Genomic DNA, 144,179 nt, shown 5'->3' with positions numbered 1-144,179 from the left:
AACTGACCCAAGACAAACCCAGCACCAGAGGAAAAAGACCAGCAGCTAGAACATCACAAGATAATGGCAGATAGTCACAAACTAAACAGATTCTAAAACCAAGTCCTTCTCCATGTCAGATTTACCCAGTGGTTTCTCGTTCAGTGTGTAATGGTGATATTGATTCGTACTTCACATGTGTATAACCTTACATTTATCATTGTTAAACCACTTCTGCCACTTTTTGGCCCAAGTTTCCAGATCCATCTGTAGCAAAATACTATCTTCTCTTGTATTGACTGATTTAGATAGTTTTGTATCATCTGCCAATATCAATATTTTACTGTGTAAACCTTCTACCAGATCGTTAATAAATATGTTGAAAAGAATAGGTCCCAACACCGACCACTGCAGTACTGCACTGGTCACAGTGACCCAGTTAGAGAATATACCATTTATAACCACCCCCCACTTTCTATCACTAAGCCAGTTACTTACCCATTTTCACCCAGACCCAGCATTCTCATTTTGTGTGCCAACCTCTTGTGTGGATCAGTATCAAACGCTTTGGAAAAATCAAGGTATACCACATCCAATGACTCACCTTGGTCCAGTCTATAGCTTACCTCTTCATAAAAACTGATTAGATTGGTTTGACAGGAGCAATTCCACCTAAACCCATGCTGATATGGAGTTAAACAGTTATTCTCATTGAGATAATCCAGAATAACATCCCTCAGAAACCCTTCAAATATTTTACCAACAGTAGATGTTAGACTTGCTGGCCTATAATTTCCAGGTTCTCTTTTAGAGCCTTTTTGAATATTGGTACCACATTTGCTATGCGCCAGTCCTGTGGAACAGACCCAATCACTAAAGAGTCCCTAAATATAAGAAATAATGGCTTGTCTATTACATTACTTAGTTCTCTTAGTACTCGTGGGTGTATGCCATCCGGACCCGGAGATTTATCCTTTTAATCTTATTTAGCCGGTTTTGCACGTCTTCTTGGTTTAGATTGGTGACCCTTAATATAGGGTTTTATTTGTCTCTCGGCATTTCACCTAGCATTTCATTTTCCACCATGAATACCGTGGAGAAGAAGGTGTTTTATATATTAGCTTTTTCCTCTTCATCTACAACCATTCCTTCCTTACAAGAATTTTAACTGTGCAACCCCTCCTAAAAGTGATACCAGGCTGATTTGGTAGAATATTTTTTTAAAAAGAATCCTTTAATAGCAAATGCCAGTGTTTATTTAAAATACTCCCATACTGTATAATGGGCCCCACAGTAGCTTCTATTAAAACCTGTGATGAAGTTAAACGTAAAACGACACTGATTTTTTGGGGGGTTTTTTTAGAATTTTTTCTCTACAATTTCACCCCACTCTTTGGGTTCCTGTTCATTATTCACCAAACATTCCCATTGTGTTTTACTCAGATTTTTTTCAGAATTTTTTTACCTCAATAAAGCAGATATTTATATATAACATCTATGAGAATCTCTAGACGGGAGCGCCGGCTACATACTAGGATTTTCCTTGCTATCTATTGTTTTATCACGAATATCTGAGGGCCTCTTCCGCGTGCCCTGTCGGCCGAGCTGCACACCGTTCCCCTTGGATTCCTGTCGGATCCCCTTTCAATGCTTCATTTTCGCCTTTGACTAGGTTAGTGCAATCATATAAGCATGCAATTCACACCTAGTTTCTACTGTACTTAGATCGTGCGTGGCGTTGTTCCCTTTTTTTCCCTATCCTCAGGGTTGCTTGGATTCATACACAGCTTCATCTATCTGCCTTAGTAGTAGACTTTCCATGATTTCTGTTTTATTTGGGGGTTTGACCCCAATGAGAATATTGTTACTATTTTTCCCTCCGTGTATTTCGACATACATGTAAGTTAACTGTCCAGTCATAGCTTTCATCTAACCATGTCTTGGTTATTCCCACTATGTCATACTTACCTGTAGATATTTCTGCTTCTAGTTCTTCCATCTTGTTTGTCAGGCTTCTGGCGTTTGCGAGCATGCAGTATAGAGGATTTTGTTTTGTTCCAATCTCTCCCCTGTGGAATGTTTTAGAAATTTTCTTACCTCCCTTCTGAGTATGTTGTCTTGGGTCTTCTTTGCCGCACCTCATATCCTTCATCAGTATAATTTCTGGCGTCATGTTCGAGTCTAATGTTTTTCTTCCTGCCCCCTCTTCTTCTAGTTTATGAGGGAATGATGTGTTCATCCCTCATGCCCTATCGGTAGGGCTGTCCTCTCCCCATTTCCATCCCACTGAGTGTGTGTTGCGCCGTTCCCTGACCAACCAGTGGGATCGTGACACCCCCGCTTTAGCTCTCACAGTGCATATTGGCCCCCGCATTAGCTCCCATGCTGTATAATGGCCCCACATTAGCTCCAACACTGTATAATGGGCCCACATTAGCTCCCATGCTGTATAATGGCCCCACATTAGCTCCCACACTATATAATGGCCCTGCATTAGCTCCCATGCTGTATAAAGGCCCCACATTAGCTCCCACACTATATAATGGCCCTGCATTAGCTCCCATGCTGTATAAAGGCCCCACATTAGCTCCCACACTATATAATGGCCCCGCATTAGCTCCCATGTTGTATAATGGCTCCACATTAGCTCCAATACTGTATAATGGCCCCACATTAGCTCCCATGCTGTATAATGGCCCCACATTAGCTCCCATGCTGTATAATGGCCCCACATTATCTCCAACACTGTATAATGGCCCCACATTAGCTCCAACACTGTATAATGGCCCCACATTAGCTCCCACACTATATAATGGGCCCACATTAGCTCCCACACTATATAATGGGCCCCGCATTAGCTCCCACACTGTATAATGGGCCCGCATTAGCTCCCATGCTGTATAATGGCCCCACATTAGCTCCAACACAGTATAATGGGCCCCACAGTTGCTCCCACTCTGTATAATGGGTCCCACAGTAGCTTCTATACTTTATAGATTGGAGTTGCCTCCTACCAGCTACTTCCACTACTGAGATGACTAGAATGGAGTTGCTGTAGTGAGGTTCTCACCGTAGCCTCCATTCTAGACAGGTCAGTGCAGAGGTGACCAGAGTGGAGATTGTAAAGTGGGGTCCTCACAGGAGCACCTCCAACCTTGAAGGCTCAGCACTGAAACGACTAGAATGGAGTTGATAATCGGAGCTCCTCATAGCAACTTCATTCTAGACGTCTCATTACAGAACGGGCTAGAGTGGAGCGGAGCTTTTTTTTGGTTATTGCTAAAGTTTTTAATTGAATACACATCAAAAATTTTACATGAGGGTTTTTCACACTTTTATATTTTAATACGGCCAAAAAATTCTGCAAAATTCATTTTTTTCTGATTAATAAAACTTGCATTTTTCTTATCGCTTTTCGTTTTATAAAAAAAATTGCACATTGCGCCAATTGTTCAGATTTACCAGAATTCTACATTTACCATGTGTACACAAGTCTTGGCCAGCATCACCATTTTGAAGGGTGAAAGATGCAACGGAGCACAGCCGACATCATAATTTACAAAACAAAAGAGACGTAAAAATGCGTAATTTTTTGCATTGCTGAAAACAATAATAAAATGCTAATTTTATTAATTGCCAAAAAAAAAAATTCACAAAGTGCTACAGTTTTCTCCAGCTAACCATTTATTAAGACGGGCCAGACTTTATGTATGAGGGCTGTAATCAGGGGTAAGAGCTCGGTCACACTGCCGAGTATACCGGCCGAGTGCTATGAGATGTGTTACCGGGTAGGACTCATCCCAATGTTATACTATGGATCAGAGATTTTTTTGTCATGCCGATTCTGCATGAGAATATAATCTTAGCATGCTGCGAGTACGGGCAGAGACACACTGCCGTATTTCTCTTGCGAGAATCGCATCGTAAACCTCATCCTGGCTGTCGGCTCTCCTGACCTGAGCTTGACAGCTGCATAGTAATCTGTCACACTGTCATGCTCAGGTCAGGAGAGGTGCCGGCCAGTCCGTGCAGTGCGATGTGATTATCGCACTAGAAATACGGCAGTGTGACTCCAGCCTACATCCAACAATTGGATCGCATGTACCCATGCAAGTCTATGAGTGGTGTGAAACAATGAACTACACTCGGATGTCTTTTGAGTGCAGTCCGATTACCCTGGGCGCCGGGAATAGCGAAAATGGAGAATTTTCTCCTTCTGCTTCGCACCTGTGCTGCAATTCTCTCATGTAACAGAATCGGTGCACAATGCACTCTCACTCGGCTGAAGCTCTGACAGAGTTTGAGCCGAGTGTAACTTGCATACTCGGCCCGATTCTCTGGCATGAGCTCCAAAGATGATCGCATGCAGGGAGGCATGGGACCGCTGATATCAGCACGTGTTTTCAGCTGAATGTGTGTCCGAAGATGCACACTGCAATTAATTGTATAGCGGCGCAGACCAGTTCTATGCACTGCAATGCCTATACCAGACACCGGCTAATCGAACACTGGCAGCTGACATAGTCGTGACTGTCACAGCACTGTCATGCGCAATCCCAGCTAGGGAAGAGGAAGAGAAGCTATTCGCCAAGGGAGTGAGATCAGGAGAGAAGTTTTTGTTTTTTTAAATGTATGTGAAAAAATTACATATTGGGGGACATTATTACAAGAAGAATACCAGGATTGGGACATTACTACAAGATGAAACCAGGATGGGGCCATGATTACAAGATAGGACCAGGATGGGGAAGTTATTACAAGATGGGACCAGGATGGGGATAGTACTATAAGATGGGACCAGGTTGGCAAGTTATTACAAGATGGCACCAGGATGGGGACATTACTATAAGATGGGACCAGGATGGGGAAGTTAATACAAGATGGGACCAGGATGGGGACATTACTAAGATGGGACCAGGATGGGAAAGTTATTACAAGATGGGAGCAGGATGGGGACATTACTATAAGATGGGACCAGGATGGGGAAGTTATTACAAGATGGGACCAGTATGGGGACATAACTATAAGATGGGACCAGGATGGGGAAGTTATTGCAAGATGGGAGCAGGATGGGGACATTACTATAAGATGGGATCAGGATGGGGAAGTTATTACAAGATGGGACCAGGATGGGGATAGTACTATAAGATGGGACAAGGTTGGCAAGTTATTACAAGATGGGACCAGGATGGGGACATTACTATAAGATGGGACCAGGATGGGGAAGTTAATACAAGATGGGACCAGGATGGGGACATTACTAAGATGGGACCAGGATGGGAAAGTTATTACAAGATGGGAGCAGGATGGGGACATTACTATAAGATGGGACCAGGATGGGGAAGTTATTACAAGATGGGACCAGTATGGGGACATAACTATAAGATGGGACCAGGATGGGGAAGTTATTGCAAGATGGGAGCAGGATGGGGACATTACTATAAGATGGGACCAGGATGGGGAAGTTATTGCAAGATGGGAGCAGGATGGGGACATTACTATTAGATGGGAAGAGGATATTGAAGTTATTACAAGATGGGACCAGTATGGGGACATTACTATAAGATGGGACCAGGATGTTGGAAGTTATTACAAGATGGGACCAGGATGGGGACATTACTAGAAGATGGGACCAGGATGGGAAAGTTATTGCAAGATGGGACTAGGATGGAGACATTACTACACGATGAGACCAGGATGGGGAAGTTATTACAAGATGGGACCAGGATGGAGACAATACTACAAGAAGGGGACCACTATGTGGCACATTACTACAAGATGGGGACCAGGATGGGGACATTAGAAGATTTGGAGTGGGATATGGGACATTACTACAAGATGGGAACATTACTACAAGAAGATCATTAGTATGGGGGACATTACTACAAGATGGGACCAGGATGGGGGCATTTCTCCAAGATTGGGGCCATTATTGCAGGGTGTAGGACATTATTACAGGACAGGGGACATTACTACAAAATGGAGACCAGGATGGGGGACATTTTCACAGGACTAGGGTCAGAATTGCTATGTGGGGCTGATTGTGAAATAATATTACTCTATGCTCCATACAGTACATGCAGGAGCCTCACTGAAAAACAAGCAATTAAATACTTCTGTGAAAAAAGAATCCTACGTAACGGCCATAAGACTGAATGAACACATGGAATTCAACAGTCATTTTGGATATCAGAACCAAAGACAGCATGCAAGGAAGTCAATAAAAAGAAAACAATCAAACTGCCACGCAGGTCTGAAAAAGGAGGTAGCCAGGGAAACACTGAAAATGGAAGTAATTTGCATGCCTGTTTGGAAATAAACCAAAAATATGTAAGTCTAAAATAAAAATTGATAAGCGCAAGAAAATCAAAATATTTTGAAAAATATGTGTATACGTTAGATCCAATCTAGTTATTCAGTGTTCCAAATAATTATAACAAGGTGAAATCATCATTCTGCATCATATATTCACCTGTTGTACTGATTGCTGTCTAATCATAGTTGCTAATTAGCGTAGTCCATTATAGTTGGCAGCTCACAATGTTTCACCTCAGTTGTCCTATGAATAAAGGCCCCTTTACATATAGCGATGCACCAGCAATCCCGACAACGATACGACCCGGTCAGGATCGCTGGTGCATCGCTAAATGGTCGCTAGTGAGCTGCCACACAGGCAGATCTCACAGCGATGTAGCGACGCAGCAGCGGTCGTTACTTACCTTTCAGACGCGGCGATCCTGACGTCCTCCTGCCCGCGTACACGCGTCGCTCGTCAGCGCCAGCAGGAAGCGCCCGACGAGAAATGGAGCTGCACGATCTCGCACAATCAGCGACAGACAGCGGGGGAGCCGGTCGGAGGTAAGTATCACACATAGCGATATCGCTGCTGCGTCACAAAATCGGTGACGCTTTAGCGATATCGCTAGCGATATCGCTGTGTGTAAAGGCCCCTTAAAGGTGTTTTTCATACACCAGAAACATGTCAGGTTTCATGAGGTTTAATTTTACTATGTTTTAATCTATTTTCCAATAAAGATTAATTTTCTAAAGATATCCTGGATGGATGTGCTTCTGAACTTCCCTTGTTCCTTGCTATAATTGCACTTATGGTAATATTAGTATTGCGTTTTTATATTAATGATATTTTAGTATTCGGTCACTATGTGGTGGTAATATGTGGTTAGTCATGGTGTAGCGGTATTTATCCCTTGTATGTGGTTTTATTCAGTTGCTATGTGGTGGGAATATGTGTTCTGGTCATGGTGTGGTGGTATTTATCCCTTGAATGTGGTATTATTAAGTCACTATGTGGTGGTAATATGTAGTCCGGCCATTGTGTGACGGTATTTGTCCCTTGTATGTGGTTTTATTCGGTGACTATGTGGTGGTAATATATGGTCTGGTCATGGTGTGACGGTAGTTGTTCCTTGTATGTGGTATTATTCGGTGAGTATGTGGTGGTAACATGTGGTCCTGCCATGGTGTGACAGTATTTGTTCCTTGCATGTGGCATTATTCAATGACTATGTGGTGGTAATATGTGGTCTGGTCATGGTGTGACAGAATTTGTTCCTTGTATGTGGTATTATTGGTATTTTGAAAAAATGTATGCAACACATTCCCTTACATAAAAATAAATAAAAAATACACCTAAAAAGAGTATTGGATATTTTAAGAAATGTTTAATAGGTTAGGCTTGGCCAAAAGAGGCTACCTTGTCATGGTGGTGGCTTAAAAAAATGTTTTGGCCAAAACCAAAGCTGATGGCTATGTATGTGATCTGGTGTTAGATGGGAACTGTAAGGCTATGTGCCCACGATGCGATTTTTAAGCGTTTTTGCCACGATTTTCGGCACGAAAACGCAGCAAAAACGTTTAAAAATCGTGTACAGAACGCACCCCATGCATTCCTATGGCATTCCGCACATGCTGTGCTAATGCTGCGCTTTTTTCCACGGCGGAAACACATCGCGGAAAAAATCGCAGCATGCTCATTCTTTTGTGCGGAATCGCAAAGAATTGCCGCGATTCCGCACCCATAGGAATGCATGAGAATCGCTTATCTCCTGCATGTGGCTATGCCCACCATGCGGGAAGTTAAGCGTCTCATGTGCGGTTGGTACCCACGGTGTGGAGGAGAGGAGACTGTTCTCCAGGCCCTGGGTACCATACCCCTGTAAAAAAAAGAATAAATAATAAAAAATCGGGGTATATTTACCTTCCGACGTCCCGCGCTGCATTCCCGGCCTAAGCGTTCCCAGTAATGCCTTGCGGCAAGGTCCTGTGATGACGTGGTCTCGCGAGATCGCTATAGCAACGCGAGACTACGTCATCACAGGTCTCGCAAGGCATTACTGGGAACGCTGTGGCCCGGGAATGCAGTGCGGGACGCCGGAAGGTAAATAAACCCCGATTTTTTTATTTTTTTTATCATTTTTAACATCCTATCTTTTACTATTGAAGCCGCATAGGCGGCCTCAATAGTAAAAAGCTGCTCACACTTGTCAAACACTATGTTTGATGAGTGTGACCAACCTGTCAATCACTTTCCAAGCGATGCTTCAAATCGCTTGGAAAGTGCTTGAGAAAATCGCGGCAAAATCGGGAACAGAATCGCGGTAAAATCGCGGTGAAATCGCGCGGAAAAAAACACGCGATTTCTGGGAAGGAGTCCGATTTTTAGTGTGCGTTTTAAAACGCTACGTGGGCACATAGCCTTAATGTGTGACTGGTGAAAAAAAGATTTTTTGGAGGTGCTTCCCTCTTGTAGCTGGAATCCCAAAAACACCTTGATACTGGTACAACCTCCAGGTGGTGTTCCAGAGTAACAGTATTACACTTGCGTGTTAAAAATTGAATTTATTTAAAAAATATTTTTTACGTGCTCATGCACTAACAACATAAAAAACTTTTTAAAAAACACGATGCGTTTATGCTCTGAATGAGCCTTCTTCAGAGGTATGAAGTGATGTGGCATATGGGGAGTTTTATATACAATCCCATCAGATGTGGGTGTGGATACAATCCTGAAAACTCATCTTTTCTGTACTGTTAAAAACAGGTTATGGATATACAGGGGTTGGACAAAATAATGGAAACATCTGGAAACATCAACAAAAGTTAGTTCAACATGGTGTAGGTCCACCTTTTGCGGCGATTACAGCCTCAATTCTCCAAGGTATGGATTCATACAAGGTGTGAATTGTTTCCAAAGGAATTGTAGCCCATTCTTCAGTTAAAACACCCTCCAGTTCTTTGAGCGACGATGACGGCGGTAATCGACGTCTAACTTGAATCTGTAAAATCAACCATAAATACTCAATAATGTTGAGGTCTGGGGATTGTGCCATGCTTTAACGATTCTAGCTGTATGAATTGGTGCATTATCATCCTGAAAGATGGTGTTCCTCTACTTGAACAGTGCTTCAACCATAGGATGCACTTGGTCGCCCAAAATGCCTAAATAATCGCTGCTGTTAATTCTTCCATGAAGGGATATCATTTGCCCGGCCATGTTTTACAGTTGGGAGAAGGCAGTTTGTCTGTCGGCTTTCGGCTGTCTCCAAACGTACACTCGGCCGGAGGTCGGAAATAGGGTAAACGATGATTCGTCTGAGAATATCACGTTTCCACTGCTCGAGGAACCAATTCTGGAGGTTTCTACACCACTCTTAACGCTTGGAAACATTGAGAGCAGCGGTTTTCGAATTGCAGCTCTTCCGTGGAATCCAGATTTGTGCAGCTCCTGACGGACAGTTTTCGTGGAAACTGTGTTCTGTAGCTGTTCATTGAGCTCAGCAGAGATTTTCAGAGCCGTGGTCTTGTGAACCTCTCTCACAATTCGCTTTAGCGTCCGACAGTCTCTCTCAGTCAACTTCGACTTTTTTCCTTCTCTTTCAAATGCAGTCATTACTTTGGGGACAGTACCTCTTGACACGCCAAGCTTTCGGGCACTTTCTGTTACACTAGCGCCTGCCATACGAGCAACAACAATTTGGCCTCTTTGAAAATCTGAGAGGTCAGCCATTGGTATCAGGTTTTCATCAATGTTGTTACAATTCTGCAAAACAAACAGTTAATTTACTTACACATATCACATAACACAAATAATCAACTACAAAACATGGTTACCATATGTCACGGTTTGCATGTTTATAACATGTTCGAGGATTATGATGCCAAAATCTTAGGTGTTTCCATTATTTTGTCCAACCCCTGTATATGGAGAATAATATATTTAAACTGTAACATTCTAAGAAAATTGTCAAATTAATTATTAAGTGGTGAAAAAAATTCCAAACTTTGGTTTAAAAAAAAAAAGACGCCATCTTCCGAGACCCGTAGCGTCTCCATTTTTTGTGATTTGGGGATGGATGAGGGCTTTTTTGCGCACCGAGCTGATGTTTTTAGTGATACCACATTTTGGTGCAGATATGATCTTTTGATCGCCCGTTATTGCATTTTATTGCAATGTAGCGGCAACAAAAATTTTTTAATTCTGGTGTTTTAATTTTTCTCTCAGTACGCCGCTTACCGATCGGGTTAATTCTTTTTTTATATTGATAGATCAGGCGATTCTGAACACTGCAATACCAAATATGTGTACGTTTTATTTTTTTTATTGTTTTCTTTTGAAATGGAGCAAAAAGGGGGGTGATTTGAACTTTTATTTTTTTTAATATTCTTGAAAACTTTTTTTGCTTTTTGCATGTGTCAATAGTCTCCATAGGAGACTAGAAGCTGCAGTTGTCCGATCATCATTCCCTCTACTCTGCACAGCTCCTTATCATCATCATCCTCATGCCCCTGTGTCTCTCTGCTCTACCACAGGGCTTAACAGTTAAGAATAGTGTAGCGTAGCATGGGTCCCTCTGAGCATGTGGTCCGGAAGACCGCATCCTCTGCCCCTCACTAGTTCTGCTAATGATTTCTCACAATAAACAGCTAATAATAGTTAGATAAAATTTATATATACCCCATAATTCAGGTGCCCCAGCTGCTATGTTATGTTTGGGGTGCAGAGTCCCTGCATCAGGAAGATGGAGGCTTATCTCATTTGCGCTGCTTGTTTATCGTCCACATGTAAAGTGCCATTGCCCGAATCCGATAAGAACGTACCTCTGTATGAGACAAAAGAAGTTGTAAAGTGTACTGCCTGCTACCTTATGCACCTAAGTGTATTGCCAAGTAAAGAGTGCCTTGTTTTTATGAACACGCCTAGTGCCCTTGTCTTGAAGTCTAACGGACCTGGTGAGGACCAGCCTGAAGGTGAAGGTACCTTTATAGCAGCACTGCCAGTCTATACACACATATCTAAAACTTTTTTTTTTTTGTAACATGCTGGGGTATCGGACTCATGATCCTTGCCTACGGCTACCATGTCAGGCACCGCTACACATGGAATTTGATAATGAAAAGAAAAATAAAATGCTTTGTCCTAAAGGCCCAAAAGTGGCAACACCTTTAGGTGATAAGTTTAGCAGAGTTTCTTGTGTATATTACATTGTGGTTTTTCATAGTGCTTTAGAAACCTCAACAGCTATTGCAAGAACAACTTGTAGATCTCTAATTTATTTAACACTGGAGGTGCATTAGTCACCATAGCCGCTAGAGGGCAGAAGAAGACAGGTAAAGCAGAAGGGAAGAAAATCTTTTTTTGTTCCCTGTTAGACTAAGTTCACACTATAGTATTTTCAGTCTCAGTGCTGAAAAAGTGACAGCTCTCGGACCAGTGTTATTTATTAGGGCTGTTCAGATGATCTTTTTCAAAGATAATACAAATCATAATACTCACTATCCTTCCCTGTATTTCAGATGGGACTCCACAATTCAAGACTATGGGTGCACAAAAATAAAAATTGGATCCCATATGGATCATCCATATAGTACGTAATGAGCGTGTCGATGGGTGGGATGAATGACGCCATCATGTGCCGGATCGGAAGAACAAATCGGCCATCATGTATGGGGAAAGATGTGGGCTCGTCATGAAGGGGTTAACTTAGGAAACTTTATTTGGTTTTGTAAATTTTATTAACTACTGATGTACAGTCATGGTGGAAAGTGTTGGCACCCTTGAAATTATTCTAAAAAATGAAGTATTTCTCCCAGAAAATTATTCCAGTTATATATATTTTGTTATAGATGTATACCGTATTTCCATTGTGTGGAGTGGAACAACAAAAAAAGAGACAAAAAGGCAAATTGGACAGCATTTCACACAATACCTCAAAAATGGGCTGGACAAAATTGTTAGCACTTTTTCAAAATTTTGAGTAAACAACTTTGTTTCAAGCATGGGATGCTTGTTCAAATTCACCTGTAGCAAGTAACATGTGTGGGCAATATGAAAATTACACCTGAAACAAGATAAAAGGGAGAAGTTGAGTAAATCTTTGCATTGTGTGTCTGTGTGTGTCACACTAAGCAATTAGAACAGAGTACTGTCTGAGGACTTGAGAACCAAAATTGTTAAAAAATATCAACAATCTCAAGATTACAAGTCCATATCCAGAGATCTTGATGTTCCTTTGGCCACAGTGCGCAACATAAACATGAAGTTTACAATCTATGGCACTGTAGCAAATCTCCCTGGACGTGGATGGCAGAGAAAAACTGATGAAGGATTGTAACACAGGATAGTCCAAACGGTGAATAAGCAGCCCCAATCAAATCCAAAGAAATTCAAGCGGTCCAGCATCAGTGTCAGCGCAAACTATTCGTTGACATTTGAATGAAATGAAACGTTATGGCAGGAGACTCACTGCTGACACAGAGACATAAAAAGCTCCAATGCGGACACAGACATAAAAAAGTTAGACTGCAGTTTACCAAAATTATGTGAGTAGTCCAAAATCCTTCTGGAAAAACATCTTGTGGGCAGCTTAGACCAAGATAGAGCTTTTTGGTAAAGCACATCATTCTACTGTTTACGGAAAACAGAATGAGGCATACAAAGAAAAGAACACAGTGTCATAAAGCTGGGTTTGCGTCCTAGGTCATGGGTTGTACAGCAGGACAATGACTCCAAACATACTTCCAGAAGCACCCAGAAATTTATGGACACTAAGAGCAGGAGAGTACTGAAGTGGCCAGCAATGGGTCCTAATCTAAATCCCACCTGTGGAGTGATCTTAAAATTGCTGTTGGATGAAGACACCCTTCAAATATGAGACCTGGGTCAGTTTGCCAAAGATGAATGGTCCAAAATTCCAGTTAAGAGGCGTAAGAAACTTCTTAATGGGTAGAGGGAGTTTGAAGTTATTCATTCTAAAGGATGTGCAACCAAATATTAAGTTGAAGGTGCCAACAATTTTGTCTGACCCATTTTTGGAGTTCTGTGTGAAATTATGTCCAATTTGCCTTCTTTTCTCTGTTTTTTTTTTTTTGTGCTGTTCCAATATTCACAAAGAGAAATAAACATGTGTATAACAAAACATGTGTAACTGCAATAATTTTCTGGGAGAGATACTTTATTTTCTTGAACAATTTCAAGGGTGCCATTTCTTTTTGCAATGATTGTACAATATCAGATGCCGTATATGGCAGATGTCGATAGCAATACAGATGAAAAATTGTCGTTTTTTTTTGTGGGGGGGTGGGATGATTCTTGTACACACTCTTGTAAACTTAGCTTCACTATCAAAGAATGCCTACCAAACTTCCTTAAGGCTATGTGCCCATGTTAGCGCTTTTAAACGCTCAGGAAACTGATCCCCTTCCCAGAAAATGCGCGTCTTTTTTCCGCGCGTTTCTTGCGCGTTTTTTGCAAAAAAGATGCACGTTTTTTGACGCGCGTTTTCTGGGAACATTGGGGATGGCTAAAAACGCTCAGCAATGCAGAAATTAATGAGCATGCTGCGTTTTTAGCCGCTAAGCGGTTCCTGAGCGGTTAAAAACGCATGCATTGGCACAAAAAGCCAAAAACGCATGCAAATTAATTTGAAGCTTCTTTTAAGCATTTCTGCAGCGTCTGTGCAACGTGGGCGCACAGCCTCAAGGTATGTGCAGACAATGATTTTAGACCTGTGTAAAACCGCTAAGATTTGAAATCAGGAGGGGCTCCAGGACACTTTCCTGAAGCATCTTTTTGGTTGATTTTTGCAATGTCTTTGCCACCAAAGTTTTTTTTCTTTTTTTGTTGTACTAACTAGTGAGTGACTTCCAAGCAACCTGAAGAATGGGAAAGTCACTTTTTTAATTGCTTTGTGTCTTTGGAAACATGAAGATTTGAGAAGAAGCTCCAAAGACTGAACATATACACAGCAAATCGCTTTTACATTAAAATGAAGGAAACAGAAACCCTGCAAAAAGGCTGCAAAAAGGGTCATGAAAATCCAGACTAACAGATGCCACTGAAAACATTATGACAAATATTAACCCATTAGCGACAGAGCCAGTTTGCAGCTTAATGACCAGGCCAATTTTTACAATTCTGACCACTGTCCCTTTATGAGGTTATAACTCTGGAACGCTTTAATGGATCCCGCTGATTCTGAGATTGTTTTTTCATGACATATTGTACTTCATGTTAGTGGTAAAATTTCTTCTATATGTCTTGTGTTTATTTATGAAAAAAACAGAAATATGGCAAAAAATTTGAAAATTTTGCAATTTTAAAACTTTAAATTTTTATGCCCTTAAATCAGAGAGATGTGTCACACAAATTTCTTAATAAATAACATTTCCCACATGTCTTCTTTACATCAGCACAATTTTGGAAGCAAAATTTTTTTTTGTTAGGAAGTTATAAGGGTTAAAATTTGACCAGCGATTTCTCACTTTTACAACAAAATTTACAAAACCATTTTTTTAGGGACCACATCATATTTAAAGTCATTTTGAGGGGTGTACATGACAGAAAATACCCAAAAGTGGCACCATTCTAAAAACTAGACCCCTCAAGGTGCTCAAAACCACATTCAAGAAGTTTATTAACCCTTTAAGTGCTTCACAGGAACTAAAGCAATGTGGAAGGAAAAAATTAACATTTAACTTTTTTTTGCAAAAAATTTACTTCAGAACCAATTTTTTTTATTTTCACAAGTGTTAAAAGAGAAAATCAACCACAAAATTTGTTGTACAATTTCTCCTGAATACGCTGATACCCCATATGTGGGGGTAAACCACTTTTTCAGCACATGGCAGAGCTCGCAAGATGCCATGTTGCGTTCGGAGAGCCATTAATGTGCCTAAATAGTGGAAAACTCCAACAAGTGACCCCATTTTGGAAACTAGACCCATTAAGGAACTTATCTAGATATGTGGTGAGAACTTTGAACCTTCAAGTGCTTCACAGAAGTTTATAACGTAGAGCCGTGAAAATAAGAAATCCATTTTTTTTCCATAAAAATGATCTTTTCGCCCCCAATTTTTTATTTTTACAAGGGTGACAGGAGAAATCATACCCCCACAGTTATTGTGCAATTTGTCCTGAGTACGCTGATACCCCATATGTGGGGGGGGAACCACTGTTTGGGCGCATGGGAGAGCTTGGAAGGGAAGGAGTGCCATTTTGGAATGCAGACTTTGATGGAATGGTCTGCGGGCATCATGTTGCGTTTGCAGAGCCCCTGATGGGCCTAAACAGTGGAAATCCCCAACAAGTGACCCCATTTTGGAAACTAGACCCATTAAGGAACTTATCTAGATGTGTGGTGAGCACTTTGAACCTTCAAGTGCTTCACAGAAGTTTATAAACGCAGAGCCGAGAAAATAAAGTCTTTCTTATTTCCACAAAAGTTATTTTTTAGACCCCAATTTTTAGACCCCCAAAGTTGGTAAATAGTGGAAACCCCTCAATTCTTGCTCCAACCCTAACTCCAACACACCCCTAACCCTAATCCCAACCCTAATCTCTAATCCTAATTCTAACCCTAATCCTAGTTCGCCCTAACCCTAATTCTAACCCTAGCCCTAACCCTAGCCCAACCCTAGCCCTAACCCTAGCCCAACCCTAACCCTAGCCCAACCCTAACCCTAGTCCTAGCCCAACCCTAACCCTAGCCCTAGCCCTAATGGAAAACTGAAAAAAAAAATATTTCCTTTATTTTATTATGTTTGCCTATATAAGGGGGTGATAAACGGGGGGGTTATGTACTATTTTTTTTATTTTGATCACTATGATCGCTTCTCATAGTGATCAAAATAATGAAAGGAATCTGCCAGCCGGAGCTGGCAGATTCCCGGCGGGCGCACTGCGCATGCGCCCGCCATTTTCAAGATGGCGGCGCCCATCGGAGGACGCTGGCGGGATGTGGGACCACCGAGAGGGGACGGAGGACCACAGAGAGGTACCGGGGGGGATCGGGGACCCTATTTCTCTCTCCTCTGATGTGCGATCACATCAGAGGAAAGAGAAATTTAATGCATAATCGCGGCTTCTTTTTTTTTTGCGGTCGCCGTTATAGGGTTAATAACGGCGATCGCAAAAGCGGGGTCGGTAAAACCGACCGATTCATGCTCTCTGGGGTCTCGGCTACCCCTGGCAGCCGAGACCCTGGAGAAAATCCGACACTGGGGGGCGCTATGTACTTTCTTCACAGCGCCGTGAATTAACGGCGCTGCGGTCATTAAGGGTTTAAACTACATAAAACACTCCGTTGAGAATGATTCATAGTCAGCTTTTCTGATGATGATGATGGACCATTGTTTTTCAAACAAATATCATGTTTTCCATCCCACACACCTATGAGTGGATATGTTCACGATAGATAAAATGGTAATCACATTGGTATTTTTTCACAAATTCAAAAAATTATAAACATAACAATTAAAATTATAGTGGAGTGCCCCCAGGGTTGTGAGTCACTTACTCTGTACCGGGCCGGTGTCTTAAATGGATGTGTCACGGCAGCAGTGACCCGGTCCGTGGCCCTGAGCGTCCATGTAAAATAAGAACTGATGAAGAATAAAGTCTATGTGTAGATAAGTTCATGACGCCATCTGTGGTTTCTGGTTAGAGGTGACCAGCGCTGCAGTGCAGATCCTCTGGGACTGATGGTATGATGCAGCAGACTTGGAATAGCTCTCCACAGGCAGAGCTTTTGTCCCAGGGCAGTAGTGATAGAAAATATGTATATTTGATGGTTGTAGATGTAGCAGTGCTGAGTAGGTGTTGCAGAAAGAATTCAGAGAACACAGCTGGGTGCAGTTTCAAAGCTTTACTCACAGTTTTTGTGTACACGAATACCCGCTTGGCGCTGCGTCCTCCAGGTGAGGTGTCCAGCAAACTACTATGACACCAACAGGTCAAACACATATACATGTTTTTTTTACTTGTACATCTACCATGGATTAATTACGGATTCAACTACCTATCACCAAAAACACATAAACTAAACCAAGAAAATGGTGAACACAAGGGTAAAATAATATATAAAAAAAAATACAATTTTATTAAAGCATCTAATAAAATCCAATCGACAGGTACATATGGGAACGATGTAGAAGAACGCACACATAGTGGTGGTACATAAGCACATGCAAAGTGACGTACACATCCAGATTAATATATAACAGCATTAGATATACTAATCACACAATTGTGATTTAACCCACATGGGGAAAAAACAGCTATAATGTATAATAATATCACAGGGAAAATGATGGACATAACAATGCACAACAGGGATAAATACCACAATCATTTCCCTTAGCAATGTCCATAAAGATCCCACCCTGCTAGCAGTAAGTGACCTCCATGTATTAATCACTACCCCAGAGTTACCATTCCAATAGGGGGTTAAATTACCAGCAGGTCACAGCGGCAGCAGGAACTATAAAGTATCCCGGATGAGCACGTCAGCCCCGACGCGCATTTTGATCCTCCTTCATCAGGGGCCCCTGATGAAGGAGGATCGAAACGCGCGTCGGGCCCCCTGATGAAGGAGGATCGAAACGCGCGTCGGGGCTGACGTGCTCATCCGGGATACTTTATAGTTCCTGCTGCCACTGTGACCTGCTGGTAATTTAACCCCCTATTGGAATGGTAACTCTGGGGTAGTGATTAATACATGGAGGTCACTTACTGCTAGCAGGGTGGGATCTTTATGGACATTGCTAAGGGAAATGATTGTGGTATTTATCCCTGTTGTGCATTGTTATGTCCATCATTTTCCCTGTGATATTATTTTACATTATAGCGGGTTTTTTCCCCATGTGGGTTAAATCACAATTGTGTGCTTAGTATATCTAATGCTGTTATATATTAATCTGGATGTGTACGTCACTTTGCATGTGCTTATGTACAACCATTATGTGTGCGTTCTTCTACATCGTTCCCATATGTACCTGTCGATTGGATTTTATTAGATGCTTTAATAAAATTGTATTTTTTATATATTATTTTGGCCTTGTGTTCACCATTTTCTCAGCAAACTACTATGTGTCTGCCTTTTCAGTGAATAATTATGGATTTGACTGCAGCACTTGCAATGCTCATAGCCTCTGGTTGATCTAGCTCAGTCAATTGTCCATCCACTCCACTAGTTTTAGGGCCAGTCCCTATACTGCAACCTGATCCCTCCACCCAACGTCAGCCAGCGTGTAACGAGCCCCACAGACAGTATGGTCACTGTACTGTGCCCCTAGGATCCCTTCCCTCTTCAGGGAGCTTCCTTCAGTCTCTTCCTTCCTAGCAGCTCCTCCTGACCAGGAGCTTATTCACACACGTCCTTCCACTTCCTCCTCTGAAGGCTGACTCCTAACTAAACACTCCCGCTCTCATCATACTAGCTCCACCCACCTCCCAACACCCATTACCACCCAGGCAGAGTTGAGATCATCCTCCCGTAGGGTACATCCAGATGCCCTGCTGCTATAGTGTGTGTGTTGGGTGCAGGTGTTAGAGTACTGTCAGGTGCCTCCACCTTACCTGGGAAGTGGGATACCACACCTCTGGGTGAGGTGCAGTACCTCTGTGGCGACTGAACCCTCAGGGGCGCCACAATAGCAGTAAAGAACAAAGGAACACAATTAACTAATAAGGCTGCATTCACACATACAGTGGGGAAAATACGTCTTTGATGCACTGCCAATTTTGCAAGTTTTCCCACCTACAAAGAATGGAGAGGTCTGTAATTTTTATCGTAGGTACACTTCAACTGAAAGAGACAGTATCTTACAATAAAAGACCAGAAAATCACATTGTATGATTTGTAAATAAATAATTAAATAGCATTTTATTGCATGAAAAAAGTATCTGATCACCTACCAACCAGCAAGAAATCTCTCACTCTCAGACCTGTTGGTTTTTCTTCAAAGGGAACCTGTCAGCAGGATTGTGCTCAATAACCTACAGACGGTGTCAGCTCGGCACTGTTATACTGATTAGGCTGGGTTCACATTAGACTGGAACACAGAGAAACACAATACAACAAACGTGAAAAAATACTCTGCTGTAAAAAAAATTTCAACAATAAACAGCAAGTGCTAATAAAAAGATGATAGCAAAACAGGGTATTTAGTTGATACGTTTTTTGCAAAAAATGTATGCCAAGCCGCTCTACCAATGCCAAGGTATACCCATCCGAGCAGTCCTATCCAATGTATTTAAAACCTGACCATGTGAACAGTACCTATATGAGCAGGGTTCAGAGAGGTAATGGACAGGCTGTGTGAGATGGCTTTATATGAGCAGGGCCGGAACCAATGGGACAGCCACCAAGGTTCCTAGGGGGACTGTTTCCAGGGGACATAATTAAAGGACGCACCAGAGAGTTCTAGAAGGGATGGGGGCGGAGCAAGTATAAAAGGGGCTGAGGACGCCAGCAGGGGGCAATCAACCTAGCAGGAGAGAAGGAGCAGGAAGGCTAGAGGGCGTCAGAGAGCCAGAGCTAGAGCCAGAGCCAGAGCTAGAAGAAGAGAGCAGCGACTGAAGGGACTGGAGAGAGACTCACCGCAGACAGGAAAGAGACGACACCGACCCGTCCAGTAGAGACACTGACCGTCCGACCGTGCTCCTCACCGCCGCCGCTCCACTCCAGCCCATGGCTGCGGCCTGCCCGCTGCCGCCCGTGGCTGCCACAGCTCCACTCCAGCCCGCAGCCTGGACTATCGAAAAGTTGAACGCCTGTACCATCAAAGACTCGTACCCGCTGCCCGGATAGAGGAGTCCCTATCCGCCCTGGGAAAGGCAACATACTTCTGGACACTAGATCTGGCCAGCGGGTACTGGCAGGTGCCTATGTCAGAGGAAGACCGCGCCAAGACCGCGTTCATCCTACCCATGGGACTGTGTGAATTTAATCGCATGCCGTTCGGGCTGGCCAACGCCCCAGGGACCTTCCAACGGCTAATGGTGTGGTGTCTGGGAGATCTCAACTTTGAGGCCACTTTGATATACCTGGACGACATTATTATCTATTCCGCCACATTTGAGGACCACCTGCAGCGGTTCAGGCAGGTGCTCGGTCGGCTGCAAAAGTACGGGTTGAAGGTAAAACCCCAGAAATGCCACTTGTTCCGTACGCAGATCGAATACCTAGGACATACCATCTCCGACGATGGCATTAGAGCGTCCATGGAAAAGGGGTTGGCTGGATATTACCGTCGCTTCGTAAAGAATTTCACCCTTCGAGCCTGAGCCCTGCAAGACCTGCTGAAGGGGGCCTCTGCCAGAGCAAATGGTTGGAGGATTCAGTGGCGAGAACCGCATTAGGAGGCCTTCCGAGATCTCAAAACCGCACCCTTGGACGCCCCAGTGCTAGCTTATGCGGATTTCTCGCAGCCGTTCATACTGCACACCGACGGGAGCCTACGCAGGCTAGGAACTGTATTGTTGCAAGTCCAAGATGGCAGAGAAAGAGTGATCGCTTACGGTAGTCGAGTACTCCACGACTCCGAACGTAATCCCGACAATTACAGTTCCTTTAAACTCGAGCTCCTCGCGGTAGTGTGGGCCACGACGGAGCGGTTCGAACAGTACCTGGCAGGCTCTGAGGTATTGGTACGAACTGACAACCCACTGGCCCACCTTGATAATGCCAAACTGGGGGCCCTGGAGCAACGATGGGTGGCCCAAATGGCCAAGTTCAAATACAAAATCATCTATAAACAGGGAGCGGAGAATGCGCATGCTGACGCCTTCTCCAGGATTCAATGTACGACCCCGGGGTGAAGCCAAGACGACGAACTAGAAGGAGAAGAGACGCCGTTCACTCTGGTCTCCGCCGGACTCACAGCTGTGACCCGAGAACAATCCTACATAGAACCCGCTAGGGGGATGTTAGAACAATCCCGGGATAAATGGATCCAATAGCAACAAGAAGATGGAGAGATTGGGCCCCTGCGTAAATGGGTGGCCACGGGTCGAATACCTAACGACACTCAGAGGCAGACTTTGACTCACGACACTTTGCTAATGCTACATCAATGGGAGAAATTGGCAATCAAAAGAGGACTATTGTACCGAAAAGCAGTGTTGCGGACAACATCAGCGATAGCTTGGCAGGTAGTAATACTGGGAGCCCAACTCAGTGAACTTGCTCTCGAGGCCCATGAAAAGGGGGTTCATTTAGGGGCTCAAAAGACTTTTCAGTGGTTGCAGCAAATGCCCTACCATCCTCGCTTGCAGACCGCAGTGGAAGAAGTTTGCCGTGTGTGCTGCCTGTGTGAGCTAACTAAAACACCCGCGCAACGGGTCCCAGTACAGACAATAGTAACGGCAGCACCCCTCGAACTCTTGATGATAGACTATTTGACCATTGGCCCCGTGTACCAGGGGTATGAACACTGTCTTGTCATGGTGGACCATTTCACCAAATTCGTGGACCCCTACCCAAGATCAAACCGTGGAGTCGGCCGCCTACGCGATTTGTAAAAACTTTATCCAAGTATACGGCAGCCCCCAACGGATCCATTCAGACCAGGGTGCGTGCTTCCTGGGAAAGGTAATGGAAGAACTACACCACCTATATGGTATCGATAAATCCCGAACCACTCCATACCACCCTCAAGGGAATGGGGCCTGCGAGCGATTTAATCGGACATTGATCCAAATGCTACGCACCCTGAAAAGCAACCAAAAGGCCCACTGGCCTGAATACATTCCTGAACTGGTATGGGTTTATAACAAGCGAGTACATCTAGTCACAGGCTACACTCCATGCTCACTGCTATTCAGCCGGGAAGGCAAGGGAATCACAGAGTTGGAGTTAAATCCGGAGGAGGAACAACCACGGACGGGGGTCTCCTCTTGGGTCCAGAATCACCGGTATTGGCTGCAAACCCTGCTCCGAATCGTCCACACAAAACTTCAGGACCTGCAACATCCAGGGGGGACTCCACCTCGATCCATCGACCTCCAGGCAGGAGATTGGGTACTTTCACGAGATCAGCACCCCCAAAGCAAGTTGGAACCCCGCTGGGAAGAAAGTCCCTATCGGGTGTTGCTCCGAATAAGCCCTGATGGGCCAGTGTACGAAATACAAACTGAAAAAGACGGGGACCACCCTACCTGTACCGTACACTGCAAAATGTTACGACCCTGTACTTTCACCGACCCCGCATGACCCGAGGCCCCTCTTCAGGTCTCAGAACCTTTGCCAGCAGTATGGGATGAGGATGAGGAAGACCCTCCAGCGGCACAGACAGACACTTCAAGAAATAATATTCCAGCGGAACCGGTCGACTCACCACCTTCCACCACCCCAGAGGACTCCACCACAGTCGAACCACGGCGCTCTGAGCGGTCAACAGCTGGCAAACCCCCCCGAACACTACAAACAGTATCAGCTCGTGTGGCAGAAAAAACTTTCATCTCAAGAAACCGGCCCAGGACTCTCCAAGCCCTCGCCCGAGGACTGGCGAGCATACAGGGTGGGGGAGTGTAGGAGGAGGATTCCCCGCTGTATAGCCAGGCCGAAACCAAGGGGACTGTCACCAAGGTTCCTAGGGGGACTGTTTCCGGGGGAAATAATTAGAGGACGCATCAGAGAGAGTTCTAGAAGGGATAGGGGCGGAGCAAGCATAAAAGGGGCTAAGGACGCCAGCAGGGTGCACTCGACCGAGCAGGAGAGAAGGAGCAGGAAGGCTAGAGGACGTCAGAGCCAGAGCTAGAAGAAGAGAGCAGCGACTGGAGGGACTGGAGAGAGACTCACCGCAGACAGGAGAGACACGGCACAGAGCCGTCCAGCAGAGAGACACCGACCGCCAAACTGCACTCCTCGCGGCCGCCACCGCCCGACTCCAGCCCGCGGCTGCGGCCTGCCCGCGGCCACACAGCTCCACTCCAGCCCGTGGCTGCGGCCTGCCCGCTGCTGCCCGCAGCTCCACTCCAGCCCGCAGCTGCGGCCTGCCCGTTACCGCCGCGGCCGCCATAGCTCCACTCCAGCCCGCGGCTGCGGCCTGCCTGCTGCTGCCCATGGCCGCCACAGCTCCACTCCAGCCCGTGGCTGCGGCCTGTCCGCTGCCGCCACAGATGCACTCCAGCCTGCGACTGCGGCCTGCCCGCTGCCACTTGCGGCTGCCACAGCCCGTCTCCGGCCCACGGCTGCGGCCTGCCCACTGCTGCCCTTGGCCCCTGCGGCTCGGCTCCGGCCCAGGGTTGCGGCCCAGGGTTGCGGCCATCGATGCCCGTCCCCAACTTGTGGCTGCGGCCTACACTCCCCGGTCCCCGAGCACCGCTGTCCCGCCTCCTCAGGGAGGAGCAACACAGAGGAACTCTTCAGGGGCCTGCTGTGCCCCCAATTCGCCTGGATGTAGGAACGCCCAAAGTCTCCACCAGATCCTCGTCGGCTGGGCCCAGTGGCTGAAACACCGAAGATGTATCGACCACTGCTCTGCCGGACATCAGAGAGGATAAGTGACACATTGTAGTTAATCCCCTGGACCCGTAGTCGGCCATACCGTGGCCCTATAGTGACCGGTCTTGACCGGGTAGTCGTGTTTGTGTTACCAGTGTATTCTTGTTTTGATCCCTGCGAGGATAACTGTTGTAAGCTTGTTGGTTACTCAAGATAGCCCCTATAGGTATATATACACTCACTGGCCACTTTATTAGGTACACCTGTCCAACTGTGTGTTAAGACTTAATTTCTAATCAGCCAATCACATGGCGGCAACTCAGTGCATTTAGGCATGTAGACATGGTCAAGACAATCTCCTGCAGTTCAAACCGAGCATCAGTATGGGGAAGAAAGGTGATTTGAGTGCCTTTGAACGTGGCATGATTGTTGGTGCCAGAAGGGCTGGTCTGAGTATTTCAGAAACTGCTGATCTACTGGGATTTTCACGCACAACCATCTCTAGGGTTTACAGAGAATGGTCCGAAAAAGAAAAAAAATCCAGTGAGCGGCAGTTCTGTGGCCGGAAATGCCTTGTTGATGCCAGAGGTCAGAGGAGAATGGGCAGACTGGTTCGAGCTGATAGAAAGGCAACAGTGACTCAAATTGCCACCCGTTACAACCAAGGTAGGCAGAAGAGCATCTCTGAACGCACAGTGCGTCGAACTTTGAGGCAGATGGGCTACAGCAGCAGAAGACCACACTGGGTACCACTCCTCTCAGCTAAGAACAGGAAACTGAGGCTACAATTTGCACAAGCTCATCGAAATTGGACAGTAGAAGATTGGAAAAACGTTGCCTGGTCTGATGAGTCTCGATTTCTGCTGCGACATTCGGATGGTAGGGTCAGAATTTGGCGTAAACAACATGAAAGCATGGATCCATCCTGCCTTGTATCAACGGTTCAGGCTGGTGGTGGTGGTGTCATGGTGTGGGGAATTTTTTCTTGGCACTCTTTGGGCCCCTTGGTACCAATTGAGCATCGCTGCAACGCCACAGCCTACCTGAGTATTGTTGCTGACCATGTCCATCCCTTTATGACCACAATGTACCCAACATCTGATGGCTACTTTCAGCAGGATAATGCGCCATGTCATAAAGCTCGAATCATCTCAGATTGGTTTCTTGAACATGACAATGAGTTCACTGTACTCAAATGGCCTCCTCAGTCACCAGATCTCAATCCAATAGAGCATCTTTGGGATGTGGTGGAACGGGAGATTCGCATCAGGGATGTGCAGCCGACAAATCTGCGCCAACTGTGTGATGCCATCATGTCAATATGGTCCAAAATCTCTGAGGAATGCTTCCAGCACCTTGTTGAATCTCTGCCACGAAGAATTGAGGCAGTTCTGAAGGCAAAAGGGGGTCCAACCCGTTACTAGCATGGTGTACCTAATAAAGTGGCCAGTGAGTGTATATATTTATATATATATATATATATATATATATATATATATATATAAAAAGTTGCATCTTGAGTTCATCCCGTCTCGTCACTGCATCCCGTGTACCTGCAATTACTACACCTCGACGGGTCTAGCCCTGCTATATCTAGATGGCAGGCTGCATGGTGCTTTGCCCATCTCTTTCCACTTGCCCTGTGGCAGTGGCAAGTGGGGTTCATATTTGTGGGGTTGGTGTTTTGCAGCCCGTCCAGATAGTGGAAACACCGACGTCTGAAAGAGCCCTTAATAAACTCAGTCATTTACCGAACTTTGGCCGACTTTTGCCGATTTTTTAGGAAAAATGCTCGGGAATCCGAGCACGAATCCGACTGAGATACATTCGTGCTGAATTTGAGATTGTATGAGCGAAGTCGCTTCCTTATTAGTGACACGGCTGTCCAGTGGGCATGGCCGACGATAAGGTGCAGCCTCTATCCATACATGTGCACAGAGCAAGTTTGTCCCCACTAGATGGGCTATGGCCGGGAGTATGTATAACTCATACATACCCTCCGATGCTGGCTCAGAAATCGGCGAATGGGGAGATTCATAAGTCTGCAGTCACACCGAGTGGACCTGACAACCCCTTTAAGGCTATGTTCCCACAATGACCTTTTAGTGAGTTTTTGATGTTGCAGACTTTCTATACCATTTCTGCACCGATTAAGTAAAATAGCTTACTTGCACTTTTCAGAAACGATACAAAAACTCACCAGAAACTCATACTGGAAATGTAGCCTTAGGGTACGTGCCCACGATCAGGAACTGCTGCAGGTTTGATGCTGCGTATTTATGCAGCATCAAACCCGCAGCAGCCAGCTGTGACAGCATAGTGGATGGGATTTCAAGAAATCCCATGTTCACTATGCATCCACAGACGCCCGAGGCTCACTCGCAGAGACGAACATGGGGCAAGTCTTTCCAGACCGCAGCATGTCAATTTCTCTTGTGGAGACGCTAATTCTAGATCGCGGGCACCTGGCCTTAAAGTACATGCACATGCAAAATACATTTCTACAAAAAAACATGTGAATAAGCCCCAATGTAATTAAATTCTAAATTAACAACTTAGTACTATGCAAAATTGATTTTCATGTAATAGGGGTTAAATTCACTTGGAAATATACTCTGTTGATTGCTCTTGGAAGGTGCCTGAGGAAACGTTTATGAGATGTGAATGAATCTTATTGATTTCTAGTATGCTCTAACAGAAACAATTGCCAATTCTATTTCTCAGCTCTTTATTGACCCTTATGATTTTCAGTTATGTAGAAAGAAGAGAAGAACAAGTCTAATTTTTCCCTTTGTTCCAATAAACAATATACAACGCAATCAGTCAAAACATTAAAACTGAGAGAAAGTGAAAAACTTTAATAATCTTCTTATAATGGCGCCAGTCAGGGGTGAGATGTATTAGGAAAATATAAAAAGTCAGTTATTGGTATGCAGTCATTAGCGCCCACCAGAAGTGGTCTAAGGAAGTGGAACAGGTCTAAGGAAGATGAAGGGGTCTTGGGCACCCAAATTATATGCCAACAGTGTTATTGTTGCCCAAGGATCATGTGAGGCGAATAAACATGAAACCTGTCCTGTTTAAAGGGAATGTCATAACAATACACACCCACAACCCCCCCAAAACTATTTATGTGGTCATATTGCTCTCTAAAAGATAGTGTTATGCATAACATTTCTTAATCAATCTGGTTCTATTTGACCCAAATTGCTGTTTTAATTCATATGCAAATTCATTGGTCAAAGCCCTTCCAAGCCTCAGCCTCCCCGACTCTATCCCCGGGCGGCCCCACCTTGCTCTGCTTGACAGATAGCTCACTGGCTGTGTAGTCAAGTCATTGAAGAAGAGGAAAGTGAAAGTGGACCTGGGCTTGGAATAGAGCGGGGGAGGCAGAGACTTGGAAGGGCTTTGACACTCCCAAAGCACTTGCGCCTCTATTGCATATGAATTTAAAAAAGTGATTTATTGTCAGTCAGTCATTTATTTGGATAAATAAAGGTGTGGATGACATTGCCTTTCACACAGCAACATGATCATATAACCAGCTTAAAGGGGTTGTTCAATCCAAACCGATTTCTGCCAACTTATGAATCGCCCCAGGGCACGCACTGCGCGCTGTGGGGATTCATCGGTGTCTGAGTCGGACCGGAGGGTGTGTATAAGTAATGCATACTCCCGGTCAGTGGGTGTGGCCTCGCTCCATACACTTTTATTGAGGGAGGCCGCATTCCATCTAGCGATGCGGCCATGGCTGACTAGAGGGCCTGGTCTCACTCAATACAAGTGTATGGAGAACGAGGCAGCACCCACAGGCCAGGAGTATGCATAACTATTACATACCCTCCGGTCTCGACTCAGAAACTGGTGAATCCCCGCAGCTCACATTGCGTGTGCTGAGGGATTCATATGTCTGCAGTCACACAAAGTGACTGCAGACTTAAGAGTTTGAATTGGACAACCCCTTTAAGGAAAAATTAATGCTGGCAACGATCGAATGGTGTCAGAAGACATACGGACATACAGTATATATCAAACCTAATATTAGACAGTCTTAAGATACACAAGATATATTATAGTGGCTCATGCTGTTTGATGAGCATGTTTTGTTGCACATGGTCACATATTAGACCACTCCACTTGGCCACCTGTTTTTCAATGAGATCACGCGCCTTGTCGGACGAGAGGCTGGAAGTGATTAAAACAAACAAATATGGTGCAATTCATGAAATGCAGTTTATTTATTGCAAGCTGTACCAGAATGTTAGCACATTTAGCCTGATATGTGCCCCACAGTGCACTGCCAATTGCAGCGTATTAGGCTGCAAATGGGCACAAAGGCATCAGAACAGGACCATGTAGCAAAACAGCCCGGTCAAAAGGCTCATGTTATTTTCACATGGTGTGGATGGCCAGTTTCGAATGCCTCATTTACCTGCAAAAGGTTGGAGAACCAGAACTTACTTTTTGATAAAGGCTTAATCATGGACGCAGTGTGATGCTCTTCATAATGTTCTGCAGGGAAACCTTGGGCATTCAAGTAGATGTAACTTTGGCAAGTAACAGAGACCACATGACACCTTCAGAGGCCTAGCAGAATCCGTGGCTCCATAGCTCACAGCTGCAGATAGATATTTAATATTGTAGAAAGCCATTGTCATACAAAGACTGTAAACTTTGCAAATCATAGGGAGGCCTACTGCTTGAGACACCCTCTTTTATACAGAGTGAGGTCCAAAGAGAACTGGAGCCCAAGGACCCAAAGAGAAATGATTGAATGTTAAAGAGGCCTAATCACTTGCCATATATTTGATTATTTTTTCAAGTGCTGAATACTTCTGTTCCCTTGAATCTGACATTATTTTTTTTTTCTCCTGCTACTGTTAATTCATGTGATAAATCTCGTCAGCTAAGGGGGCATGATCTTCAAACAGTTGTCCACAAAAAAGAGTTGAGGATCATGCCCACATGACGAAATAGATAAAATAAACTACATTTTCATTCAGGGAAGATGGTCATATCTCATGGTGCAAGAAAGTGCATGCCCTCAACGGTTCTTCCATAATTGCTAAAGTAGACAGAACTGCTCTTTACAATGATGGGATCCTAGGCTTGACTCTCCTAGCGTTTATACAGTTTTTTTCTGGTTCCTTGACTTTCCTCCAAAATACACACATACTACACTGCTCAAAAAAATAAAGGGAACCCTTAAACAACAGAATATAACTCCACGTTAATCAAACTTCTGTGAAATCAACCTGTACACTTAGAAAGCAACACCGATTGACAATCAATTTCCCATGCTGTTGTGCAAATGGAATAGACAGCAGATGGAAATTATTGGCAATTATCAAGACACCCTCAATAAAGGAGTGGTTCTGCAGGTGGGGACCACAGACCACATATCAGTACCAATGCTTTCTGGCTGATGTTTTGGTCACTTTCGAATGTTGGTTGTGCTTTCACACTAGTGGTAGAATGAGATGGACTTTACAACGCACACAAGTGGCTCAGGTAGTGCAGCTCATCCAGGATGGCACATCAATGCGAGCTGTGGTAAGAACGTTTGCTGAGTCTCTCAGCACAGTGTCCAGAGGCTGCAGGCGCTACCAGGAGACAGGCCAGTACGCCAGGAGACGTGGAGGGGGCCGTAGGAGGGCAACAACCCAGGAGCAGGACCGCTACCTCAGCCTTTGTGAAAGGAGGAACAGGAGGAGCACTGCCAGAGCCCTGCAAAATGATCCCCAGCAGGCCACAAATGTGCATGTGTCTGCACAAATGGTTAGAAACTGACTCCATGAGGATGGTCTGAGAGCCCAGCGTCCACAGATGGGGGTTGTGCTCAGACCCCAACACCATGCAAGAGGCTTGGCATTTGCCACAGAACACCAGGATTGGCAAATTTGCCACTGGCGCCCTGTGCTCTTCACAGCAGGTTCACACTGGGCACATGTGACAGACGTGACAGAGTCTGGAGATGCCATGGAGCGCTCTCTGCTGCCTGCAACATCCTTAAGCATGACCGGTTTGGCAGTGGGTCAGTAATGGTGTGGGGTGGCATTTCTTTGTAGGGCCGCATAGCCCTCCATGTGCTCGCCAGAGGTAGCTTGGCTGCCATTAGGTACCGAGATGAGATCCTCAGACCCCTTGTGAGACCATATGCTGGTGCGGTTGGCCTGGGTTACTCCTAATGCAGGACAATGCTAGACCTCATGTGGTTGGAGTGTGTCAGCAGTTCCTGCAAGATGAAGGCACTGAAGCTATGGACTGGCCTGCTCATTCCCCAGACCTGAATCCGATTGAGCACATCTGGGACATCATGTCTCGCTCCATCCACCAACGTCATGTTGCACCACAGACTGTCCAGGAGTTGGCGGATGCTTTAGTCTAGGTATAGGAGGAGATCCCTCAGGAGCATGCGCAGGCATTGTACTGTAGGGAGGTCATACAGGCACGTGGAGGCCACACACAATACTGAGCATCTTTTCCTTGTCATGAGGCATTTCCACTGAAGTTGGATCAGCCTGTAATTTGATTTTCCACTTTGATTTTGATTATCATTCCAAATCCAGGCCTCCATGGGATATTCATTTTGATTTACATTGATAATTGTTATGTTTTATTGTTCTAAACACATTCCACTATGCAATGAATACAAATTTGCAACTGCAATATTTCATTCAGAGATATCTAGGATGTGGTATTTTAGTGTTCCCTTTATTTTTTTGAACAGTGTAATAATATAATAGTTTTGACTTTTTATCAGGGCTCATACTCATTTGCGAGAAAAACAGACGAGTGCAAGCTGATAAAAAATCGGATTGCACTCTAACTGTTATTCGATTCCCTGCTCATCTACGATTTTTTTCTCAACTCAAATCAGACTGAGAAAAAATTTACAGCATGCTGTGATTGTCCTCGTATATATCAGACAAGACTCACCAATGCAAGTGACCTGTCAGAATAGAATAGCTAGCTATATATACCGTATTTTTCGGACCATAAGACGCACTTTTTTGGGGGGGAAAGTGGGGGGTGCGTCTTATGGTCGCAATGCACGGTACCTGGTGCGGTGGTGGCAGCGGGCGAGGCTCTGCGGTGCGGTGGTGGCAGCGGGCGGCGCTCTGCGGTGCGGTGGTGGCAGCGGGCTGTGCTCCGGTGCAGGGGCGGCAGCTCCGCCGGCGTTTCTTCGCAGCCCGGAGGCCCCCCGCACACCCCTTGCTGGACGCCGCCATGTTGAGGTGGCCTCCGGGAGCATGGACGCCGGCAAGATGGCCGCCGGTCCGGGGACGGCGCATGCGCAGCTTCAGATCTCGTGCCGCCCGCTGCCACCACCGCAGAGCCCACCTGCCCCAGCACAGCTGCCCATGCCACAGCTGCCCCTGCCCCAGCACAGCTGCCCCTGCCCCAGCCCACCTGGCCCTGCCCCAGCTGCCCCTGCCCCAGCACAGCTGCCCCTGCCACAGCTGCCCCTGCCCCAGCTGCCCCTGCCACAGCTGCCCCTGCCCCAGCACAGCTGCCCCAGCACAGCCCACCCGCCCCAGCCCCAGCGCAGCTGCCCCAGCACAGAGCCGCCGCCACTGCACGAGCCTGGAACACTGAATGACCCCTGTGACTACTTCTCCACCTGTGTCGGATCCCTTCCCAGGTAAGCTGAATTCGGACTGTAAGATGGACCCCCATTTGACACATTATTATTTTTTTCCCTATTTTCCTTCTGAAAATAGGGGTGCGTCTTATGGTCCGGTGCGTCTTATAGTCCGAAAAATACGGTACATAAAATAGGTGGCTGCAAATATGTGAGTGACATATATAATTAGTACAGTGCGAACGTAGCTTACTGTATATGTTTAATTAATAAATCAATAAATTACAGAAAAAAATGGCATGGGATCACGAAATGTTGTTAACCAGCAGAGGGAAAGCGGACAGCTGGGGGCTGATGTTTATAGCCTAGGAAGGAGGTAATACACATGGCGCTTCCCAGACTATTAATATCAGCTCACAGATGTATTCTTAGCCTTTACTGGTTATTAAAATGGGGGACCACCCAAAAAATTACATAGGGTCACCCCATAATTAATAACCAACAAAGGCTAGGCTAATGTTAATAAACTAGGAAGGGGCCATGAATATTTGCCCCCACCCAGACCAAAAACATCAGCTTTCAGCCGCTCCAGGAATGACACATTCATAAGATGCGCCAATTCTGGTGCTCAGCCTCTGCTCTTCCCACTTGCCCCTGGGTTGGGGTTGATATCAGCTTTATATTGGCACCTGACACCAAGCCCAGGGGTTAGTAATGGAGAGGAGTCTATAAGACGGCCCCATTACTAACCCCATAGTCATATTCTAAATAAAAAACACACATAATAAAGTCCTGTAAAGTCATTTAAATGCAATAAAGACACTGATGCCTTTTTTTAAATAAAAATAAAAAAGCAAAGTTATACTCACCTTTACGCCTATTCCACTGAAGCCCATGTACCATGTCAATAAATAATAAACCATCATAATTCTCACCTTTCTAACGTGAAGATAATCCTTCAAAGCCCATATCCCCTGTAAGAAAAATAAGCAACCATATTACTCAACTGTCCGAAGAGAGATTAATCCATTTGACCCTTGCCGAGTCTAGCTCGTTCACATCACTGATGTCAGCACAAGAAACAGTATCTTTATTTGAATTAAAGGACTTTATTCTGGGTGTTTTTTTTACAGTATGACTATGAAGTTAGTAATGGGTCTGTCTTATAGATGCCTCTTCATTACTAACCCTTGGTCTTGGTGTCAGGTGCCAATAGAAATTTGACATTAACCTCAACCCTATTACACCAGATGCAAATGCACCAGGGCAAGAGAGAAGAGAAGAGGCTAAGTGCCAGAATTAGTATATCTTCTGGATGTGAAGTTTCTGAGGCACCTGAGAACTGATGCAATTAGTCTAGGAGGGGGCCAATATGCATGGCTCCATCCTAGCCTATTTATATCAACCCGCAGCTGTCTGCCTAGCCTTTGCTGGCTATCATTTATGGGGGTGAACTATCGTCATTTTTTAGGGAGGTCAACCAGTAAAAACTAAGTATACAGCTATGAGCTGATATTCATAGCCTGGGAAGCTCCATGTGTATCACCCCCTTTCCAGGCAATAAACATCAGCCCCCAGTTGTCCACTTTCCCTCTGCTGATTAACAAAATTTCATGGGATCCAACATCATTTTTTTCTGTTCCTTATTGATTTACTAATTAAATACATGTACAGTAAGCTATACAAGCACTGTGTAACGGGAGTGGTGGAACCACTGTGCGATGGTCCGAAGGGAGCCTGGAGGGGCACGACTAGGTGAGCACCTGACTCTTCACTAGAGTCCCTAATGGTGGGGATAGGCTTGCATCCAGATAGACATCAGATGCTACTCCAGGACAGACCTCAGACGAATTGCAGTTGACCCGCAAAGGGATAGGCAGCTGGAATGGCCTGGTAGTAGAGCACAGCTGATACAGGCAGGCAAGGCAGGAACATCGGAACTACAGATGCAGATGAGTACGGCTGGTATACAGATAAGCACTGGCAGGTGCAGGCGGGTCCAGCTGGTATACAGGTTGGTATGGCAGCTGCAAGCGGGACTGGCCGATATACAGATTGGCACGGCAGGTGCAGGCAGGTCCGGCTGATATACAGACTGGCATGGCAGGTGCAGGTGGGATCAGCTGACATACAGACTGGCACGTCAGGTGCATCTGGCTGATATACAGACTGGCACGGCAGGTGCGATGTGAGATGTGTGCATAAAAATTGGGCGGCACACACATAGTCCGTGTGCTGTGCGATTTTTTTCTCACGCCCATTGAATTGCATTTGGGAGTATCGTCCGATATACAGCATGAGGACAATTGCAGCATGCTGCAATTTTTTTTTTCAGTCCGATGTGAGCTGAGAAAAAAATTGCAGATGAGCAGGGAATCATAGAATAACATTAGGCAGAGTGCAATCTGATTTTTTTTATCGGATTGCACTCGTCCATTTTTCTTGCAAATGAGTACGAGCCATAATATACTGTATGTCATAGAAACGGAAATGAGATTGTGTGTCCCATGGGGGATGAGAACTGATGTAAGTGATGACATTATGACAATATCTGTATGGGCTATGGAATATGATGAGCCTATATGCAACACGAGTAAATAGATTCATATGAGATAATTCTATAATGTTCCATAAAAAGCTAAGACTAAAATGTTAGTTATCTCCTCTCAGTTGTGGGGCAATAGCATAGGACACAGAATGACTTGGGTCCCAGAGAATATGCCATTGATATGTTACGCCATCAATTATTTGCCTGCAATAACTTTTAAAGAGATGTCTCCCTGTAGACATGCATATTTCCTCTTCGGAGAGAACAAGAACTCTAGTGTCACCTATTGGAAGCATCAATTCTAAAAGTCAATATCCACCCTTTAACTCGTTCATGACATGCTGTGGGAGCTGCACTCCTGCAAACCGCAGTATATAAGATGTGATAATCGTGCAGGCTCACGCTGGGCGCCTCCGCGATGAAATGCAGGTGTCAGCTCTATATGAGAGCTGACACCCTGCAGCAATGCCCACGATCGGTGGTAGCACCGATTGCGGGCATTTAACCCCTCCGATGCCACTCACTCTCTGCTCCCATCGACACAGCGCAAGATTGCAATTGCATTGTGCCGATCTTCTCCAAGGTGACCCCGAGCAAAAAAATGGCCGCAGGGTCACCCAGGGATGGTGTCCTGTAAAGGTACCGTCACATTTAGCGATGCACCAGCGATCCCGACAACGATACGACCCGGTCAGGATCGCTGATGCATCGCTAAATGGTCGCTAGTGAGCTGCCAAACAGGCAGATCTCACCAGCGACGTAGCAGCGGTTGGCGGTGGTTACTTACCTGTCACACGCGGCGATGAAGACGTCCTCCCGCCCGCGTCCACGCGTCGCTCGTCGGCGCCAGCAGGAAGCCCAGCAGGAAGCGGCCATCGAGAAACGGTCCAGGACGTTCTCACGTGATCAGCGATAACCAGCAGGGGAGCCAGTCGGAGGTAAGTATCACACATAGCGATATCGCTAGCAATATCGGTGACGCTTTAGCGATATCGCTAGCGATCTGGCTTAGTACGACGGGCCCTTAAGCTTCTGCTCAGAGCAGGAGCTGACACGCCTCCTCCCTGCCTGCAATTCACATATCTAATGCCCTGTAATGCAAACTACTTGCAAAGTATTAGATTAGCGATCAGGGCAGGAAAAGTTGATTTCCCATCCTGGGACAACGTAAAAAAGTAAAAAAAAAAAGTTTTAAAAATTGTATAAATAGTTAAAAAAAATCATAAAATAAGGAGCAAAAAAAAAAAAAAGATGAAATGTTAATTAAATAAATACACTTATTTATGTAAAAACAAAACAAAAAAGTACACATATTTTGTATCACCACGTCTGGAACAGCCCCTGCCTATAAAACTGTCCCACTAGTTTTCTATAAAATAGTTTTTATTGTGTAAAAGCACCACTGCACCATAAAGCACGCACTGCACCATAGCATTACAGCATATCTCTGTCAGCGCTTTGTTCCTCTTCCTGCTCTCCTCACAGCTCCACATGAGCAGCTTGCCTACGTTGCTACACGCTACTCTGAACCCACAGTGTCATGTTTTTGGAATATTAACAGGTTTTGCCATTGTCTGAAGAAGGTCCATGATAGTGACCAAAACGTAACAAATAGAATGTACACCGTGTGGATTATTAAGCTGTGAATAAAAACAAACTATTTTTTCTGCATTTGGGAGTGCCAGATTTCTTTTTCTGTAAACCACATTTAGTGTCCACGTTTGGCATTTCTATAGACAGACCGCCTAATTTACAGGTGCATGTCTCCGGAATCATGAGCTGTGCACAATGTACTGGTCTCTACAATGTACTGTTCTCTATAATGTACTTGGTCATCACAACATCAGTTTGTAATTTTCACAATTCTGCTCTTTTAGCACTTAGGGGCTCTGTATATAGAGTCCACAAATTCTTCTAATAAAATCTGCATTCCAGGAGGCAAATGGCGCTCCGTCCCTTCCGAGTCGCACCGTGTGGCTAAGTAGTACTATACAGCCACTTATGGAGTATTTCTATATTCAGCAGAAATTGCTGCACACATTTTGGTGTCATTTTTCCCATTTCCCAGTATGAAAATGTAAATTCTGGGACTAAAATAAAATTTTGGTGGTAAAACTGTACTTAATTTTATGCCATTGGGCAGTGAAGAAAAAATCTTTGATACACCTGTGGAGTCAATATGACCACTCCACCCATAGATGAATTAATTGAGAGGTGTAGTTTGTAAAATGTGGTCACTTATGTGGAATTCCGCTGTTCTGACACCTCAGTGGCTCTAGCAATGTGACATTGCACCCTCAAACTAGTCAAGCAAAATCTGAATTCCAATATGGCTCTTCTTCCCTTGTTAGCTTTGCACTGTGCCTCAAAAGTAATTTTTGCCCACATATGGGGTATCAATGTACTCAGGAGAAATTGCCCAACAAATTTTGAGGTGCATGCATTTTCTCCTGCTATCCTTGTGAATACAACATTTTTTGTGGGGAAAAATTTTTTTTTCACTTTCACAGATCAGCATTGTAAAATTCTGTGAAGTGGGTTTAAGGTGCTCACTATACATGCAGATAAATTCCATGAGGGGTCTAGTTTCCCAAATGTGGTCATTTGTAGGATTTCCACTGTTTAGGCACATCAGGGGATCTCCAAAAGCGACATGACACCCACAGAACATTCCATCAAAATCTGCATTCCAAAACGTCACTCCATACTTTCTGAGCCCTGCCATGCACCCAAACAGTAGTTTTCCAACATATATGAGTATTTGCATACGCAGGAGAAATTGCACAACAAATTTTGTTGTCCATTTTCTCCTATTACCCTTGTGAAAATAAAAATTTAGGGGTTAAAATAACATTTTTGTGGGATAAATGAGATTTTTTTTTATTTTCAAGGCTTAACCTTATAAACTTCTGTGAAAGGCCTGAGGGTCCAAGATGCTCACCACACACCTAGGTAAGTTCCTTGAGGGGTCTAGTTTCCAAAATAGGATCACTTGTGGGGGGGTTACCACTCTTTAGGCACATCAGGGCCGCTCCAAACAAGACATGACTCTCGTAGAACATTCCATCAAAATCTGCTTCCAAAATGTCATGGCATCCTTTCTGAGTCCTGCCATGCACCCAAACAGTAGTTTTCTCCCACATATGGGGTATCGGCATGCTCAGGAGAACTTGAACAACAAATTTTCTGGTCCATTTGCCCTGTTACCCTTGTGAAAAATAAAAAATTGGGTCTAAAGTAAAATTTTTTTGTGAAAAAATGGTAAATGTTCATTTTTTTCATTACACATTTCATTAATTCCTGTGAAGCACCTTGAGGGTGCAGTTTTTAGAATGGTGTCACTTTTGGGTATTCTCTGTCATATAGACCCCTGAAAGTCACTTAAAATGTGATGTTGTCCGTAAAAAAATGGTTTTGTATATTTTGCTGTAAAAATAAGAAATCACTGATCAACTTTTAAACCTTCCAACTACCTAACAAAAAAATTTTTTCAAAAATTGTGCTGATGTAAAGTAGACATGTGGGAAATGTTATTCATTAACTATTTTGTGTGACATAACTCTCTGTTTAAGGGCATAAAATTAAAAGTTTGAAAATTACAAAAAATAAAAAATTTTCGTAAAATTTCCGATATTTTCACAAATAAACGCAAGTCGTATCGCACACAAGTATCAGGAAGTACAATATGTCACTAGAATACATTCTCAGAGTCAGTGTGATCCATTGAAGCGTTCCAGACTTATTACCTCATAAACTGACACTAGTCAGAATTGAAAAAATTGATCTGGTCAGAAAGGTGAAAACAGGCTTCGAGGTCAAGGGGTTAACAAGCATTGTCATATGACTCAGGATAAAAGCCAAACCAGAATCTCAGTTTGCAGACACAGTGTTTTGGGGTATTGCCCCTCATCAGTGCAAAGTATTAGATCTGATTTGAATAGGTGAGAGGCTTAAGACTGGGATCTAAGGGGTAATGTTTCTCCTTGTGGAGAGTAACAAGGCTGGTGTAATGCTATTGCCGATGCCCCTGCATGGTACCCCTTTCCCCCTTCAAGCAGGGACGCAAGTATAATCACTGCCTCGGCCGTGTGGCATGGTCTTCAGCTTGCTCACTCTTTCCAGCTATATGTGTGAATGCGCGCGCATACTCCCCTACTCTTAAAGAGGCAGTGTGCATACATAGTAAAATGTCCCAAGCCAATAGCTGGAAGGCATTTAGTATTAGTGTGCACCTGCAAGATGGCTCTTAGCTCTTAGCTATTTGCTGGAAGGCATCTTGCTTAAAAGGCACCTTCCCCAATAGGGAAGGGCCAAGCAACACAGTGATCATTAGTGGGTGAGGAGGTGTCCTAGTGAGTTTTGAGGTCCCCAGGTCCTGGTGTCTCCAGTGTCCTGAACCCGTAGTCCTTAGTCCTTTTACAGCCAGTCCTGGACCCGCAGTCCTTGTTACTAATGCAGTCAGTGCTTGAACCTCATCCCCTAGGCCGTGTATAGCCAGTCCATGAATCAATATCCAAGACCTGTGTGTCTGAACTTGTGCCTGAGTATTCCGTGCATCCAGACTGTCCTAACAGTTTCAGAATATGCCCTAAGACTAGGTGTCAGTAATCGTTCTGCAGTGAATACTGAACCTAGTAGCCTTAACAGAGCCTCAAGTCTGTCAGCAACCGTTCTGCAGTGGATCCAGAACCCATGAGTCTGAACGGAGCTTGAGTCCTATCCGTGTCAGCGTACCTGACCCCAGGGGTCAGCAGCTGCAGTATTGGGAACTACAAAGGAGTGGTACCTGGTGGCTACCTGCAGCCAAGCCTGACGCCACCATCAGGAGCTCCAGTGAAAACCTGGTAGCCGCTTAGCTATGTCCTTCCTAGGAAAGCCCGACCCCGTGGCACAGTGGGTCCACGGACCACATGTGCCACTTGCATGCGTAGCACAAGGCCTAGCATTTCAGAGTGAGGAGACTTATACCTCAGGCATGCTCCTCTGGGAAATTATACATACAAATTGCCTCTTCAGAGAGGAGGGGCGACTAGAATTCTAATGTCACCTATTGGAAGTAGCAATCCTAAAAGTCAATATCGACCCTTTAACGAGTCTTGCCATATGACATAGAATAAAAGCAAAGCCAGACATTTACATTTAGACATGCAGACATTTATGGCACGTGTTGTTGGATTCCTTTCTCATAAAGAGCTGATCCTGAACAAGTGATGTGTAAAAAGGTTTCTACAGTCCATTTGGTTGCAAGTAAGAGTTGAGGAGGAAAAGCAATAAGAAGGAAGATTTATAACTCCCATCCTTATGAGAGCGGAAGCAGATGCAGAGTTTCTAGTCCACACTGGAAAGTCTGTAAATTATAAAGAACATACTGCAACATATCTAGACTTCAATACACATTACATGCTGAGAACAGCACAGATGTGATGCTTCATAAATCAATTCTTAATCATGCATTCTCTGACAATTCATGAGACTACTTGATGTGTTTTCTGAACTGTAAAAGCATTGTGGTGAATGCTAATGTACAGTGGGGGAAAAAAGTATTTAGTCAGCCACCAATTGTGCAAGTTCTCCCACTTAAAAAGATGAGAGAGGCCTGTAATTGACATCAGAGGTAGACCACAACTATGAGAGTCAAAATGAGAAAACAAATCCGGAAAATCACCTTGTCTGATTTGGCAATGTTTATTTTGCAAATTATGGTGGAAAATAAGTATTTGGTCATTAACAAAAGTTCATGTCAATATTTTGGTATATATCCTTTGTTGGCAATGACAGAGATAAACGTTTTCTGTAAGTCTTCACAAGGTTGGCACACACTGTTGGTGGTATGTTGGCCCATTCCTCCATGTAGATCTCCTCTAGAGCAGGGATACTTTGGGCCTGTCTCTGGGCAACACGGACTTTCAAATCCCTCCAAAGGTGAAAAGTTTGAAAATTGCTACGTTTTCAAAATCTTTGCCAAATTTTAATTTTTTTCATAAATAAACGCAAGTTATATTGAAGAAATTTTACCAACATGAAGTACAATATGCCAAGAATAAGCAATCTCAGAACCAGTGGGATACACTGAAGCGTTCTTGAGGTATAACCTCATAAAGTGACAGTGGACAGAATTGTAAAAATTGGCTTGGTCATTAAGTACCAAATTGGCGCTGTCACTAAGAGGTTAAGGCTGAGTTCACACGTGGCGTTTTTTTCGCGTTTCCGCGGCGGTTTTAACCGCGCGATTTTGCCGCAAAAAATAAGCATCCCATGCATTCCTATGGGATTCCGCAATGCTGTGCTAATGCTGCAGAATCGCTTTGCGGTAAAAACCGTAGCATGCTCATTAATTTGCGGAATCGCGGCGATCCCGCACCATAGGAATGCATTGTTCCGCTTACTTCCCGTATGTGGCTGTGCCCACCATGCGGAAAGTAATCAGAACATTTGCGGATGGTACCCACGGTCCGGAGGAGAGGAGACTGTCCTCCGGGCTTTGGGTACCATATCCCTGTAAAAAATAGAATTTAAAAATAAAAAATATTGTTATTCTCACCCTCCGATGTCCTGCGCAGCCTTCCTGCTTCACTTCACGCTCTCGTTCCCAGTAGTCCTTTGCGAAAATGCCCGCGATGGCGTCCGTTCTCGCGGGATCGCGAAGTCTCGCGGTCATTCGCGCGACGTCATCGCGAATTACCGCGAGACATCGCGATCCCGCGAGAACCGACGTCATCGCGGGCATTTTCACAAAGGATTACTGGGAACGGCTGAGCGGGACGTCGGAAGGTAAGAATAACACCATTTTTTATTTACATTTTATCTTTTACTACTGATGCCGCATAGGCAGCCTCAGTAGTAAAAAGTTGGTCACACTTGTCAAACACTGTGTTTGACGAGTGTGACCAACCTGTCAATCAGTTCTCCAAGCGATGCTACAGATCGTTTGGAAAACGCTATCATTTTGCAAGCTAAATACGCTTGCAAAATGCTAGTTTTTCTGCGGGAAAATCGCGGGAATTTAAAATGCGATTTTCCCGCGGACTGGAATTCCAGAATTCTCGCGGTAATTTCCGCGAGAGTTCCGGTACGTGTGCACTTAGCCTACTAATAATAATCATTTAATAACTGCATTTGTGATTACTTGTGTTATCTTTGTCTATTATTTAAACTTGTTTGGTGATCTGAAACATTTAAGTGTGACAAACATGCAAAAGAATAGGAAATTAGCAAGTGGGCAAACACTTTTTCAGCCAACTTTATATATTAGGGCAGCCAATCCCAATCCTGTTACCACTGATAATTGTAAGGCTAAGTTCACACGTAGTGGAATTCCCGCGGAATTACCGCGAGAATTACGGAATTCCATTCCGCGGGAAAATCGCATTTTAAATTCCCGCGATTTTCCCGCGGAAAAACTAGCATTTTGCAAGTGTAATTAGCTTGCAGAATGCTAGCGTTTTCCAAGCGATCTGTAGCATCGCTTGGAGAACTGATTGACAGGTTGGTCACACTCGTCAAACATAGTGTTTGACGAGTGAGACCAACTTTTTACTACTGAGGCCACCTATGCAGCATCAGTAGTAAAAGATAAAATGCAAAAAAAAAAAAAAAAAAATGGTATTATTCTTACCTTCCGACGTCCTGCGCAGCCGTTCCCAGTAATCCTTTGCGAAAATGCCCGCGATGACGTCCGTTCTCGCGGGATCGCAGTAATTCGCGATGACGTCGCGCGAATGACCGCGAGACTTCGCGATCCCGCGAGAACGGACGCCATCACGGGCATTTTCGCAAAGGCTTACTGGGACCGGGAGCGTGGAGAGAGGCGGGAAGGCTGCGCGGGACGTCGGAAGGTAAGAATAACAATATTTTTTATTTTAAATTCTATTTTTTACAGGGATATGGTACCCAAAGCCCGGAGGACAGTCTCCTCTCCTCCGGACCGTGAGTACCATCCGCAAACGTTCTGCTTACTTTCCGCATGGTGTGCACAGCCACATGCGGGAAGTAAGCGGAACAATGCATTCCTATGGGTGCGGGATCGCCGCGATTCCGCAAAATTAATGAGCATGCTGCGGTTTTTACCGCGAAGCGATTCCGCCGCACTAAAATCCGCAGCATTAGCACAGCATTGCAGAATCCCATAGGAATGCATGGGATGCTTATTTTTCGCGGCATAATCGCGCGGATAAAACCGCCGCAGAAACGCGAAAAAAACGCCACGTGTGAACTCAGCCTAATTCTTAGGGCAAATTTACTAGCCCTAATTTTAGACAGCGCTATCTTGTGGTGTAATATTCTTGAAGAACTAGAAAGCTAAAAAACAAATCATGAATTTCCAGGACATAAAGTAAAAAATGTGACGAATTTACCAAACTAAATATTTCCTAAGGCCCCCTTCACGCATCCCGATATTTCCGGTACTGGAAAAACCAGTATCGGTGAGGTCGGTAGTCCGTGTCCCATTCCCTGAATAATAAAGACCTTCATTTAAAAACTGCATTTTGTGCTTACTTGTGTTATCTTTGTCTAATATTTAAATTTGTTTGCTGATCTGAAACATTTAAGTGTGACAAACATGAAAAAGAATAGGAAATCTGGAAGGGGGGCTAACACTTTTTCACACAACTGTATGCTTTTCTACTTTTGCGCAATAAAACAATATTTTACCCCGAAAATTATTTTTGCATTCTGAGAGTTGTAACTTTTTTTTATTTTTTTGCTGACAGAGCCATATGAGGGCTTATTTTTGAAAGTTAAAATTGACATTTTGATTGATACAATTTTTTCCTTCATTTTTACAAATGACTTTTCAAGCACTGTTTATTTCATCTTTTGTGTATCAATAAGATTAAAAAAAATTTACATTTTTGTAATTTTTTTTTAAACAGTATCATATTGAATAAATACTACTACTAATGTCATGCTACTGGGTTCAAACCCTTGAGCCTGTCTTTGTGGTTGGCTTCTCTATCCACCGAGACACAGCAGACCCACATTTTCTCCTGGTGTTTTGTTTCCGTTCATTCTGGTTGCAGTCTGTTAGCATAACACCGGAGTTTTCATTTGTCTGCCCTATCACCTTTTGGTGCAGCTTTATAGTCTGTCCTCTGGCTGGCATTTCCTTCTGGTAATAGTTTCTTGTGGATGTTCAGCCTTTTTGGTATAGGTTAAAGCCAGTCAGTGAAATTCCAGCTAGGGTTTATCTCCTTGATGTTTCTGTTCTTTACTTTTCACCTTCCTTCTGTTTCTTTTTAGGAAGTAGGCAGAATATAATCTAACAGTACGTACTTAATTTTGTATTTTGTGGTCTACTATACTCACTCTGAAATCTTTCCTTTTTTCGACCCCCTTTCCCTTTTGTAGGTAATTTACACTCTGCACTGCCCTCCGGTTCATTAGGAAGAAAGTGATGCGCTCGACGGCCTTTCAGATAGTTCAGTTCCGAGCTGCCATCATTTAGTCTGTGGTTAGGGCTGTCTCTGCTCACACAGAAGCTTTAGGAACTGCGGCGTCAGGTTCTCTAGTCTGTACAGGAATCGGCAGGGTCAGTTGCAGGATTTACCTATTTTCCCGAGTGAGTTTTTACACATTCATAACAGTGAGCTTTAGGCTATGTGCCCACGTAGCGTTTGTCAAGCAGAATATTCCCGAGCAGAATCGCACACCCTGCTCCCGGGAAAACGCATGCGGTTTTTGACGAGCGTTTGTCAAGCGTTTTAGCATGCATTTTCCTAAGCGTTTTTGCCCATACAATTGATGGTATGCGGAATCGCATTTCATCCTTCGCTGGATCCGTAAAAACAACGGTTCAGTGGCACACGTTCATGTCAGATCGGCCACGGATCCGTTTTCTGCCATTTTTGCGGATTACAACTGACATAAAAAGCGTATGTGTGAAACAGGCCTTGGAATGCGTTTTCCTATGCGGTTTTGCAATACAACTGTATGTATGCGGAATCGCACGCGTTTCCGCAAAATTAATGAACAGGCTGCGTTTTTTTTCTACTAAGCGTTTCCGCAGCAGAAAAAAACGCACCATTAGCACATGTGCGGATTCAGTTCTGATTACATTAGATGCTTTTCTTAAGCGTTTCCGCGGCTGAAACGCGCATCTAAAAGCGCCGCGGAGACGCTTAAAAAGCGCAATGTGGGCACACAGCCTAAATGGTTAATAATGCTGTAAAAAATGGATTGCACGTGGACCGGCGCCTCGTTATTTTCATAGACTCACATTGGGGAGTTTTACCCAAGACTTTCATCAAAATCTGACCACCTAGTTGGCAAGGCCGGGGTCAGACTTGCGAGAGACTCGCACGAGTCTTGCCCCTCAATACCCGGAACTGCCACCGGCACTTGGGACCGGAGTGTGCGGCTCCACGTATTTCTATGCAGCTGAGCGCTCCGGTCTCGAGTGCCGATGCCGGGTATTGAGGGGCAAGACTCGTGCGAGTCTCTCGCAAGTCTGACCCCGGCCTAAGAACACACGGTCACTGAATGTCCCATAGGCTACAAAAGGTACCAGACCTGTCTGTGACTACTGATAAAACGCATACAACTAATGTGAACGAGGCCTTATGCTCAGCTCTGGCGTATGGTCGCTGTGTGCGCCAGGAAAGTCTCCACACAGGCACTAGACTCTATACACAATGGCTTCTGTCCTGTCAAATGGCATATTTGGCCCATATAGACAGCCATTGTGCGGTTATACAGACTGGTGTATGTGAGACTATTCCTGGCGCAGAGACCACAACCCAGAGACGTGAGCTGGGCGCAGGGCCTCGTTCACATTAGTTGTACGCGTTTTCTCTGTGGTTCTCACTGGCCACTGCATTCGGATGAGGGGGGTTTGGAGACTGCACAGTAGCCAGGCCTCGTTATCTGCCACCTCAGCAGTTGCCTCCTGCACCTCACACACTTCCCGCTGTACCCGGAGCATCGGAGGCTGTGGGAGGAGGGCGGCCATGATGACATGAGGGGTGGTGTGCTGATGTCACAGGGGGAGGAGGACAGGAAAAGCCCGCAGGACACTTTCCTAGTGAGACAATTTGGTCTCTCTGCCCGCGAGTTGTGTCGCTGTGCTCTGCCCTCAGGTGAGTGACTGGTGTCGCTGCGCTCTGCCCTCAGGTGAGTGACTGGTGTCGCTGCGCTCTGCCCTCAGGTGAGTGACTGGTGTCGCTGCGCTCTGCCCTCAGGTGAGTGACTGGTGTCGCTGCGCTCTGCCCTCAGGTGAGTGACTGGTGTCGCTGCGCTCTGCCCTCAGGTGAGTGATTGGTGTCGCTGCGCTCTGCCCTCAGGTGATTGGTGTCGCTGCGCTCGGCCCTCAGGTGAGTGACTGGTGTCGCTGCAGCTTCGGCGTCCTGTGTAAAGTTCTCTCACTCTTCGGACGGCGCTGTTGTCCGGCCAGTGGCTGCTGGTGACTGGTGCCAGTGTGTGCTCTGGAGGAGCTGACCCTGAAGTCCTGAGTGCAGCTCTGCCTCCTGTGTGCCCGCAGCCTCCTCTGACAGTTGTGTGAAGGGCTGACATGATGCACCTGTAGCCTCTGCTCTTATGCTGCCCTGTCCTCCATGGGGGGAGGGGGCAGCTGCAACCATTCCTCGCCTCATTTCCCTCATCAACACCCCATTCCCTGCGTCCGCACCCCATTTCTGCATCTGTGCCCCATTCCCTGCGTCCACACCCCATTTCTGCATCTGTGCCCCATTCCCTGCGTCCACACCCCATTTCTGCATCTGTGCCCCATTCCCTGCGTCCACACCCCATTTCTGCCCCCCATTCTTGTCGTTGGGGCCCCATTTCCACATCGACTGTGCCCCATTCCTGAGTCCATTCCCCGCACCCCATTCCCCTGGTCTGCGCCCCATTTCCACATCTGTGCCCCATTCCTCTCCTCCGCACCCCATTTCCCTTGTCGGCGCCCGATTTCTGCATCTGTGCCCCATTCCTGAGTCCATTCCCCGCACCCCATTCCCCTGGTCTGCGCCCCATTTCTGCATCTGTGCCTTTTTCCCTGCATCCACACCTCATTCCTTCTTCTACGCCCCATTTCTTCTCTGCCATCTTGTGTGCGTGTAGTATGGGACAGTCCACATGTAAGTTTATTTCCGTGCCTCTCTATAACCTCATATTTCTCAGTGTGGAGCAGATTCGTGTCTGAAGTGATGTGTCCGGCCGGTCCCACGTGCGCCATCCTGTAGGTAATACCTCTGAAGTGTCGCTCCTGTTGGCTGCCGCGTGCAGGTTTAGTTTTGGCCAGTTGTGACCACCACAGACCTTGTGGGGTGACCCCGGGGGGCAGTGGTTAGTACCTACTAAGTGGTCTGTGTGAATCGATTTGCAGGATCCGTCCATCAGCCAGGTCAGTAATCTGTGGTCTCTGTACGGAGAGCCCCCTCTTACCTTACCTGGTGCCCCAGCCCAACTAACAAAAAGAAGACCTATGGCTGCCGGGAGGTAGAAGGCCACTCTCGGGGCTCCCACCCAGTAGCCGTACATCACTGATGTGGCTGACGGATGGGCGCCTGTACTAATTCTAGAGTGAACCGACGACCGGCATGCCCCGGGCTGCTGTGTGTACATGGAGAAGAAGGGCTCGCCTGTCTGATCCCACAGAAGAGCTACTGTAACCCAAATTACTGCTGTCGTGATGGAAAGGTGTGCAGGGGCACTGGGTACTGATGCCTGCGGACAATGGGGCTCAGTATTGCCAGACCGTTCAGAGAGGCCATGTTGTCCCCTGTCCACCACCAAAAATGTCCACAGTGGGCAAATAAACATCAGGATTGGACCATGGAGTAAAGGAAGACGGTCGCTTGGTCTGATGACCCACATTTCATGACGATGGCTGGGGACGTGGCATCTCTTCCCCAGATAGGACATGCACAAGGCGAGCAGCGAAGGAAGCTTCATTCTCTGGGAAATGTTCTGCAAACCTTGGACCCTGGGTATGGTTATGGATGATTCTGGGACAAGTACCGTCTACCTAAACTCTTTTCCAGACCAAGAACCATTCTACTGACAGTGGCCTTTTTGGGCAGGATGATGCCTCTTCTGCCCTGGAAAACACATGCACAGTTGGTTTAACGAATTTGATAAAGAGTTCAGCGTTGACTCCATGTTCCCCAGATGTTAGTGTGATTGAGCATGTGTGGGAACTGCTGGGAAACCACTCCAATCCATGGAGGCCGCACCTCACAGCTTACAGGCCGTGAAGGATCTGCTGCTTACGTCATGGTGCAGGTCCACAGGAGCTCCAGAGGTCTTGTGTGCCGAGGAGGGCTAAGCTGTTTTGGGGGTGCATGGAGCAAGGAGCAACGTAATATTAGACAGGTGATTTTAATGTTATGGTTCATAGGTGTAAGTATCAGTTTTGGGGCTCGCTCACACTTCTTACAAGGCCCAGTGCTATAAGGTGTCTTATCGGATAGCACTCGGCCCATTGTTATACTTTGGGGTAGTGCAGATCTGAGATTATTTTTTCATGCCGATTCGACATGAGAAAACAATTGCAGGGTGCTGCGAGGACAGCCGAGAATCGGATCATGCAAACCCATACAAGTCCATGTATGCATGTGAAACATCGGACTGCACTCAAATGTCATCCGAGTGCAGTCCAAAGTACTTGCACAGAGACAATGGGGAAGATGGAGAAATTAAGTTCTCTGTCTTCTCCGCACCCCAACTGCCGTTTTCTCATGCAGGAGAATCAGATCACACTCGGATGAAACCCATGACAGTTTGATACAAGTGTTATTGGCATAATCTGCTCAATTCTCTCGCACGAGCGACTCTACAGCAGTGTGAGCGAGCATTTTGGCTACGTTCCCCTGATGAGTTTTTGATGCTGCACCATTTCTGCACCTAGTATTTAAATTAGGTTACTTGCAGTTTTTATGTGCGTTTTTTTAACATGCGGTTTTATCTTATTTTTTATGCTGCGTTTTTTTTGTCTCTTTTTGGTGTGTCCTGCTTTAAATAAAGCTGCATTGTTTTTGATACTTGGTATTTGGCCTTAACAAAAATTTATTGATATACTTAGTTGCGGATGACTCGTGTTTTTGATGCGTTTCCGCCACGGAGGCGCACTAAAAATGGCATGTGTGTGTTTTTTATCTGTTTTTTTCCCCAGGAAAATCTGCACAGAAAACTCCACAAGAGAAATTCACATGTCTCGGATCTGACCCGCACCGCCAGTGACCTTACGCTGAGTAAAAGCGCAGTGGTCGGGAGATCTTTATGAGCAGTAAGGCGCTGCGCTTTTGATGCAGCAGAAATATGCAACGATCAGCTGATAGTCTTTGGCAGCGGCTCGCTTAACCGTGTTTTTGACGCGTTTTCAAGAATAAAACATGGTGCACTTTACAGCACCAGCAAAATGAATGAGATCTCTGAACTTTCCATGTAGATTTGAATCCGTTTTGTATCTGCAGCGTGTCAACCCCTTCAGCTGTTTTGCAGCATTTTTCACCTATATAAGAAGAGTTAAGAAAACGGCGTATTTCCTGCCAACACCATGGTTTTTGGTGCAGAAAAATCTATTACAAACACTCAGGGAGTGCAGATCCCCTAAGCAGTGTACAGGGCAGAACAAAGCGGCTCCGTACACTTGGTGGCTGCGGTGTCCTACTGCCCATGAACCAACTGACCTGGTAATGACCTAGCCTATGGATACATCATCCTTAGTTTCGTCCCTGACAATCCCTTTCACATGGATGTCTCATGAGGACAACTCCTCTCCTAAATGGAGACCTGAGTTCAGCTGATTGTGGTGGCTTCCACAGCTGAAACCCCCACGGCAGCTACAGTTCATCCTGACCTAATCGTATTGGCGACCATAGGTTTCCTGCAGTCAGCAAGCCACATCTACATCTCAGTTCAAGCGACTAAAATCCAGTCTTGCAGAAGGAGGCGCAAAGGACATTGGGACAAGGATAACACACTGTGTTAGTGCAGGGCTCACATGCCGATTTACCGTACACGCTACAGCCGTTCCGCCCCAGCGCTGAGATCTCGAGGAGACGTTGATGCGCTTGTATCTGACCACGGACCGGCTACAAACTGCAGAATCTTATTTATTCTGCTCCTCTAAGCCTACGCTCCCACCGTGAGCTTATGGTGAGTTTTTGATGTTGCAGAATTTCTGCCCCTATTATTTAAATTAGTTTATTTGGGTTTCTATCCCGTTTTGTTCTCTTTATTGCTATGTCATGCTTTAATTAAAGCTGCTTTATTTTTGACACTTCCTAATCTTTGGCTTTTACAAAACTTTTTTGCCATCCTTGTGTGCGGATTACATGAGCTGTGGACACGCACTAGAAAGGCATGTGCGTTTTTTTTACCTGCAGAATTTCCACATCTAATGCAAGTCTATGAGGAAATTACGCACAGAAAACTCTGCGAACCCCCTAGAGAAATTGACATGTTGCGGATTTGAAACTCACTCCGCAGGTCAGTTTACGCTGTGTTTAAAAAATAAAAAAAAAAAGCACAGTGGGCATGAGATTCCTGTAAATCCTGTGTACTTTGTTGGAACTGTAGGACGCTGCGTTTTTGCCGCAGCAAAAATATGCAGAGAAAAATATGCACCAAAACCTCATTGTGGGAACGTAGCCTAAGAGACGCATTTTACAACCTTTAAGAAACGTCATTTGTTTAATGCACGAACATAGCACCCCGTGCATCTGCCTGTCCAAGCTAGAGTAGCGATGCACTTTGTAGACTTATCTTTGATGCTCAGTAATGTCTTGGGCAATTTATGAAGCGGTCAGGAGGAGCCTTCCGGGGAAAGCCAGCGTCCCTTCAGGAGTGCTGAAGATTGCAGTCGTTTTCCAACTTGTCAGAAATTCTTGTGGTCTATTGACGTTGAAATCTCTCATTGGATGTTGTTTTTATATAGCGCAAGAAGAACGCCCCCACCCTAAATTCAAGTGGGCATAAAGATCAGCAGAAAATAGTTTTTAATTAAATAGTAAATGTTTGGAACAAATTCCCAGCAGATGTGGTTGGAATATCAACACTGGCGTAGAAGCTTTGAAAAGTCGCAAAATTTAGGCACAACTTGAAATTGCATCTAAATTTTGAAATTTTTGCTGTTTTCACTCTAAGTTACTCATCAGCTCTGCCAAAATGGGCAGAGCTGGGGTGGGACGACTTCTCCTTTCCCACAGCCCTGGTTGCATGTCTCTTCCTCCAAATGTGTAGGGTGTCACTGGCAGTGGGCGGGAAGAAGCTGCCAGGGATCCGCCTACCACTGGCAGCGTGTGGGGAGAAAGTTACCGCTGGTGACCCACCTACCACCAACAGCGTGCGGGGAGAATCCCACCTACCACTGGCAGTGGGCAGGGAGCAGCCGCTTGGGACCCGCCTACCACTGGCAGTGGGCAGGGAGTAGCCGCTTGGGACCCAACTACCACTGGCAGTGGGAGGGAAGCAGCTGTTGGAACTCAACTACCGCTGGCAGTGGGCAAGGAGCAGCTGCTGGGGACCTGCCTACCACTGTCAGGGGGCAGGAACAAACAGATAGGACCCGCCTACCACTGACAGGGGGCGGGGACAAGCCGATGGGGACCCACCTACCACTGGCAATGGGCGGCGAGAAGCCACCGGGGACCCGCCTACCAGTGGCAGGAAGAAGCCGCCGGGGACCTACCTACCACTGGCAGTGGGTAGGGAGAAGCCGCTGGGGATTTGCCTACCACTGGCAGGAAGAAGCCTGGGGACCTGCCTACCACTGGCAGTGGCAGGGAGAAGCTGCTGAAGACCCGTCTTTCCAACTAGTTTCCTGGGCAGCTCGGTCCCCAGTGACTTTGTCTAATTTTTCTTTGATTTTAGCCAGGTATGTTTGACTCTCAAACACTGCGATGTTTCATTCAGCCAGTGCTTGATACATGCTGCCTGTGGGCAGCATGTACCCGCTGTCAGGTTCTCTTTTAGATGCTTGTGACTAATCTTCCAGTTGCTGTGCACCACCGCAAGAAATGTATTACATTTCAAAACAGAAGTACATTTTGGACATAATTGACACCACTTTTTTGTGTAAAGTATGATGATTTTGTTGGCCTTGCACATCATGCTCAACTCTTCCTACTTTTCAAAAAGTTGTTGGGACAGGCTTAAAAATGCCACACATTTAACGATCAAATCAGTTGCCAGAATTGTGACCTAAAACCGGAGACTGGTTTGTCTGCCTCTGCCTCACGCTCCTTCTCTTCCTCGCATCCCATCTCCATAGAGTTGTCCGAGCACCACCTGTCATGTCCTATCTCAGTAATGGGGAAATCTGTTTTCCCCTGAAATAGAGAGTGACGGATAAATCCAGAAAAATAGAAGCAGTTTTTTATGAGATATACATGTGTAATTGCTTATTGTCATGTGTACTGTGTTCTGCAGTAATCATCAATTTATCCTATTTACTCTGCATCTGCTGGCGGTGATCTTGTGCTTTATTACAAGCATCCATTTATCCTGTGTAGATATATTTTGAAATTCTCCTTCCATATTCGTATTTGGTGCATATTAGGCCTGTTTCACATTTCAGTTTTTTGACGTCAGTCAAAATCCGCCAGAGTGTGAAAAAACGGATCCGTTTCTGTTTTGCCACAAACTGATGACACAGGATCCGTTTTTAGCTGCTTTTTCATGAAATTTAAAGTGACATGACTCTGGAAAAGGAGAGAGAGAGAGAAAATATATTTTTATTGCTGCCATTTGGGGTTAAAATTCATGAAAGGAAATTCTTTTGGGCATGCTCAGTATAAAAAGGAAGATCCGTTGGCGGATCCGTTTTTTTTCCCAAAACGGCGGATTTTGACTGACGTCAAACTGAAGTGTGAAACATTTCTTAATAAAACACTTTTTGCGCTGCTGACTTCTTTATACTAAGACTACAGTCAATGGCAGTAACCATTGACAACCGAACACATGCAAAATGTACCCATACGTCTCCTCTTACAGGGCTTTCTCCGATATTCTGTAGTGCTTGCATATATGAAGGAGTGAGAGGTAGTGTATCAGTATGTTGTCAGCACTGTTTGCTCAGCAGTCAGCACATTGATTATTGCTTGCCCCTGCCTGATTTGTGGCTTGCCATGGTTGACTGCTCTGGCCTCTACAGACAGCTGTATACAAGGGCACGGATGGTGTACCGGTGCAGAGTGGGTCCTTGGAGGGATTGCTGTCAGTGAGTGACATAATTACTTGTCATCCATAACATTTACAGACAGTGTCATCCTCCGTCATACAGCAAAGCGTTTTGTTTTTTATTTCTCTGCATGGCATTGATGCTTGACAAACTATACTGTTTGCGAGAGATGAAACGAAAACTTTCAAAAAGCATGACTGATATTTGTATCAAGATGTGCCCTTTAACCCCTTCACCCCCAAGGGTGGTTTGCACGTTCATGACCGGGCCAATTTTTACAATTCTGACCACTGTACCTTTATGAGGTCATAACTCTGGAACGCTTCCATGGATCCCGGTGATTCTGACATTGTTTTCTCGTGACATATTGTACTTCATGTTAGTGGTAAAATTTCATTCAAATAACTTGCATTTATTTGTGAGAAAAACGGAAATTTGGCGAAAATTTTGAAAATTTCACGATTTTCCAACTTTGAATTTTTATGCCCTTAAATCACAGAGATATGGCATACAAAAAACTTGATAACTAACATTTCCCACATGTTTACTTTACATCAGCACAATTTTGGAACCAAAATTTTTTTTTGTTAGGAAGTTATAAGGGTTAAAAGTTGACCAGCGATTTCTCATTTTTACAACACCATTTTATTTTTAGGACCACATCACATTTGAAGCCACTTTGAGGGGTCTATATGATAGAAAATACCCAAAAGTGACACCATTCTAAAAACTGCACCCCTTAAGGTGCTCAAAACCACATTCAAGAAGTTTATTAACCCTCTAGGTGCGTCACAGGAATTTTTTTGAATATTTAAAAAAAAATGAACATCTAACTTTTTTTCATAAAAAAAATACTTCAGGTTCAATTTTTTTTATTTTACCAAGGGTAACAGGAGAAATTGAACTGCAAAAGTTATTGTGCAATTTGTCCTGAGTACGCAGATACCTGATATGTGGGGGGGGAACGACTGTTTCGGCGCATGGCAGAGCTCAGAATGGAAGGAGCGCCGTTTGACTTTTTCAATGCAAAATTGGCTGGAATTCAGATTGGACGCCATGTCACGTTTGGAGAGTCCCTGATGTACCTAAATAGTGGAAACTCCCTACAAGTGACCCCATTTTGGAAACTAGACCCCCCAAGGAACTTATCTAGATATGTGGTGAGAACTTTGAACCCACAAGGGCTTTACAGAAGTTTATAACGTACAGCGGTACAATTAAAAAATCATATTTTTTCCACAAAAATTATCTTTTCACCCCAATTTTTATTTTCCCAAGGGTAACAGGACCCTAAAAGTTATTGTGCAATTTGTCCTGAGTACGCTGATACCCCACATGTGGGGGTAAACCACTATTTGGGCGCATGGCAGAGCTCGGAAGGGAAGCAGCGCCATTTGACGTTTTGGGCTGGAATTGAGATCGGACACCATGTCGCGTTTGGAAAACTCCTGATGTACCAAAACAGTGGAACCCCCCCACAAATGACACCATTTTGGAAACTAGACCCCCTAAGGAACTTATCTAGATGTGTGGTGAGCACTTTGACCCCCCCAGTGCTTCACAGAAGTTTATAACACCCGGGCGTGAAAATAAAAAATTCGTATTTTTTCCACAAACATGATCTTTTAATCACCATTTTTTATTTTCCCAAGGGTACCAGGAGAAATTGGACCCCAAAAGTTGTTGTCCAATTTGTCCTGAGTATGCTGATACCCCATATGTGGGAGAAAACTACTGTATGGGCACACGTCGGGGCTCGGAAGGGAAGTAGTGACGTTTTGGAATGCAGACTTTGATGGAATGGTCTGCGGGTGTCATGTTGCCTTTGGAGAGCCCCTAATGTACCTAAACAGTGGAAACCCCCCACAAATGACACCATTTTGTATACTAGACCCCCCAAGGAACTTATCTAGATGTGTGGTGAGCACTTTGAACCCCCCAGTGCTTCACAGAAGTTTACAACGCCCGGGCATGAAAATAAAAAAATTCGTATTTTTTCCACAAACATGATCTTTTAGTCACTATTTTTTTATTTTCCCAAGGGTACCAGGAGAAATTGGACCCCAAAAGTTGTTGTCCAATTTGTCCTGAGTATGCTGATACCCCATATGTGGAGAAAACTACTGTATGGGCACACGTCGGGGCTCGGAAGGGAAGTAGTGACGTTTTGGAATGCAGACTTTGATGGAATGGTCTGCGGGTGTCATGTTGCCTTTGGAGAGCCCCTAATGTACCTAAACAGTGGAAACCCCCCACAAATGACACCATTTTGTATACTAGACCCCCCAAGGAACTTATCTAGATGTGTGGTGAGCACTTTGAACCCCCCAGTGCTTCACAGAAGTTTACAACGCCCGGGCGTGAAAATAAAAAATTCGTATTTTTTCCACAAACATGATCTTTTAGTCACCATTTTTTTATTTTCCCAAGGGTACCAGGAGAAATTGGACCCCAAAAGTTGTTGTCCAATTTGTCCTGAGTACGCTGACACCCCATATGTGGAGAAAACTACTGTATGGACACACGTCGGGGCTCGGAAGGGAAGCAGTGACGTTTTGGAATGCAGACTTTGATGGAATGGTCTGCGGGTGTCATGTGCGTTTGGAGAGCCCCTGATGTACCTAAACTATTGAAACTCCCCACAAGTGACCCCATTTTGGACACTAGACCCCCCACGGAACTTATCTAGATGTGTGGTGAGCACTTTGAACCCCCAAGTGCTTCACAGAAGTTTATAACACTCGGACGTGAAAATAAAAAAATAATTTTTTTCCACAAAAATGATATTTTTGCCCCCAATTTTTTATTTTCCTAAGGGTAACAGGAGAAATTGGACCCCAAAAATTGTTTTGCAATTTGTCCTGAGTAGGCTGATACCCTACATGTGGGGGTAAAACACTGTTTGGGCGCATGGCAGAGCTTGGAAGGGAAGGAGCACCATTTGACTTTTTCAACTCAGAATTGGCTGGAATTGAGATCAGACGCCATGTTGCATTTGGAGAGCCCCTGATGTGCCCAAACAGTGGAAACCCCCAATTCTAACTCCAACCCGAACCCCAACACGCCCCTAACCCTAACCCTAACCCTAACCCTACCCCAACACACCCCTAGCCCTAACCCTAGCCCTAACCCTAATGGAAAAATGGAAATGAATACATTTTTTTTAATTTTATTATTTTTCCCTAACTAAGGGGGTGATAACGGGGGGTTTGATTTACTAGTTATGGCGGTTTTTATGTTTGGCGGCTGTCGCACGCTAAAAGACGCTTTTTATTGTAAAAATAGTTTTTGCATCACCACATATTGAGAGCTATAATTTTTCCGTATTTTGACCCACCGAGTCATGTGAGGTCTTATTTTTTGCGGGACAAGTTGACGTTTTTATTGGTACCATTTTCGGGCACGTGAAATTTTTTGATCGCTTTTTATTCCGATTTTTGGGACGCAGAATGAACAAAAACCAGCGTTTCATGAATTTCTTTTGGGGGGGGTGCGTTTACACCGTTCCGCGTGCGGTAAAATTGATAAAGCGGTTTTATTCTTCGGGTCAGTACGGTTACAGCGATACCTCATTTAGGTCGTTTTTTATGTTTTTGTCGGTTTTATGCAATGAAAGCTATTTTATATAAAAAATAATTATTTTTGCATCGCTTTATTCAGCGAGCTATAACTTTTTTTTATTATTTCCAAAAAATGGATTTATTGGGGGAATATTTTTTTTTTTTTTTCTAATTTATTTGGCGATTTTTTTTAAAATTATTTTTACACTTTTTTTTATTTTTTTTTTTACTTTATTAAATAGTCCCAGGTGGGACATCACTGTCCTGTGACAGATCGCTGATCTGTCACATCACAGATCACTGTGACAGATCAGCGATCTGACACAGGCACTGCAGAAGGCTTCCTCATGCCTGCGCTTTGCAGGCACTGAGGAACCCAGCTTCCGCAGGCCCCCGAAGGCCCCCGTCGCCATCTTGGATTCGGGGGCCTGGAGGAAGGGAGTCCCCCGCAGCAGCGCTGCACATTGCGCTGCCGTGGGGGGCTCAGGGAAGCACGGAGGGAGCCCCCTCCCTGCCTATGCTTCCCTTTAACCCCCGGTACACCGCGATCGTGTTTGATCGCGGTGTGCAAGGGGTTAACGTGTCGGGGGCGATCCGTGACCGCCCCTGACACATTGTGCCGGGTGTCAGCTGTGATAATCAGCTGACACCCGGCCGCGATCAGCGGCGCTCACCACGTGGGCGCCGCTGATCGCGCCGACGTACTATCCCGTCCCCGGTCATACGGGCCCGGGTACCGTGGACGGGATAGTACGTCGGATGGCAGGAAGGGGTTAATACCGCCTTCTGCAGCACAGGAATCCTGTGTGCTCGCTAGCATATCTGCAGTGTCGGGCTTTATAGCTAATGATGTGCAGCAGAAGTATTCTGTATTGCAGCAGGATAGGGATGACTCGTAGAGCTTTGAGGCGTTGCCTTCTGTCACTTTGTGTATTACCGTATATTAATATAGGGAACTTGCCATCTGAACCATGCTACCCCAACCACAGGCAGCCCGAATTGGAGCCCGGCTGCATGATTTCTCCAGCACTTTAGAGAATATATACTTTTAAAGGTCTGGACCATAGCCAGAAACGACACTAATGTGATGATGCTCCCAGCCAGTTATTCCCTGATCTGCTTGAGATGGTATTTGTGTTTTTTTTTTTCTTTGCATCCCAAACAATTTTCCGGGCAGTTGTGGATGAAATTTTTGATGGTCTACCTGACCGTGGTTTTGATTTTCCATTTGTTAATCACAGTTTGAACGCTGCTGACTGGGAATATCAATTCCTTGGATATCTTTTTGTATCCCTTTCCTGTTTTATACAGGTCAACTACCTTTTCCCGTAGATGCGTTGATAATTCTTTTGCTTTCCCCATGACTCACAATCCAGAAACGGCAGTGGCTGGATGAAAGATGCAAGAGTCTGTCTGGATCACAGAAACTCACTCAGCTTTTTAGCACACACTGATTAGAAACAAACAGGTCACAGGTGAGGATTTTACCTTTAGTAGCCATTCAAACCCATTTGTGTCAACTTCTGTGCATGTTATTAGGCCAAAATCACCAGGGTATGTGAGCTTTTGATTAGGCTCATTTGGATGTTTTGGGTTGTCATTATGACTTTTAAAAGAGAAAACACAGTAGTTTGACAACAAATGGCTTCCCTCAACCACTAACCATGAGTGGAAAAAAAATCTTGCTGTTATCATTCATATTCTCTGAAAGAAGGCCAAGAAAGCAAATATTATGCCGGGGTATGTAAATTTTTGAGTGCAACCATATGTCGCGCAAAGTTTGGAGAAGGATCCTAGCAGACTATCCTCATCCCCCCCCCATTGCTTGCTGCAGGGTTTTTTTTTTTTGTAAAGAAGAAAGATGGTCCCTGCCTAGATTTCTGCAAACTCAATCAGATCACGGTCCGTGATCTGTATTCGCTCCCTCTCATTTCGAACCTGTTTAATCAGATTGTAGGAGCAAAATGGTTTCTAAGCTAGATCTCAGGGGGGCGCATAATTTAATTCATATTAGAGGGGAATGAGTGGAAAGCAGATTTCAGCATGCCTGAGGCACACTATTAGGCCCTTGTGTCAACCCTATTTCAGCACATTATAAATTACATCTTTAGTCATCTGGTAGGTAGATTTGTGGTAATCTATTTTGATGACATATTAATTCACCTGACCTTGAGTCACATCAGGTACATGTCAGGCATGTTTTACAGATTCTCAGAGACAATACTTGTCACACCAGAGAAATGAATGTTCCCTATTGAGGAGATCCATTTTTTAGGATGTGATATCGTCCACCGTTTTTTGCATGGATCCGGTAATAGTCCGGGCGATACCGGATTGGCATCGTCCTGAGGTTTTGAAGGCATTACAAAGGTTTTTGGGTTTCGCTAACTACTACCGTAAATTCATCAAAAGCTTTTCGGTAGTGGCCAAACCTCTGACGGATATGACCAGGAAAGGGCATACTTTTCAAAGTTGTCCAGTCTGGCCAGGGAGGCATTCGATTCCTTGAAAGAGTGTTTTACATCTGCGCCAATTCTTATACAGCCTGACATCACTCAGCCTTTTATTGTAGAAGTTGACGTGTCTGATGTGGGGTTTGGGGCTGTATTGTCGCATGGTGCGTCTCCTGGTAAATGGCATTCGTGTGCATACTTTTTCTTAAAAAAAACCTCATCTGTGGAGAGAAATTATGACATCGGTAACTGGGAACTCTTGGCAATCAAGTGGGCTTTTGATGAGTGGCGTTATTTTCTGGAGGGGGCAGTTCTTTCTTTTATGGTAATCATGGATCATAAGAATCTCGTATAGCTAGAGTCTGTGAAATGTCTTAACGCCTCGACAGGCAAGGTGGACATTGTTCTTCACCAGGTTTAACTTTTTTGTTACATGTAGGCCATGGAACAAGAACATTAAGGTGGATGCCTTATCTCATTGTTTTCCTGGGGCTGGAGATAATTGTGAACCTGTTCCTCTACTACAAAAAGGGGTGGTTATTACATCTATCTATATGCTCCAATCTTGAGAAAAAAGGTTGTTGGCGCTCAGAGAGACGCCTCTGCTGCCTGTGCGTTAGGTAAACTGTGCCTGGGAATCTCCGTCTGAGAGTTCTTAGTAAACATGACTTGGTCTCGGCCAGACATCCTGTTATCAAAGCCAGCATAGATCATCTTACTCTGCGTTTTTGGTGGCCAGGTGTACATCAGGATGTCTGGGAGTATGTGGCCGCCTGCAGTGTGTGTGTGTGTGTGTGTGTTTTAAAACCTCTCATACTCGTCCGTCTGGGTTTCTCCAACCATTGTCGATTCCTAGTAGACCTTTGACTCATTTATCTGTCGATTTTTATCAATGCACAAAAGCATCTATTGCGTACCAATAGATGCTACTGCGCATGCGCCGCCATCTGTGCCATTTTGTTGCAGTGTAAATTCTTTTGGCTGCAGCAACAAGGGAGGCAGATGTGCTTGCGCAGTAGCATCTATCGGTGCGCGATAGATGCTAATGCGCAGGCGCAGCTGATGGCACCATTTTGAAGTAGTGTAATTTGTTTTGGCTGCAGCAACTAGGAGCCAGCGGAGGCGCTTGCGCAGTAGCATCTATCGGTAACAGATTTTGCTCAAGAATATCCCTGTATTTGGCACCATCTGTTTTCCGGTCTCTGCTGCTGAAAAATATTCCCACAGCATGATGCTGTCTTCATGTTTCACTGTGGGCATGGTGTTCTTGTGATGATGAGCTGTGTTGGTTTGGCATCAGACAAGGCATTCACCATAGTGGCCAAACAGTTCAATTTTGGTCTCATCTGACCACAGCGCCTTCCTCCATGCATTCCCACTTCTCCATGTATCTTTTGGCAAACTCAAGAGGAGCCTTACAATTTTTATGTGTAAAGGCCACATTTATGGCGTGTACGGCTTATTGTGTGGACAGATAGTCCAGTCTCTGCTTGGAAACTCGGCAGCTCTTTCAGGGTTACCTCTGGTCTCTGTGCTGCCTCTCTGATTAATGCCCTCCTTGCCCTGGCTGAAAGTTTCGGTGGGTGGCTCTCTCTTGGCAGGTTTATTGTGGAAATGGATTTGGTGATAATGGATTTGATGGTGCTCCACTGGATCATCAGAGATTGGGATATTTTTATGACCCAGCCCTGAATTGTGCTTCTAAACAACTTTGTCCCTGACTTGTCTGGAGGTCTCCTTGGTCTTCATGGTTTGGTTAGTGGTGCTTCTTGATTAATGGTGATGCAGACTCTGTGACCTTTCAGAAAAGGTAAAGTGTATATACTGACAGACATGTGACACTTAGATTACACACAGCTGACTTCCTGTCACTAAGCATGAGACTTAGGGTCCCGTTTCACATAGCGACGCACCAGCGATCCCGACAACGATACGACCTGGTAGAGATTGCTGGTGCGTCGCTACATGGTCACTAGAAAGCTGCCAAACAGGCAGATCTCTTCACCGACGCACCAGCGATCCCGACAACGATACGACCTGGTAGAGATCGCTGGTGCGTCGCTACATGGTCACTAGAAAGCTGCCAAACAGGCAGATCTCTTCACCGACGCACCAGCGATCCCGACAACGATACGACCTGGTAGAGATTGCTGGTGCGTCGCTACATGGTCACTAGAAAGCTGCCAAACAGGCAGATCTCTTCACCGACGCACCAGCGATCCCGACAACGATACGACCTGGTAGAGATTGCTGGTGCGTCGCTACATGGTCACTAGAAAGCTGCCAAACAGGCAGATCTCTTCACCGACGCACCAGCGATCCCGACAACGATACGACCTGGTAGAGATTGCTGGTGCGTCGCTACATGGTCACTAGAAAGCTGCCAAACAGGCAGATCTCTTCACCGACGCACCAGCGATCCCGACAACGATACGACCTGGTAGAGATCGCTGGTGCGTCGCTACATGGTCACTAGAAAGCTGCCAAACAGGCAGATCTCTTCACCGACGCACCAGCGATCCCGACAACGATACGACCTGGTAAGGATCGCTGGTGCGTTGTCACACAGCAGCTATTCTGAACGATTCCAGCCTGCGTCCCTGAGTTCTGCGTCGCCAACGAGGTCGCTCGTCGGCATCAAACACAGCGATACTTGCTGGCCAGCGGGACGCCGACGGTGAAAAAACAGCCCAGGACATTCGAGCACGATCAGCGATACCCGGCAGGGGGGCCGGTCGCCGCTATGTGTCACATGTAGCGAGATCGCTGTTGCGTCACAAAATCGGTGACGCATCAGCGATCTCGCTATGTGAGACATGGCCTTTAGGAAGGGCCATGGAAGGGCCTTTAGGAAGGGCTTGAACCAGAAATTTTTAGGGGCTTCATAGCAAAAGGGGTGAATACATAAGCACTTGACAATTTTTAGTTTTTTATGCCTATATTTTCTCACTTTAGACTATGTATTACTGATTCCTCACACACCAATTACAAAGATATTTAAACACAGGTTGTGATATAACAAAATAGGTAAAAAGCCGGCATGGGGGAATAATTTTGCAAGCCACTGTATATTTGCCTTTCAATTTGTGTTATGTGCTTACAGTATAATGTATTTGGCCAAAACACAGGAGGCCTATAAATGTATAACAGGAACCATGCTAACGTAAGATGCGCACCTATTCATAAATTGTGCACCGCTCTTGCTGTGTGTGAAAATCAGCGGGTTAGCATAGAATTGCACAGTAATTTACACCTCTTTCTGACATAAATGTGTTTGGCCTAGTTTCCTATTTTTTATACCAAATCAAAAAGTCTCTCCTCTTTAATGCTGAAATGCAGATGGAGACATCAGAACGTTTTTCCATTCTACTCTGGAAAATTTCCTTGCTCATGTATTTACGGTATCTCATAATTTGCAGCAGAAAATGTAAATCCGGAGATCTTTATTTTTTGCGCATTCATCTGTTTTTTCTCGATGATATATACCAGCCCACATGTCCGAGTCTGCTGGCGCTGTGCAGTATTTGCTCCATGGGTGAATCTGCTGACTATCTAGAAAGTTATCAGAAGCAGAATGTCCGGGTAAAGGTAAAAGCCATGTACGCAGCATGTATTATTCACTCCAGCTTTCTGTTTCACTTACACCAGGATCATTTACTCCTCTGCAGTCCCAGTGGTCTTGGTATCCTGGTAGCACAAGTTATATTTGTTCCCTCTGTCTCTAGCTGATGCAACGTTATCACCATTAATAGTAAAACAACACCAGGGGATGAGACTCATTACTATAATCCCTTGGGCCACTGTGGTTCTAGACTAAACAGGTGACATGCTCCCATTGGAAAGAGATGCGTAGGGACTTCACAGCTTTGCACCTCTTTGTGTTTCTTTTTGTGTAAAATGTTGTGAATTAGGATCCATGCCATGTTTGCACTAAAATTTGCAATTTTCTTCAGTACTTTTGCACTTATCAAATTAGGGGTTTCGGTGCACCCTTGGTGTGGCCAGGAGTCCGGTGCATAGTTATGGCTTCTCATGCATATTGAGGGCATGCTCCAGCTTGACAGGTCTCACTATACACTATTCTGATTGGTGGCGGTGGAGATAATCACGTATTTGATGATGAGCCGTCAAAGTGTTGTGCCAAACTGTTGGCCACACCATGGGTGCACCGAAGACCCGTCATTTACATACAAATTAGGTTATTTTATCGGGCACTGTAGCTGGTACACTGCTAGTATGATTTTTATAGGGGTTAAGCCCCCTATGTTACCACTTACCGCTTAAATTATTTGCAATGCATTTTGGGGGTAACGCACTCCCTTTAACACGGAGAGAGTAGAGATGACACTCATATCAATCAGAGGAAAAGTATAATAAATACAGAAGTGGTGACGTGTTTCTATCACCCACTCCTGGTTTCGACTTACAAACACTGAGGTAAAAAAGTGAAACTTAAGTTATCAATATATGGGGTTTGAATGGTACCGGTCATAGATAATCAAGTGACTGGAAAATAGGATATAGACTGGAAAGCATATATACTGGGCTATATTTGGCATAGTATACCAGAGTGGCAGACTCCCTAAACATGCACCCGCCCAAGGGAGCGTCTGCGGATTACACTGATACTCGATTGTTTCGCGTAGCCGGCACATTATTGGGCGTGATCACCTTCTGCTCCAAAGTCTTGGCTAAATTAACTTCTACAATTCCATAGAGAATAGTAGCTACCACCAGGAATTCTTTGTGGCACCGGAGTTAGTGGTTGTCCGGTCTGACATGAAGTCTCCAGTCACTCAGACTGAAAATGGTAACACTCTACCATGCGCACACTGTCATGATTCCATACATTCCCCATGCGAGTCAGCGGTCACATGACCCCATGTATGTAATTTCCATACTTAGCCACGTGCTGACTAGACTGTGCTTCTCTTCTATTGAGAGGAGCTCACCCACACCGGGAATACGGGGGGGTCGTGACAGTGTGCTAATTGCACATTGTCACTTAATGTGACTGCAGACTTGTTGTTTCAACAACCTCTTTAGCAAAAATTTAGACCCCAGGAAGAAGGGCTGGCTATATTGGATGTAAACATATCCGAGCGGCACTAGCAGTGGCCGAAGCCTGTTCAGCCCATGGTGTAATAGCAGAAGATCTGGGGTGTGGGGACTGCGCTTTTCCACCAGCACTTCTACGTTTGCCACCAAAGGGACGGTGGTTGTGTGACAGCTCTGGATTGTCTGTCCGGGGTAGGTTTCCATACTGGAGCTTACACCTAGGAGGAACACTGTATATTTCAGCTATGCAGCAAACTCCATCTGCTGCTGATTGTTGTGAAGATTGGAACAGATTTCTCTCATTGCAGATCTGTTTTAGAAGGGTTGTTACTTGTGGGACATTTATGGCTTCTCTTATTGATATGCCATAAATGTCGCAGGATAGATCTGCAGATCTATTAAGGGAAGAGAATAAACCACCTCAATAATTGCTTCGTATTCCAGTTGGTAAGTTGTGATAAGATAAGAATTGGACAAAGTCCGCTTGCCTTATACTGCAGCTGTAAAATGAAGTTACACACTATTGGCAAGAGTGAATTCATCAGTTTCCCAATAAAATTCCCGAATTACCTTTTATTAGGCCACATGCTGAATGTAAAGTATCTGCTTTTACTGGAGATGCTAAAGATTGGAGCATGAGATGTATTAGGATGAATTCGCACACTGAGGTTTTGTTGCGGAAGGTTCTGTAACTGTCTCATTCATCTGGAACTGCGTCATTCATCTGGATGGAACTAATTCTTGGTCACTAAAGTTTCTGCCTCAGAATATACAGCAAGAGAATTTACCCTCAGGCTGCGGTTAGACGGCCATAGGGTCTCTCATGCGAGATGTCAGCGTTTGAGCCGAGTGTCCTTTTGGTGTGATCCTATTCTCTTGCATGAGAGAATCGTTTCACGGGTGTAGAGAAGACAGAAAATCTAATTTCCCCATCTTCTCCATTGTCTGAGTACGCAGATGTTGGACCCCGTGATCTTTCACATCCAGCCATAGACTTGTATTGTGTTTACGTTCCGGAGCCAATTGCGGCATACTGCGATTTATGGTTTTATATTTTTTTCATGCAGAGTAGGCTTGAGAAAAAAAATAGCAGATCTGCACTGCCCCACAGTATAACATTGGTCCGAGTGCTATCCAATAAAACATCGGATAGCACTCAGCCATGTTAAGGCTGTGTTCACACCTAGCTTTTTTTTTTTTGCGTTTTCGCTGCGTTTTTAAATGCGCAATTTTGCTGCGAAAACGAAAAAAACATCCCATGCAATCCTATGGGATTCCGCAATGCTGTGCTAATGCTGCGGATTTTTCCGCGGCAGAATCGCATCGCAGAAAAATACGCAGCATGCTCATTAAGGCTGTGTGCACGCTGCGGATTCTTCTGCGGAACTGCAGCGGTTTTGGTTCTGCGGATCCGCAGCAGTTTCTGCTGCGGTGTACAGTACCATTAAAATCAATGCAAAATGAAAACCGCAGTGCAGACAGTGCAGAATTTTCCACGCTGATTTGCTGCGGTTTCAAAACCACAGCATGTCAATTTTTGTGCGGATTCCGCTGCAGTTTGGCACCTGCTCCATGGCAGGTGTCAAACCGCAGGGGAAACCCTCTGGCTAAACCACAGAAAAACTGCAGGTAAACCGCAGGTCTTTTGACAAATTTGCTCGGATAAATCCGCAGGACAATCCGCAGCGTGTGCACACAGCCTAATTTTGCGGAATCGCGGCGATTCCGCCCACATAGGAATGCATTGTTCTGCTTACATCCCGCATGTGGCTGTGCCCACCATGCGAAAAGTAAGCAGAACATTTGCGGATGGTACCCACGGTCCGGAGGAGAGGAGACTGTCCTCCGGGCTTTGGGTACCATATCCCTGTAAAAAATAGAATTAAAATAAAAAATACTGTTATTCTCGCGATTGGGTACCATATCCCTGTAAAAAATAGAATTAAAATAAAAAATACTGTTATTCTCGCGATTCTCGCGAGACCGCGACGTCATCAAAGGTCATTGTCGCAATGCATCACTGGGAACGGGAGCATCGTGAGGATCGGGGACGCCGCGCGGGACGCCGGAAGGTGGAAAAGCAAGATTTATTTTTATTATTTTTAACATTAGATCTTTTTACTACTGATGCTGCATAGGCAGCCTCAATAGTAAAAAGTTGGTCACACTTGTCAAACACTGTGTTTGACGAGTGTGACCAACCTGTCAATCAGTTCTCCAAGCGATGCTACAGATCGCTTGGAAAACACTAGCATTCTGCAAGCTAATTACGCTTGCAAATCGCTAGTTTTTCCGCGGGAACTGGGGGGGGGAAATTAAAATGCGATTTGCTTGCATATTTCCCACGGAATAGAATTCTGTAATTCCCGCAGAGATTTCCGCGGCAATTCTGCAACGTGTGCACATAGCCTAAAGGCTCACGTGAGCGAGCTCTTAAAGGGGTTGTCCACAACTGGGCAACTGCTGCTTAATCAGTAAAATCAATGTCTACACACTTCCTGCAGTGGCACCTTTAGAGCGATGGCGGGAGATGTGACTCAATTGTCACATGCCCTTTGCAGACAATCGTCGTCCACTGATGGTATGTAGAACAAAACCTGAATGAGTCCCGTCTGATATACAGATATCAATATGGTGAATCCAGTTGATGTCCCCCCCATAAATACAAACCTAATTTTTAATAAATATTTTTATAGCACCATTGATTCCATGCTGCTGTACATGGGTTTTCATACAAAGCATAACTTACGATGACAGACTGGTACATACGGGAGAGGGCCCTGATCTCCTGGGATAATCTGCATGGTAATGGGAAAGGAGACAATAGGTTGTGGGGTTGCAGCAGCTCTGGTGGTGGTGAGGTGGCAGCAGCGTGTTTGAAGGCTGTAGGCTTTCCTGTAGAGATAAGTTTTCAGGTTGCATCTGAAAGTATGAAATATGGGAGATAATTGGACGTGCCAAGGCAATGAGCTACAGGGGATGGAGGATGCTTGGGAAGAATCTTTTGAAGTCTAATACTAATGTTCCAGTGCCACAAGAATAGCAAGATCCTGCCAAAGTATCCTCAGCGTACACGCTGGACATAGTGTGTATCTGAGTGAAAGGAAATTTGTAGATTTGATATGTGGAAACTCCATCAGGAAACATTATACAGAGAGAAGCAATAACTTGTATGATGACCGCAGTTCATAAGTGACATGTTCCAAGTTTTTTTGTCATCTTCCACATGGAGAGAAATACAGAAGCTTCAATATGTAAAAGATGAATGGTGAAGGGGTTAATCAGCTGCACAAATAAAGAGACACTTTTTTTTTTTTCAAACAAATGTGGAACCCAAAATACCACATTTTGCAATATTAGTCAAGAAGCTGTACCCAAGACATCGATCAAGCTCTGTGCCAAGTCTCGGATTGTATGGTGTAAGGTCACCGGACTCTGGAGCAGCGGAAACATATTCGTAGGCAAACGTCATTAATTACTCCTATCTCCGTCTGCTGGAAGAGTCTTGGTTTAGCAGATGCCTTCAAAGAGTTCTCCACTACTTGGACAACCACTTCTCATTCCCCATGTTTGGCCCTGTTAAAATGAAATCACTTGTACTCCGTTCCAGCGGTGTCGGCACTCGCATCCCTGGGACTCGCGTGGGGTTGTCACAGAGGACCCCTGCGCCCAGTCGCCGCTGATGTCACCTTCTTCGCTTTGGACGTATGAGTAATCGAGAGAAAGTGAGTGTCCAGCTGCCCCTCTCACCACCTCTTGATTACATATACATCTGAAGGTGGGGACAGTGACGCCAGCGGTGATTGGGTGCAGGGGTCCTGTATCACAACCTCACGGGAGTCCCGGGAATGCGCGTGCTCACACTGCTGGAATGGCGCCGACACCGTAGGCGAGTATAAGTGTTTTTTTTATTTTAATGGTGCCAAACATGCAGAATGAGAAGTGATCAACCCCTAAATTATTGTACTTACCAAAATGAGGTGTTTACTGTAAATTTTGAAGTAGGAGAGATAATCATATAGGGCTGTTATTCAGGGTCTTGGCTAGACCTCTTATTTTCAGTAAAAGGTAACGTTAACCCCTACAGCATATATAAACATTTCAGACAATTGTATGCTTGCAGCTTTGACTGACCATGTTTTTTATAGCATGTTTGCCCCTGGCAATGATCCTGGGCACAAAGCAGGGTCTATAAAAGCATTGTCTGGCAGATACGCTCTGTATGGGAACTGGAGGGACCTGCATGAGCTTTGTCTACAACCCAATCTTACGCCTTTGAAATGAATACGAGCACAGAGTGTAAGAGAAGGTCTGACTTGTAAAGTCTATCACTACCTTCCCCAATGAGTGATATGATGCATAGCAAGGAAAAGAGTAGCACGCATCTTGTGTACATTGTCCACTGAACCAGCAAGGAACGTAGAGTACATTTTATGTCTAAGCCTTGGATATTGGGCAGTTTGGTACACAGGCTGTAGAAGAATTTTAGAAGATTTGACATTCCCAAGAAATAAAGTTCCATCCTCCCTTCCTCCTCCACCCTGAGCTTCCTGCATCAGAATACATAGTTATTTATTACTCTAGGCCTGTGTGAACATCATATGTAGCTTATACTAGAGTAAACCAGTGCTGGTGCCATAGGGCTAGTGTATCAGTCACAGCCTCTAATGGTACTAAATTGTGACATGGCAAGGGTCATTAACTTCAGGAACATTTCTTTCACAGTACGGAGCATCTTCACAGTCTCTCTACCTCTTCAAGGTTACCTGTTCCTGCCTCTGGTTCCTCTGTTTTCACCACCACCCAGCACAGTACTACAGTCTGGTTAGTGAGAGTCTTATTCTCAACCCGCAGTTCCATGTCCTCTTCCCTTTTAATGGAACTAGTTTGTCAATATGGCCGGTACTTAGCTTCTAAACTTGCTGACGCCTTGGAACTCTCAGGAACTCTCTTCATCTCACGTTCTCTGTTCCATCCTGGCCCTTTAAATCTAGTTATAAACTAGAGGCCGTACGGCTAGGCGTCCTGTCCCAGGACCTGTCTCCAGTACATCACTCTGTCCTTTTGTCATGTCTCTCTCTGTCTCTGTTCATTATCACAGTATCCACTGCCTACTTCTCCACTTGCGTCACAGACACCCACTTCATTCGACTCTGCTTAGTACTCAGACCAAAGGTCTGCTCTAGATGCAAGCTAGGCTCAAATGGTCTTTCTAACAGGAAGCTGTCTCTGTCCCTTCACTTTAGCCCCTCCTAATCTGGGCTATTCCCAACTATTAACATTGTTTCCTCCTGCTAACTACCTGTTGCTGGACAGGGTGCAATTCTGTCATTAGCAACACATGTCACAATACCCATTATACACCATACTTGTGTCTTCAAGGGAGAATGTGGGCAGTATGTCCATCTCCTTACATACCAAACATTAGCATGCTTTAACTCTGGTGACTCCCACTGTTCACATGACCCTAAGTAATGTGAGCACTGCATCACCCTTCTTTCAGATGGAGTTTTGTATTTTGAGAACATATTCAGGATAACATAGTCTTAAGAAGAAAAAATTATAAATTTAATAAAATAAGTGGGTAAAATATGAAAAAAAAAAACGAATTAAATTTTTTATTGTGAATATACAGTTCACTGCTATAAAGAAATCCTTCTTGTCTTTATGCACAAAACAAATATCTTAAAATAAAAAAGTAAAAAATAAATAGCAAAAATTGCATGAAGGTAGTAATAATAATAAGGGTGTAGCTGTGTAGTTGAAATGCCCCATTTAGAGCCACGGACCTCGCTGATTGGCTGCTGCGCTCGTAACCTGAACTTAGGGGTGCAGTGTATATGTACGTATATGTATGTGTGTGTGTGTGTGTGTATGTGTGTGTATATATATATATATATATATAATATATATATACAAAAAAAAGACCAGCACCTCCTATTGTGAACACGTGCAAGCTGCAAAAACTGCACAATATAGAGAAAAAGAATACAGCAGCACATGTACATGACTCTAGGCCATGTGAAAACACAGAAAAACATTAAAACCATTCAATTTAGATTATCCTCAAAAATATTTTTTTTTTTTAATTTTTTTTTACTTACAGTAAGATGAAAATGTAGGTTCTTAGTGCACAAATTGGCCAATTCATGTAAGCCCATCAACCAGTGTGGGGAGGAGGACCCCCGCAGAGTATCCGGGCCGGAACCAAGGGGACCGCCATCTAGGTTCCTAAGGGAACTGTACCCGGGAGCGAAGGAGGTGAACGTCTGAGAGTGAGAGAACAGCAAAGGGAGGGGCGAGTATAAAAGGGAACGCGCAGGGGAAGCAGTTCGTGGTACAGCAGACACGGAGCAAGAGACTGTGAGAGTATGAGAGAGCCAGAGTGACAGGCGGTGACTAGAGAGGAGACCAGCATCAGAGGGGAGGTTTACAGTGGCCTGCGGAGAGGAAGCGCCGAGCTTACTGACAAGGAACTGCCGCTTCACTCCAATCCGGGGTCACGACCTGCCCACGGTCGCCCAATGTTAGGGCTGGCGGAACACACCAAATTATAAAATAATAGTAGGTGCGTTCGCAGCCCGGGGTCCACAGTGCAGAGGTGGTACACTGCTGCTAAGTAATGACGGAAGAATTAAGCGGTGTGAAATCAGTCACACATGGGTTACGTCACCCAATGTGAACAGGGCGAACTCTGTTACTGCACAGAGCCGCACCACCGCTGAAAGTAGATGCCGGAGCCTGTTAAATCACAGAGCTCGGCCAAAAGAGCGCACAGTGTACGGCCACAGAACTCTACCCCAAGGACACGGGGTCAGAGTCCTTCTAGGCCCACTGAATGCGCGGCGTCGCTGCCGCGAGCGCCGCTATAGACGCTGGCTATGGAGCACGTGCACTGAGGCGTGCCGAGTCCCTGATGAGGCCAGATGCCTGACTCAACCTCAGACCTACCTACGCCTAAGCCTGGGCGCTAGGAGGCTAGGCTGCACAACACATGCGTACCAAGGGTAGGGGTTTCTTAATGAGTCATTCACCAGAGACATTCATACGTGCATACATCACTCCCTCCACATAGTCTGTAAATACAGTCTATACTAGCGCATGGGCGAGCGGCCATGCCAACCTTTTATAGTCACGGCGTCTGGGACCTTCCTGGCTTCTCGGATGGGCCAATCCGAACACGAACAGGACCTGAGCACGTGAGCCTCGATCTCCAATGGGAGATCACTCCACGGGCTTGCTCAATGGCCCGACATGAGGACTTAGTCCCTGGAGAATCTCGCTGCTGAGCAGCATGCATTGTCATAGCTGTGCCAGAGGTGGCAGCAGCAAGCAAACCCACGGAGTTGGCCTGGGCAGAGCGCCGGGGCCGACTAATCTGCTCAGCAGGCTCCACTGTGGCCGAAGAAGAATGGGAGACCACTGGGTGCAAGGCTCTGGATTCGTTCAGTGGCAGGAACCCGACGCCTAACACGTAGCCGTTGCCGCTGTGCTCCAGCCTGTTGCGGCCAGTCCGCCGCTTCACTTCTACCCGCGGCTGCGCCCTGCCCGCTGCCGCCCCGCTTGAGCCCGCGGTTGCGGCCTGTTTATCATCGCCCGCAGCTGACATCACACCGCTGCAGTTGGGGCCTACTCCCCGCCTACAGAGAGACATTTTGCCCAGGCCCAGGCCGTGCATATGGCCTGCCAACCGCCACTCCTGGTAACTGCGACACAACCCTGTTTGGGGACTGGAGTCTCCTTGAATTCGCTCCCGAGCGGAACCCCGCTGTTCCTACAGGGGGTTACCTCTTCAAAGTACTCCTTCAGGGCCTGTTGTGCCCCAACCCCTCCTGGGCGCCGGGACGCCCGAAGACTACTCCAGATCTTCAGCAGCTGGGCCCAGCGGCTGTGACGCCAAAGCAGCTTCATCAGTGACGCTGAGGGATGTCAGGACGGATAAGTCACACTATAGGAAATAAGGAGCCGTAGTCGTGCTCCCTTTAATAGTGTTTGGTTATATTGAGTCCCTGTGTGGACAATTGCTGTTACTTGTTCTGGTTGCTTAGTATAGCCCTAGCGGCTTTCATTGATAAAAGTTATTTTTTCAAAAGTATACTTAGTCTCGCGACTCGTCACTGCATCCTGTGTACCTGCTTTACCACACCACGGCAAGGTGACCTCCCCCTGATGGGTCCCTGCTCTACCGTACATAAGCCACTTCTGGGCCACCAGCCTACAATTTTGGACAAACATGTCACTACCGGGCTAAGCCTACAAGCCGCAATCAGCTCTACCTGCCCATAAATTGTAGGCTTAGCCCGGTAGTTTGTGCACTAAGAACCTTCATTTTCATCTTACTGCAAGTAAAAAATTTAAAAAAAATATATATATTTTTGAGGATTATTAACTAAATTGAATGGTTTTAATGTTTTTCTGTGTTTTCACATGGCCTAGATTCATGTATATGTGCTGCTGTAAATATATATATATATATATATATATATATATATATATATATATATATATATATATATATATATATATATATTATAGCAGTGTATGTCCAGGCAGGGATGGAAGCAGTGCAAAATCCTAATGATTATGGCTCAGAAGCACAGCAGTAGGAAGAGGTACAGCATCTGAGCAGTCGTTAAGGTGTTTGCAGCAGTCAGGCTTTGAACTCCAGTCCCAGAATCACGTTTTAGGCCGGGGTCACACTAACCGACGTAAAATACGGTCCGTAGTTTACAGGCGTAATACGGATGAATGATGAATCAGCCGACGTATGCTGAGATTTTCTCGTCGGCTTGCAAAATGGACATATAATGGAGCCCTATGACAGGTTTTATAACACAAACGAAAGAATACATATATATATTTATATTTCACAGAGTTCTTCATAGCAGAATAGCCGCTAATTCAATTGCCGGCTTTTGTCAAATCATTCCCCAACCCGACATGAAATGACACATGGTTTACATACAGTAAACCATTTCATTTCATGTTTTTTTTGTATGTCTTTCATTAGTAATTAGATGACGGTTGATGTGTAAAATTTGGGAGTTGTAGGTGTTAATTTAAGGGGTTAATTCGTTGTAAAAAAATGTGTGGGCTCCCGCGGTAATTTGTCAATTTGTCAATCCCGTGTATGATGGGTATATGGGCACGGGACTATGGGATGGAGGATGAGTATGATGGGTATATGGGCACGGGACTATGGGATGGTGAGTATGTATGATGGGTATATGGGCACGGGACTATGGGATGGAGGATATGTATGATGGGTATATGGGCATGGGACTATGGGATGGAGGATGTGTGATGGGTATATGGGCACGGGCCTGTGGGATGGAGGATATGTATGATGGGTTTATGGGCATGGGACTATGGGATGGAGGATATGTATGATGAGTATATGGGCATGGGACTATGGGATGGAGGATATGTATGATGGGTTTATGGGCATGGGACTATGGGATGGAGGATATGTATGATGGGTTTATGGGCATGGGACTATGGGATGGAAGATATGTATGATGGGTTTATGGGCATGGGACTATGGGATGGAGGATGTGTGATGGGTATATGGGCACGGGACTATGGGATGGAGGATATGTATGATGGGTATATGGGCATGGGACTATGTGATCGTGGATATGTATGATGGGTATATAGGCACGGGACTATGGGATGGAGGATAATTATAATTTGCTATAACTAACCACAGTTAGTTACTGTGCCCGGGCAGCGCCGGGCTCTTCAGCTAGTATCATATAAAAATGCAGTTTGGGGTTTTGTTTGCTCCTTAGTCTGTAGGCGCACATTCAGATTATAGCCAAAAAATGAGCCTGCTGATTTTGGCATGACCAGCCGAGTGTTTCATGTCTGTGAGGGTGTCCGGTATTCCGACTCTTATGGATCATCACATCCAACATTAGATGACCCTTTTTATAAAGCCTAGGAAGGCCACTTTAGAAAAATTGAAGAACACCCCACTTTTAGTCTAAACCACCATAGTATAAAATATTTGCAAGAAATAATATATAAAAAAAAAATCAAGTTCAGCAATTCAAAGGTAGTGACTAGTTGAGTGCTGTGCATGGGCAAGGCTGTGGGCCGGTTCCCAAGTAATAGACGAAGTGAAGGTGGAAAGTAAATTACGAGGCCCCTTTTTGCTCTTGAAATGCGTAGGTCAAGTGTTAACTTATCATTTTATATTTCCTTCTAGAGCGACATATCAAGATATGACGTAAAATGAGTGAATGAGTGAGCGTCCTGGAATCTCAGGCGCACGATGCTTACTTTTTCCTTGCAGATACGAAGCATATTCATGTCTGCAGCTTGTCACTTCTTACAGCATTTTTGCAGCAATTTCACCCATTCTAATGATTAATGCATAAAAATAGCATCAAAAACACCAGTTTTGTTATGCAGGGATTTTCCTGCCAATACATATTTTTGGTGTATGAATGTCTGCAGCAAATGCTTAATATGTGCGCATGCCCTCATTCTGTATTGTAAATGGAAATTAAAGGCGCAGCTTTATAATCCTATTTTGCTTCTCTGGGTTTTGTAAAAAAATAAAAAAATTAATATTGGGATGGGTATAAAAATGTGCAGTTGAACTGTAGTACTGAAGTCCCTTTTTTAAGAAGGTCTTTTTTTCAGGATTTCTTTAGTATTTCTGCATCGGTGATCTAATTGGAAAGCCATGTCTATAGGACAGCGGCAAATAGGACCAGTTAATTCTTTTGTTATTTTTGTTACCCTTTATGATTTATTGTTGTAGATCTTCTAAAACCTCAGTATTTAAAAAAGTCAATGGAAAAGCAGCACTCACCCAATCCTTAGGTTAAAAGTCCTTTATTGCATACATTTGGACATCCTTCTAGCGGCATGTAGGTAAAACAAGGGAGTTAGACGGGGGGAGGAACACGGACCACGGCCGTTTCACGTTTGTCTGACACTTCTACAGGTCCAAGCTCATTATCTATCTCTACAGGACCACTGGCCTCGTGCCTCCTGGTCCAGCCTGGCCCCCTGCACTGATTAGCAGCTCACTGACACTATACAGTGTACACAGAAGTATGTGATGTAGGACGGGGAATACACAGCTCAGCAACTGAGATCTGCAGGAAATAAAAAACTGCTGCACCCAGTAAACTAAGTGACACATCACTGGAATCATGGTCTCTTTCTCTACCTCATGTTGCTCAGACTGCAAAAACCTGCTGACAGATTCCCTATAATTCTATGTGTGTGAGGAGCGTAATGGGATGTGGAGCAGCACAGCAGGGTTATAACACCTGGAAAATTGGATTGCACCTTGGATCTGTGCAGAATGTCCAACTTCTGACTATGCAGCATTTAGTGGAGCTCGTTACAAATGTTTCCTTTTATACAATCATGGTAATTTCCACTTGCAGTGGATACAGAAATGCATTGAAGGCCATAGACCTGCAGAAATGGCTTTGCATGTTCTATAACACAATGTAGCGCTCTGTAGAAGAGACAATTTATTTGTAGTGTTGGAGCCAATAATCCGCAGTCTTTCGCTTCATAGAATAGCGAACCTTGCCGGCATTCATGAAATCTGCCAATCAGCATTTATCTCGGTTGGTCTAGTTTTACATTTTGGACAGGACTACTGTAACTTCAAAGAGGATTAAGCCGACTTTTGTAATTGAAAATCTCTCATTTCCACCACCCACTCTCCCATGTGATGATTAATGTCTTCCATTTCAGCAAATGCCCGGTGATCAGCTATTTATGGGCAGGCTTTCAATGCCAAACACATGGTCAAATATACTGTATGTGTAAAAGCGGTGACTGTTCAGACTGTATTGGATGAGATTTTGAGCTTGCAAAAATTGACCATGTTCTTCTACTCCCTGTACATATATGTATATGTAGAGTTGTGGCCAAAAGTATTGACACCCCTGCAATTCTGTCAGATAATACTCAGTTTCTTCCTGAAAATGATTGCAAACACAAATTCTTTGGTATTATTATCTTCATTTAATTTGTTTTATATGAAAAAACACAAAAAGAATTGTCCTAAAGCCAAATTGGATATAATTCCACACCAAACATAAAAAAGAGGGTGGACAAAAATATTGGCACTGTTCGAAAAATCATGTGATGCTTCTCTAATTTGTGTAATTAACAGCACCTGTAACTTACCTGTGGCACCTAACAGGTGTTGGCAATAACTAAATCACACTTGCAGCCAGTTGACATGGATTAAAGTTGACTCAACCTCTGTCCTGTGTCCTTGTGTGTACCACATTGAGCATGGAGAAAAGAAAGAAGACCAAAGAGTCTGAGGACTTGAGAAACCAACTTGTGAGGAAGCATGAGCAATCTCAAGGCTACAAGTCCATCTCCAAAGACCTGAATGTTCCTGTGTCTACCGTGCGCAGTGTCATCAAGAAGTTTAAAGCTCATGGCACTGTGGCTAACCTCCCTAGATGTGGACGGAAAAGAAAAATTGACAAGAAATTTCAACGCAAGATTGTGCGGATGTTGGATAAAGAACCTCGACTAACATCCAAACAAGTAACAAGTTCAAGCTGCCCTGCAGTCCGAGGGTACAACAGTGTCAACCCGTACTATCCGTCGGCATCTGAATGAAAAGGGACTGTATGGTAGGAGACCCAGGAAGACCCCACTTCTTAACCCGAGACATAAAAAAGCCAGGCTGGAGTTTGCCAAAACTTTCCTGAAAAAGCCTAAAATGTTTTGGAAGAATGTTCTCTGGTTAGATGAGACAAAAGTAGAGCTTTTTGGGCAAAGGCATCAACATAGAGTTTACAGGAGAAAAAAAGAGGCATTCAAAGAAAAGAACACGGTCCCTACAGTCAAACATGGCAGAGGTTCCCTGATGTTTTGGGGTTGCTTTGCTGCCTCTGGCACTGGACTGCTTGACCGTGTGCAGGGCATTATGAAGTCAGAAGACTACCAACAAATTTTGCAGCATAATGTAGGGCCCAGTGTGAGAAAGCTGGGTCTCTCTCAGAGGTCATGGGTCTTCCAGCAGGACAATGACCCAAACACACTTCAAAAAGCACTAGAAAATGGTTTGAGAGAAAGCTCTGGAGACTTCTAAGGTGGCCAGCAATGAGTCCAGACCTGAATCCCATAGAACACCTGTGGAGAGATCTAAAAATGGCAGTTTGGAGAAGGCACCCTTCAAATATCAGGGACCTGGAGCAGTTTGCCAAAGAAGAATGGTCTAAAATTCCAGCAGAGCATTGTAAGAAACTCATTGATGGTTACCGGAAGCGGTTGGTCGCAGTTATTTTGGCTAAAGGTTGTGCAACCAAGAATTAGGCTCAGGGTGCTAATACTTTTGCCTGGCCCATTTTTGGAGTTTTGTGTGAAATAATCAATGTTTTGCTTTTTGCTTCATTCTCTTTTGTGTTTTTTCTTTTAAGACAAATTAAATGAAGATAATAATACCAAAGAATTTGTGTTTGCAATCATTTTCAGGAAGAAACTGAGTATTATCTGACAGAATTCCAAGGGTGTCAATACTTTTGGCCACAACTGTATGTAGAAATTGCTCAAACAATACAGGCAATACATACAGACTTAAACAACGCAAAGCTACTCCAAGTTAATCACACTTTTGTGAAATCAACCTGTTCAGTTATGAAGCAACACCGAATGTGAATCAATTTCTCCTGCTGTTGTGCAAATGGAACAGACAACAGGTAGAAATGATGGCAACTAGAAGGACACCCCTTATAAAGGAGTGATTCTGCAGGTGGTGACCACAGACCATTTCTCCGTTCTCATCATTTTTTGGCTGTTATTTTGATCACTTTTGCATTTGGTCATTGCTCTCACCCCTAGAGGTACTGTACAGTAGCATGAGGTGGTATCTACAACCCACAGAAGTTGCTCAGGTTGTACAGCTCATCCAGGATGTCACATCAATGCATGCTGCGGCAAGAAGAGGGTGATTGTGTCTGTCGGCACAGTGTTCAGAGCATGAAGCAGATACGGTACCAGGAAGACAGGCCAGTGCACCAGGAGAGGTGGAGGGGGCTGTAAGACAGCAACAACCCAGCATCAGGACCGGTACATCCTCCTTTTTGCAAGGAGGAGCAGTGCCAGAGCCCTGCAAAATGATCTCCGACTGGTCACTAACATCCATATGTCTACTCACACTGTCAGAAACAGACTCCATGAGGGTAGTATTAGGGCCCGACGTCCGCAAGTGGGTGTTGTGCTTACAGCCCAACACCGTGCAGGGCGATTGGCATTTGCCAGAGCACACCAAGATTGGCAGATTCGACAATGGCGCCATGTGCTCTTAACGGATGAGAGCAGGTTCACTCTGAGTACATGTGACCAACGTGACAGAGATGCTGTGGAACGTTCCGCTGCCTGCAACATCCTAAAGCATGACCGGTTTGGCAGTGGGTCAGTAATCGTGCGGGAAGGCATTTCTTTGGAGGCCCGCACAGTGCTAGTCAGACGTACACTGACTGCTATTAGGCACTGGTATGAGATCCTCAGACCTATTGTGGAACCAGATGCACTGGGTCCTGGGTTCCTTCTTGATGCGTGACAATGATAGGCCTTCTGTGGCTGAAGTGTGTCAGCAGTTCCTGTATGATGAGGGCATTGATGCTATGGACTGGCCTGTCTGTTCCTCAGACCTGAATCCAATTGAGCACATCTGGGACATCATGTCTTGTTTCATCACCAACGTCACGTTTCACCATAGACTGTCCAGGAGTTGAGTGATGCTTTAATCCAGATCTGCAAGAAGATTTCTCTGTAAGAAACATTTCAAGGTCCTGGAGTGGCTTAGCCAATATCCAGACCTGAACCCAGTAGAAAATTTTTGGAGGATCTGAAACTCAATGTTGCCCAGTGACAACCCTGAAACCTGAAAGATCTGGAGAAGATCTGTATGGAGGAGTGGGCCAAAATCCCTGCTGCAGTGTGTGCAAACCTGGTGAAGAACTACAGGAACCATTTGACCTCTGTAATTGCAAACAAAGATTCCTGGACCAAATATAAAGTTCTGTTTTTCTGTTGTATCAAATACATATTTCATGCAAATTAATTATGTAAAAATCCTACAATGTGATTTTCTGGATTTTTTTTCTACATTCTGTCTGATCATACATGTATAGCCGCTGTTATAAGCTAGGATAAAGGGGTGATTATATTGGCTAGGATCACGTGTTGTTAAACGTGCACCATTGTAGGTATACATCAGTCTGAGAGTCCAGCACTGAGATGAATGCCTGATAACGTCCTTGAAGATTTATTTGTTATTAACGTAAAAATCCATTACATGGAACCTGTTCAACTGGTCTGAGTTTTACAAGAGTCTAAAGGCCCCTTTACATTTAGCGATGCACCAGCGATCCCGACCAGCGATGCGACCCGGTCAGGATTACTGGTGCATTGCTAAGTGGTCGCTAGTTAGCTGCCACACAGGCAGATCTCACAGCGATGTAGCAGCGATACAGCGGACGATACTCACCTTTCAGATGCGGCGATCCTGATGTCCTCAGTCCGCGTCCACGCTTCGCTCGAAGCGCCTGACGAGAAATGGTCCAGGACGTTCTCGCGGGATCAGCGACAGCGGGGGAGCCTGTCGGAGGTAAGTATCACACATAGCGATATCGCTGCTGCGTCACCAAATCGGTGATGCTTTAGCGATATCGCTATGTGTAGAACCCCCTTAAGTCATTGTAAATTAATAGGGCAATCTGGTTGGGTGCAGGTTTGGTGCCGGCTGGCAGAGATGGCTGCGGACCCCCTAAGCAGCTAAAATCTGTCGTCTTTCAGTTCCCATTGGGAATTGTGATCTTTGGGAGACTACAGGTATGAAAAACCTGCTGGGCCTTAGCAGACCTAGAGCAGTGTGTGATAGTGTCACTGTATGGGCAGATTTCCCATGTAACTGTAGTGTTATACCAAGTCAATCCATAAGACTAGTGATTCTTAATCCAGCCAGATTTTCAGCAATGTGTTGTAAGATTTGTAATATTTCCAGCATCCACAGGAATCGTGCTGCCCTCGGGCAGTATTCGAGGGCAGTGCGATGTTTCACACGCACCCACAGACTTGCATGGGTGCGTGCGATCCCATTCCCGGAGCCACTCACAACATGCTGCCATTGTTTTCGCATGCCGAATCGAAATGAGGAAATTCTCGCAAATGTGAGCTGCCCCATAGTTTAACATTGGGCCAAGTGCTATCCGATTTTTTTTTTTTTAATTGGATTGCACTCATCCGATTACATCGCAAGTGTTTAGGGATAAGCTGCTGCAGGTGCACAGGACAGGGGCCGACCCGTCACTGCCATCATCTGTTCTCCAAATGAGTACATTCTGATAGCAGTGCAGCTGAAAGCTGGCAAATAAGCGATGGAAAAAGCCGGGGCTCGTATTGCCGGCCCTCCTGTGTATGTGTGTAGCGCGATGGCTGTCGATCATGGAGTAGCACCGTCTACTTGTTTCCAGACTGAATATCGGACAATAAATTACAACATGCACAGAATCATTTCCTACAAAGCTAAACATTGCGCTGCCCCTCCTGCTGGCGGTACTGTCCCATGGTAACTCTTGCGCGTAATTTCATCATCTTGCCATGCCTAGTACATGACGAGAAGCGCGCCACCGTACCGGGAACATGCACTCATCTCAAAATAATAAATACCTAAAGGAAATGTTTGTAGATGGTAAATGCAGTGAATTCTATCCAGAGCCATTCCTGAAAAGTGAAGCCGTCCATTTTGTAGCTGGAGATACATTTGAGCGGCGATGTTTTCTTGTGTTTCTGTAGATCCACCATGAATGATGCATGTAACAGTCAGAAATGTTTATTTCATCAGCTCCTGCCGGCAGGGAATAATACGGGATGGATCGTTTGTACGTGTAACCTTTCGGAACATTTAGAATAAAGCTCATGCACATATTCTGTCTTTGTTCTGTGCCTTTCAGATAAGAAACAGAAATGTCATCTGACGCCACCTCCCCCGTTACCGGCACATCCAGTGAGACGCCAGTATCTCCCCAATCTCCAGAGTCTCCAAAGACCCTCAATTTACCAGGCCCCCGACGAGTAAGAGATCGCTCTCCTTCTCCGATGAGACACCTCATACCTAGTCCACTCCCCACCAGACGTACAAGAACATTTTCTGCGTGAGTCTATTTATCTTCTTCTCTTAAACTTTTCTTGTCTATAGCGGGTGATCATCTTTATATGGTGGCAGATTATTGATCTGGGTAAACAGCAAAATGAATTTGGTTTTGCTCCATAACTGGTCATATTTAATATTAGTATTAAGTTTTTTTCTACCCCATTTGAGAGCAGCATAATGTCGGGGCAGAGACCCTGATCCCAGCTATGTGTCACTTACTGGGCTGCTTGCTTCAGTTTTGATAAAATCTCTGTTTTCTCAGCTTGTCTAGCAGTTCTCTGCATGCTGTTGTTAGGAACGTCGGAACGCACTAAATAAATAATAAAGTGCGTCCACCGTGCAGTAGGTGTTACACCGCTGCTAGGTAATGGCAGACGCACAATATGGTGGTATATCGTGCAAGGGTTGAACGTCACCCAAGTGCGGTAAGCAATCTCTGTTTGCTCACAGAGATATCAGTAGAGGTAAACACAAAAGGCTGAGCCTGTTAGTGTCACAGGACTCAGGTAAATGCACACACGGTATCTGGTCACAGGAGCAGGACCCAAGACAGAGGAGCTGCGTCCTTCTAGACCTTCCGTGCGTGCGGCGCCGCTACTGCGGACGCCAAAGAGGGCTGCAGCGCGGCGTAGAACACTGCCGCTAGTCGACAAACCCATGTGTATGCGCACCCATGTAAAGTATAGGAAAAAAAACGCATGATTTTTTTGCGCAAAAAAACAGCGCAAAAAAACACAAGTGTGAAACCAGCCTTTAGTCTCTGGAGTGATCTGCTGCAAAGCAATCTCCTCTGCGGTAGATAGACAGCAGGAGACCGCAGAATGTGAGGCTCTGGATTCCTGCAGAGCAGACGCAGAAACCTGACGCCTAACAGCTGTGCTCTGTATAACCCACACACATCACTGATTGGCAGCTTTCTGCCTATAACCAGCAAACATATCTGCCAATCAGTGGTGGTGTGGGTATACAGAGCTCAGGAATATGGAGGACTACATGGCGGCGGGTGATTCGCTGGGATCAGGGTGTCTGTCTCTACATTATGCTGTTTCAGATGAGGTGGCAAAAACCTGTTGACCGTTTCCCTTTAACCCCTTCACTACCAAGGGTGGTTTGCACGTTAACTCACGGGCCAATTTTTACAATTCTGACCACTGTCCCTTTATGAGGTCATAACTCTGAAACGCTTCCATGGATCCCGGTGATTCTGACATTGTTTTCTCGTGACATATTGTACTTCATGTTAGTGGTAAAATTGCATTCAAATAACTTGTGTTTATTTGTGAAAAAAATGGAAATTTGGCGAAAATTTTGAAAATTTCGCAATTTTCCTACTTTGAATTTTTATGCCCTTAAATCACAGCGATACGGCACACAAAAAACTTAATAAATAACCTTTCCCACATGTTTACTTTACATCAGCACAATTTTGGAACCAAAATTTTTTTTTATTAGGAAGTTATAAGGGTTAAAAATTGACCAGCGATTTCTCATTTTTGCAACACCATTTTATTTTTAGGGACCACATCACATTTGAAGCAACTTTGAGGGGTCTACATGATAGAAAATACCCAAAAGTGACACCATTCTAAAAACTGCACCCCTTAAGGTGCTTAAAACCACATTCAAGAAGTTTATTAACCCTTTAGGTGCGTCACAGGAATTTTTTGAATATTTTAAAAAAAATGAACATTTAACTTTTTTTTCACAAAAAAAATACTTCAGGTTCAATTTTCTTTATTTTACCAAGTGTAACAGGAGAAATTGGACTGCAAAAGTTATTGTGCAGTTTGTCCTGAGTATGCTGATACCTGATATGTGGGGGGGAACCACTGTTTCGGCGCATGACAGAGCTCAGTAGGGAAGGAGCGCCGTTTCACTTTTTCAATGCAAAATTGGCTGGAATTCAGATCGGACGCCATGTCTCGTTTGGAGAGCCCCTGATGTACCTAAACAGTGGAAACCCCCCCAAGTGACCCCATTTTGGAAACTAGACCCCCCAAGGAACTTATCTAGATATGTGGTGAGAACTTTGAACCCACAAGGGCTTCACAGAAGTTTATAACATACAGCCGTACAATTAAAAAATCATATTTTTTCCACAAAAATGATCTTTTCACCCTCAATTCTTAATTTTCCAAGAGTAACAGGACCCTAAAAGATATTGTGCAATTTATCCTGAGTGCGCTGATACCCCACATGTGGGGGTAAACCACTATTTGGGCGCATGGCAGAGCTCGGAAAGGAAGCAGCACCATTTGACGTTTTTGGCTGGAATTGAGATCGGACACCATGTCGCGTTTGGAAAGCCCCTGATGTACCAAAACAGTAGAAACCCCCCACAAATGATACCATTTTGGAAACTAGACCCCCCAAGGAACTTATCTAGATGTGTGGTGAGCACTTTGAACCCCCCAGTGCTTCACAGAAGTTTATAACGACCGGGCGTGAAAATAAAAATATCGTATTTTTTCAACAAACATCATCTTTTAGTCCCCATTTTTTTTATTTTCCCAAGGGTAACAGGAGAAATTGGACCCCAAAAGTTGTTGTCCAATTTGTCCTGAGTACGCTGATACCTCATATGTGGGAGAAAACTACTGTATGGGCACACGTCGGGGCTCGGAAGGGAAGTAGTGACGTTTTGGAATGCAGACTTTGATGGATTGGTCTGCGGGTGTCATGTGCGTTTGGAGAGCCCCTGATGTACCTAAACTATTGAAACTCCCCACAATTGACCCCATTTTGGAAACTAGACCCCCACGGAACTTATCTAGGTGTGTAGTGAGCACTTTGGACCCCCAAGTGCTTCACAGAAGTTTATAACGCCTGGGCGTGAAAATAAAAAAATCATTTTTTTCCGCAAAAATGATATTTTTGCCCCCAATTTTTTATTTTCCTACGGGTAACAGGAGAAATTGGACCCCAAAAGTTGTTTTGTAATTTGTCCTGAGTAGGCTGATACCCCATATGTAGGGGTAAAACACTGTTTGGGCGCATGGCAGAGCTTGGAAGGGAAGGAGCACCATTTGACTTTTTCAACGCAGAATTGGCTGGAATTGAGATCAGACGCCATGTTGCCTTTGGAGAGCACCTGATGTGCCCAAACAGTGGAAACCCCCCAATTATAACTCCAACCCTAACCCCAACACACCCCTAATCTGAGCCCTAGCCCTAACCCTAGCCCTAACGCTAGCCCTAGCCCTAACGCTAGCCCTAACCCTAGCCCTAACCCTAATGGGAAAATGGAAATAAATACATTTTCTTTTAGTTTTATTATTTTTCCCTAACTAAGGGGGTGATAACGGTGGGGTTTGATTTACTATTTATGGCGGTTTTTATGTTTGGCGGCTGTCAGACGCTAAAAAACGCTTTTTATTGTAAAAATAGTTTTTGCATCACCACATATTGATAGCTATAATTTTTCCGTATTTTGACCCACAGAGTCATGCGAGGTCTTATTTTTTGCGGGACGAGCTGACGTTTTCATTGCTACCATTTTCGGGCACGTGACATTTTTTGATCGCTTTTTATTCTGATTTTTGGGATGCAGAATGAACAAAAACCAGCGTTTCATGAATTTCTTTTGGGGGGTGCGTTTACACCGTTCCGCGTGCAGTAAAATTGATAAGGCGGTTTTATTCTTCGGGTCAGTACGGTTACAGCGATACCTCATTTAGGTCGTTTTTTTTATGTTTTGTCGTTTTTTTGCAATGAAAACAATTTTATATAAAAATAATTATTTTTGTATCGCTTTATTCTGCGAGCTATAACTTTTTTATATTTTTGCGGATGACGCTGTATGGCGGCTTGTTTTTTGCGGGACAAGATGACGTTTTCATCGGTACCATGGATATTTATATGCGTCTTTTTGATCGCGCGTTATTGCACTTTTTGTTCCGTGGTATGATAATAAATCATTATTTTTTTGCTTCGTTTTTTATCTTTATTTTTTAAGGGGTTCCCTAAAGGGGTTAACTAATGGGACAGTTTTATAGGGCGGGTCGCTACGGACGCGGCGATACCAAATATGTGTACTTTTATTGTTTTTTTTTGTTTTTTGTTTTTTTTTATTTTGAAAAAATGGATTTATTTATATCATCACTTATCATCCTACAGCAACAAGAGTAATCTCTATGGTTCTCATTCTTGTCTTGCATTCAAAGTGGCTCTGTCACCAGATTGCACAATACAAACTGCATATATTATTAACCCCTTAACGACATTAGACACATCCATATGTCCAAACCTTGGACCTATGTATACGTCATGGCGATTTTGTGCACACAGGAGCTATGTACACATGATCGCTGCCAGGTGTTAAGCTTAGTGACAGTAACTAGTTAATAGGTGCGAACGGATCGAGACTCTGCTCGCGCCTATTGCAGGCACATGTCAGCTGTTTATAACAGCTGACATGTCGCGGCTTTGAGGTGGGCTCATCGCTGGAGCCCTCCTCAAAGCAGGGGATACTTACCGATGATGTACTATTCCGTCATCGGTAAGTAAGGGGTTAATGACCAAGCCAATTTTTAAAATTCTGACCACTGTCACTTTATGAGGTAATAGCTCTAGAACACTTCAACAGATCCCACTGATTCTGAGACGGTTTTTTAGTGACATATTCTACATCATGTTAGTTGTAAAATTTCTTTGCTCTAACGCGTTTATTTGTGATTAAAAATGGAAATTTGGTGAAAATTTTGAAGATTTTGCAATTTTCAAACTTTTAATTTTTGTACCCTTAAATCAGTGGTAGAGAAAATATAAATAATTTCGGCTCACCACTGTGACGGCCGTTTCAGACACTTCAGCACGGAAGTAGTTCAGTCCAGACTAAGCACGGCTGTATCTAAGCAAAAAAAGGAGATATCCAGCGAGTGTAGAAGGAACAGTAGTAGACTTTTTGCAAAGAACTTCTCAATATTTAATGAATCCAATAATGTTACGTATAGACAAAAAAATTAACTCCTCTCTCCCCCTAAAACTACGCGTTTCAGCAGATGCCTTTTTCATGTTGTAAAAGTTGAAAAGGGCATCTACTGAATCGCGTAGTTTTAGGGGGGTGAGGGGTCAGTTTTTTGTCTATACGCAGCATTATTGGATTCACTAAATAATAAGTTCTTTGCAAAAAGTCTACTACTGTTCCTTCTACGCTCGCTGGATATCTCCTTTTTTTTTGCTTAAATCAGTGGTGTCACACAAAATGGATAATAAATAAAATTTCCCACATGTCTACTTTACTTTACATCAGCACAATTTTTTTGTTAGGACGCTATAAGAGTTAAAAGTTGACCAGCGATTTTTCATTTTTCCAACAAAATTTACAAAACCATTTTTATAGGGACCACCTCACATTTGAAGTGAGTTTGGGGAGGGGTGGGGGTCAATATAACAGAAAATACTCAAAAGTGACACCATTCTAAAAACTGCACCCCTCAAGGTGTGCAAAACCACATTCAAGAAGTTTGTTGACCTTTCAGGTACTTCACGAGAACTAAAGCAATGTGGAAGGAAAAAGGGAACATTTTACTTTTTTCTCAAAAAATTTACTTTGGAACCAATTTTTTTTTATTTTCACAAGGGTATCAGGAGAAAATAGACCACAAAATTTGTTGTGCAATTTCTCCTGAGTACGCTAATACCCCACATGTGGGGGAAAGCGACTTTTTGGGTGCATGGCAGGGCTCCGAAGGGAGGGAGCGCTGTTTTGACTTTTTAAACACAAAATTGTCTGGAATCAATGGTGGTGCCATGTCGCGTTTGAAGACCCCCTGATGTACCTAAGCAATGGAACCCCCAATTCTAACTCCAAGCCTAGCCACAACCCTAAACTCAACACACCCTTAACCCTAATCCTAACCATAACGCTAACCACTAACCTAACCCTAACACACCCCTAACCCCAACCCTAACTGTAATCCCAACCATAACCACAACCCTAACTTTAGTCCAATCCTAACCCCAACATTAGCCCAACTCTAAACCTAATGGAAAAATGGAAATAAATTCTTTATTTTTATTTTATTATTTTTACCAAACTAAGGGGGTGATAAAGGGGGGGTTTGATTTACTATTTTTTTATTTTGATCACTGTGATAGACCCTATCACAGTGATCAAAATGAACCAATAGGAAAAATTTCCTACTGTTGCTGTGTGTCGGCCAGCAGATCTCGGCGGGTGCACTGCGCATGCACCCACCATTTTCTCCCGGAAGAAGATGCTGGAGGCCCGGGGAACTTCACGGGGGGGGTTGCATGGACTCCGGAGGTACCGGGGGGATCAGGGGACCCCATTTCTCTCCTCTGATATGTCGGTAAAGACCGACCCGAATCATGTTCTCTGGGCTCTTAGCTACCCCGGTAGCCAAGACCCTGGTGAAATTCCGACCCTGGGGGGCACTATACACTTATTTCTCAGCACCATTAAAAAGCGAAGCTGAGGCATAAGTACCCTTAGCTGTCGCTGTTAAAAGGCGCATCAGCAGTCGTTAAGGGGTTAAAATGGTGTAAATTATGTTTTTTTCTGTCATATATGACCGTTAAAGTCACTTCAAATGTTATGTGGTCCCTAAAAAAAAAAAATCGCTGTTCAAATTTTAACCCTTATATCTTCTTAACAAGAAAAAAAATGTTTCAAAAATTGTGGTGATGAAAAGTAGACATGTGGGAAATGTTATTTATTAATATTTGGTGTGACATGACTCTGATTTAAGAGCATAAGAATTAAAAGTTTGAAAATTGCAACATTTTTTCCAAATTTCTCAATTTTAACAAATAAACGCAAGTCATATTAAACAAATTTTACCACTATCATGAAGTACAATATGAATCAGTGGGATCCGTTGAAGCGTTCCAGAGTTTTAACCACATAAAGTGACACTGGTCAAAATTGTAAAATTTGCCCTGATCATGAAGGTGAAAACAGGCTTGGGGGTTGAAGGGGCTAAATAGATCTTAGACCTTAGGAGGCAGGTGGACTTACTTTGAAAATACATACCAGATATGGCCTTCTAAATTGCTCATTTTATTATCATGTAGGAAAACTTTTAAAAAGGTCTGCACGGCTACAGTATTCGGGGTGGGAAATAATATCACCAGAACAGAGACTATATCAATGTATAACCATATCATCAGGACCCTGTGCCTGAATATAAGGACCTACAAGATAAGGACACTCTAAAACTGTATTGGAAACTGAAAACAAGGAGTAAATTTCCAAAATATATCGAAAAAACTTTTATTACAGTAGGCATGTACATACCGTTGCGCTCAAAAGTTTACATACCCCGGCAGAATTTTTGCTTTCTTGGCCTTTTTTTTTCAGAGAATATGAATGATAACACAAAATTTTTTTTTCCACTTATGGTTAGTGGTTGGGTGAAGCCATTTATTGTCAAACTACTGTATTTTCTCTTTTTAAATCGTAATAACAACCCAAAACATCCAAATGACCCTGATCAAAAGTTCACATACCCTGGCGATAATGGTGAAAATGGGTTGCATGCAGGGCTGTGGAGTCGGTAAGCCAAACCTGCGACTCCGACTCCTCAATTTCCCTTACTCCGACTCCACGACTCCGACTCCCACATATATTGCTTATGTTTAAGTGAAAAATGTATTGTAGTACAATGTGAACATCAGACATTTAATCATTTTTATGATACAATAATCAAGATATTTAGATAGAACATAATATATATATTTATTGGAATACAACTTTAGTACACAAAAAACTAATAAATTGTAAATATGTAATACACTATGTAATATCGATTACATATATATATTGTATGTGTGTGTATACATATATATATATATATTGTGGTGTAGTGACCACTGTGTCAGCTATGGGGTGCTGTGTGGATGTCCTAGGAGAGAGGATGAATGGCAGAATACGGAATGACCGTTGTGTATCTCAAGGTGGGTGGCCTTGAGATGGAGACTTATGTGTGTGTTGATCAGCAGTGATACTACTGAGGTGCTGTTTCAATGTGTCCGGGAGAAGTCTCCAGGTAGCTGGGGAGATGGGCGACTCTAGTTACCTACAAATCCACCCAGGGGGTGGTTAAGAACAATATTGTAAAGAGTGTGAGAATGGTTCAAGGACCTGTGATGAGGTCATAGCCATGTGACCCGGTGGGCGTGGCTACGGACCATATAAGGTGGCCAGGGTAGGTCACATGGGTGAATGCTGGGACCCGGTTGGTCCGTTGTGGAAGGTCCCGCTGGGAGATGTCTCCTTTCCTGACAGCACAGGAACGCTGGGTTGAATGGCTGCACGTGCCTGAGAGTTCCCAGACGAGGGAATGAACGTCTGCAGGGAGAAACAGCCATGAGGTAACCCTGATAGCAAGGGGATATAACTGAGGTGAACCTTGAGAGCCTGTTCATTCCACAGTGCACAACCTGTGTGACCACAGGGTTTACAGAGTGAAGCTCTGTCATGGACGCTATGCTGCTGATATGAACTTTATGTTGCTGCTGTTGGTTTATGATGCCTAATAAACCGCATGAAGGTATGATTTTGTGGAAAACCCGTGCCGGACGTGATAATTTGGCTGCCAAGCGAGTGATCCCCTATGTGAATGACAGCGCTACCTAATTGGTGGAGAATGCTATGGGCAGTGTTGTAGCCTTGTTGCTGGGAGCAACGGAAGAGGACTGCTTAATTTGGTTGCTATGGGAACGGTTTCCAAAGCACATGTTGCAGTGCTGGCAACGCTGAGCCAGGAGGGCTGACGGTTGTGAAAGCCGTTTGATATACTGACAGCAGGTCAGTGGAAGAGATTTATAGGACACCGCTGCGGTAGAGGTGTACGAGAACCTGCGTGGCCAGCAGGTGACGGTTCTAAAAGGCGTGTTGTACTGACCGGGGTCAGTGAGAAAGAGACTGGTGATTGCTAGGGTGCCTCTGCGGAAAAGAGGTACCCGAGGACCTGTGTGGCCGACACAGGTAACGGACAAGTGTTCGTGTTGTACTGACCTGGGTCAGTGGGAAAGACTGTACCTGAAGGGTTCAGTGAGCAAGGTCCTGGAAGGTCAGTGTTGGGAGATTCTAGGAGAAGTGTCGGATCCCTGGAGCACGTGGTATGACCTGGGACCTGGTGAGGCGTAAGTGTTGGACAGTCAGGCGGAGACGGATGTCCTGAATAGCACCCGCTGAGCCTCTGGACCTGGTGAGGCCGGTGTGTTGGGAGACCTTGGGAGGAGGGTCTGCTCCCTGAATAACACCCGGTGCGTCCTGTGTGTTGGACGGTCTCAGGCGGAGACGGAACGTCCTGAATAGCACACAGACAGGACACTTGAGTTTTGTGTGGTGTGTTTTTTTTTCTCTTTTCTCAACTCAGCCTGTGGTGGCTCAGTGGGAGTCAAGAAGGTGACAAGCGGCTTCCTGTAACTCGGCAGAGGGTTACGAAGGGAACAAGCAGCTTCCGGTAACTCGGTGGGGTTACGAAGGGGACAAGTGGCTTCCGGTAACTCGGCGGGGTTACGAAGATGACACCAGCAGCTGTGTGTGAACGGCAGCCGGTGGTGTCAAAGATCGGTGACAGCAGGAGCTGTGGTGGTGCCAACAAGGACTTGTGTGGTATCGTAAGAGACATAAACTGTGTGGTGTGAACTGTGGTCTGAGAAGTCCGGTATAACGGACATGGGGAAATCCCGAAAGGGGGCGGTGGTCCAAATCGGGGTGGGAGCCCAAAAGGGGGTGGAGTCCCAAATTGGGGTGGTAACCCAAAAAGAGGTGGAGTCCCAGAGGGGAGCGGTGACCCAAATTGGGGTGGTGGTCCAGAAAGGGGCCAGTGTGGCAAAAGAGGAACCGCAGTGTTTATGTATGTTGTTTCCAGAATGTGGGATATTCTTTCCGGATGATGACTGGCCGCAAGTGTGTACCGTGATGCTGCACCGGGAAGGAATCTCGGGACGGTTGGACTCAAGGAGTCAGGTGACTCTAACAGGAACTCCTCTCACTTTCTGTCTGACCAAGAAAATGGTCCAGGTTCGCTGTAAACATGGGGTCACGGTGAACTATGTGGTAGACAGAGTAATGTTTGAGGGGTTCGGAGGCAGTGAGTGCCAAGGTGGCAGTATACCACCAGACTTAGTGTATGCCTTGGAGTGGGGCCTGGACTTTGTCAGGTTTGATGACATATGCCAGGTTGGAGACGTTCCTACTGTTGGGCTAACCGATATTAAGACGGTGACGGCTCCTGACTTGGAGAGGTCTGAGGTAGAAGTGACCGGGAAAAGGGGTACGTCTGCTCAACGGACGGACCTGACATCTCTTGTCAGGACTGACGTTAACCTGGTTGATAAGACGGCTGGAGTATTGGCACAGTTAATGGGTAACTGGAGGGATTGCTCGGCAGGTCGGGGTGACGCAGATCTGGGGGTGATTGTGGCTCTGAGAGAGAAAGCGAGCACAGAATAGAAGGGCTAGAGAAGGAAGGCTCTGAGCTCAGAGGTCACCTATCAACGTGGCAAGACGTGAACAAGACCCTTAGGGAAGAGATGGAAGAACATATGAAGCGGGAAAGAGTCCTGAGACAAACGACTGAGCACAGGGTCGAGGAGCTCAAGAAAGAAGTCGTGCAGCTCAAAGAAACTGTAAGAGGTCTTCTGCGGGAGAAGAGCTTGGACGAAGATGTACAGCGGCCGGGCCTGAGTGACAGTAAGGCGGAACTGCCAGTACCAATCGTGGCAAAGGGTCATGAAGAGATAAAATCTTGTGAAGTTGGTGAGCAACGAACTGAAGAATACAGTCACCCGGTCGGGTCAACGGTAGTGAGGGAAGTGTCCGTGGTAAAGCCAGCGTCTTCTGTCCAGGAAGAGAGAAAGACCACGACCTTCAAATCTGTAGTCGAGGTACCCGAAGACATGCAAGAAGCCTGTGCTGAGGAAGGTGTGCATGAGGCTTTCAAAGAGGCGGTCAAAGCGTGTTAGGTGCACTGGGCGCCTGAGACTCGGCAGTTGGTGATATCAGCCAGAGAAGATACATCAAACCGAATAGCTGTCCTGAAAGAAATGCATCTGCAATGTCTTCACGCCAAACAGTTGGTCAGGCGGAATAATATGAAAGCTGCTCGACGCCTAGAGTTAGCAAGAGAGGCTATTGATCAGCTGGGTTTGCGGAAAGATGTAGTTCCGGTTCCCAAAGGTCTGATTGGGAGAATCATTGGAAGATTCGGGAAGTTAATGCAAGACCTTGTGAATATCTCCGGTGTGGTGAGGGTGAGGATCCCTCCTGATGATGAAGACCAGATATCCAGTGAAGAGGGTAGGATTCCCATCATGGTGGTTGGCTCCGTGGAAAGCCTGAGAAACTTTCGGATGCTATTGGAGTATCGAGTGGGGTACCTGCAAGAGATTGAGCAGTTGAGGCTGGACCGTCGGCGAATCAATAAAGAGGTACAGAACACCAGGTGGCGGCCGCCTTCAACCCAAGATGTAAGGACCCGAACGGTTCCTCCAAGAAGTGACATGGCAGATGACTGAAGAATGTCAGCAAGTGGTAGTTCGACTCGCAGGACGACGTTGAGAGACCGTAGTTCCTGTGAGACGCTGGGAGATGTCTCCTTTCCTGACAGCACAGGAACGCTGGGTTGAATGGCTGCACGTGCCTGAGAGTTCCCAGAGGATGGAATGAATGTCTGCAGGGAGAAACAGCCATGAGGTAACCCTGACAGCAAGGGGATATAACTGTGGTGAGGCTTGAGAGCCTGCGCATTGAACAGTGCACAACCTGTGTGACCACAGGGTTTACAGAGTGAAGCTCTGTCATGGATGCTATGCTGCTAATATGAACTTTATGTTGCTACTGTGGGTTTGTGATGCCTAATAAACCGCATGGAGGTATGATTTCGTGGGAAAACCCGTGCCGGACGTGATAATCTGGCTGCCAAGCGAGTGATCCCCTATGTGAATGACAGCGCTACCTTACTATATATATATATATATATATATATATATATATATATATAATATATATATACACACATCACTATGTAATAAATTATGTAAGTGGCAAAAAACAGTTTTCAACACAAACATACTAAATAACATTTGTGCAGTCTATGAATTTGTTCTAAGAAATAGAATTGCCTCCATCAGATCCTCCTTCATAGATGACCTCAAATCTGACCTAATAATTTTAAGGCTAGAGAACAACCTTTCTACACTAACTTGGATTGGAGGCAAAGCTGTAAGCACATGGGCAACATCTCTAACAATTTCTGGGTATAAAGGAATTGCCTCGTGCACAGTCAGTTTTGATGAACGGTTGAATTTTTCTATTTCTTTGAGAGCAAGTGAAACATTTTGCTGAAATATGGTCAATCTGCTTGCTATAGGAGACAGAGTGAAATCTTTTTCCTTGTGGCAATGCTTTGCCTACTCCATGTCATCCAAATACTTGTCAAAGTCAAACTCCTCATCTGATGAGGATGAAGATATGGCAGCTGTAGCACTGTCAGGACCCAAGTCCTCTTGCGCCTTGCTGTTCTCCTGTAGGCCACTCATCCTGACTGCTACCTCATTCAGAGCTTCTTTTCCTTTAGTAAGCTATTGATCATCAAGCAGTATACGATGACTTGGGTCCACATAAACAGCTGCCAGAAAAATTTTATTTTCCAATAGCTGTGTCTCTCTCCGTTTCATCGAAGCAGAAATGCCATCTGCGATTAAACCTCCTCTTTGGGACAGGCAAAATCCTCAGCTTGTCATTTTTTAGTCACGGTAAATGGGTGATTAAGCAATTCCTTCAATTCAGCCACCTGTGTCCATTGACCTTCATTTAGTGTTACCTGAGGGTTCGCCATATCTATAAGAAACGGTTTTAGTTCAAGCAATCGCTCAATCATTAAATAAGTGCTGCCCCACCGAGTGGCTTGATCGACAATTGCCCCTTTCCCAGCACGTCTCTTCAAGATGTAATCAATTTTAGGGGTTCTGGCGGCAATAACCAATTTCCTCACTTTTCCAATCAGATTTCCAGCATGTCCCTCTTGCAGACTATCTCTTATTGCCAGCTGCAGCATGTGCACAACTTTCTCCAGGTCGGGTCCCAGGAATCGGTTCCTTTGCAGGGCAGGCACCCCTCCCCCTCCTCTCTCTGGTGAAGACGACAGAAGACAGGATAGAGGAGGGGAGATTGCCCCCTGCAGTCTAGAGCTGGTGCAGGATGGGAGCACTGCAGCATACAAGTGAGTTTTGATAGGTGCGTGCCCCTGCTTCTAGGGGGGGGCAGCTGCCCCCCTGCCCCTCGCTGGCTACGGCCATGATTCACACACAGCGTTTTTGCAGTAAAATGCAGTGACTCTGGGCATCCCAGCAAAGTCAATGGGTTTCAAGATATGACATTCAGACACATTGTTTTGTGAGGATCCGTTTTTGGGCTGAATGAGCATGTCAGTTTGTGCGGCGCTTTTCTAATCTGCTTTTGCTATTGAAAACATTATCTATGAGCTCAAAAACGTTTCAGGTGATGCGGCTTTTTAAAAAGCTGATCTGCTTTTGCAGCTGAAAAATGTATCCTCAAAAAACGCAGCAAAAACGCTGTGTGTGAATGTAGCCTTAGATCAGTAATAGAACAGCCATTTATAGGCCATTTCATAACTTTCCCAAATTCCTATGAAAAAATATTCTGCACATTCTGCATTGAACTACTGTACCCAATTTATTATATATTTTAAGAGTCGGAGTCGGTACATTTTATACCGACTCCAACTCCACCAAAATGAGCACCGACTCCATGACTCCGACTCCACAGCCCTGCTTGCATGGTCGAATTGCCAGAAGAAAGCCAAATGACCCTGATCAAAAGTTCAAATACCCCATTTCTTAATACCGTTAATTGCCCACTCTAACATCAATGACAGCTTGAAGTCTTTTGTGATAGTTGTGGATGAGGTTCTTTATTTTCTCAGATGGTAAAGCTGCCCACTCTTCTTGTTAAAAAGTCTCCAGTTCCTATAAATTCCTGGGCTGTGTAGCATGAGCTGTGTGCTTGAGATCTCCCCAGAGTGGCTCAATGATATGGAGGTCAGGAGACTGAGATGACCTCTCCAGAACCTTCGCTTTGTTCTGCTGTAGCCAATGACAGGTTGACTTGGCTTTGTGTTTTGGATCGTTGTCATGTTGGAACGTTCAAGTACGTCCCATGCACAGCTTCCGGGCTGATGATTGCAAATTTGCCTGCAGTATTTGCTGATAACGTGCTGCATTCATCTTTCCTTCAACCAACCACTAACCATAAGTGGAAAAAATTTTTTGGTGTTATTCATATTCTCTGAAAAAAAGGCCAAGAAAACAAAAATTCTGCTGGGTTATGTAAACTTTGGAGCACAACTTTATATATCAAAAATGAATAAACCAGTTACTTCAGTGGATTGGGCGTAAGGTGAGTATAAGTGTGTTTTGGTTAATTTAAAGTCAATAAATCAGTCTTTATTCAAATAAAGAATTTTATTCTGGGTGTTATTTTTCTGACAATTTGACTATTTGGTTTGTAATAGGGGTGTCTTATGGACGCCCCACCATTTCTAACCTCTAGACTTGATGTCACCTGACAATATAAAGGTGACTTCAACTCCAATACTATCACCCCTCTTCTCAGCGCACCAAGCCAAGTGGAAAGAGCGAGGCTAAGTGCTAGATTTGGAGCATCTTATGTATGTGCAATTTATGTGGTAGCTGAGAGCTTATTTTTTTAGTCTGGGATGGGGATTAATATCAACCCACAGCTGTCTGCCTAGCCTTTGCTGGCTATTAATTATAGGGGGACCCTACGTCATTTTTTTGTGGTCCCCTATTTTAATAACCAGTAAAGGCTAAGTATACAGTTGTGAGCTGATATTAATAGCCTGGGAAGCTCCATGTCTATTACCCCCTTTCCATGCTATAAACATCTGTCCCTAGCCGTCGGCTTTCCCTCTGCTGGTTAATAAAATTTCAGGGGCCCCCATGCTATTTTTTTCTGAAAATTATTTAATAAAGTACATGTACAATAAGCTGCACAAGCAATGTACTAATTATATATGTGACTGACATCTTTATATCTATGTATTCTATGTGTATATATTATTCCTATTCTAATTTGTCGAGTCACGCTGTGATTTTCTTTACACGGCAGATGAAATATCGGCTTTTCAAGGATATGGGTGTGTAAAATTCAGACAGCACTCGCATGGTCCGTGTGCTGTGTAGTGATGAGCGAGTATACTCGTTACTCGAGATTTCCTGAGCATGCTTGGGTGATCTCCCGAGTATTTGGATGTGCTCGGAGATTTAGTTTCTGTCGCCATACCTGCATGATTTGCGGCTGCTAGCCAGCCTGAGTACATGGGGATTGCCTGTTTTTTAGGAAATCCCCACATGTATTCAGGCTGTCTAGCAGCTGCAAATCATGCAGCTGTGGCGACAGAAGCTAGATCTCCGAGCACATCCAAATACTCGGAGATCACCCGAGCATGCTTGGGATACTCGAGTAATGAGTATACTCGCTCATCACTACTAATTATCAATCTTTTATTCATTTTTTTAATATTTTTTTTAATTTTTCGTTTTGCTTTTCACTATTCTTAACAGTTCCCATAGGGGGACTTGAAGTTGCAATCATTGGATTGCTTTGGTATATATAGCAATGCCAGGGCATCGCTGCATATAGCAGAAATCACAGTCTCCTTTGAAGCCCGATCACAGGCAAGGTTTCAGAGCAGCTCTGTAATGACAAGCATGGGGGTCTTCAGCAGACCAGCAGCTGTTCTAGCAACCCATTGAAGCCTTGGGATCACGTCACGAGAATGCCGATGGGCGCATGGAATGACGCACCCCATGACGGTGAGTGTTAAATGCCACTGTCAGTGATTGACAGAGGCATTTAAAAGATTAGGTTAACCATCTGCTCCAACCGCGATTGTTAGAAGCAGGTCTTGGCTGTAACACGCACCCTGTGAGCCAGTCCTGTACACCCGCTTCCGTCGTGTACTGTACATGTACAGTACATATTGTAAAAAAGACACCGGTGTCATTGCCTAAACGACGGTAAAAATGCCAATGAATACACCATGAAAATGACCCACAACATTTTTTGACGTGTCTTCGCCTTGGAAAACTCGGTGAGTACATTGTCATCTAAAAGATGTAGTGTGTATAGTAGGTACCGAAAGTGTTCAGACCCCTTTAAATTTTTCAGTCTTTATTTCAGTGCAGCCATTTGGTAAATTCAGAAAAGTCCATTTTTTTTCTCATTAATACGCACAATCTTGACTGAAAAAAAACAGAAATGTAGAAATTTTTGCAAATTAAATAAAAAAAGAAAAACTGAAATATCACATGGTCATAAGTATTCAGACCCTTTGCGTAGTATTGAGTAGAAGCAGCCTTTTGAGCTAGTACAGCCATGAGACTGGGGTTTCAGAGGACAATAAAACATCCAGACTCCTTATCTATGAACTGGTCCAATATTTATGTTTCTCCCTCTCCCATAATGATAATTCTGCTTCACATCACTTGTCTCATCTATTGCATTTTTTCTGTGCTGTATTGTGCATAAATATGTGACTTCAGATGTTGTATTAGTCTAGCCTGATGAAGAGACCTGCATAGTCTGGAAAGCTTGCAATGTGTTACCATCTTTTCAGTTAGCCATTAAAAGGTATCAACCACTGAGGACTCTCAATTCTAAATATTCTTCTATCTACTGGCTAACACGGTACAAAGATGTACATCTTTCCTGTATCGGGTGTTTAAGAGCTTTTCATTGAAGACCCAATGTCTCCTAGCTCTTTTTCCAAGCTTCTTGTAATGAAATGGTTAACTCCCTGTTGTGGCTATAGCTCGATATATAAAGTAGGATGGATTCATTAATTGCACATTCTAAAAGAAAAGTACCTTTCTATTCATGGGGGCTGGGCCTGGGTCATGGCGTACTGATGGGTCACTTCGGTGTCATTGACACAGGCACCAATTCAGTTGTGGCCAGCACTGGTTGTCAATCAGAAGCGGGGAGACGGGACCCAATATGCAGATGAGTAGGTGTAACAATGCATTAAAGCCTCCTCTTTTGCATATGAATTAAGTTCTTTTCACAGGCGCTGTAACAGGTGCTGTGCTAGTATGGTTGTTATAGAGGCTACGTCCCCTACAACGGTAGTGTGCACAGTGTCTGCACAAATACTTGACTTGTGCACATACAGTTAGGTCCATATATATTTGGACAGAGACAACATTTTTCTAATTTTGGTTCTAGACATTACCACAATGAATTTTAAACAAAGTTCAGACTTTCAGCTTTCATTTGAGGGTATCCACATTAAAACTGGATGAAGGGTTTAGGCGTTTCAGCTTAAAAGCATTACTCAAATCTATGACTTCAACTTTTAGGAAGAAAATAAAACGTTTGTACGAACCTCCTCTCCCTCTTGGACTACTGCAACAGCTTTCTCTGTGGCCTCTCATATAACACTTTTGCTGCTGCAAACCAATCTCAATTCTGCTGTTTAATCCACCTTTCCTTTTGTTACTCCACTGCCTCTGTTTATTGACAAATGTTGTTACCATGGCCCGGATAATTCAGTCCAAAATGCTGATGACATGGCCGCCCATAACCTTCCTCCTCCATACTTGCCCACTTCAATTTCCCTATATCTCCCCACACAAGGTCTCAGGTCTTCACAAGATCTGTGCCCACTTTTTGTCTTCCTCTCACACAATAGTCTCCAATGTATCTCATGCTTCCCCTATAATCTGGAATGCTTTACCTGAAAGCCCAACACTTCAGAAAAGCCAACAACCTGCACTAACTACATGTGCCACGTGTGCAACATCTACCCCCAGTGCGCATAAAGGATTGCTCATCTTACTTGTTTTCTTTTCTACCTGATGTTGTCTATCGGTATATGTATGTTATGTATTGTCAACCCACTTAACCATGGAATAAAGGATAATTTACATTGCTGCATTTCTTCGTTTCCTACAGAACTGTCCGAGCGTCTGAAGGACCATTGTACAAAGGAGTATGTAAGTTCTTCTCCCGTTCCAAAGGACACGGCTTCATAATACCTGAAGATGGCGGGCCGGATATTTTTGTACACATTTCGGAGTAAGTGTTGTAACGTTCTGCTAGATGTAAATCAGGACATGGATCCTCTGAGCATCCGGTGTTGTACAGGACGCCCTCATGGTTTGTCTTTCATTGTGTGAGAGAGTCATGGGAAACTTTGATTTTAAGGCTTGTTCCACTTCAGTGCCAGATATTGCATCACCCTTCATTATTAGCTGTGGGCTCTCTGACTACTCTGAGATTGATAGCCCACTTTAATTCCTGTAGAGCCAGGGAGCCGGCTGTTTATACTTGTCTAATGATGGATCCACATCAATTATTTATAAGGTCATAAACCTCCACTTGTTTTATTGGTAATTGTCAATATTTGCCAGGTTTTATTTTTTCTTAATTCTTAAGTGGTTTTATTTCCTATACAAATAGGTCAGAATAGCAAGTACTTAATAGTGTAAACTGATCAGTATATGTTTTTTTATATTTTATAGTGGCATAAGAGTCCCCAAAAATGGATGAACTCTTATTGTTATCCATTATGAAGTCCTGTAGCATGTATGATCGTCATTCACTTTGTATATATGGGAATATGGATCTATATTGGGCTAATTTTTGACTGAATTTTAGCATCCATATGGTGGCAAACCCTGCCTTTATGATACAACTCAGGCTAAGTGTACAAAAAACACTGAGTGCTGAAGAGATCCATGAGATTAACTTTTATTGAGATTAAAAAAGCAGAATGTCCAACAGGAGGGGATGCTGGTGTAGCCAGAAGAAAAAGCAATCAGTATATATAGACCAAATAATAACAAGTGTATAGAAGATGTATATAAAAAAATCATGGAATCAAAAAGAGGATATATATATATATATATATATATATATATATATATATATATATATATACACATATACATACAGGGTTTGGACAAAATAATGGAAACACCTAACGTTTTGGCATCATAATCTTCGAACATGTTATAAACATGCAAACCGTAACATATGGTAATGTCTTGTAGCTGATTACTTGTGTTCTGTGATATGTGTATGTAAATTAACTGTTTGTTTTGCAGAATTGTAAGAACATTGATGAAAACCTGATACCAATGGCTGACCTCTCAGATTTTCAAAGAGCCCAAATTGTTGGTGCTCGTATGGCAGGCGCTAGTGTAACAGAAAGTGCCCGAATGCTTCGCGTGTCAAGAGGTACTGTCTCCAAAGTAGTGATTGCGTTTGAAAGAGAAGGAAAAACGTCCGCAGCAAAACACAGGTCCGGCCGAAAGTCGAAGTTGACTGAGAGAGACCGTCGGACTCTAAAGCGAATTGTGAGAGAGGATCGCAAGACCACGGCTCCGAAAATCACTGCTGAGCTCAATGAACACCTACAGAACCCAGTTTCCACAAAAACTGTCCGTCGGGAGCTGCACAAATCTGGATTTCACGGAAGAGCTGCAATTCGAAAACCGCTGCTCTCAATGACAAATGTTTCCAAGCGTTTAGAGTGGTGTAGAAACCTCCAGAATTGGTCCCTCGAGCAGTGGAAACCTGTGATATTCTCAAACGAATCATCGTTTACCCTATTTCCGACCTCCGGCCGAGTGTACGTTTGGAGACAGCCGAAAGAAGCATTCCATCCAGACTGCCTTCTCCCAACCGTAAAACATGGCGGAGGTTCTGTGATGATCTGGGGTGCTATTTCGTGGAGATCCGCCGGGCCAATGATATCCCTTCATGGAAGAATTAACAGCCGAGATTATTTAGGCATTTTGGGCAACCAAGTGCATCCTATGGTTCAAGCACTGTTCCCGGAGGGGAACGCCATCTTTCAGGATGATAATGCACCAATTCATACAGCTAGAATCATTAAAGCATGGCACGAGGAACATTGTAATGAAATTGAGCATCTCATCTGGCCCCCACAATCCCCAGACCTCAACATTATTGAGCATTTATGGTCGATTTAAGAGATTCAAGTTAGACGTCGATTTCCGCCACCATCGTCGCTCAAAGAACTGGAGCGTGTTTTAACTGAAGAATGGGCTACAATTCCTTTGGAAACAATTCACACCTTGTATGAATCCATACCTCAGAGAATTGAGGCTGTAATCGCTGCAAAAGGTGGACCTACAACATATTAAACTAACTCTTGTTGATGTTTCCAGGTGTTTCCATTATTTTGTCCAACCCGTGTGTGTGTATATGTATGTGTGTGTGTATATATATATATATATATATATATATATATATATATATATATATGTGTATGTATATATATTATATATATATATATATATATATATATATATATATATATATATATATATACACACACACACTGTCAAAATTGTTGGTACCCCTCGTTTAACAACAGAAAAACCCACAATGGTGACAGAAATAACTTCAATCTGACAAAAGTAATAATAAATCAAAAATCTCTGAAAATGAACAAATAAAAGTCAGACATTGCTTTTCAAGCATGCTTCCACAGAATTTAAAAAATAATAAAACTCATGAAATGGACCTGGACAGAAATGATGATACCCCTGAAAGTAATGAGACAAAAGGGACATGTTAAATTGCGGTGTTTGTCCACTAATTAGCATCACAGGTGTCTTCGGTCTTGGAATCAGTGAGTGTGGGCCTGTATAGAGGGCTACAGATACTCACTGTGCTGTTTGGTGACATGGTGTGTAACACACTCAACATTGACCAGAGGAAGTGAAGGAAAGAGTTGTCTCAGAAGATTAGAAAGAAAATTATAGACAAACATGTTAAAGGTAAAAGTTATGAGACCATCTCCAAGCAGCTTGATGCTCCTGTGACTACAGTTGCACATATTATTCAGAAATGTAAGCTCCATGGGATTGTAGCAGACCTCCCTGGACGTGGCCGCAGGAGGAAAATTGATGACAAATCAAAGAGACGGATAATACGAATGGTAATAAAAGAGCCCAGAAAAACTTCTAAACAGATTAAAGGTGAACTTGAAGCTCAAGGAATGTCAGTGTCAGATCGCCCCATCCATCGTTGTATGAGCCAAAGTGGACTTCATGGGAAACGACCAAGGAGGACACCATTGTTGAAAAAAAATCATAAAAAAAGCCAGACTGGATTTTGCCAAACTACATGTTGACAAGCCATAAAGCTTCTGGATGAATGTCCTATGGACAGATGAGACAAAAATGGAACTTGTTGGCATTAGACATCAGCGTTATGTTCACAGATGGAAAAATAAAGCATATCAAGAAAAGAACACTGTCCCTACTGTGAAACATAGAGGAGGCTCTGTTATGCTCTGGGACTGCTTTGCTACATCTGGCACAGGATGTCTAGAATCTGTGCAGGGTACAATGAAATCTTAAAACTATCAGGAATTCTAGAGAGAAATGTGCTGCCCAGTGTCAGAAAGCTTGGTCTCAGTCACAGGTCATGGGTCTTGCAACAAGTTAATAACCCAAAACAAAGCTAAGAACCTCCAAGAATGGCTAAGAGGAAAACATTGGACTATTCTGAAGTGGTCTTCTATGAGCCCTGACCTAAATCCTATTGAGCATCTTTGGAAAGAGCTGAAACATGTCATCTGGAAAAGGCAACCTTCAAACATGAGGTAACTGGAGCAGTTTGCTCCTGAGGAGTAGGCCAAAATACCTGTCAAGGGGTGCATAATAATAATATAATAATAATAATAAATTTTATTTCTATAGCGCCGACATATTCCGCAGCACTTTACATTTCAGAGGGGATTTGTACAGACAATAGACATTACAGCATAACAATAATCTCAGAGATCATAACCGATACCAAGAGGAATGAGGTCCCTGCTCGCAAGCTTACAATCTATGAGGAAAAAGGTAGACATGAAAGGTGGGTGGTAACAGTTGCCCTGATTGTATGGACCAGCCATAATGTTAAGTGTGTAACAGTACAGACACAGAGGGCTATTGGATGCATAAAGTATGTGCGAACATGATGCAGGGAACCTGGTTATGGTAAAACTTTTGGCTGTGCCACACAGGGATAGATTAGGTTAATGTGTTGAGGCGATAGGCCAGTCTGAATAAATGCATTTTCAGGGCACGCTTAAAATTGTGGGGATTGGGGACTAATCGTATTGACCTGGGAAGTGCATTCCAAAGAATTGGCGCAGCACGTGTAAAGTCTTGGAGACGGGAGTGGGAGGCTCTGATTATTAAGGATGCTAACCTCAGGTCATCAGCAGAACGGAGGGCGCGGGTAGGGTGGTATACTGAAACAAGGGAGGAGATGTAGGGTGGTGCTGAGCCATGGAGGGCTTTGTGGGTGAGGGTAATAAGTTTATACTGAATTCTGGAGTGGATGGGTAGCCAGTGTAATGACTGGCACAAGGTAGAGGCATCGCTGTAACGATTGGTGAGGAATATGATCCTGGCTGCAGCATTCAAGACAGATTGGAGAGGGGAGAGTTTGGTAAGAGGGAGACCGATATTAGAAGAGAGTTACAATAGTCGAGACGAGAATGAATAAGAGAATCAGTAAGAGTTTTTGCAGAGTCAAAAGTAAGAAAAGGTCGAATTCTAGAAATGTTTTTGAGGTGCAGAGAGAGCCAGTGATCGAATGTGGGGGGCAAAGGAAAGCTCGGAGTCAAGTATGACCCCAAGACAGCGGGCATGTTGCTGGGGAGTAATAGTGGAGCCACACACAGAAATGGCAATGTCGGGTATAGGTACATTAGTAGAGGTAGGAAACACAAGGAGTTTAGTCTTTGACAGGTTCAGTTTCAGATATAGTGAGGACATGATGTTAGACACAGCGTTTAGACAATCGCCGGTGTTTTCTAGAAAGGCTGGCGTGATGTCAGGAGAAGAAGCGTATAGTTGGGTGTCATCAGCATAGAGATTGTACAGGAAACCAAATCTACTGATTGTTTGACCAATAGGGGGAGTGTACAAGGAGAAGAGAAGGGGGCCTAGAACCGATTCTTGAGGAACCCCAACAGTAAGGGGAAGGTGAGAGGAGGAGGAACCGGCAAAAGATACAGTAAAGGAGCGGTCAGAGAGATAGGAGGAGAACCAGGAGAGAACGGTATCCTTGAGGCCAATGGAACGGAGCATAGTGAGGAGGAGCCGATGATCCACAGTGTCGAATTCTGCAGAGAGATCCAAGAGAATTAGCATGGAGTAATGACCATTTGATTTAGCTGTTAGTAGATCATTAGAGACTTTAGTGAGGGCAGTTTCAGTAGAGTGTAAAGAGCGGAAACCGGATTGGAGAGGGTCGAGAAGAGAGTTATCAAAGAGATAGCGGAGTGGAACAGGCGTTCCAGGAGTTTAGAGATGAAGGGAAGATTAGAGACAGGTCTATAGTTAGCGGCACAGTTTTGGTCGAGGGATGGTTTCTTAAGTAGTGGATGTATGATGACATGCTTAAATGAGGAGGGAACGATACCAGAAGAGAGAGGTTAAATATTTTAGTTAGGTGAGGAGTGACAGCAGGGGAAAGGGACTGGAGGAGATGTGACAGAAATGGGTCACTGGTGCAAGTGGTTGGGCGAGAAGATGCAAGTAGCCTGCTTACTTCTTCTGTGACTGGTGAAGAAGTCTCATTGACAGTTACTGGAATCGTTTGATCGCAGTGATTGCCTCAAAAGATTGTGCAACAAAATATTAAGTTAAGGGTATCATGATTTCTGTCCAAGCCTATTTCGTGACTTTTATTTTTTTTTTTATTCTGTGGAAGCATGGTTGAAAAGCAATGTCTGACTTTCATTTGTTCATTTTCATAGATTTTTGATTTATTATTACTTTTGTCAGATTCAAGTTATTTCTGTGACCATTGTGGGTTTTTCTTTCATAACGAGGAGTACCAATGATTTAGACCACGTGTGTATACACAACAAGGTACCTAAAACCAGGACGCCTGGATGAATCTAGTGGCGAAATGCGTGTCGGGGTGAGGGGACGCTAGTGGCAGCCATTCCAGGGCTATCACATTATTCTACATTATTCTACATATACAGGTGCCAAACCTGTATGTAAGTACCAGGATAAGAATGAAGTGATTAAACAGAGTCAGCATGGGTTTGTAACTAGTAAGTCATGTCAGACTAACTTAATTTCCTTCTGTGACAGAATCACTGATTGGGTGGATCAGGGAAATGCTGTAGATATAGTATATCTTGACTTCAGCAAAGCATTTGACAAAGTATCTCAAACAATCCTTATTGAAAAAATGGCTAAGTATGCAACGGACAAGGCAGCTGTTAGGTGGATTCATAACTGGCTTAGTGATCGGACCCAAAGAGTGGTCGTAAATGGCTGCACATCCAGTTGAAAGAATGTCTCAAGTGGGGTACCACAGGGCTCTGTCCTGGGCCCTGTATTGTTCAACATCTTTATCAACGATTAAGATGAAGAAATTGAGGGTAAACTGATTAAATTTTCTGATGACAAAGCTAGGAGGGATAGCTAATACTAGAGAAGAGAGAGAGAGGATTCAAAAAGATATAAATAAACTGAAGAAGTGGGCAGCAACTAACAGAATGGTTTTTAAGAGGGAAAAATGCAAAGTACTACATCTGGGCAATAAAAATGAAAAAAGCATATACAGAATGGGAGGAATAGGGATAAGCAACAGCACATGTGAAAACGACTTGGGTATACTAATAGATCACAGACTGAATATGAGTCAACAGTGTGATGCAGCAGTAAGAAAGGCAAATGCAATTCTAGGATGTATTAACAGAAGCATACAGTCTAGATCACGTGAAGTCATTATTGCCCTCTACTCCTCTTTGGTCAGACCTCATCTGGAATACTGTGACCAGTTTTGGGCGCCACATTTTAAGAAAGACATCAACAAACTGGAGCAAGTTCAGAAAAGAGCAACCAGAATGGTGACCGGTCTGCAAACCCTGTCTTATGAGCAAAGGTTGCAGAATTTGAGAATGTTTAGCTTGCAGAAAAGAAGACTGAGAGGAGACTTAATAGCTTTCTACAAATATCTCAAGGGCTGTCACTTTTTGACAGTTAGTGATCAATGAGTGGAACAGGCTGCCACGGGAGGTGGTGAGTTCTCCTTCAATAGACGTCTTCAAACAGAGGCTGGACAGACATCTGTCTGGGATGATTTAGCGAACCCTGCTTTGAGCAGGGGGTTGGACCAGATGACCCAGGAGGCCCCTTCCAACTCTACGATTCTATGATAGCACTATGTATGAACAATAGAGGGGATGTTTGATTTTAATATGGTGGAAACATCTCTGTACTGTATAATTTCCACTTAATTTGGTCTCTACACATAACCTATCCATACCATAGGGATACACGTGTGGAACATATCTTTCCCTATTATATGCTCATTTAAAGTTGTGCTCAAAAGCTTACATACCTCGGCAGAATTTTTGTTTTCTTGGCCTTTTTTCAGAGAATATGAATGATGACACCAAAACTTTTTCTCCACTCATGGTTAGTGGTTGGGTGAAGCCATTTATTGTAAAACTACTGTGTTTTCTCTTTTTAAATCATAATGACAACCCAAGACATCCAAATGACCCTGACCAAAAGTTTACATACCCTATTTCTTAATACCGTGTATTGCCCCCTCTAACATCAATGACAGCTTGAAGTCTTTTGTGGTAGTTGTGGACGAGGTTCTTTATTTTTATATTCTGCTGGGGTATGTAAACTTTTGAGCACAACTGTACATTATTTTCATTTGTTCGTACTTTGGATTTAGGTATCTTGTGCGTGTATGTATGTTTTTATATATATACTAGCTGAAGAGCCCGGCGCTGCCCGGGCATAGTAACTAACTGTGGTTAGTTAAAGCAAATTATAATTATCCTCCATCCCATAGTCCCGTGCCCATATACCCATCATACATATCCACGATCCCGTAGGCCCGTGCCCATATACCCATCATACATATCCTCCATCCCATAGTCGAGTGCCCATATACCCATCACACATCCTCCATCCCATAGTCCCATGCCCATATACCCATCACACATCCTCCATCCCATAGTCCCATGCCCATATACCCATCAAACATATTCGCCATCCCATAGTCGAGTGCCCATATACCCATCACACATCCTTCATCTCATAGTCCCATGCCAATATACCCATCATACATTTCCTCCATCCCATAGTCCAGTGCCCATATACCCATCATACATATCCTCCATCCCATAGTCCCGTGCCCATATACCCATAATACATATCCTCCATCCCATAGTCCCGTGCCCATATACCCATCATACATATCACCATCCCATAGGCCCGTGCCCATATACCCATCATACATATCCACGATCCCGTAGGCCCGTGCCCATATACCCATCATACATATCCTCCATCCCATAGTCGAGTGCCCATATACCCATCACACATCCTCCATCCCATAGTCCCATGCCCATATACCCATCACACATCCTCCATCCCATAGTCCCATGCCCATATACCCATCAAACATATTCGCCATCCCATAGTCGAGTGCCCATATACCCATCACACATCCTTCATCTCATAGTCCCATGCCAATATACCCATCATACATTTCCTCCATCCCATAGTCCAGTGCCCATATACCCATCATACATATCCTCCATCCCATAGTCCCGTGCCCATATACCCATAATACATATCCTCCATCCCATAGTCCCGTGCCCATATACCCATCATACATATCACCATCCCATAGGCCCGTGCCCATATACCCATCATACATATCCTCCATCCCATAGTCGAGTGTCCATACACCCATCATACATATCCTCCACCCCATAGTAGAGTGCCCATATACCCATCACACATCCTCCATCCCATAGTCCCGTGCCCATATACCCATCATACATAGCCTCCATCCCTTAGTCCAGTGCCCATATACCCATCACACATCCTCCATCCCATAGTCCCGTGCCCATATACCCATCATACATATCCGCCATCCCATAGTCCCGTGCCCATATAGCCGTCATACATATCCTCCATCCCATAGTCCCATGCCCATATACCCATCATACATATTTGCCATCCCATAGTCGAGTGCCCATATACCCATCACACATCCTTCATCTCATAGTCCCATGCCCATATACCCATCATACATATTCGCCATCCCATAGTCGAGTGCCCATATACCCATCACACATCCTTCATCTCATAGTCCCATGCCCATATACCCATCATACATATTTGCCATCCCATAGTCGAGTGCCCATATACCCATCACACATCCTCCATCCCATAGTCCCATGCCCATATACCCATCATACATATTCGCCATCCCATAGTTGAGTGCCCATATACCCATCACACACCCTTCATCTCATAGTCAAATGCCCATATACCCATCATACATATCCACGATCCCATAGTCCAGTGCCCATATACCCATCACACATCCTCCATCCCATAGTCAACCATTATGACATCATAATGAGCGGCAGGGCTTGCAACCTATGATGACATCAGCGTCGCAATGGCAACCATTATGACATAATGAGGGGCGGGACTTGATGCACACACACTTTTTCCCCATTATGTAGATAGGGGCAAAATTGTTTGGTGAATTGGAACACGCAGGGTTAAAATTTCGCCTCACAACATAGCCTAGCCTATTACGCTCTCGGGGTCCAGGCGTGTGACTGTGCCTGGACCCCGAGAACGTCATAGGCTATGTTGTGAGGCGAAATTATAACCTCGCGCGTTCCAATTCACCAAACAATTTTGCCCCTATCTACATAATGGGGAAAAAGTGTGTGCATATCAAGCCCCGCCCCTCATTATGATGTCATAATGGTTGCCATGGCGATGCTGATGTCATCATAGGTTGCAAGCCCTGCCGCTCATTATGATGTCATAATGGTTGACTATGGGATGGAGGATGTGTGATGGGTATATGGGCACTGGACTATGGGATGGAGGATATGTATGACTGGTGTATGGGCACGGGACTATGGGATGGAGGATGTGTGATGGGTATATGGGCACGGGACTATGGGATGGCGGATATGTATGATGGGTATATGGGCATGGGACTATGGGATAGAGGATATGTATGATGGGTATATGGGCACGGGCCTATGGGATGGAGGATATGTATGATGGGTATATGGGCACTCGACTATGGGATGGAGGATATGTATGATGGGGTTCCATGACAATTGTGTACAAGATAATTGTGTACGGACAATTGTGTACAGAAAATTGTGTACAGGCCAATTGTGTCCAAGGACAATTGTGTACAAGGACAATTGTGTACAGGGCAATCGCCTTGTACACAATTGCCTTGTACACAATTGGCCTGTACACAATTGTCTGTACACAATAGTCCGTACACAATTATCTTGTACACAATTGTCCTGTCACCGTATGATGGGTATATGGGCATGGGACTATGGGATAGAGGATATGTATGATGGGTATATGGGCACGGGCCTATGGGATGGAGGATATGTGATGGGTATATGGGCACTGGACTATGGGATGGAGGATATGTATGACTGGTGTATGGGAACGGGACTATGGGATGTAGGATGTGTGATGGGTATATGGGCACGGGACTATGGGATGGCGGATATGTATGATGGGTATATGGGCATGGGACTATGGGATAGAGGATATGTATGATGGGTATATGGGCACGGGCCTATGGGATGGAGGATATGTGATGGGTATATGGGCACTCGACTATGGGATGGCGGATATGTATGATGGGTATATGGGCATGGGACTATGGGATGGCGGATATGTATGATGGGTATATGGGACTATGGGATAGAGGATATGTATGATGGGTATATGGGCACGGGCCTATGGGATGGAGGATATGTGATGGGTATATGGGCACGGGACTATGGGATGGAGGATATGTATGATGGGTATATGGGCATGGGACTATGAGATGAAGGATGTGTGATGGGTATATGAGCACTCGACTGGGGTGGCGAATATGTATGATGGGTATATGGGCATGGGACTATGGGATGGAGGATGTGATATGGGCATGGGACTATGGGATGGAGGATGTGTGATGGGTATATGGGCACTGGACTATGGGATGGAGGATATGTATGACGGGTATATGGGCACGGGACTATGGGATGGCGGATATGTATGATGGGTATATGGGCATGGGACTATGGGATAGAGGATATGTATGATGGGTATATGGGCACGGGCCTATGGGATGGAGGATATGTGATGGGTATATGGGCACGGGACTATGGGATGGAGGATATGTATGCTGGGTATATGGGCATGGGACTATGAGATGAAGGATGTGTGATGGGTATATGGGCACTCGACTGGGGTGGCGAATATGTATGATGGGTATATGGGCATGGGACTATGGGATGGAGGATGTGTGATGGGCATATGGGCATGGGACTATGGGATGGAGGATATGTATGATGGGTATATGGGCATGGGACTATGAGATGAAGGATGTGTGATGGGTATATGGGCACTCGACTGGGGTGGCGAATATGTATGATGGGTATATGGGCATGGGACTATGTGATGGAGGATGTGTGATGGGCATATGGGCATGGGACTATGGGATGGAGGATATGTATGATGGGTATATGGGCATGGGACTATGAGATGAAGGATGTGTGATGGGTATATGGGCACTCGACTGGGGTGGCGAATATGTATAATGGGTATATGGGCATGGGACTATGGGATGGAGGATGTGTGATGGGCATATGGGCATGGGACTATGGGATGGAGGATGTGTGATGGGTATATGGGCACTCGACTATGGGATCGTGGATATGTATGATGGGTATATGGGCACGGGACTATGGGATGGAGGATAATTATAATTTGCTATAACTAACCACAGTTAGTTACTATGCCCGGGCAGCGCCGGGCTCTTCATCTAATATATATATGTGTGTATATATATATATATATATATAAATGTGTATATGTATGTATGTGTGTGTGTATATATATATATATATATACACACAGTACAGACCAAAAGTTTGGACACACCTTCTCATTCAAAGAGTTTTCTTTATTTTCATGACTATGAAAATTGTAGATTCACTCTGAAGGCATCAAAACTATGAATTAACACATGTGGAATTATATAATTAAAAAAAAGTGTGAAACAACTGAAAATATGTCTTATATTCTAGGTTCTTCAAAGTAGCCACCTTTTGCTTTGATTACTACTTTGCACACTCTTGGCATTCTCTTGATGAGCTTCAAGAGGTAGTCACCGGAAATAGTCTTCCAACAGTCTTGAAGGAGTTCCCAGAGATGCTTAGCACTTGTTGGCCCTTTTGCCTTCACTCTGCGGTCCACCTCACTCCAAACCATCTCGATTGGGTTCAGGTCTGGTGACTGTGGAGGCCAGGTCATCTGACGTAGCACCCCATCACTCTCTTTCTTGGTCAAATAGCCCTTACACAGCCTGGAGGTGTGTTTGAGGCCATTGTCCTGTTGAAAAATAAATGATGATCCAACTAAACGCAAACAGGATGGAATAGCATGCCGCTGTAAGATGCTGTGGTAGCCATGCTGGTTCAGTATGCCTTCAATTTTGAATAAATCCCCAACAGTGTCACCAGCAAAGCACCCTCACACCATCACACCTCCTCCTCCATGCTTCACAGCGGGAACCAGGCATGTGGAGTCCATCCGTTTTCTGCATCGCACAAAGGCACGGTGGTTGGAACTAAAGATCTCAAATTTGGACTCATCAGACCAAAGCACAGATTTCCACTGGTCTAATGTCCATTCCTTGTGTTCTCTAGCCCAAACAAGTCTCTTCTGCTTGTTGCCTGTCCTTAGCAGTGGTTTCCTAGCAGCTATTTTACCATGAAGGCCTGCTGAACAAAGTCACCTCTTAAGGCCGCTTTCACACTTCAGGCTTTCGGTATCCGGCATGGTGCGGCGAAAAACCGGACTACTGGATCTGGCCGCAAACGCAGACACCGGCGCAATGCAGCAGCAATGAAACAGCACGGGGAAAAAGCCGTATCTGGTCGTAACAGGCGCCGGATACGGCAGTCCGGTTTTTCGCCGCACCATGCCGGATACCGAAAGCCTGAAGTGTGAAAGCGGCCTAACAGTTGTTGTAGAGATGTGTCTGCTGCTAGAACTCTGTGTGGCATTGACCTGGTCTCTAATCTGAGCTGCTGTTAACCCCTTCATGACCAAGCCTATTTTGACCTTAATGACCTGGCCATTTTTTGCAATTCTGACCAGTGTCCCTTTATGAGGTGATAACTCAGGAACGCTTCAACGCATCTTAGCTATTCTGAGATTGTTTTTTCGCGACATATTGGGCTTCATGTTAGTGGTAAATTTAGGTAGATAATTTTTGCGTTTACTTGTGAAAAAATCAGAAATTTGGCGAAAATTTAGAAAATTTTGCAATTTTCAAATTTTGAATTTTTATTCTGTTAAACCAGAGAGTTATGTGACACAAAATTGTTACTAAATAACAGTTCCCACATGTCTACTTCACATCAGCAAAATTTTGGAAACAAAATATTTTTTCTTACGAAGTTATAAGGGTTAAAAGTTGACCAGCGAGTTCTAATTTTTACAACAAAATTTACAAAACCATTTTTTTAGGGACCACCTCACATTTGAAGTCACTTTGAGGGGTCTATATGGCAGAAAATACCCAAAAGTGACACCATTCCAAAAACTGCACCCCTTAAACTACTCAAAACTACATTCAAGAAGATTATTAACCCTTCAGGTGTTTCACAGGAACTAAAGCAACGTGGAAAGAAAAAATGGACATTTTAATTTTTCCAACAAATATTTTATTTTAGCATCAATTTTTTTAATTTCACATGGGTAACAGGATAAAATGGATCCTAAAATTTGTTGGGCAATTTCTCCTGAGTACACCGATACCTCATATGTGGTCATAAACCACTGTTTGGGCGCACGGCAGGGTCCGGAAGGGAAGGAGCACCATTTGACTTTTTGAATGGAAAATTAGCTCCAATCGTTATCGGACACCATGTCGCGTTTGGAGAGCCCCTGTGTACCTAAACATTGGAGCTCCCCCACAAGTGACCCCATTTTGGAAACGACCCCTTATGGAACTTATCTAGATGTGTATTGAGCACTTTGAACAACCAAGTACTTCACAAAAGTTTATAACAGCAGTGAAAATAAAAAAATAATTTTTTCCTCAAAAATGATTTTTTAGCACACTATTTTTAATTTTCACATGGTTAACAGGAAAAATTGGACCACAAAAGTTGTCCAGTTTGTCCTGAGTACGCTGGTACCCCATATGTGGGGGGAACCACTGTTAGGGCACACGGCAGGGCTCAAAAGGGAAGGAGCGCCATTTGAGTTTTGAAATGCAAATTACTTCTAATTGTTAGCGAACACCATGTCGTGTTTGGAGAGCCCCTTTGTACCTAAACATTGGAGCTCCCCCACAAATGACCCCATTTTGGAAACTAGACCCCCAAGGAACTTATCTAGATGTAACGCAGAGCCGTGAAAATAAAAAATAATTTTTTTTCCTCAAAAAAATGATTTTTAGCCAGCAATTTTTTTTTCACAAGGGTAGCTTGTAAATTGGACCCCAAAAGTTGTCCAGTTTGTCCTGAGTACGCTGGTACCCCATATATGGGGGGGAACCATTGTTTGGGCACACGTAAGGGCTCGGAATGGAAGTAGTGACGTTTTGAAATGCAGACTTTGATGGAATGGTCTGCGGTCGTCGTTACGTTTGCAGAGCCCCTGATGTGCCTAAGCAATAGAAACCCCCCACAAGTGACCCCATTTTGGAAACTAGACCCCCCAAGGAACTTATCTAGATGCCTGGTGAGCACTTTGAACCCCCAAGTGCTTCACAGAAGTGTATAACACAGAGACGTGAAAATAAAAAACAAAAAATTTTTTCCACAAAAATAATTTTTTAGCCCCAATTTTTTATTTTCCCAAGGGTACCAGGAGAAATTAAACCCCCAAAGTTGTGCAATTTTTCCTGAGTACGCTGATGCCCCATATGTTGGGGTAAACCACTGTTTGGGCACACGTCAGGGCTTGGAAGGGAGGGAGCACAGTTTGACTTTTTGAACGCAAAATTGGCTGAAATCAATGGTTGCACCATGTCGCGTTTGGAGACCCCCGTGATGTGCCTAAACAGTGGAAACTTCTCAATTCTAACTCCAACCCTAACCCCAACACACCCCTAACCCCAACCCTAATTCTAACTCTTAATTCCAACCCTAACCCTAATTCCAACCCTAACCCAATTTCCAATCCTAACCCTCTTTCCAACCCTAACCCTCTTTCCAACCCTAACCGTAATGGAAAAATAAAAATAATTTCTTTATTTTATTAGTTGATCCTGCTTATGGGGGTGATAAACGGGGGGTTTATTTACTTTTCATTCTATTTTGATCACTGTGAGAGTTTATCACAGTGATCAAAATGAATGAAAGTAAATTGCAGCCGGCGGGCGCTTTTCCAATATGGCGGCGCCCATGGTCCGGGACCGCGGGACGCCGGGTGCCATAGCGGCACTCGGTGAGTACCGGGGGTGGGGGGGGGGAGATCGGAAGGCGGGGGGGCAGATGATGACAGCGGCGGCACATCGCCGCTGTCATTCAGTGGCGGGGGGCAGATCGCCCCCATTAACCGGTGGGGGGGGGTCGGATCGGTGTCACCAGCTTTTGGTCTGTACTGCGTGTGTGTGTGTGTGTATATATATATATATATATATATATATATATATATATATATATAACAATTACCTCCTTTTGAGGCACCATTAATGTGCCATCAGAATGCTGCTTTAATTTGATATTAATCTGTCACTGCAGTTATTAACTAGGAGCAAATTACTGCCAGATATTCAAGGGTATTTTGATTATAGAAACTTTTTTTTCCCACTTTGACAGTATTGAAGGCGAATATGTCCCTGTAGAAGGTGATGAAGTCACTTACAAAGTCTGCACGATTCCTCCAAAGAATGAGAAGAAGCAGGCGGTGGACGTTGTGATCACCCATCTAACTCCGGGAACAAAGCACGAGACGTGGTCTGGACATATCATCTCTTCTTAGATCCAAACCACAACACAGTTTGTTTTCTAACCATTGTTGATCACATACATTGTGTGCTACTGCATAAAGTGATCAGCGATACACATTCCCACCATGGATGCACTGGATTCTATATGTTATGGTTTCTCAACATGCTGCCTTATATCCCACTAATTAGCGTCTGGGGGCAGAACTGTCCGATCTCCGATGCGGTGACCTCCGGTACCGTGCTTTATGGCACATCTCAACCCAGACAGAACGGAGTACCGCTCTCTTGTAGCTTGTCACATTTTTATTTTCTTTTTCCGCTTTTATTTTGTACAAATATGAAGGCTGCACATCCCTGACTTCCGATACTAACATAGGAATATCTAACTCTTTTACAATGTTTTGCCTCCAGTAAATAATTACACTTTATGTAATAAATGTCTACAAATATTTTGAGTTTTTTATTTTCAACTAAATGAAATCTCAATGTCTGTTTTGCACATGTGCCATAGAGATTGGACACTGATAAATAGATTTTTTGGCTCAAGCAATTTTTAGCACAGATTGTGTGTTTCATTTGTACACCAAACCCTTCCTGTCTGGCAAGGAAAAAAAATGAATATAATGTGCATGTGGATACTGCAGTGAAGACAGCCTTTCATTTCTTGGTATTAGCTTTGTAATATAAAAAATATTTGTATTTTTTTGGATTAGTGCATCTTATAATCTGGATGTGGTTTCTTTTGTTTGAGGACAATGCTGACACCGTATCCTTCATGGTCACTAAAACAACTATGCGGCAGTGATGAGCGCAAGTGCCCGTTACTAGAGTTGAGCGAATATCTTGGGTTCCTCGCTGATTCGGTAAGCTAAATCGCTTGCTGAATAAGCTACAGTGGGAATCAGGCTTTCTGGATCCCGCCGGCTGAACAGCTGATCGCTGCTGCAGCTACATGTGTCGCTGCTGTCACTGTCACAGCACATGCATGGAGAGCCTGTGTGTTGGTGCATCTTACAGATGCGCCTTGGCTGGGGGGCAAAAACAATGGTCCCTCTCTAGGCTATTAATATCTGCCCTCAGTCACTAGCTTTCCGTCTCTGGCGGAGAAAATTGTGCGGGAGCGCACTCAATTTTTTTTTCGTGATATTCTTTCATTTAACACCTACAGATCCAAAATTTTACACAAACACACTTAATAAAATTAGTAGTCACTGGCATATATACAGTAAATCATGTTATTTCATGTATCATGTAAATCATGCTTATGTACGGTAGAGCAGGGACCCATCAGGGGGAGGTCACCTTGCCATGGTTGATGGGCTTACATGAATTGGCCAATTTGTGCACTAAGGCTACTTTCACACTTGCATTTTTTTGCGCTGCGTTTTTGCGCATACATGCGCATGCATTTTTTTCCTATACTTAACATGGGTGCGCATAGTCATGCGTTTGTGCGCGCATGCATTTTTTTGTAGTGTGCGCCTGGGCGCACAAAATGCATCCTGTTGCATTTTTTGTGCGTCCGACCTGTCTCAAAAAAATGCATGCGCACGCAATGCACCCAAAACCCATTAACATCTATTGGAGTGCTGACGTGCGCATGCTCATGCGCACGTCAGCGCAAAAAAACGCATGCGTTTTTTTGCAAAAACCATGCGCAAAAAAAACCAAGAAAACGCATTCAAAAAGCATGATGCGTTTTTATGCGTGTTTGCACTGCGCAGGCAGCACAAAAAAACGCAAGTGTGAAAGTAGCCTAAGAACCTTCATTTTCATCTTACTGTAAGTTTAAAAAATTTTTGAGGATTATTATCTAAATTGAATGGCTTTAATGTTTTTCTGTGTTTTTCACATGGCCTAGATTCATGTACATGTGCTGCTGTGTTCTTTTTCTTTCTCTCTCGCTCTATATATATATAGCTCAAAAAAATAAAGGGAGCACTTAAACAACAAAATGTAACTCCAAGTCAGTCACACTTCTGTGAAATGAACACTGATTGTGATTCAATTTCTCCTGCTGTTGTGCAAATGGCATAAACAGTTAGAGATGATAGCAAGGTCTCTAACATCCCTGAGTCTGCTCAGTAAGTTGCATCTGGATGTTCCGTGGAAAAATCGCACGGAATTCGCATTACACTCACATAGCACTCATCCGTTTTTTTCAGTCTGCAAATCGGACTTTTATTTTTCTCGCAAATGGGTATGAGCCCTAAGGCCTCGTTCACACATCCGTAATTTTGATCAGTATCTCATTCGTATTTTTATGCCAAAATCAGGAGTGTCTCCAACACAGACCAGGTATCAGTCTTTCAATTATAGTTTTTCTCTGTAATTTCCACTCCTTGTTTTAGCATACAAACACTGATGCTAAATACTGCCGTGTGAATGAGGCCTAGCACTAGATCGATTACCTCCCTATTCTACCCTGGTGCAGTAAAATGAAAGCTATTGGCCCCCTCCACTTTACACCACCAGGGAGGTTTTAATTACCAGGATATTTACTCTTCCCTATAGAGGCGTGTTGCATAGACTCAAAAACAGTCTATACACTCAGACACAAAATGTATTTGGAGTGATTACAATGGTGGTTCATAGATTGAATTTATTCACAGTCTGAAGTCTTAACTGTAAATCCACAGTATGGAAAGCCCTGTATAAAGAGAGCATTGAACTTTGATTTGTAGTATAGTTAATTCTAAGTCGGTTCTCTTAACAAAAGTGGAAGAAATCTGGAAAATCAGTGACAGAATTGATACTGATCCGAAGGAGCACAGGCGGCTGATTTGTCTTGGCAGATCAGGTCTTGGGGTATGTGGACACGATCAGGAATGGCTCAGGATTTGACGCGGCTGAAATCCGCATCTGAGGTCACTGGCAGGTCACCTGCGTTTTTTCATTGCATGCGTTTTGTCACTTTGAAATAAAGTGAATAGAAAGTTGGCTTCTGGGAACAAAAACAAAGTGATTTCCTGCTTGCAGATATATTGGGGGTATGTTCCCACAGTCTGTGGACGCTGCGTAAACCCGCAGCGGTCAGCTGTTACAGCATAGTGGAAGGGATTTCTTGAAATGCCATCTCCAATGCGTTCAGAGACGCCTCCTGCTTCCCTACGGAGACAGACATGTGGCATGTATTTCCAGACCGCAACATGTCTATGGAGTGGAGACGCTCAGTCGCCGCTGCGTACATTACCCATAGGATTTCATTAGATGCGGTAAAACCGCATTATCTTTATAGTCACGTGTATTATGTGCGGGAACGCAGCTTACTACACATGTGTACTAATTTAAATAATTGTGAATCTTGTGACACAGCCAGAAGTAGATAACACAAGAAGTGTCGGAAAGCACAGAGACCACTCCTCTCCTTTTTAATAAATTAAAAAAAAAAATGATGTGGGGTCCCCTTATATTTTTTAACCAGCCAGAGTGAAGCAGAATACTGGGTCTGGTATTTCAGGCTGGTCAGGATCCAATATCCATGATCCTTACCAGCCTGATAATGCCAGGCCACAGCAGTCTGCTTACCTTGGATGGTTAGCAAAAATAGTGGGATCCCCTTAAAAAAAAAAAAAAAAATAGCGTGGGGTCCCCCTATTTTTGTTAACCGGCCAAGGAAAAAGCAGACAGCTGTGGCCTGGCATTCTCAGGTTGGCGTGGCCCATGGATTTTGGCCCTCACCAGCCTAAAAATAGCAGCCCACAGCTGCCCCACAATTGGTGCATCCAAATATGCACCAATTATGGCACTTTACCCGGCTCTTCCCACTTGCCCTGTAGCGGTGGCAAGTGGAGTTCATATTTGTGGGGTTGGTGTCACCTTTGTATTGTCAGGTGACATCAAGTCCATGCCTTAGTAATGGAGAGGCATCTATAAGACACCCATCCATGACTAATCCTATAGTTATATGGTAAATAAAGACACAGCCAGAAAAAGTCCTTTAATTGAAATAATGACACAGACTCCTTTAATAGAGCTTAATTAAACCGCACTTATTGCATTGCCTATTCCACAGACGCCCTCGCGTCTTGGAAGAGAATTCAATTAAAAAAGCAACATCTGTCCGCCGAGAAGATATACATACTGTCTCATGATGAGTCCAGCACTGCTACATCTGAATGTCAGGCTGAACGGTGGCATTATGCCACCACTCATCCTGACATCCAGACACAGTGCAGCTTGAAGATGATCACCGGAGATGTGTATGGCTGTTCTCGCGGTCAGCTCATCGCAAGAACTGCAGTGGACGCGAATTTCCGGCTGTGGCACAAGGTACACCTTTATTTAAATTAGTTCACGTGTAGTAAGCTGTGTTCCCGTACTTACTACACATATGACTAGAAAGATAATGCAGTTTTACCCCATCTAATTAAATCATATGGGTAATTTACGCTGCGGAGACTGAGTGTCTCCGCAACCTAAATAGACATGCTGTGGTCTGGAAAGACGTGCCGCATGTCCGTTTACGCAGGGAAGATGGAGGCGTCCATGCACGCATAGTGAGCATGGGATTTCTTGAAATCCCATCCACTATGCTGTAACATCTGGATGCTGCGGGTTTGACGCTGCGGAGGTACGCAGCGTCCACTGACAATTGGAACACACCCTTATTGTTTCTACCAACAAAATGAATCAAAAGCTGAAGCACCAAGGCTGACGCACAATGCCGGCATTTAGCTCGGAGACTTAGGAATGTGACCTCCGTATTCACCAGCGCAGCTTATAGTACGGAGAAAGATGTTTTATAACCGCAACGAGCAAATAAACGATCATCATCGTCTACAATCATCTGTCATTTCTTTACACTGCTAATGTAAGCGAATACCCCAACATGGAGCACATGACATAAGAATTTGTGGATGTCCTAGTTAGCCGAATTCTAGACTTGTTTCCTTCTTGGCACATCATGAAAATAAACATTTAACATTTTGGAACAAGTCATTAAAAAAATGAAAACGCTTGTGAAAAGCAAAAGGGTTGACCATTCAATAGTTTAATTTTTTTTTGATCTGATGATGGGTAAGACAAAACTTATATCCATATTCACTATTTTTTTTAGTTTGCACATATTTATTTCCAAGGTCACGACATGTAAAAGCTAGAGCATATGTATTCTGTAATGATCCTGACATCACTTCAGAGCTGCACTCAAAATTCTGCTTGGTTCTCAACCTCACTGCAAGCACGGCCCAATAGGTTACCTGCCAGAGTTTGTATTCCAAATTACTGTACTGTGTTTGGTTTAGGAATAACTCTTCCCAGAAAGAAAATAAGGCCACTCTGGACAGTAATACAGGCTGGAACTTGGGATCAGAGCAAGGTAATAAAACATTAATCAAAGTTGAAGACATTTGTATGAGATTAGAAAAACATTGATATATGGCTGACATTCCTGACCATGATCACCATCTCTTAGAAATCTAGAACAGTCTGAGCAATCATAAGGCACTTTATTAGGCCACGTTCAGTGTTTGGTCAGTATTTTACATCCATATTTGTAATAAGCCAAAACCAGGAGTGGAACAATCAGAAGAAAAGTGTAATAGAAACTCGTCACCACTTCTGGATTTATCACCCACTCCTGGTTTTGGTTTACAAATATTGTTGTAAAACACTGACCAAATACTGAATGTGTGAACGTGGCCTTAAAGCAAATCTCATATTTGCCAAGCAGGTATTCTTACAGGATATGCGTGTGTGTGGGTGATATCCTTAGCTGTGTTCCTTACCCTAATATGTGCTGTAGAATACACGCCATTCCTCAGCCACGCCACCACTTCTGGCTTATACTTAGGAGTGTGTCTTGGGGGGGGGTTTACTGCCTCATGTCAATTGCTAAGCCATCCCCCTTTGTCTATGTGTTGGGTGCGACAGAAGGGCCTTGTCTCAGCTATGGAAACGAATGTCATCCCCCTTAGCATAGCACACAGATGACGATGCAACACTTGAATCTCACTTGTGTCAAACCTAGAGCAGAGCTGTACGGACCGGAGCTGGCAGCTGAATAACAACACACCCTTGAAAATAAGAGAATACATTTCTATGTACTTACATTAGGTATACGGCTAAGGAAACACTTTTTTTTTTCTTTTTAACTGCACATCCTCTGTAACTAACCAGTATCTGATAATCATTTCCTTGCTGCTATATAGGATGTGGCCAATATGGTTTCCTTGACTTGTAGCCAAAAGCAGTTGTCTAAAATGTTAGTTACCTATACAATACCATCCGTGAGACATTACTTCACTGCCTTTCATAAAACTGCAGGGGTCCCCAACCGGTGGCTCATGGACCCATGGGTGGCTCCTAGCAGCCTAGCCGATAACCACAAAGAGGTCTTCAGCTGGTGACTATTGTGATTCGTCCTGCACAGCAGATCTGGGTATGTGGCTAATGGGGAAAATCATTACAGTAGACTGGAGATAGGATGATACTGCCAGTTAGAGGGGGGATTACGCTGGGTGTAACAGCACGGTGAATGTGCTCCATGCCACAAGTGGGACCCCTGGATGTAAGTATTCTGCCTATAAGGGACGAGGGCACAAGGGTTCGGTGGGCTCTGTGAGGACTGTGGGGCTCTTGGTGTCACTATGGTGTAAGTAGTAGGGGTCCCGCTGAACGTGACTCACGACATTATCAGAGCTGAATGTGGCTCAAGGTAAGAAGCGTCAGGATGTACCTGGATATTTCCATAGGAATATCCCCAAAATGGTACCACGTCATGCCTACAATTGAACTTGGCCAACCGTGCGCTAGGTACACCGACTATGTACCCATGAACATTGTAATTACCAGGTGGTCTTCCCTACAATTCAGGTGTATCTGAGCCATTTTCACAGGGCACACGGTCACAGCTATGCCCATCTAGTACCCAGAGAGAGAGAACACAACTGAGATATCGAGAAGAGTGCGGGTCTCCACTCCAGACCCGAATTGTAAATTCCCAATCGCCGACTACGGCTGTAACGTTCTGTCTCCAAGTATTGCAGAAAAACTGCTGCTGTAACAAAATCACAAACAACGGGAACACGTGCGCTATACAAAACTGTATTCAGGAGCGGAGTCCACTTCTGGAGCGGCGAGGGCCTTGTGCCGCTCATTGACCCATGTAGATGACGGCGGTAAGATGGCAGGCTGCAAACTGTAGGAACCTTGCAGTAATCACTGGTATCATTCACTAAAAGATAGAGCTGCTCCACAATAACTAGAAAATAATGAATCCGTCACCATTCATTAAACCACTACAGGGACGATTTCCAATCATCTCTCGCGGGATCGTCACTATCCTTCATGTAGAAGTGTTTACTGCAAGAACAGCTCTGTGCAAATGGTCTGTGTGTCTGCAGGCGACGTCACACAATGGCCAATTGTTCTCGGGTCCATGAAGATTTCATAGTCATTACCTCCCTGAAAACAAAGCGAGAGATTAGAGCCAGCACCGTGCACAATGGCGATTCAGGCCCATGCTTCAGCTGTTGTATTGGGCTCAGAACTTGCGTTACATGATAGTCCCATAATCAATTATTGTACAGGCATTATATTCCTGTGTATACGAGTAATAATAATAATCTTTATTTTTATATAGCGCTAACATATTCCGCAGCGCTTTACAGTTTGCACACATTTTCATCACTGTCCCCGATGGGGCTCACAATCTGAATTCCCTATCAGTATGTCTTTAGAATGTGGGAGGAAACCGGAGTGCCCGGAGGAAACCCATGCAAACACGGGGAGAACATACAAACTCCTTGCAGATGTTGGGAGTATTACAGATGGGACGGTCTCATCAGAAAGTGACCCATTTACAGGAGGCTGCTGTGTTACATGTATTTTTTTTTAAAAAAAAGACTTTTTCATATGATCTTTATTACAAAAAAATGTAATCCTGCAATTTTCACACTAGACAGTGAAGATTTTTTAAAAACTCCCTGTCTTTCAGGAAGAGTTTTCAACAGACTCCTTACCGTCAGAGACAGGATTACAAAGACAGGTAACTATGCTATACACAGCTGATTACACAGGATGCACCTATCACAGTTGACCTCCCACTGCCTTCACGATGAGATTTGCACACACTCATTAGATGCTTCAATACAAAAGATTGGATCAGGATCCGACCATTGTGGCTATGTGCATGTGTTGTTTCCTGAAGCAACAGGAATTTCGTCTCTAACACAGCCCCAGTGTGAAAATGGTAAGATTTCTATTTTTAATATAGGTTGTGCCAAATAGTATTAAGTTACGTACCGGTAACGGTATTTTTCGGAAGCCCATGACAGCACCACGAGAGAGGGGATCCGCCCTTTAGGAACAGGAAACCTACAGATACAAAAAGGGCGGCACCTCTCCCACGCATCAGTTGGTTTACAGAGCTTGAGAGGCTACCATGGTTAGTACACAACATATAATATATACAACCTATCTACCCTATATAGCAGAAATATATATATATATTTTTTTTTTTTTTTTACACCATCTCCCACATACCGTAAATTGTGGACAATCTTCTAAAGGAGTGCACCCCTATATGTGAACAAGGGAGGGAACTAAGGGTGCTGTCATGGGCTTCCGAAAAATACCGTTACCGGTACGAAACTTAATACTTTATTCGGACTCCCATGACAGCACCACGAGAGAATTACAGAGATGTAAACTAATTTAGGGTGGGACTACAGCCTGCAGCACCCTTAGCCCGAAGGTGAGAACTGAAGAGGCACCCATATCTAATCGATAGTGGTTAAAAAAGGTGGAAGGAGATGACCAGGTGGCCGCCATACATATCTGATCAATTGACACTCCAGATCTTTCTGCCCAAGATGATGCCATGGCACGAGTGGAATGCGCCCTCAGGTTCTGCGGAGCCGGACCTCCACCTGCTGTGTAGGCAAGAGAGATAGCCTCCCTAATCCACCTCGCTAATGTTCGTTTTGATACCCTACAACCTTTCCTGGGACCTTGGAAGGATAGGAATAATGCATTCTCCTTCTTCCAAGGATCCGTGGCTGCTAAATATTTAAGTAAGCATCTCCTAATATCTAATGCCTGAAGTTTTTGCTCCTTAGGGTTGGTCGGATTAGGGAGGAAGGAAGGCAGAACTCTCTCTTGTGTCCTGTGAAATTGTGATGCTACCTTGGGAAGGTATGCTGGATCTGGCCTTAGGATTACTCTATCCTGTAAGAACTCTGTGTAAGGGGGCAATCTGGAAAGTGCCTGTATGTCGCTCACTCTACGTGCGGATGTTATCGCCACTAGAAAAGCTGTCTTAAGAGATATAATCTTTAATGAGGCCGAATCCAGAGGTTCAAATGGTTTTTCTGTCAAGGCCGTAAGGACTAAATTTAAGTCCCAAGGTACACATCTGTCTTTGTGTATGGGTCTCGATCTAGCCGCTGCTTTGATAAACCTTGCTACCCAATAGTTATTGTCAATATCACATGCAAACAAGGCCCCTAAGGCTGAAACTTGTACTTTTAATGTACTTGTGGAGAGACCCAATTCGAGACCCTTCTGGAGAAATTCCAGAATATGTTTCGTGGGAATTCCGTCTCTGGCGTCAAACTGAAAGGTGGACAGGAATCGCTTCCAGGTCCTAGCATAAATGTTAGTGGTAGCCAATTTCCTGCTTTTTAGGAGGGTATCAATTAACTTCTTGGAGAACCCTCTATCCTCTAACAGTGACCTTTCAAAGACCACGCCGTCAAATGGAGTCTCGTTACTTGTGGGTGGCTGACTGGCCCCTGGTAGAGGAGATCCGGAAGGTTCGGCAGCACCCAGGGATCGCATACAGACATGGTCCTCAACCATGCAAACCAGGTCCTCCTGGGCCAAAAGGGGGCAATTAATATGACTCTTGCCCGATCTTCCCTGATCTTCCTTACTACCAGAGGTAGAAGATATAATGGCGGGAAGGCGTATGCCAGAGAAAAATTCCATCTTATCAGGAGGGCGTCCACTGCTAGTGGATTTTCTCTGGGATTCAGAGAGCAGAACGATTTTTCTTTTCTGTTTTCTCTGGTGGCAAAGAGGTCTACCTCTGGCCGACCCCATCTGCGGACAATCTGGTGGTAAATATCCCTGTTCAAAGCCCATTCTCCTTGCTTTAGAGCCTTGCGGCTTAGAAAGTCTGCCTTTACGTTGTCCTTTCCTCTGATGTGGAGCGCCGTCAAAGATAGAAAACTTCCCTCTGCTATTTGAAGGAGACGTTCTGTTGTCCGCATCAGGGCGTCGGAGCGGGTTCCACCTTGGTGGTTGATATATGCTACCGCTACCTGGTTGTCCGAGAGTATCCTCACGTGATGGCCCTGTAGGTACATAATGAGTTTTTTGACTGCCTGCTCTATCGCCAATAGCTCTCTTTGGTTGGATGAGATCTCCGTATTCGAATCCCACTGTCCCTGTACCACTATGTCCCCCATATGGGCCCCCCAACCGAAGGGACTAGCGTCTGTGGTTATAACACGGGTTATCTGCGTTATCCAGGGCACCCCTGAGGCTAGGTTCTCATCATCGAGCCACCATCTAAGCGATGTGACAGTCGAGGGGCTTAGCAATAGTTGACCTTGTAAGGAGTGTCTTAAGGCCCTGCTATTAAATAGGACATCCTTCTGAAGGGCTCTAGTATGGAATTGTGCCCACCTAACTGCTGGGATCATGAGGTTAGAGATCCCAACAGGGACATGGCCTGTTTGAGGGTCATAGAAGGATTATCAACCGCCCGAAGAACCTGCTGCTGTATCTTTTGCATTTTATCCAATGGCAACAGACACTGCTGAGTTTCTGAATTTAATAGTAAGCCTAGAAACTTTTGTATTTTTGAGGGCTAGAGTCGGGATTTCTCGTAGTTTAATATCCATCCGAGGTTTTCTAACCTGGACTTCGCTCTTTCTATCTGGGATGTACAATGGCCCCCTGATTTTCCCACAATTAAAAAATCATCCAAATATGGAACAATCAGGATGTCCACTTCCCGTAAATGCGCCATCACTTCGGCCACTATCTTTGTAAATACCCGGGGCGCTGCAGAGAGACCAAAGGGAAGGGCTCTATATTGATAATGACGAACTGTGCCATCTATTGAAACCGCCACCCTCAGGAACTGCTGGAAGTCTGCATGGATAGGTACATGATAGTACGCATCTTTCAAATCTATGACTGCCATAAAACACCCTTTAAACAATATTTTTATTGTCGTATTGATAGACTCCATCTTAAAAGTACGGTTCACCAAAAACTTATTAAGGAAACGTAAGTTAATGATCGTTCTAAACGTCTTATCAGGTTTTTGGATCAGGAATAAGGGAGAGTAGAAACCTCCTCCTCTCTCAGCTTCCGGAACCTCTATCAGGACGTTTTTCTGGCATAGGCTCAAGACCTCCGCTTCTAAAGCTGCTTGTTCAAGGGGTGAAGATCTTAAAGGAGTGGATTTAAAGGTATCCCGCGGGACCTGGGTAAACTCCAATCTAAGCCCGGTGGATATTACATTGCGTACCCAGTCACTATTTGTAATCTGTGACCATGCCGGAAGGAAGGATGATAGTCTACCTCCCACGGGAATTGCTAGTCATTGATTTTGTCTCTTTTGATCTCTAGACGAGCGTCTAAACATGTAGCCCGTACCTCTTCTGCTTCTATCTTCCCATCTGGGACGGTCTCTAGTAGGCGAAGAATTGGGCCTTCTCCCCAGACGGAATCTCCTTCTACCAAATGGGCGTCGGTAGGATGTAGGCCAGAGATTTGGGAATTTTTTCTTGTCGTCCCCAGCCTTCTCAAGCAGTTCGTCCAGGACTGCGCCGAACAAATATTCCCCCTCACACGGAATAGTACAAAGCTTCGCCCTGGTCTGAATGTCTCCCTGCCAGCACTTTAGCCACAGGGCTCTACGAGCCGCATTAGAGAGACCTGCTGCTCTGGCTGCCATTCTTACTGCATCCGCCGAGGCATCTGCTAGGAAGGCTGCTCCCTCTTGGATTGTTGGTAGGGCCCCAAGAATTGTTTGTCTTGACGTACCCTGTTTTATTTGTGACTCCAACTGGTCCAACCAGACCATCATGGACCTGGCTGTGCATGTTGACGCAACTGCTGGTCTTAAGGAACCGGCTGCCATCTCCCAAGTATTCTTAAGGAAGGTGTCTGCCTTCCTGTCTAGGGGATCTTTAAGGGATCCCATGTCCTCAAAGGGCAGCGAGGATCTTTTCGATGCCTTTGCAATGGCCGCATCTAATTTGGGGGCCTTGTCCCAAGTATTTACTGCCGGATCGTCAAAGGGATATCTGCGTTTGAGGGCTGGTGGTAGCGATCCTCTTTTATCCGTTTTTTTCCACTCTCTGTGGATTAGATCCTGGATCTTCTGATTTAACGGGAAGACTCTGTGCTTCCTCTGCTCCAGCCCCCTGAACATGACATCCTGCATGGATAATTGGGGCTTAGGCTCCTCTACTTCCATTGTCCCTCTGACTGCTTTGACCAGCTTGTCTACCCGGTCAAGAGGCAGACAAAACCGCCCAGAGTCCTCTTCTCCTGAGGAGGACGAGGGAGATGAAGCCTGGGAGTCTCTACTTCTCCTCCATTCTGCCGAGGAATCGGACTCCACCGGGACCCCGCCCTTTATAGTTTCCGGCTGGGACAGTGACTTTAGGGTTTCCTTCATTTCTGCCCTAACAATGTCTCTCAAACTCGCTGCTACCGCGGGCGACTCTTCCGCCACTGTCTGCTGAATACAGGGGGGGCACAATCTTTTGGGGCATGAGTCCGGTAATGGGCATGCACAGAGTGCGCATTCCCTGTGTTTAGTTTTACTTGAAGCCTTCTTCCCCTAGAATAAAGCACAGAAGGGGGGCCCCGTCACTGAGTGAACTTTCACGAAGATCACTTACCAGTGCCACTCTCAAGTACCGGAGGATGAGGGGGATTCTTCTCAGACGATGCTCCTGTCTGCTTAGAGGAGCTTTTATGGCTGGACTGGTCATTTCGTCCCGTACGTTCACTGTCACGTGACTCTTTTTTTTTCTGCTTGACCTGCCGAAGGTCATCCAGGGGCGGCAGAGATGTTTGTCGCTGCTGCCGTCATTGCTGCTGCTGCCGCCGCTGCCGCTCGCTCTCCATTACTGCTCGCAATAATGTGGCCAAGGCAAGGCACCCTGCCCGGGTCCTGCCTATATACCCCTCCTCCGGACAGCAGTATGCGTGCCGCGCCCCTCCCCCCTAATAGGGCTCCCTTCCCCCTAATAGGGCTCCCTTCCCCAGCTGGCGCCGCACCCGGCCGGAGAGCCGACACTCATCGGCGTTTGCGATGGGCGCCGCCATCTTGTTTTTCTCGCGCATGCGTAGTGGCGCCGCCGACCCGGAAGCACCTCCTCCGGTCACCCCCTGACGTCACCGCGACCCCGCCCGACCGGAAGTCACGCCGGATCCGGGGGCCCTCGGGGGGGGAAACATACTCACCGGCGGCGGCCTTTATTCTGGAGTCGGACACCCTCCGGACGCCGCTCCCTGCTGACTACGCCACCGCCGTGCTTCCCATCCTGGGCCACCGTGGCGTCTTCCAGGGATCCGCACCAGGCCGAGGTAGGAGACCCCCCCCGCTACCTGTATCGGCCGGCCGGCCTGGGATCCTGGTCTTCTGTAGGATCCCGTCCCTTCAGGAACAGGAAGCCAACTGATGCGTGGGAGAGGTGCCGCCCTTTTTGTATCTGTAGGTTTCCTGTTCCTAAAGGGCGGATCCCCTCTCTCGTGGTGCTGTCATGGGAGTCCGAATAAATATATATTTTTTTATATTTTTAGTAAAATAAAACACAAGAAACTACATAAACTGCAGCAATATCCCCCTATAAAGGGAAGGTCCATCTTTCATCACTAGGTAGTTTTAGGTGAGGTCACCAATAGAGGATGCTGTTATTAATGACATCAGTACATTACAATATACAATAAGCTCTGACACTCCCTCTAGTGGCCACTGCAGGTAACCAGCATTAGCTTCCAACTCAACACTGAAGACTGATACCCAGACCGGCCACGTGGCTACTGACCCCATCAAATACACTTCTATAGGCCTTCGATGCTGTTAGTTTGGGTTAGGAGACAAGGTCCGTTGGGACACTCTAGTGTAAATACAGACGATGTCTGAATTCTATCTACATAGGGGGGATTGGCGTTCTGTACTTAGAAACTAATTTAAGAACTAGCTAAAAAAAAAATTAGATAAAAAATAAATAAATAAAATCTATTATGAATATATAAAATTCTTCTGTGCTTGGCAACGGTTTCCACAGGCCCCCAAACCGCTACCACGTATGTATTATCCTTATACCCTTCAGTAACACAATACAATGGGCTTGTTAAGATTTCTTCATATGACAAAAAAATATTTGATAACAGTGATGGCGCTATTCTAATTATTGTGTGACTAGTCGTGGGGGCGCTGGTTTCTCCTGGCTAATCATCCCATTGATCGTGTTATCACGCCAACGTAGGTGGAACATGATTTGCAAGAGCAGCGTCACCAACGACTCTTTGCAAATCCTGGCCTCGCTGGCAATGTGCGGCAAGGCCGGGTGTGAGCACCCATGCTCCAGCGGTGCTCTGCCCATGCCCAGGGTGGCTGTGGTGATGTGGGACTCAGCCAGATGCAAGATTTGTAGAACTAGTGGTAAGGACTGGCTGAGTCCAGCATCACGGTTGCCTCCCTGGGCATGAAAATCTTAAGAAAGGAGCCTGGTGAAGACCCCAAGCCGAGGTAGAAACGCGCTGCTTGTTAGTCCATGCACTAATTTACATTATGATTCCTATGCCATTCAGTGCAGCGCTCAGTAGCGCCTCCCGATGTATGTTTTGTATTGTGCATGAGATGAGCAGGAAACTCTTCCTCTACTTCTTACATATTTCTGGGGTGCCACACCAGGTAGCACCATTTGTTATTTTTGTATGGGATTGTCAGGGATTTGAACGGAGGGGCCACATAGGAGGAAACGTTCAGCTCATGGATAGCAGACACCGGACTACGCTTTATGGCCAAATATTATGTTACAGTGGAGCAGATTATGGAGGGGGCAGTCTCCCCTTCTCTTACCAAGACTTAACTAAGGGGGGTCAGCCACTTTTGGTAACAAATTATTGATTTTTAAACACATGTATTTAGAGTTAAAAATCATTTTTGTAATTGGGTTTCATTAGAAGTTTTGCAAGCTCTTTGTTTCAACTCTGATGTGGTCTTGGGCCTTTTATTATTGATTTTTCTGTGAAGTGAAAGATGAATGTACAGTATGAACAGAAACTATAGTGTTATGTGCCCGATATGGCGCTAGTCAGACCTCAAGAAACCTACACTGATACTCACCGGCATCGTTTTATCTCCAAAGAAGTAGACTTGGGAAAAGGCTTCCTTCTCCAGAATTCCTAGGCAGTACGTCTTGTCCCAACCATTGGGGAACACATCAAAGCTGATCTGACCTCCTGTTCACAGCAAACGAAAAGTACAATCACATTATAACCTGACTTACCCTTTTCCACATGTTGCATAGCAGAGACCAGAACTCTGTCCAATCCTTTCCCTGCGGGGCCTGACTGACAGCGTCATACATTACCTATAGAAAACGTCAGACCTTTTCCATCAAACTCCTTACGCAAATCTGCAACAAACTTGTCTCGAAAATGTTCTTTCTAAGAAAGGAAAAGAGAAGAACTTTCAATCAGTCATCAAATCAATTTGCTGACATTAGTAATCCTTAAAGGGGGTTCACTACTGAGACAAGCTCTTCTCAATCACTACGTCTCCTCCAAGGAAAATAATAGTTATATAGGAGGGGCCGTTCCAGAGGTGACAGCACTGGTTCACCCGGAGCCAGTCAGCGGCCGAATCTCTCACCTCTTCTTCAGACATAATCGTCATCTGGAAGAGGTCAGAGCTGAGGCTGCACTCTCGGCTCCTCCGGATGTCAATTACCTCCGAAAGAGAGTGAGTGAAGGGGCCGCCGACTGGCTGTAGGGCCAGTGCCAACACCGCCGAAACAGCCCCTGCAGCAGCCCAACACTACTAGTTGTGGTGTGCACACAACCATATCAGGTGAGCACCGCAGTGCGTCCTTGCTGTATTTTTCCCAGATAAGACCCTATTTGTGATTTTTTCATTTCCACCAATTGTTCTGTGATTTTGGGTTGTCTCCTTCCATATTGTTTGGATTTATATTCCATCACAGCGGAAATCCGATGAAATAGTAAAAGCTGTAGTGATCTCAAGGGCCACCACTAGAGGGAGTTTGCTGTGCATGTATTCATGCATGGAGCAGGCGGCCCCTTGTGCCTACTATATTCAACCAGAATCTATATATTAAAAGACTTTAGCAGGAAATACAATTGTATCCTTTTCCTTTGGATCAGGCCAAAATGATTCATTTCAAAGACCCCCCACCCTGGTGATTGCTGATGTGAATACCAAAATGTGGAGAGGAAGGAAATCTGCAGCAGCAGGGCAGCCCTGGAGGCCAGATCCGTAATGAAGTACTGTGATGGCACCCCAGTTTATATTATGTATAGAAAATAAAATGCTACTCAAGCATCCCAGAAAATTACTTATTAGCTGGGGAAAATAAAAATCAACCTTGTCTTAAAAATATTTAGCAGACTTATGCCGCAGCCAACGTGTGTATAGGGTTTCAGTCACATGCATTGCTGCATATTGTAAATGCAGATTCTGTCCCAAAAAGATCCACATTTAATCCATGTGTGAATAGGGCTTACATTAACCGAATGTCGACTGCCTGTTCATAGGAACGCTCTTTTCTGGATATTGGCCCGTTTAGACAGGCTGCTAAGCACTAGGCGAATGAGATGAGCACAATCTTCGGATGAAATGATTTTTAATCAATCCTTCTCGGCAGCACATTGTCCTGTGTAAACATGAACATGTGCTGCCGAGGACAATAAAATTCTATGCGCACGAAACAATTGTAATAACAATCTGTGTGCATGGCAGAGCGGGCAACTGGTCTAAACTGGCTATTAAACGCCCAATGATCGGCTTCCACATAGACAATTAGTGGCTGTGTAATGGCCATGATCGGGCTACGTGAATGCAGCCTTCTGGTTATTTACACATGGCCGATGGATTTCGGAAATACCCGTTTACTATAATGATTGAATGGGGTTGGTTCTGCAGCGCGTGCATGAGTTTTTTCAAATCCCATTCAGGTCACTGGGGCAAACTGCAGAAATTTTCATGATAAAATCTCTCAGGTGTGAACTTACCCTTATTGTCTAGAGCCAGGGGGACCTGGAGAACCAGACAACTCAGACTGTGTATGCTTGGGCTAAGTCATGGCCTCGTGGCCTGAGCCTGGGGAGGCCTCGTGGCCCGAGCCTGGGGAGGTGACTAAACCATTCGACAACACTCTACTTCATTCTACCCTAGTCCAACAGGAAAACACACGCACTATGAGAATGGGGCTCTTGTGTGATCCAATTTAATGAAGATGTGGTTGCGCCTGCTTGGTGCCACGCTATTCAACATCTATAAGAATGATGGAGGTAAATGACACTTGGCTGCCAGTCCTGTACACTAGCCACAGCTTGCAGACTTCTGTCCATTAGGAAAGCTGACAGTAACTTTACTTCCCAAGACTATAAAACAAGCGAGCATCACCTGGGAAATCTGACTTTTTCCTCAATCTGGTGGCCAGGGTGTGAATAGTACTGATAATTTTCTATCAATGTTTCACCGACCTTATCTAATTCATAGAACTCAATCCGCTCCTCCTGGGTGCAGTTCCTTCCAATGGGCGAAACATTCAGCATACCATTCCGAAATTCAACAAACGTTCCCCTGAAATTACAAAAGGGTAGAAGTTCAGATTCTCATAGAACTGTCGCTCTCCTAAGCGCTGATGCTGGGTCACACATCCCCTATGCCAGGTACATCACCACAAGCGCTGAATGCCCAAGTAAAGCCCAAGGCCAGAACGGCTCCCTCCACCTTGCTGGTGGCGACTGATATTGCACACGGGCTAGACGCCGAGGGGCACAAATGTCATCTAGGAGGCCATTTTATAAAAATGCACCAAAAGTTCAGAAGAACAGCACAAACAAAAGCTGCATTGTACGTGTAAGTTTTCACAATTCACTATAGACGGTCAAGTAAATACCTGGCGCTAGGGCCTTTTTTTTTTTTTTTTTTATCAATCTCAACATTGTAATTGTACAATCATCACCAACCTTTTCTTTGGTAGCTTCAGTTTAGCAATATATGCCAGGCAGTAGTTGATGATTTCTTGTAACAAGTCCTCTCCCAGGTGGGCATGGATGCTCTGTGACAATGAAATCCATTATTAACAGGGACATTTAATAACAGTGAAAAGTAAAAAAAAAAAAAAAAAAAAAAAAAAAAAGGGTTCAAATCACGCAACTATTCCCCCATGAAAAGAAAAAAAAAAATTACATGTGGTATCGCCAAGTTCAGAAAAGCCCAATCAAAATATAAAAACAATTAACCAGTAAACACCGTAAATGAAACTCAAGAACGCCCAAATTAAGATTATTTGGTCTGTGCAATTCAACAAAAAAGGCTGTAACAAGCAATCAAAAAGTCACATCTAATCCAAAATTGTATTAATCAAAACATCGTCTCACCCTGAACAAAAAAAAAAAAAAAAAATTGACACGTCAGTCCATGAGGTGGTTATGTTAATAAAGGAGTTTTCCCTTTCAGAAAACCCCTGTCCGCTGGCGGCAGTGCCTGGTATTAAGATGCGAGACTCGTCCGAGTTTCTCGCATGTGTGAGCCCGACCTAAGTGTAAAACTTTCTCTCTAGTTGTTCCAAACTGGATTACAAATACTGATGCAAAATACATGAGTGAATGATGCCCAAAAGGCGCGATACTAACTTGTTTGGAAAGGAACTTTCCGTCCTTGTACGCCACCAGGCCATTTTCAGGAAACACAAAGTCAAACTTCTCAACCACTGAAATCAAAATATGGAGAGCACAGAAAAGAGATGGATGGATGGATAGATAGAGATATGATAGAGAACAGAGGATATAGATAATATACAGATAATAGATACAGTGGGCACGCAAAGTATTCTGACCCCTTTACATTTTTCACTTTGTTTCATTGCAGCCATTTAGTAAATTCAAAAAAGTTCATTTTTATCTCATTAATGTACACTCTGCACCCCATCTTGACTGAAAAATACAAATGTAGAAATTTTTGCAAATTTATTAAAAAAAGAAAAACTGAGATATCACATGGTATATTCAGTATTCAGACCCTTTGCTCAGACACTCGTATTTAAGTCACATGCTGAACATTTCCTTGTGATCCTCCTTGAAATGGTTCTAGTCCTTCATTGGAGTCCAGCTGTGTTTAATTAAACTGATAGGACTTGATTTGGAAAGGCACATACCTGTCTATATAAGACCTCACAGCTCACAGTGCATGTCAGACCAAATGAGGATCATGAGGTCAAAAGGAACTGGCCAAGGAGCTCAGAGACCAAATTGTGGCCAGGCACAGATTTGGCCATGGTTAGAAAAGAATTTCTGCAGTACTCAAGGTTCCTAAGAGCACAGTGGCCTCCATAATCCTTAAATGGAAGAAGTTTGGTACCACCAGAAGTCTTCCTAGACCTGGCCGTCCAGCCAAACTGAGCAATCATGGGAGAAGAGCCTTGGTGAGAGAGGTAAAGAAGAACCCCAAGATCACTGTGGCTGAGCTCCACAGATGCAGTAGGGAGATGGGAGAAAGTTCCTCAAAGTCAACTATCACTGCAGCCCTCCACCAGTCGGGTCTTTATGGCAGAGTGGCCCGACGGAAGCATCTCCTCAGTGCCAGACATATGAAAGCCCGCATAGAGTTTGCTAAAAAACACATGAAGGACTCCCAGACTATGAGAAATAAGATTATCTTGTCTGATGAGATGAAGATTGAACTTTTTGGTGATGATTCTAAGCAGTGTGTGTGTGGCGATAACCCGGCACTGCTCATCACCTGCCCAATATAATCCCAACAGTGAAACATGGTGGTGGCAGCATCATGCTAGGGGGGTGTTTTTCAGCTGCAGGAACAGGACGACTGGTTGCCATTGAAGGAAACACGAATGCGGCCAAGTACAGAGATATCCTGGAAGAAAACCTCTTCTAGAGTGCTCTGGACCTCAGACTTGGCTGAAGGTTCACCTACCAACAAGACAATGACCCTAAGCACACAGCTAAAATAACGAAGGAGTGGCTTCAGAACAACTCTGACCATTGTTGACTGGCCCAGCCAGAGCCCTGACTTAACTGAGCATCTCTGGAGAGACCTGAAAATGTCTGTCCACCAACGTTCACCATCCAACCTGATGGAACTGGAGAGGATCTGCAAGGAAGAATGGCAGAGGATCCCCAAATCCAGGTGTGAAAAACTTGTTACATCATTCCCAAGAAGACTCATGGCTGTACTAGCTCAAAAGGGTGCTTCTACTCAATACTGAGCAAAGGGTCTGAATAATTATCACCATGTGATATTTCAGTTTTTCTTTTTTAATAAATTTGCAAAAATTTCTACATTTGTTTTTTTCCGTCAAGATGGGGTGCAGAGTATACATTAATGAGAAAAAAAATGAACTTTTCTGAATTTACCAAATGGCTGCAATGAAACAAAGAGTGAAAAGTGTAAAGGGGTCTGAGTACTTCCCGTACCCACTGTAAATCTGCAGTTTGGGGTATTTTACCATCATCTCCCAGCTGTTCTTTAATTTTCTCAAAATCGGACCCTCCGACAACTCCAACTTTCACTTTTTTTCTCAAATTCTGCAGGAATTCCGCCATGTCACTGGTGACTTTCTAAAACATAAAGCAGAACCATGTTATCGGCCGTTCTCCGAGCAGCGGACCTTCCATAACCTTCCTGTCACTGGGACAGAAGCCAATAAAAGCCACAAGAGAGAGAGACCACTGACGGGAAGAATCCGCAAGGCGAGTATTAGGCCGGGGTCACACTTTCGAGTGCAGCGCGAGTCTCTCGCCTCAATACCCGGCACCGGCGCTTCACACAGGATTCCAGTGGCGGCGGTGGAGACACCCATGACGGAATGAAATGACGCCCACCCTGTGACTAAATAAGCCGGTACCAGAGAACTATATAAAGGGCTTTTTGCACATGATGAGACCGCCATTTTTAATTAAAAAAACCCATGTAAGTCACATATTGCATCACTAACAACTCACTGAGGACAGGTTCCCTTTAAGAATAGGGGAGTCTACAGCGCCCCCTAAAGCACACACCCCAAAACTTCCCAACACGGCCCTGAGGTACAGTACCTGCCTAGCAGCCGTCAGTGTGCCGTCCACATCAAACAAGCAGAGCACCTCTCCTGCTCCTCCGGCCATGGCTGCAGCGCTCAGTCAGTCGCACTATTTCAGTATGAATGGGCTCGTCCCCTCTCGGCTTCCGTCCTCCGGCCACATCACTACTTCCTGGTCACGTGACAACGGCTTAAAAACTACGATTCCCACAAGCGACGTGGTGTGACCGTCGCGCTGCATTCTGGGATGTGTGGCCGGTGACAGGTAGGTGCTATGTGGTCGTGTAGAGCGGGTCATGGTGACCTCAGGACTTCCGGGCGCCAGATCGCAGCATGTCCTTCACAGGACGGTGAAAAACTGCATCCAGCACACTGGAGCGGTCCTGTGGTCCGGCAGAGATGTGTGTGAGGCTGGACAAATGTTACTGCCTTCTGATCTGTAGAATAAAGTGTGTGCCCCTCCCCCAGCACATCACCAGGCGGCACCCAGAGCCCTTATTATAGTTATGGAGGTCACCCATCGCAGGCAGAAGCAGCCCTCATACCGAGCAGCATGGTGGAACCCACCGATCGCCTCCTGTGCAGAAGGGGGTCCATTCTGGGGTCCTGACAGAAGCCGGAGCCGGTGTGTATACCATAGTGCACCCATAGTGTCCTCAAGGAGCCTGAGCAGAAGCCACCAGTCATTGTATATATACAGGACTGTGCAAAAGTATTAGGCAGGCGTGAAAACAAAATCAAAATAATTGTTCTTTCAAAAATAGATGTGTTAATAGTTTATTCTTATCTAGTAACAAAATGAACAAACAGAAGAGACACCTAAACCCCACCAACACTTGATGTGACCGTCCTTCACCTTCAGACCAGCATCACTTCTAGCTACACTTACACTGGGCCGGGATATAGGGTTATAGTCTGGGGTCCGAGTAACCGATTCTACCAAGCAGGGGATACTGATCATTATTTTTATATGTAGGTTGACGCTGAAAGATTAACAGCTGTGTGGGAGGCTTGAAACTGGACGAGGAACAGCCAAACTTTTAAATCAAGGTGAGGTTGTGGAAGACAGTTTCATGTCACAGGTCATAAGAATGAGCACAGCAACAAGGTAGTTCTACTGCATCAGCAAGGTCACTCCCAGGAGAGGTAGACCGTAGATCATGGGTCCTCAAACTACGGCCCGCGGGCCACATGCGGCCCGCGAAGGACTTTTGTCTGGCCCCTGGCCAGGCCGACATTAAACGGCACTGATTACAGGGCCGACGGGCCCTGTAATCGCGGGCGGAACGAGGCGCCGAGGAAAGGCGTTGCGCAGCCCTCAGTATGCAGCAGAGACCACACAGGCGACGTGATTATCATCACGCGGCCTGATGACGTCACGCCGCCTGTGCCTGTGCTGGAAGAAGACGGAGATGAGCGGGCACCTCTTCAGAGCAGCAGGGGACATAGGTGAATACTGTTTTTTTTCTTTTTAACTCCGGGTCCTATTGGGGACCTGTGCTGCATAATGGGAACCTGTGCTGCCTTTTGGGGACCTGCGCTACGTATTGGGGACTTGTTCCTGCCTATTTGGGACCTATGCTACCTTTTGGGGACCTGTGCTACGTATTGGGGACATGTTCCTGCCTATTTGGGACCTGTGCTGCCTACTGGGGACCTGTGCTACCTTTTGGGGACCTGTGCTACATATTGGGGACATGTTCCTGCCTATTTGGGACCTGTGCTACCTACTGGGGACCTGTGCTACCTTTTGGGGACCTGTGCTACGTATTGGGGACATGTTCCTGCCTATTTGGGACCTGTGCTACCTTTTGGGGACATGTTACAATACGTATTGGGGACATGTTCCTGCCTATTTGGGACCTGTGCTGCCTACTGGGGACCTGTGCTACGTATTGGGGACATGTTCCTGCCTATTTGGGACCTGTGCTGCCTACTGGGGACCTGTGCTACCTTTTGGGGACCTGTGCTACGTATTGGGGACATGTTCCTGCCTATTTGGGACCTGTGCTGCCTACTGGGGACCTGTGCCACCTTGTGGGGACCTGTGCTACCTATTGGGGATATGTTCCTGCCTATTTGGGACCTGTGCTGCCTACTGGGGACCTGTGCTACCTTTTGGGGACCTGTGCTATGTATTAAGGACATGTTCCTGCCTATTTGAGACCTGTGCTACCTACTGGGGACATTTACCTGCCTATTGGGGACCTGTGCTACCTGTTGGGGACATTTACCTGCCTATTAGGGACCTGTGCTACCTATTGGGGACCTGTACCTGCCTATTGGGGACCTGTGCTGCCTATTGGGTACCTCTACCTGCCTATTGGGGACCTGTACCTGCCTATTGGGGACCTGTGCTGCCTATTGGCGTCCTGTGCTGCCTATTGGCGTCCTGTGCTGCCTATTGGCGACCTGTGCTGCCTATTGGGGAACTGTGCTACATATTGAGCACATTTTCCTGCCTATTGGGGACCTGTGCTGCCTATTAGGGACCTGTGCTACCTATTGGGGACCTGTACCTGCCTATTGGGGACCTGTGCTGCCTATTGGGTACCTCTACCTGCCTATTGGGGACCTGTGCTGCCTATTAGCGTCCTGTGCTGCCTATTGGCGACCTGTGCTACATATTGAGCACATTTTCCTGCCTATTGGGGACCTGTGCTGCCTATTGGGGACCTGTGCTACCTATTGGGGACCTGTGCTACCTATTGGGGACATTTACCTGCCTATTAGGGACCTGTGCTGCCTATTGAGGATCTGTGCTGCCTATTGGGGACTGTGTTGCCTATTGGGGACTGTGCTGCCTATTGGGGAACTGTGCTGCCTTTTGGGGAACTGTTCTAGATATTGAGCACATTTTCCAGCCTATTGGGGACCTGTGCTGCCTATTGGGGACATTTACCTGCCTATTGGGGACCTGTGCTGCTTATTGGGGACATTTTCATGCCTTTTAGGGACCAATGCTGCCTATTGGGGATTCTTGCGCCACACTAGTCTGAGCCTGTGGTAAAAGTGGAGTTCCACCAATATGGGCACTGGTGAGGCCGCATTGATGTGCACTGATCAGGCCACATCGATGTGCACTGATCAGGCCGCATTGATGGGCACTGATCAGGCTGCATTGCTGGGCGCTGATCAGGCCGCATTGCTGGGCACTGATCAGGCCGTATTGATGGGCTCTGATCAGGCTGCATTGCTGGGCGCTGATCAAGCCGCATTGATGGACAGTGATCAGGCTGCATTGATGGACCTATTTTGTTTTATTATTTCTAAATAAGATATGTGCTGTGTGCATATGAATTTGGTCCTAATTTTTTTTAAACTATATTCCGGCCCTCCAGTGGTCCGAGGGACCGTGATCTGGCCCCCTGTTTAAAAAGTTTGAGGACCCCTGCCGTAGATGTACTGGTCGGCCAAGAAACTTAGGGCAGCGGATGAAGGACACATCATGCTTCACTTTTACATGAAAATGATCTGTCATACACAAAAGATTATTGTTCTCTGCAGCACATTGTACCATGTCAACAGGACTTGTGCTGCCAAGAACAGCAGTCTATGCGGGTTGTACAATCTATTACAGGTGGCTAAGTGTGCATTTGAGGCTAGATTGGTCAGTCACTGGTTGTCTAACATTGTGCAGTGTAAACTCGCCTTGGTGTAGAAGATGAAATACTTTCATGTGGAATTGGAAGATGTCCAGCAGTGCCATCAGCTCAGAACTTAATAAGGTGTGCACACTGTCAACTGGTTTGAGGTGCTGGTATAACGGACCTAGAGGTCCAAAATATAGTCCTGAATAATTTGTACCGCACACTCAGGGATTTCTCATGCAAATTGAAGGGACTGGGGTAACTATTTTTCTTTGCTCTGTTCCTAAACCTGTACAGCTTATGTGAAATATTCACTAAAATGAATCTTTGGTAGAAAATTCTGTGTACATATAATGTGTGTGTGTGTGTGTGTGTGTGTATGTATGTATATATATATATATATATATATATATATATATATATATATATATATTTTTTTTTTTTGTGCAATATATTTGATCACATGGGAACTATGATATGTTTGTTCATGTATATTATGTTCTTGCTATGATTTATTTATATACCCTTTTTATTTTGCAGCAACAAATATGATTACGGCTCTGGTGGAGCCGTAACATCGTTATTCTGTTAGTCGCCGTCCACCATCTTTGTTAATAAATTAACAATTTGCATGAGAAAGCCCTCTGAGTATGCGGTACAAATTATTCAGGATCAGCTCAGAACTGGCAGTTACCAGTGGGATTTGGCTACATCCTCCTACTGTTCAGAGACATCTGGCCAGAAGTGGTCTTCATTGAAGAACTGCGGCCAAAAAGCCAAACCTTCCATGTGGAGACAAGGCCAAGTGAATCAACTATGCGCAAAAGATAGGAAATTGGAGAGCAGAAAAATGGCAGCAATACATGGACTGTCCTGACCTGAGCCTGACAGCTGCATAGAGATACATGAAGCTCGGGTCAGCCGCCGGCCAGTCCGAGCATTGCGACGTGATCGTCGTCCAAGTTATACAGTCTGCATGAGCTCTAATGCAGAGATATGCAGACAGGCAGTTATCCATAATGCAGTATGATCAGGGAGGTGCCTGATTGGCTCCAAATTCTGCAGCAAGACAATGACCCCAAACATAAGGAAAATGTCATTAAAAACTATCTACAGTATAAGGACCGGAGTCCTTGGAAGTGATGACATGGCCCCCACTGAGTCCTGATGTCAGCATCATCCAGTCTGTCTAGAATTACATGAGGAGACAGACAGAAGGATTTGCACAAGTAACATCTGTAGAAGACTTGTGGTTAGTTCGCCAAGATATTTGGAACAATCTCTCTGCTGAGTTCCTTCAAAAACTGTCTGTAAGTGACAAGTGTATCTAGAAGAAGCGATGCTCAAGTATTGATGGGATTTAGATTTCTGTTTTGTTCATTCTCTTTGCTTTTTGTTAATCGAATGAAAATAATCTATAACACTTTATAGTACTGTATACGTGTACAGTCATGGCCAAAAGTTTTGAGAATGACACCAAAATTATATTTTCACATGATCTGCTGCCCTCTGGTTTTAATTTGTGTTTGTCTGATGTTTATATCACATACAGAAATGTAGTTGCAATCATATTATGAGTAGCAAAAGGTTATATTGACAGTTAGAATGAGTTAATGCAGCAAGTCAATATTTGCAGTGTTGACCCTTCTTCTTCAGGACCTCAGCAATTCTCCCTGGCATGCTCTCAATCAACTTCTGGACCAAATCCTGACTGATAGCAGTCCATTCTTGCATAATAAATGCTTGCATGTTGCCAGAATTTGTTGGTTTTTGTTTGTCCACCTGTCTCTTGATGATTGCCCACAAGTTCTCAATGGGATTAAGATCTGGGGAGTTTCCAGGCCATGGACCCAAAATCTCTATGTTTTGTTCCCTGAGCCATTTAGTTATCACCTTTGCTTTATGGCAAGGTGCTCCATCATGTTGGAAAAGGCATTGTTGGGCGCCAAACTGCTCTTGGACGGTTGGGAGAAGTTGCTCTTGGAGGACATTCTGGCACCATTCTTTATTCATGGCTGTTTTTTTTGGCAACACTGTGAGTGACCCGATTCCCTTGGCTGAGAAGCCACCCCACACATGAATGGTTTCAGGATGCTTAACAGTTGGTATGAGACAAGACTGGTGGTAGCGCTCACCTGGTCTTCTCCGAATAAGCCGTTTTCCAGATGTCCCAAACAATCGAAAAGGGGATTCATCAGAGAAAATGACTTTACCCCAGTCCTCAGCAGTCCACTCCCTGTACCTTTTTTAGAATATCAGTCGGTCCCTGATGTTTTTTCTGGAGAGAAGTGGCTTCTTTGCTGCCCTCATTGAAACCAGGCCTTGCTCAAAGAGTCTCCGCCTCACAGTGCGTGCAGAAGCACTCACACCAGCCTGCCGCCATTGCTGAGCAAGCTCTGCACTGCTGGTAGTCCGATCCCGCAGCTGAAACAGTTTTAAGATACGGTCCTGGCGCTTGATGGTCCTTCTTGGCCGCCCTGGAGCCTTTTTGGCATCAATGGAAGCTCTCTCCTTGAAGTTCTTGATGATGCGATAGATTGTTGACTGAGGTGCAATCTTTCTAGCTGCGATACTCTTCCCTGTTAGGCCATTTTTGTGCAGGGCAATGATGGCTGCACGTGTTTCTTTAGAGATAACCATGGTTAACTGAAGAGAAACAATGATACCAAGCACCAGCCTCCTTTTAAAGTGTCCAGTGGTGTCATTCTTACTTAATCATGACTAATTGATCGCCAGCCCTGTCCTCATCAACACCCACACCTGTGTTAATTGAACAATCACTAAAACAATGTTAGCTGCTCCTTTTAAGGCTGGACTGCAATGATGTTGAAATGTGTTTTGGGGGTTAAAGTTCATTTTCTTGGCAAATATTGACTTTGCAAGTAATTGCTGTTAAGCTGATCACTCTTTATGACATTCTGGAGTATATGCAAATTGCCATTAGAAAAACTGAAGCAGTAGACTTTGTAAAAATTAATATTTGTAGCATTCTCAAAACTTTTGGCCATGACTGTATAAGCAGGGTCGGACTGGCCCACCGGGACACCGCAGAATTCTTCGGTGGGCTTCGGGGACTTGGCGTGCCCCGAGCAGGACATAAAGGAGTCCCACTGGTTTCAACTGAATGTGCGTCCTCGGACAAAGCCCTTTAATGCAAACTACCATGATTGTGCATCCCAGTTATAGCGTACGTACAGTAGATGTGCAGGAGCCGCCGGTGTTTTACAGTCGATGCTCCACTATACCTGGGATAACAGCTAACAGGTATTTGTACGTAGCTGTAAGGTGGGGCCACAGACACCCCAAATCGACCCTATGTGTAAGATATATTTGACTGAGATAGCCTCTGCATCTTTGGGTTCTTATGCGTCGTAGCAGCCTTTTTTAAAGGTCCCATTCATATGTCTGTGATTTTCGTGGACACATAGACTTGTATGGGTGATATCAGATCAAAAATGGACATACACCGTGGCCATGTGAACAACCCCATAAATTATAACAGGAATGTGTTCTATCCATGAAAAACACTGAACACATGCATGAAAAACTAACGTGTGAATGAGGCCTTATTTTCCTCTTGTTGATTGATCTATTCCAATATTTGTACTTTGTGGACATCAGGCGCAGTCAGATGGCCATATAACATGGGCAACGATCGCATCGCAGTGCATAGACTGGCCTGCAGCTATCCTGACCCGAGTGTGGTCAAGAAGCTGTCACGCGTAGGTCAGGAAAGCCGCCGACCAGTCCGAGCACTGCGATGTGATCGTTGTCGGTGTTGTACGACCATCTGACTGCCTTTACCAGCAAAATCTCATTGTATTTGATGAGGTGGGTGACTTCCATGTTCTTGTACTCCTGCAGGTTACATCTCCATGGCACAGCTCATCATTCGATCCTGGTGGATCAGACCTTCATGTCAGCCGCTCTCGGTCCAGTTGCGGAAAACTAATGTGCCTTGCAGAACTTCCTTTATTGGATGTGGGAGAATTACTCACCCATCATGTAGACAGGTTTCCCAGTTATTGTCCTCTACAAATAAGAAGCCATGGATAGAAACCACAAGTTTATTCCGTACAGCTTCACCGCTCAGCACAAAGACTGATGACTCCACCAAGTTTACACTGATCTACAAGTTTCCAGGCATCCGATTCTGCAGGGTGGTCTCCAGATTGAAACTTTTGCAAACCACAATGACGATATTGGTTCTTCCTCCCGTTTATTATTTCTATTTGCAAGGACAACTATCCCAGTTTGCCGCAGTTTACTGCACTGGAGCTACGCTTTTTGCAGGCGTCATGCTGTATGGAATGAGCTATTACCTGCGTAGAATTATTGGGATGCTGTATGTGGACGACGACCTAACAACTGTGAAGCTTTCCTACATGACTTTTTGGGGAAACAGAAGAGATATTTTGGTTCCAATCAATGATGTAAAACAGCTTTCAGAAACAGGAGATAATAAGGGGGAGATTCTCCGTCAGTTTGCAAGATACAGCGATCCCCATATTCTGTATTTCACTACTCGGTATGGATTAGTCTTGGATAGAGAGAAGTTCACTGCGGTTTTTGGAGAATAAAATCTTAAATTGCCTTGTCAATTGACTCCTTTTTCAGATTTTGTCCCATATTTGGTAAGATGAATAACCTCACAGTGTAAGACTCAGACTTATCTGGTTATTTCATATGTCCAACTCCAGTTACTCTAAAATGAAATGCGCCCCATGCATTACCATTGCAGCATGCCTGCCCCATACTTGGGTGCACAACATTCCTTTGGTTCAGTGTCACGGTGTTATAGACTGACCTGAGTTGGAGTAGTGATATTGCAACCACAAGGGGCAGCACCAGCAAGTAGCGTCGTAGCCAGAGGTTGGTACCTGGAGCAGCAGTGTAGTTGGGAGGTTAAGCAGGAATCGTAGTCCGGATATAGCCAGAGGTCTGTACACAGAGCAGCAGTGTAGTTGGGAGGTTAAGCAGGTAATGTAGTCAGGATATAGCTAGAGGTTGGCACACGGAGCAGCAGTGTAGTTGGAAGGATAAGCAGG

The 144,179-nt window shown here is 44.7% G+C and overlaps 3 protein-coding genes across 7 annotated transcripts; 2 read left to right on the top strand and 1 right to left on the bottom strand.

Moving 5' to 3' along the window:
• The first annotated feature begins 44,754 nt into the window (after positions 1-44,754).
• Positions 44,755-114,718, top strand: CARHSP1 (calcium regulated heat stable protein 1). 2 transcript variants are annotated; one of them, XM_073542817.1, is made up of 4 exons: positions 44,755-44,931; positions 80,004-80,204; positions 98,178-98,300; positions 114,139-114,718. In XM_073542817.1, exons 2-4 carry the CDS (start codon positions 80,017-80,019, stop codon positions 114,299-114,301), a joined length of 474 nt encoding a protein of 157 aa, XP_073398918.1. In that variant the 5' UTR covers positions 44,755-44,931; positions 80,004-80,016; the 3' UTR covers positions 114,302-114,718. The 2 variants fall into 2 exon arrangements, with proteins under 2 accessions (XP_073398918.1, XP_073398919.1); XM_073542818.1 differs by lacking the exon at positions 44,755-44,931 and adding an exon at positions 45,078-45,135.
• Positions 114,719-119,246: 4,528 nt separating this feature from the next.
• PMM2 (phosphomannomutase 2) lies at positions 119,247-135,696 on the bottom strand. The gene is made up of 8 exons (XM_073542811.1): positions 135,558-135,696; positions 134,969-135,080; positions 133,140-133,216; positions 132,471-132,562; positions 131,982-132,081; positions 129,848-129,923; positions 129,601-129,716; positions 119,247-121,676 (listed from the first exon to the last, which is right to left on the bottom strand). The coding sequence occupies exons 1-8, from the start codon at positions 135,624-135,626 to the stop codon at positions 121,572-121,574; spliced, it is 747 nt and encodes a 248-aa protein (XP_073398912.1). The 5' UTR covers positions 135,627-135,696; the 3' UTR covers positions 119,247-121,571.
• On the top strand, positions 135,670-143,732 carry TMEM186 (transmembrane protein 186). 4 transcript variants are annotated; one of them, XM_073542812.1, is made up of 3 exons: positions 135,696-135,806; positions 136,518-136,591; positions 142,996-143,732. In XM_073542812.1, the coding sequence occupies exon 3, from the start codon at positions 143,007-143,009 to the stop codon at positions 143,709-143,711; it is 705 nt and encodes a 234-aa protein (XP_073398913.1). In that variant the 5' UTR covers positions 135,696-135,806; positions 136,518-136,591; positions 142,996-143,006; the 3' UTR covers positions 143,712-143,732. The 4 variants fall into 4 exon arrangements, with proteins under 4 accessions (XP_073398915.1, XP_073398913.1, XP_073398916.1 ...); XM_073542813.1 differs by lacking the exon at positions 135,696-135,806 and adding an exon at positions 135,850-136,166; XM_073542814.1 differs by lacking the exon at positions 136,518-136,591 and having other exon boundaries at positions 135,670-135,806.
• The last annotated feature ends 447 nt before the right edge of the window (positions 143,733-144,179 follow it).

Source organism: Dendrobates tinctorius, unplaced genomic scaffold, assembly GCF_039654945.1.
Source record: "Dendrobates tinctorius isolate UK_male_01 unplaced genomic scaffold, ASM3965494v1 ptg000129l, whole genome shotgun sequence".
Classification (NCBI taxonomy): Eukaryota; Metazoa; Chordata; class Amphibia; order Anura; family Dendrobatidae; genus Dendrobates; species Dendrobates tinctorius.
The sequence above is the reverse complement of the archived record's forward strand: the minus strand, read 5'-3'. Positions and strand labels throughout refer to the sequence as shown.

Coding starts and splice junctions, on each gene's coding strand:
- CARHSP1 (XM_073542817.1), top strand. CDS start 80,017: ATGTCATCTGACGCCACCTCCCCCGTTACCGGCACATCCAGTGAGACG. Junction 80,205..98,177: donor CGTACAAGAACATTTTCTGC/GTGAGTCTATTT, acceptor CGTTTCCTACAG/AACTGTCCGAGCGTCTGAAG. Junction 98,301..114,138: donor ATTTTTGTACACATTTCGGA/GTAAGTGTTGTA, acceptor CCACTTTGACAG/TATTGAAGGCGAATATGTCC.
- TMEM186 (XM_073542814.1), top strand. CDS start 143,007: ATGGCACAGCTCATCATTCGATCCTGGTGGATCAGACCTTCATGTCAG.
- PMM2 (XM_073542811.1), bottom strand. CDS start 135,626: ATGGCCGGAGGAGCAGGAGAGGTGCTCTGCTTGTTTGATGTGGACGGC. Junction 129,924..131,981: donor AGTTCTATGAATTAGATAAG/GTCGGTGAAACA, acceptor TTCCTTTCTTAG/AAAGAACATTTTCGAGACAA. Junction 129,717..129,847: donor AGGTCTGACGTTTTCTATAG/GTAATGTATGAC, acceptor TGCTGTGAACAG/GAGGTCAGATCAGCTTTGAT.